Raw genomic sequence first — 121,925 nt, forward strand, 5'->3', positions numbered from 1 at the left:
TCCCCCAGATGTGAATGTGAGTTGTAAACAAGCTACTAAGTATGAGCTACACATTTTTAACCAAACTCAAACAACAGGGCAGGGGCAATGATTAAATATTATAAAAATTCTGGATGAGATCTCATGTTCTATGTTCTGATTAAACAGTTGAGCTAATTTCATGGTTCCTTTTCTACTCTTCGACAACCTATCCCCTCCACACTCCTTCCATAGTCATGATGGTGTTTGTGACTAGTATTTACTGACCCCTAGAGGTAAATTTCCACACCCATGAAAAACTATGTTACCTGAAGGGCAGATATTTCTTTTTTTCAATAAAAGAACACAGATTTCTGGCCACCTAAATGCAGTAAGAACAGTGATGTTGCTACTTGATGAGGAGTCATCATATTTAATGAATTTTTTTGTTTGAGTTGCCTGTTTGCACAAACCTATGGACTGGAGTAGTGCACCACTGTAATCCTGTATAGGATTGGCTATAACATTTTAGAACTATTATATATTATAAAAATTGCTACATTAATCGTGTTAGATTGAGTAGAGACCTACTGTACATACCTCTAGTTTAAGTATACCATTTTATGAACAACCAAATCATATAGCCATGCTGGATTGTTAGTACAACATAAAGCATAACAACTATACATTTTCTATTAAAAGATGACATCTACCAGGTATCAGGGATGGTTTTAGCACCAGGCACCCAGGCAACTGCACGGGGTGCCTGAATCAAGATGGTGTTAGGCATTCTTCTTAGGGAAATCTAAAGTAGTGGCAGCCCCCAAGGCTTTTTAAGAGCTCAAAATGTTTGGTGGGTATGAGTGAATCACAGCCCCAAACGTCACAATAATGTTAAGATAAAGAGTGAGGTAACATACTTTAAACCGACAATAATTGTGCAAAAACCTTATAACCTTGCTATCTAAAATAGAAAATAGAAATGGTGTCCAAAAAGAGTATCCCTGCCTAAGATACCAATTGGGTTGGGATCAACTCTACGAAGCACAACCTAGAAATAACAGTAATGATTTTGGTGGAAATGTAACAGGATCTTGAAGCAATGCATGCTATAAATTTAACTACACGAGCGTTATAATAAGTTCAGAAGTAGATGGTTTTTCAATTGATGCAATTTTCATCCTCAATTGCATTGCTAATGTCTTAAAAGTACAAATTCGTTCCCAAGGGTTCCGTTTGTAGGGCAACTGAATTTTAACACAATTATATAATACACGCGTATTTCAAACAGAATTATACAGTAGATAAGTATTTTCATTTACAGATTCCTTGAGCAACGCCGCTTCTTCCGAACCGTGGAATTAAACATTGACATAACTTTGAAATACTTAATTGATGTATAATGTTACAGAAAAAAAACTGCAAATTTGGAGAATACCGGTGTTCAAATGTATTTTGCTGATCTAATCTCTCAAAAGATTGGTTTAATTGTTGCATACAGTGGGCATTCCTGTTTTCATAATATCAGTAAGTGTTATTAGTTGCTTCAAAAATATTAATTGGCTTTTTGTATATCAGTCAGACATTACTCATTAAATGTTGTATGAATAATTATACGGAAAATAGGATTTATTTCGCAGAGTATAATTGAGGAAAAACAATAGTTTGGCTGTATTTGTAGACCTCTAAAGTATTCATTAAAAAGTTATTTCTATGATAGATGGAAATAGAAATACTTAAAATCGAGCTATGAATAATTTAATGGAACTGCTAATATGTTCAAATAAATTTAAGTTCAACTTAGGTTATAGTGAAGGAATTATTTTTAAAAATGTTTATTTCCTGTGTAACGCTTAACAAATGTGGTTATTTTTTAAATACTAGGAATATTGTTGGATATGTTTTTCATGTTATACATTAAACCTTTTTCTTCTTCTTATACCTGTGCTGTATTTAGTATGCACAACTGCAAAGTTTGTGTGTATTTACAGATCTTTTAAGACATTTTAAGCAGTTTCAACACCTTAATTTAGGTAAGGCATTAAATGGTTCCATCATGATCCTTTTCTCTTGTTAGTCCTTCAACTAATAGGTAACGAGAAACGCAAAATTCCCCCTCTCATTTTTTGTATTCTGTAAACCATGCACTCAGGGGCATAACTAGAAACTACAGGACCCCGGTGCGATTAAGCACCCTTTCCGAACAATTTCGAAGCAGTATGGAGAGAGACAGGAGCAAGTGGTTTCCTCTAGAGATGAAGGCCCCATTGCTGTTGTGACTGGTGCGACCCCTGTGGTTACGCCACTGCATGCACTACTTTAATAGGACTTCTCTGGACTCTCTCCAGAATATCAGTGTCCTTCTGAAGATGGTGTCTCCAGTATTGTGCGCAATATTTTTTGTGATTCCAAAACAGTGATCAGGAAAGTAATCCCCTTTTCTGTCACTAGAGTCTCTCACCATATACCTTACCCCCCACACACACACACAAGCATTCCCTTTGCTTTTTAACATGTTCTGCCTACCTGTATATCTTTAGAAATAATTACCCCCAGGTAGGTTTGCTCTCGTTACCAACAAAACACCATAAATACTTTATTTGGTGTTTGGAGTTTTACTTCCCATGTGCATTATTTTACATGTATCATTATTAAACCAAAATATTCCTATTCATTTTAATTAGGAGTTTGAATAAAATATATGTATCAAAATAGATATGCATCAAAAGATATGTGAAATGTGCTAGAAATGTGTGTGCGTAAAAATACTGTCCATACATCATTTATATGTGCTACACGGATGTTCTGATCACACACTATCTAATTCACTTGAAATTGTGGATATCTTAAACACTTAAAACATATTAATCAGTTTACCAGCAAATAAAGAATTAGAAATAAAGTACAACAATATAATTGCTTTTGGATAAACAGTGTCAAAGTAACGAAACATTCAAAGTTGGAGGTGACGTAGATAAAGCCATTAAGCGCATGTTTATTTGCTCATCCTTGGTTTTGGCTGTTTGATGCTACATGCGTGTTTTTCCATTCATTCAAGAGGTCATTTGATCAAACTATACAAACAGATGCAAATAATAATGTTTTGCCTACACTGTTCTTAACAAGATGATTCATTTAAAAAGCATAAATGATTTCATGCTGTCCCCATCCCAGCACATGTTACCAGAAAGCTCACATTTGGGATTATCCCCTATGAATAAAAGCAAATTGATTTTTTTTATGTTCCAGCAACTTGACTTTAGTTAGTGCTGCAAGTTTAGTCACTGAAGATCATCTAATTCACTATTAGTTATTTTAACGATTTAGTCAGACAAATGTTATACATGGTGATGAATCAATAACTCGCAATGCTTTACTCCAGTCCCAGCGGAATAAAATGTAGATAAAAAGGGAGAGAAACAATGAGAGAGAAAGAACAAAAAGAAGAGAAATAGATCTTCAGAAAGAACAAGAGATAGATCTGGAAAAAGAACGAGCGATAGAGCTGGAGAAAGAACAAGAGATAGAGCTAGAGAAAGAACAAGAGATAGAGCTGGAGAAAGAACAAGAGATAGAGATGGAGAAAGAGAAACAGAGAGACATAGAGAGAGACACACATAGAGAGAGAGGCAGACAGACGAGGGAGAGACCGTCAGATACAGAGATCCAACCCTCCACCAACTCTGCCCCCGAATGACTTGAGGCCAGGGTGCCATCCACTGCCAGCCATCCTCAAACAAAGCAAAAAAACAATGATCCAATAAGTATCCTCAATTAACATCAAACTTTATATTAAGAGAGACATGCCCATGTCTATTTCTCATGCAAATTTTGAGACACAATCAGAATGTGTTGGCAGCAATTGCATGTACCACAACATCTGGACACCCCATAAATCCTGCCAAGAGCGGCCGGTCAAGTTTAGGTGCTCTGGTGCTCTTGAAATTTGGTACTTTCTTGTTGTGAATTCCTTGGACCGTTGCTCCTAGTCTAGCTTCTCCTGTTACCTCTGGCTGATCTCTTCTGATCACTTTTAACATTACCTGCTACTAAGGAAGGTATATCCTCTGTTGACCTCTCTAAGGTGTATAGTTATCTTGCATCAGGGCTCCAGTCTCCATCAGGACCTCCATTGCTCAAAGAGGCATTTTTATAACAAACCTTCCCCTGTTGATGGTGTCCGATCATCATTATTTACATATGTAGTTATCCGGGCACATTAAAAATGTGTAATATCACATTCAAGACTGTTATACAACCTTTGCCTTTTCATTATAGCCAATGAAAGCCTCCATGATGTTCGGTTCATGTATATAATATTTACTTCACAGTAAAGACATAGAAACATACTTGATGGCAGATAAGAACCAATCGGCCCATCTAGTATGTCTATTTTGCTAATGTAGAGACTCAGATCTTAATCAGCTCTTGGATAGATTCAGGATAGCTTTATTCCTGTTCCGTGCATGTTTAAGTTCCCTCATTGCATTAGCTTCTATCACTTCTAATGGGAGTCTGCATCATTTATCTGCCACACTCTCGGTTCAGACCTTTCCATGCAATTTCCTCCATATTTACAAAATATTTACTTGTGAATTACAAACAAAAAAATTGCACAAAACATAAGACATGATAAAGTTATTAAATGATGTATGGGAGAACAAATATGGTGTACTTAATACCATGTTTTACTCTTATTTTGGGTTATACATTACAGACCGTATTATATAAATACGTTACAGTTAGCTGTAGTAAATCTATAGTTTCGTTGATAATTATCCAGTGTAATCAGATTTCCATGTTGTAGTTCTGCTATTATTGATGTAGTAAATTTTTTTTCTACAGAAATTAGCAAGCAGATTTTTAGCGATGGAGGATCGTGTCATTGATTCCTGGTTTCCATAAATGTAATGCATATGGTAATGTAAGTGATTTGGCATGCAGCAGAGTGAAGAGCTATTTCGTTGGCAGAAGCTATTTGTTAATGAGTTTCTGAGATGCTTGCTCAAGGACTCAGTCCCTCCGGATCTTGTAAAATGTGATTCAATGACAGAAGCGAGCAGTGCCAATTATTGAGACACAATATACAATTTTGATTTTATTCAATGCGATGATTTGCATGCAACAGTTTAGAAGAAAAAAAAATATGATTCACAGATAAATCAGCACGATTCCTAAATGCTTTCCATAATATTTTGGCTACAAGTAATATTGGTTGTGACACATAGTATTATCTATCTATATATATATATATATATATATATACACACTATTTTTAATATGCACATGCACTGTGTTACAGATGAATTTCCAGTCTCTCTAAATAAGCTCCAATATCTACTTAATAGAACTACTTAGCTACTTAATACACTTTCATGATGTTTAGGTAAGGTATTGGGGTATTGGGGGTAGAAATATTCTACCCCCAATACCTTAAGAAAAATTGTCTGTTGCTTTCTAGGATAATGCCTGGAAAATTTCTCGGCAAGCATGAACAGGTTGACTCTTGTAATCCATAGTTCAGTTAGGTCACTTTTTCAAAAAAGATATCTTTATCCATTCACAGGCATTGAAAAGAATATAACAGTTGATATAAGGTTCCATAAGCAGAATAATTCTTGGAAGGTAGAATAGTCATTGTTCATACAGCGCAAAAAGATTCTCCCAACCACCCGAGCTTTGCCGCAATGTGAACAATCAAGCTGTGAACACCAACCCCATTTTCTACATTTTCCATAATCCAAAATAAACAAACAATAACTAAATAAACACAATTTAGTGAATTATGTCTATGTCCCGGGTGTCGACTCTTGCTTACAAAATTAACTACCATGCACGCCGTCACCAAGGCCTCCCCCTAGGATCAAATAAAAAAAACTCTGCTCCTCTCCAGCAACCATACTAAAGGTCTGGGGGTAAGGAGCTGCAGGAGGCACACAATTTAAAGGCAGTGGCTCCTTACAGCCTATTTAAGCCGCTGTGCATTATAATCTTAGGGGATAAATAGAAGTTTGGTGGAGCAGGTTTAGTGGTAGAACAATGAGCAGGACCATCTTCCTACTTTATCTGTCCATTTACCTTGCAGTGCAATGTAATGAAGCAGCAGGGGTTTGATGGCATGTTGTGGTAGTCAGGTTCAATATATCACATGCAAAAAAGTCACAGGCCTCGATTCATTTTACAGCTTAATGAGTGGTCAGTGGAGATCCCTTAATCCCTACTGTCTGCACAATAGGTACAGCAACCCAGGGCAGTGCCCCATCTGCCCCCTTCTGGCCACCATCCTCAGTGAGGATGTCCAGAATACCACACTGGTGCACAATGCCCTTAAAGCACTCTATGGAAGCTGTGCCAACTTAGCACAACTTTGTTGGGGAGTTGAGGAGATCGGAGATCTCCCTTGAAAACAGACCCATTAGGCAGAAGCACACTGGGGTGTTTTGCAATGGGGGAGTGCCACCACCCTGGACCTACCATCTTCAGCCAGAATACGTTGCTGAGTGGGGCAGTTTGGTAGGGCAGTGCGTACTTGGGAGGGATGCCTTATTCTGTTACAAATTATATTATTTTTGTGATTTGTTCTGCAACAGAATAAAAGTACTTGGAAGGCGTAAATAACAAAAAGACATTATTTAGTTACTGAGTAGCATACTTGACTGTGTAACCAGATGCATTGGAAATGTACCAAAAAACTTGGATCCCCTCTTTAAAAAAATAAGCATTCAAGTTCTCTGGAATATTTTGATCCAATACTAGGAGAATAACAAAAGCAAATATTGTGCATAATGCTTTTAAAGTTCACGTTAGGCTAAAATGACCCGCATGTTCTTTAAAGTGCCTGATTGTTACTCAAAACAGTCCTACACACATTTCAGCAAAAGTACAGATTTAAAGATATTTTGTTTTAAAGAGAATGTGATTTAATTTTATTATAGTGCTTTCACAAGCTTACATTCTGGATGGAATCGCGTCCAATAGGCCTGAACAAGACAGTGCAGGGTCAAACTAGACTCAAACACAAATTAAAGCTCCCCCTGGCAACACACAGCTGGGTCATGGGGATACATTTACAACTTGTAAAAATATTAACAGAAAGACCATACGTACAGAGTAAAGGAACATAAAAAACATTATTACCTGGTGGTTGTATGTTGAATTACAAGTAAACATCCAATACGGCTTGGGACATTGACCTAAAATCAGAGCAGCCCAAGGCTTCTTCATATGCCTGGAAGTGCAGTATAACCTGCGTTCTCAGAGAGTTGGCTCAACACTGGCTTCACAACTAGGTTGACATTTTCTACTGATCCATTAGCTGGGCAAAAGTCAAAGGATTGGTTATGGAGTGTGGTTGGGGTTTGACATTGGTGTGGTTATATATATTAAAGAAAATGTTTTTATATGTTGTTAATCAGAGAGAAATTATATAGAAAAGAAACAAATGAAAGATACATGGCAGGAGAGAGCGATACAACAAAAGAAGAGGTAAAAGGAAAAAAGAGTGAATTAAGAGAAAGGAGGACTGAAAGAAGATGGAAGAGAGACAAGAAAGAAAAGAGGAAGCGGGAGAAGGGAGAAGAAAAATGAGAGCGAGTGGGATGAGTGTGAAGAAGAGGAGAATGAAGAAAAAGGGAGAAAGACAGATTAGTGAACATCCAGAGGAGAAACAGGTGAGATACCCCAGGACACTCACTCTAAAGCACACACAGACACTCACACTAAGACACACACACATTCTTAGGCATTAACACACACCCTGACACTTACGCTAACATAGACACACTAACAAGCACACGCTCACCCAAACACAGACACTGAGAAACACATGCAGAAACACTGATACTCTCATACATAGAGACACACACCCACACATTGACATTCACACCAACACACAAACATACCCTGACATACACACTAATATACACACACACAGACACTGATACACAAATATATCCAAACACTAACACAAACCCTAACAACCTAAGAAGCACACACTAACACATACATCTAGACACTCACACTAACACATACACATCTAGACACTAATACACACTCAGAAACTCACACTAACACACATAGACACTGACAAGTACACAGCCAGACAATGATACTCTCACATACACAGACACACACCCAGACATTGACACTCACACTAACACACAAACATAATCAGACACTCACATACACAGACAGTAATGCACACCACGACTTATACCAACACAGGCACACACAAACACACTAACAAGCACATACTAACACACACACCTAGACTCTCCTATTAACACACATACCCACACACTAAAACACACCCTGACACTCACACTAACACACACTGAGACAAACACACACCTTGACACTCACACACAGACAGCCACACACACAGCCATACATTGACATTCAAACACACACAACACACAAACTCTGGCAAGCACGATAACACTAACACACACACACTAACACACACATATAGTCACACTAACACTAACAGACACTAACAGGCACACACAGACACTGACAGACTCACTCACTAGCCACTGATACACACACTCAGAGACACTGATACCCACCCACACACAGCCATTCACACAGACACTCACACACACCCTGACACTCAAACCCATCCACTAACACTATGACTCACCTCACCAACCCTGCAAGAAGCCTCAGCCTGTCTTCAACACAGCACGCACAGTCATCTGCTACTAAAATGGGGTCATTTTACAAGTTGGGTCAGTTTTGGTTTGGCCTTGAGTTTGCTCAAGTACATTTTCACTGATATTAATGAGAAGTAAATAAAATGCATACCTAGTGACCTATTTCTGCTCCTAAAGTCCCTGTTTTGAATTTCGACAAGTACCACGAAAACAATGGTAGGACTGGCTGCAATATTAATATATCGTAAATATCATGCCGATTATTTTACATCTTGTTATCCCAACTATACCCACTTCTTGATGAAATTCTTTATCATACAATTTTGACGGAAGCTTTTCCCAGTCTGCTGAGACAATTAATAATTTAGATGCTCAAAGCAAAAAATCTGCAGTGGCCTCTGCCCACACTCTCTCCCCCAGCCAAAGCCATCTGTCAGAAAGGAACATTTTTGAAGTAATATGGAAATCCAAATGAAAGTGTCTGTGGGCACAGCCTGTAAAGTCACTCTAATGAAACAGTTCACAAATAACCAACAGATCAAATAAAACATCAATACTGCTAGGGATTCCCCTAACACAATAGCCACCTTTGTCTGTGGTTCCCCTAAACTAAGATTCCTGGGCATTATACTGCCTGGAGCTTTCCAATAACAGGCTGAATTGTGCTGTTACTGCCTATGGATAAATAGAAATCGTACAAAAGAAACGTAGTAATCCTACTGAGCAGCCAGGAGCTTTCTAATCTGTGTGTATATATATATTTATTTTGATGGATGGCCTTGTAACAGGGACCCACCTGACCTCGATCTGCCCCTGGGTAAGGGTAACTACACTAGTATCATGCAACAGGTTGTAAGCTACAACTTACTAATGTATCTTCCATTACTGTTAACAGAGTATGTAATGTATTCTCAAATCAATTAGTGGCAGTGGTACATGGGATAATATATACCCATGCAATTAGTGTCCATTTTACAATCTGCTGCAAATCAGGCAATTATTGCTTTATTTTGCACCGTTTTCCTTTTTTAAAGCACTATGGGTACCATACCCCATAAAGTTATCTTATATCAGAACCCCTCATCCTTCTGGGCACACATGGAGGATGATTTCATATTTAACTGCAATCCCACAGAATGGGAAACATAGGTCGTTTCTATGCAATTTAGGGCAAATTATTAGCCAACCCACTAATTCACCTGTGGATTTAGGCAGACTTAGTTCCCTGTTTCTCTTCATGTAATCCCTGACAGACTCAATGATGCTGAGTTCAGGTCTCTGTGTGGCCATATCATCACTTCCAGGACTCCTTGTTCTTCTTTACACTAAATATAGTTCTTACTGATTTGGCTGTATGTTTTGTTGCCATGCTGCAAAATACATTTAGGGCCAATCAGATGCTTATGTCATGGTATTGTATGATGGATCTGCCTGTAATAAGCTCTCAGCATTGAGAAGACTATTCATTCTGACCAAATCCCCAACTCTATTTGCAGAAATGCAGAACCTCCACCATGCTTTACTGTTTCCTTCAAACCCTCATTCTTGTTCACTCTCCAATCATTCGATGAACGAACTGCCTTCTGCTACATGTGCATGTGTGTGTGTGAAAGCATGGAAGTGTGTGTTTGAGCATGAATGTATGGGTTAAATGTGTCGGACAGGATGTGCATGTCTACGTGTGTATGAGCAAGGATATGTAAGTGTTTGTGTGTGAGCATGAATGTGTATATGTAAATGTGTGGGCATGAACGTGTGTGAGAGAGGGAATTACAGGGGGAACAAAGGGTTGCCAAAATATAAGGTCTGTGAGGCCATATTCACAAAGAAGACTTGGGGAGAAGGCAGAAGAACAAGAAGAGGCAAGAGAAGAACTGGAGCTTCATCCTTGGTGCTAGGCAGCAGAATGTCTTGGGCCAGATCTGGGGTGAGTTCAGTGGAGGAGTAAGTCAATAGATAATAAGGGGGTACATAAAATTAAAATGAAACCTGCAGGTATGAAGTGTTTGTCAGCTGATGAACAAAAAATGGGAAGTATTCTTAAATGTCTTCTAGCAAATGCAAGATACTTGACAAACAAAATGGGGGAGCTGGAGATATTGGTGAGTGAGGAACAGTATATGTCGATTGGAATCACAGAAACGTGGTGGGATGATACACATGACTGGTCAGTGTACTTACAAGGTTACTCACTTTTTAGAAGGGACAGTGTAAATAGACAATGGGGAGGAATTTGTTTATATGTGAAAGCTAAATTAAAGCCCTGTAGTAAGGGAGGTGTGTGTGTGATGATACTGGTACTAATGTGGAGACACTATGGGTGGAGATTAGCATATACATTAAAAGGGTTGCACATTGCAGCAGGCGTATGCTACAAGAAGCCGAACATTAGCATTACAATTGAGAGGGTAAGGTCAGAAGAATTATTTTTGTTAAATGGAAGTGACAGAGACTCTACATGGTCTAGGGGTGCACAGGCCCCCTTGAAGCCTCTGATGAACCCCCACACTGCAGTTGTACACAGTTACAAAAAGGCACGGCATGTGAACACATCAGAAAATGACTGACACTGATGTGACTGACACTGATGTCTGGCATTGTCACGTAGGCCATGTAACAATGTTGATGACGTGTCTGAAACCCAGACTATTCTCCAAGACAGAAAGACTGAAAGAAACACCCCCTAGATGTATGCTTTGCCTCCTCGCGATTTTGGTGGATTATTTAAACTTGTCAGTACATTTAACCAGTGCTCAGTTGTTATGCACCTTATTTGTGTCCTAGTATTTGATTAAGCACTTCCTGACCTCTGCTTGTATCCTGCTCCGACCTGTTTGCTACCTTCCCTGACCTCTCAGCCAGCCTGCCTTTCATCTTGGATTTGAAGTTTATGGGACATTTGACTTTGGTCTGTCTAACTGATTCCAGATAATCCCATGTTTTACCTGGACTTTGCCAACCTGCCAGTGAGTTCTTAGGGACTTTATATATAGTGCATAACACCTACCCAAATCAAAATTCCTAGGATTGTCTCTGCCTGTTAAAGCATACTGGAATCCTTGAAGATGCGTTCTTTTGTTTCTGTCTGGTATGAATTAGTCACACATTGAAAAAAGCAAGACTTAAATGGGCCATGGAATAATAGTTCATCTAAAAGGAGGAAATAATTATTGCAACACACTGTTGGACTTACCTTGCTACATAACAATTACACTGCTAAGAATGACACACTTTTTTTTTTGACTTGGGAGCCGAACAAGTCTTTGTGTTCGTTTTCGTAAAGGAGGGGAAAAATAAGAAAGACAAAATGGAGTAAAAAAGGAAAAGTTTAATAAAAAAAATAGGAAACAGTTAATTGGGAAGGATAAAAACAACAAGGGAGAAGTTAAGGAGAGGGTTAATAAAAAAAGATATTAATCAACATCAAGGAGGGGGTTAATAAATATACATATAGGGAAAAGGGTAACAGATGAGGAACAAAATTTGAAGATAATTGCAAAAGGGATAATGCCTGTCGTAGTCCTGCTTTGATCCTGACACTCTACATAAATATCGTGATGAAATAATTACCTGGTTTATTCATGGCAATATGGGCATTCGATCTTGTATGATTGGAATGTCAACAACCTACTAATTTTCAGTCAAATGTGGTTAGTGATTAAAATTCTGTGCTAATTGAGTGTGGCATTGTATTAAAACCTTTGATATTTCCAAAGCAATATGTCGAAAAATATAGGGTAAATTGCCAATGGCCAACAGTGAGGATTAAGATCCGGGTCATACAGGTTATACAGGTTAATGGCCCAGTTTCTTAACCCCTTAAGGACAATGGGTGGTCCCTAAACCCATTGAAAACAATGCATTTTGAGCCCGTGCATGTACGGGCTTTGTCATTAAGGGGTTAAAGGACATGTTACATGGGTAAAAAGTAAAAGGATTCTCTCCTTGAGCAATGAGCCTGACCACAGCCTGTGTGAGACACACGGCATTGCAAAATACGCTAAGTCTGAGAAGAGCCGACCACACAATGCTCCATCAGAACCCAGATTAAAGTTACCTTTGAAATCAACCACCAATTGACAGATACTCTGGCTGTTTTTCCTTCAGAATAATATAAGGAAAGTTCATCATCCAATAACTCAGCTGAATTGCGGTATGTAGATGAGTCAATCAGCAGTGTTACTCAGAATGTGTAGTAATGTTTTGTCAAACTATGGGAGATCATTCGACAACCTCATCCCAGTTACGAACACTGTTGCAACAAAATGTGTCTGTGGTATAACAATGTAATGTTACTCTTCATTAAAGGCCAATGTACAGGAGTTGCCCGATTTCAATTTTCTGTGCTTTTTGATTTTAAAACAATGCATTGACTTTTCCAACGTTGTTACGATTTGCTCTAAAGTTTGCTCTAAAGCAAAGATTTAAAGGTAAAAGCTAAAGTAATTGAAATTATTAGAAATCACATCAGCATGAAAGTAATGTCTTCATAGTGATTGAGTTAATCTTTTTTTTTTGTTATTTTTATTTTTACTGAAAGATTAGAAAAGCAAATGGAACAAACCAAATTATACGCGGATGAATGAAAAGGTCGCTTTTGGCATTAAGATTTACCTTCATTTACCTTTATAATCTGTGGTTTTATTTTTTGGATAGTGTAATTCCTTTGAAAATGTTGACATCTCTTTGAAGGTCATATTTATTTGGCAGCTGTCAAGATATATCAGTTTTCATCAAAGGCACAACGTATATTTACTGTGATGTATATCATTCAGATCAGTTATGATGGTGTCATCGGTAACCATTTTGGGATGACGTAAGATTCACTTTAAAAAAACAAAAACTAGAAGGCAAAGGAGGGAGTGGGTGTTTGCGTAATTCTCTATCTATTCCCACATTCTTTTTCCCAAATGTCATCATTCTAATACATTCTGAACATCTACAAGAGATTAGTCTTCTTATTGGCCTTCATCTGCTACACCTCTACGGTAGTCCATGCAATAGCTTCTCATACCCCCCCCCCCCAGAATAAATGTGCTTCTTGCAGGCTTATAAAAAGGCCACTTTATTTGTGTGAAACCACAGACACGTGTGATAGAAACATTTAAGTACTTAAAGGGAATCAACAAGGTAAAGGAAGAGAGTTTATTTAAAAGGAGAAATACTACCACAACAAGAGGACACAGCCATAAACTAGAGGGGCAAAGGTTTAATGGTAACATCAGAAAATATTACTTTACAGAAAGGGTAGTGGACGCATGGAATAGCCTTCTGAATGTTAATACAGTAAAGTAATTTAAGCAAGCATGGGATAGGCATAAGGCCAAGCTAGATATAGGATAAGGACAGGTACTAAGGAAAGTACTCAGAGCTTGGGCAGACTGGATGGGCCTACTGGTTCTTATCTGCCGTCACTTTCTATGTTTCTATGTTTCTAAGAAGCCTTCTTCAGCCCAAGCCACTGGAGCTGCCTCATTTTTTAGCTGGCATAGAGTGGTATGAAGGAGGCTGGCAGGTCATATAACACAATACTACATTACCAGCATGTGATGTCTATCTGTGGTGTGTAACTAAGTGTGGTGTGTGACTGAGTATGTATATGTGTGTGTGTGTGGCTGAGATATAATATACAGTATTTTTGTTTGAGTGTGTGCCAGCTGATTGAGTATACTGGGTGGGTTCATTTAGCTAAGAGTGGTATGTGTGTTTGAGCCAGTTTAGCTGAGGGTAGTCAGTAAGCTTCAGTTGCATTGGTTTAAATTCTAGTGGGTACTGGTGTTATTTATTTTAATCTACACCATGACATAAACTTATTTATAAAACTACATAATGTAGGATTTGTGAAAAGACACATTTCAACACTGTCCAAAACCCTGTATATGCGGAACACCACCACCATCCACTGGGTTGATGGAAGTCATAGTATACAATTAGACACATATATTTTTAGGATCTTATTTTTTGGCAGTGCTTTAGCAAATTACGTGTCGGAAATATAAATCAGAATTTTAAAATATTTGTATTAAATATTAATACACAAAACACGAGATGTACTGGTATATTAGTACTAGATTCAATCATAGTTTAAGCTCAGATGTTACATATTCTCTTTAACTGGATTGTGTACAACATTTTAAAGAACAAAAAAAACCTGTCATTTTTGAGGGATAACCCTGGTTGTCAAGATATGGGTCCCAAATCATGACTTTGATTAAATCTACTGATTTATTGGAAGACATTTTTTTTTATTTACACAAATGCTATATTTGAGATGGACATTTTCTAGATTGATTAGGTGTTTTACATATTTAATTTATTCACATTTAATTTACAAATTGCCTTGTTCGGTTAATTAATGTGCTCATTGTTAATCTGGGTCTCATTTTGATTGCTTAAATGGCTGATTAAGATGATTAGTGTGGAAATATAACATATCAACTGCCTGAATGACATTCATAATCTGCAACTCACTAATTTATTATACAAAGAGTTGCAGATCTCTTGCTTTAACTATGTGTGATATCTGAACCACTTCTTAATAGTAAATGAGAGAATTTGTATTGGAAACTGTTTTTATATATATGTTTTATACTATTCACTAATTGATGGGGGTTGTCTCATAAATTTGCATACTTTAATATGCATTATTGGTTAATACACAGGTATTGAAACAGGTGTGAACTAGTTGTTTGGGAGGTTCTTCTGCATCCTAGGCAGCCCGAAATGTATTTTACAGTCACACCCTTCTTGCTCACTATTTAGACCGAAACAGCTTTATAGAAGGTAAGTATCCAGTCACCATGTAATTTCTTGTTACTCTAAACACCTCGGTAGCCATATGTGGAACTGCAAGCAAAACATCTGAAAAAGCTTCAGATAAGACTCCAGCTGGTAGCCAGTAGACTTGTACAAGCTCACACTCTCCCATGCTCTGTCACTCTCTCTCATGCACTAAATGTCTCCCTACCTTCTCCGCCGATCCCTTCCATGTCCCTGTCTCCTTTTACGCAGCTCTGCTTCTTCTCTTGCCTGTTCTTGTTCCACTGTCTTCTTTCTTCCATCTTCTTTCTTCGTCTGCTTCTCTTTGGTTATCCAGGCCTCCTGGAGTGCTTCCACAAAAGGGCGCATTGTGTTAGCTAATCCAAGTTTAAAAGGCTAAATGATCACTAGAAAACCCTTTTACAATTATGTTAGCACAGCTAGAAAGTTCCTTGTTTCCCATGAAAACAGCTAAGTGACCCCCTTTGAAACTGTAGTGTGTGTTACATATACATACAAATATGTACATTATGTATGTATGTGTCATTGTGTTATATACACACAAACATACTTATACACCCAGTAATATACTTACACACACCACATATACTGTAGCATACTAACATATTTTCACGCACACTAACACACAGATAAATGAACATATTTACACACGGTAAGATACTGACATACTTACAGACGCACACAATATCCATATCATACTAATGCATATGTAGTATCATACTTACACACACTAACATACACACATAGACTAACATACACATGTACAGTAACATTTACACCGACTAACATCCTTAGTAATATACTTACACACACATTAACATACTTTTTTACACTTATATACACAACCTACCTTTGTTGGCTCAAGAGGAGGTAGGCTGGTGACAGATTTTCTGCTCTCTCAACGTCCTTACATGCTATGTCTGAGAAAAAGACATCCTCAGACTTAGCAAATTGGATAATTAGCAAATGTTTTTTCTGCCACATGCTGACTTAAGTCGAAGCTTCCATGAGGTTCTAAAACACTTAATACAATGACACTTATTGACAAAAAGCTGAAGCTATAGATGGCATGGACTAGATGAGGAGCATACTTGTTGAATGCTGGAACCCAGGAACATTCCTCTGGACCATAACCGCTCTTGTTGAATAAATATTGGAGGGAGGTCTTATAGAACCGGGACTTTAAAATGCTTTGAATTCATCATCTGCTATGGTCTTCATTGGTCACAATGATTAATGCATCTAGAAATGTGGTAAGGCTTAATAAATGCAGGAGAGGGGTTCATGATGGGGCCTTATTAATGAAGATATCAGGTAGACAACTGTACACTTGAGGCAAAAAGTGAAACCAGTAGTCTCTTTTGCTTTCTGGTAGCCTAACATAGGGTTGTTTGTATAGATGTCCACAGGGATTGTAGGTGATGTACATGTTTGTCTAATGTTTCCTGTTTACATGGTGTTAAATATCAACACAGTAAAATGGGGAGAGACAAACAGATTCCTGGGCCAAGTTGTTTGGGCAAATTCCATTAGAGGACATAGTTCCCACCAATTATCTTGTAATTAACAATAGATATTGCTCCAGGTTGTGGTTTGCTCATTCCGCTGCTCCATTTGTCTGAGGCTGGTACGCAGTAGAGAAGGCTAGGAAAATGCTCATCTTAGCATGAGATAAATTGAGCGGCATGATCTGAGACTAATTCCATGGGTAGGCCATGTAAACGTACCACCTCACTGTTGAAGATGGTATTCAGTTTTACTTTTATTTTACTTTTTTGTGGGACCCATCTCAAAGCCAGTGGTTCACAGTGAGTCTAGTGATCTGGATCAAAATATCACCTAAATACACAATGACAAATTGTTGTAAGTAGTCTCTAAAGCACTCATTCCCATATTCATGAAAGACGGCAGGTGTGTCGCAAGATTCAAAATTCATCACCGTACACTTGCAGTGTTAAATGCATTTATCCCCTTGATATATGTATAGGACTATGTAACAACCCCAAGTGGTTGATGGATGTCATCCTCCATTGCCTTCAAGGGTTCCCAATATAGACATTCCATAAAGACATTTTATAGGTAAGATCAGGTTATCTTTACATAGTTGCCTATAGTGTTTTACCCCAGTTCCGTGTAATTACATGTTTGCAGTAGTATTGGTATCTCAATTTCGAAATCCTTTTTTCTTAGATATTCTGATCCCAGTACAAAGCAACAGATCATGTTTTTAAACACAATTGTAAAAGAATTCCCCAAACCAATAATATTTACTCAGAACTTTAAAAACAAACACAAATAAAAAAAGTGCAACACCAAGAACCAATATACTTGAAAATAAATATATAACATGCTATTTGTTTGCAAAGTCATACTTGACAACGGTCCTGATCTGGTCACAGCTGCCCCAGATAGTGAAAAGTGAGTTATAAATGAGTAAAATTACTTAAAACTGTGAAGTGTGGGCAAAGAGCCACATGATGTCACTTGTTATGACAATGTTGAAAATGTTCTCAACAATTAATGGAAAAAATATGCAGAGAGCAAACATTTCAAACTCAATATATAGCCTTGGTTCTTACAAGGACATTTTTAATTCTTGGTTTCATGAGTTTTTTTCTTTCTAAAATTGAAGTTTGCATTAAATGGACCGTGTGACATAAAAACACAGATGTGTTGCAATAATTAGCACTATGATTTTTCTGGCCTCCACATATCATCTCAGCAATTAAATGGACTGTCGAAAAGAAAACATCACTATGCAACAAAGTAATTACAGTTTCATAAAACTGCTCACTGAAGTCAGTTTTTACAGAGCAAATAGTAAGTCTTTTCACTTTGGGCATTTACGCCAGCATCAGTCTCTGCCTTTTTTTCCAGAAGTGACAGGATGTGATTAGATCACCAAAATTATGACCCCGGTTATTATGTTGACAATTAAAATGAAAAGAAAAAAAAATCATCTATTGTTTATTTGATAGCTATTTGATGGGCTCATTTTACAGAAAATAGCACATGATACGTCAGGTCTTTTTAAACCATTAGAGTGCCAACTATATATACTGTATATGTAATAAAAAGTTGGTAAAGTGGGCTCAGATGGACAATTGCGTATCATATACATAATGGCACCACACAGCCGCACCGATTTTTAGGGGAAAACATGCGTCTGGACTCCTGGCACTTAAGGGGTAATGACTTAACAGGGATCACAATGTTTATGGTGTCTCAAAAACACTGAGGGGGGGGGTAACATGTAGTAACCATCCAGTAACCATCCAGTTATCCTTTGGTAATTTTGAGCACATGGATGGATAAACTCCTTTCGATTTACTCGTTGATTGTCTTCTTAGGGATAAACCAAGGAATTAAGAAATATAGATTATGACAGCAGACAGAATCCATCCGAACAAATTAAATATGCCCGTCCTTCTATTAACCCAAAACATACTGTACATGTTTTTAGTCCTGGAGAGATGGCCAGTTGGCTAGCTCATGGGTGTTTTTGTTTGTTTTTTTACAAAACTTTTTATCCATCACAAATGATCACAGTCCCTTTGTCTCACTGTCCTTTGTGAACCCTCTTACTTTTTGAACACAAAGAATGATCAATTGCTATTAATTTATTTCCCTCCCCCCCCCTTTGCTTGGCACTAAAGGTTCAAGCACCACAATTGCCTCAGCCTGAGATTATCTATTTTCCATAGTAGAAGTACAGTAGAACCCTAACATAAAACAAACCCAAATCATTATTTTCTGTCTACGCATTGCACATCAAGCTATTTTACAAACATAATATCAGTCACCATGGGGTCTATTTCCTAAAAGCCAAGCCACCAATCAAGTTAAAGGAACAAAAATCCCAAAAATCCAACTGAATACACCTTAGAGTTTTGACCCAGACATTTAGATAAAGATCATGTATTTATGCTCCATATTCCATGCTCAGAATCTAAAATATAAATGTAGGTGAAATTGGTGATGTGGTAAATCAGATTTATTTTAAAGACCCATCTTGTTTTTTATTGAGTTATTACCTATCTGTAATACAGCAATATCCTAAATCACAGTCAATGAACCTTTCAATATTGCAAGATGAAAAAAAAGTCACACATGCACTGAACCGAACTCTTCAGAAGAAAAACATATTTTATCTCTCAGAATTGTACATATTGGCTACATTCCTGTTTACATTCCTGGAAGGAGGTCTCAGCTCTTTTCTATTATTTAAATCGGGATTTATGTTCTGTGGAGAAAGAAATAGAAATCATCAAAGTGATAAACCCTGGTGTTTAACGACAAGAATAATAGTAGTAATAGAGTAAGACTGTGTGAAGTGGAGGGTAAAATACACTCTGTATCACAGTTCTAGACATTTTCGGTGAGCTCATGTCTTCATTTTTATCTTCACAGTATATGTGATTTTTGTGTTTGGCAGCTGCCTTGTAAAATTATATGAATAGTGTTTCCATGGTTAATAAAATACACTATATGACCACCAGTATGTGGACACTTAACCATCATACTTTGAGCTTGCTGGACATTCCATTTCAAAACCATGGGCATTAATATGGAGTTGGCCTCCTTTGCAGCTAAAACAGCCTTTCCACAAGATTTTGGAGTGTCTGTGGACAAAAGAACATTGAGGTCATGGCTGTATGCAGCCACTTGAGTTCTTCCACACCAAACTAATCCAGCCGTGTCTTTATAGACATTGTTTATGCACTAGGGCACAGGCATACTGGAATAGAAAAAGGCCTTTGCCAAAAGGTTCCATTGTAGCATTATCATTCACTGGCAGTACCCAAACACTGAAAAACGACCCCAGATCATAACACCTCCTCCACCACATTTATTGGCACTATGCATTCCAGTAGGTAGCGCTCTCCTGGCATCTGCTAAACCCAGATTTGTAAATCAGACTTCCAGTGAAGCATGATTCATCACTCCAGAGCTGCCCAGTCATGGAAACCCATTTTATGAAGCTCCAAATGCACAAAGCTTGTGTTGATGTTGCTTCCAAAGGCAGTTTGGGACTCTGTAGTGAGTGATGTTGTTAGTCCTTGATGCTTCCACATCACAATCATAAAAATTCCAGTGGACTGGGGCCGATCTAGCAGGGAACTAATTTCACAAACTGACCTGTGGTAAAGATGGCACCCTATGACAGGCCACTGAGCACTTCAGTTTGACCCCTTCTACTCCAAATGTGTGTCTACGTGCTTCATTTTATACACATGTTAGTAATGGGTGAGGTTGAAACACCTAAACTCAATAATTTGGAAGGGTGCCCATATACTTTTGGTTAAATAGTGTATATGCATATACGCATACATGCCGACACACACTTATATATAGACATCTGAGCTCACATACACTTATACATAGACATTCATGCTCACATACACATTCATGCTTACATACATACCAACTTATATAACCCCCCCATCCCGCCCACAATAACTTACCTCTCACTGCAGGGTGACGAGACGTAACGCTGGATTCCTGTCTTCCCATGCCAGTTCAAAATTGTTTAGAAGGGGCCCTTCCGACCAGGACGAGGCCTTTCTGAACAATTTTGAAGCGGCATGAGGAGAGAAGAAGTGGCCACAGTCTGGGGATAAGTGTTGCACAAAAAGCATCATAGCCAAAATCTTGGGGCAGTTCCAAAATAGTGCAGGCAAAGCTCAGTTAATATAAAATTAAAAAGAAAACGCAATATGTCGGTCTTTCATGGGCTTCCTGAAACAATAATGCCATTTTACTCTGTAAAAAGCGAAACATTTCTATGTGATATTATCACTGATTATTTGCTACAAGGAATTATGCTGCCTTTACTATATGTCTGGAATAGCTGGATATAAGTAATGTTTTATTTGACATGTTCCGAAATATGTCCTTGGCTACTGCTGTACAAATTGTCTGTTTCTTTGTGCTGCACATAACAATGAGAGTTTGTATTGAAAAAAACAGGGTTTAAGGCAATGAAAGTGCTGTCGCAAATTATGACATCAGAGACATTTCTCAGCTGACCCAAATTTAAAATCATCAATACAAGTCTTTCTTTTTTCGAGTGTTCGCTTGATCTCTTCAGTGTGGTGTCATGCAACGAGCATTCCTATCAAAAAACATTAATTCCACCGTTCCATGAAAAAGAATTAAATGAAAAGGTTTCCGGAGTTAGAAATCATATGCTTTGCATGATTAAATGATTATAATAATATAAAATAAAATAAGGGAAGTATGTATTTAATTAAGTAGCATACACTCCTATTAAAAGGGTCAATTAAGTTCACCAATAATGAATGCATATTAAAGTTCTTTCACATAAAACAATAATTAAAAAACCTTGGTAAAGTCCTGGAGATCCAGAACTGCAACGTACCACACCTTATGTTGACTGAATCCCTCATCAAAGTCACAACTATATGTAGGCATATAGTTAGGTGTATGATTAAGCAAATATACTAAACAGGAGATGATCTTTAATTAAATATGTAGGTTGAAACACAATCATTAACAGAAACATGAACAGGAATAATACCGGGTGAGAAACAGCCAAGCTCACTATTAAGGTGAGGTTGCTGAAGACAGTTTAATGTCAAAAGTCATACACGAGACAAGCAACAAGACAGGAGGTAGTCATGCTGCCTCAGCTAGGTGTAATGACTGTAGAGGATCCCATAAAGCTGGGTAGGCCAGGCCTCAGTCAACAATACAACATGTACTGAAGGCAGGAGAACCACAGGAGGCATGGTCAAATAAGCCGGGTCAGAACCAGAGGACCGTATCAGAGCCGGGTCAGAATCCAGAAGCCAAGTCAAACAAGCCGGGTCAATAGGAACAGGAGCGGAGCCAAATCAGGAACCAATAAGCGAAGTTAAAGGCAAGCCGTGTGACAAGGGGTTAAACACATCAAAATCAAAGAGGCTGGCACTTACACCAAGAATGAGGCAATTGAGGCCACCTGAGGTCATATATGCGTGTCACAGCAGAGAAACGTTCACGTGACTGAGCGTTCAGCCAGGGAGGTGCGCAGTCTGCCTCGCGGTCTGCAAGGCTATGAGGTAGCAGGTAGGGAGGTGGTGCCCGCTACTTTAAAAGAGTGGTGGTTTGAGGAGGTCATCGGAGCAGGTCCTGCTGTAGTAGACCTTGGAGGGCAGTGGGACGGCCATGCGGGTAAGTCTTGACACTAGGTCTCTTCCAGGCAGAAATTTCAAGGCAGACAGGGTTTCCAGCAGGACCCTGGTACACCCATCTTCTGTCCTGAGATGTCTGGTCAGAAGTGGTCTTCGTGGAATACCTCCAATGTTGACACAAGGCAAAGCAACTCAACTATTCACAAAAACACATGAACTAGGATGCAGAAAATGGCAGAATGTGCTCTTGACTGATGAACCAAAATTTGAAATATTTGACTGTAGCAGAAGGCTGGATAGCAGTAGAAGAATTAGTGCTTGAAGGTAACAGTGAAGCATGGATGAAGTTCCTTGGAAGTTTTGGGCAACGTTTTTGCAAATAGATTAAGTAATTTGGTCACAATGAATGCAGATACTTCTCCATGCAATACTAACAGGGATGCATCTGATTGGCCCTATTTTTTCTACAGCATTAAAAATGACCAGAAACAAGAACGAATCTGGAAGTAATGGTTGGAACCCCACAAAGGCATAATCTTAATGTGATCTAGTCTGTCTGGGATTACATGAAGAGAAACAAGCATCTGAGGCTGCCTAAATCCAGAACTGTGATTAGTTCTCCAACCTACCCGCTGAATTCCTTAAAAAAACTTTGTGCAAGTATACATGGGAGAATTAAAGCTGTTTTAAATGCTACCGTTGGTCACACCAATTGATTTGATTGGTTTGATTGTTCACTCACTTTGCATTTTGTTAAATGATAAAAAATAAAATATTAGCCTGTCTATTTTTAAAGCATTACTTTACAGCATTTTTTCACACCAGTACTATGTATTAAAAGTTACACTGAGCTATCATATTCATTAACCTCTTCAGTCCCCTATAGACGTACCGGTACGTCCATAAAACGCATCTGTAGAAACACATATGGACGCACCGGTACGTCCTGCCTTTCTTGCAGTGGCAGGGACACATCCCTGCCGCTACACGGGAGATCAGGCTGGACATACATACATATATACTGTACATACATATATTTTTGTTAAATCTGTATTAATACATAAAACACAATTTAATGCATTTTACAAAGTCTTACACGCAATTTGTACACAGCTAATGCAAACAACAAGAGAAAATCAAATATATTCATTTACTTATCTTGAGTTTGAAAACTTCCCATATACCAAGGAATTTCTGCCTGTTCTTGCATTTACAGACAAATATTAGAATCACGCATTGCAAGCTATATTTGTCGATATTTGTTTTTTGCTGCGGCTGTGGCATTAATAGAGTACCGCTCCTGAAAACCTGACAACTTGGGCTAATTATCAAAGGTCATTTTTCCACCAAACCTTTCTAAAATACCTGAGAAAAATTAAAATGCAAATTTCCTTATGATTCCTTGCACAGGATGGGATCAACTGCTGAAAAAAAAGAGGAAAAGCATGCCCTTACCTTCCTAGATTTGTGTGATAATATTATTTTCTCTTGTCTTCATACTACGGCAATATTTCGTACTGTAATCAAAGGGACTTTGATCTGCATTCACAATGCATCGCCTATTTCATCTTAGTGGCTGTGATCTTTAGTTTGTTCCCGATTCGTATAACAAGGCTTTTATTTTTTATGCTAATACACATTCTTGTTTATCGTATTTCTGCTTTAAAGATCCCTAATCATCCATAGGGTGTATAGCGGGGAAATGATTGTTCAAAATGAGTTTCCTTTGATGTCGTAATATAGATATTCCTCGTTGCATTTGTTATAGCATGTTTTGCACAAGAACTTTACACATATAACCAGTTAGCTTTCTTTTCTAATGGTTATTTTAAAACATAAAATGGTGTTTTAGTAATAGTAATATAACATCTATATTTGCGTTTTTCAGGAATCGTTCAGATTCTGGATTTTTAGTCCCATTGCATTGTTACAAATATCCATAACACATTTGTATATCATTGTACAAGGACCAAGCAACTTACCGGTAACTGGTAACATTGCACATTGTTACATGAAGGACAAAGCCATTATCCACGGAAACTCTATGCATCTAGAGGGGGCTTAAATCGCTTGGTAGCAACATGTTCGTTAAATTAGTCGACTTGAGGAAAATAGCTCTAGGGTTACTAGGAATATGGTGACCCAAGATGTTTTCTTCCAAAAGTATAGGCAAGTGTTTCCTCAGAACATTGTGGATTTTAAATGAGTGAGTGTTTTATTGTTATATAAAGGCCGAATTTGTGCCCTCGTTTTTTTGCTTAGTTTTTTGGGGCTCTTTGGACATTTTCTATTTCTATGGAAACCGGGTCCATACTTCCCAGGGCATATTGTTTCTCTATATTACTCTATATGACTCTACTGTATTACAATAGCATCGCAACCTTTTAAACTGCCCCTTTTTTTTATCCCTTGGAGGATCACAACTATTTTTCTTTATATAACCATTGGTGTCAATGGGTTTGAAACATGGTTCCAGTCTTAATTCTGTTCTGATCATCCAACAAATTGGGAACATTTTTATTTTATTCCAGAGTGAACTTCAAATTATAATTATTAGTGTTGATATATGTGTGACAAAACTCGAAAGGGACTACTCTAAGATAACCAAAATGACCAGGTTCACCTTCCAGCGGTGCTCCCCCGAATATAATTGGATTCCCAATCTTCTATAAAAATATGATATAGCTGGGGGCTAAGTAGAAGATGGTTTCTGTTTTTACGTGTTTGTTTCCATTTTATATAATATTATATGTAATGCCACTACACCAGGAACAAGAGCATAGGAACACAGGAGCCAAGAGAGGTCAGGGACAGATGCTGCCATCTTAGCTTCTCCAGGCAATCACAGTTATGGTCATTTGAGTAAACAAAGTATATTATTTTGTTGTGGGTAGGATGTCTTGTACATTTTTAAACAGTAAAAATAGTTATCTTAATGATGTTCAATGGTCCACCAGTTTATACATCATATTAAATGGAACTTTTACCATCTTGTCTAGTAACTAGAGCAGAGGACTGGGTTCTGGCTGAAGGCAGTAGACTGAGATGGGGTCAGGCTGGGATGTGGTAATGAATAAATCTATATAACTAATAATGTATATATATTTTATATATGCACATCATTTACCTTAGGCGTAGCATGATGGATTCATTTGTATTATGTAGCTTTTATGTGGCATTGAAAGTGATAAATTCTCCCTACTTTTTTGCCTCTCTGCTTATGCATCTTTAACTTTCTACTGCAGATAGATGTTTTATAAATTTGTCTCAGGGATTCTAGAAAATGGTCAGTTTTTTAGGTCAGTGATGTACATGTTAAAATATAGCTATTTAAGATTTCATGCCAGCTTAGCAGTGGTTGTTTTGTGTTGCTTTGAAAGTTTAAAATGACTAGATAGCCCTTATGTCCTTTGTAAAATTTCAACTGAGGTAGTGGACAAGGAGACCAAGATTGAATTATTCAGAATGATATATGTCAAAGCTGCACCGGGGAATAGTTCAGTAATGTCTTCAGGGATTTTCCAGCTCACACCAGCCCTGAGGGCATGATCGAATAAACTGCCAGAACAGTTTCTCAGCCTCTGATTTTCGGGATCGCCAATGACCCAAATATATATTGAAGTGCCTCAAATAAAGAAATGTTGACTGCTACAAGGCCCAAAGCATATTTATGAAGGGCAGAAAAGCATTCAAAGGCCATAGAAATAGGTCAGACAAAAATGTCAAATGTAAATAGAAAGAACATATTTAGCAATTCCTTTTAATATGGCCAGAATGGACATTTATCATGCAGATGTCAGTTTGTAAAACAGTAGTGAATGATTTATAAAGCAGATTTAATGAATGAGGTTAACAAAACTAAACAACGCTTATGCTGTTTATATGTATGTGTCATGAACCGGGGGAGCAGGTCTAGTAGGAGCCCAGGTGCAGGGGATACGAGGGGCTCTGTCTGTACCCCACGATGCATTATGGTCTGGGGTTGTTACAGACAGGCACAGGAATAAACCACAGACAACAGATCAGGATTAAGAGTTGTATTGAATACGATGGTACAACAATATATATGCAATGGAAGTTACTTGGCAGGAAGCCCACTTGCGGGGCACACGGAAGATAAGCCCTCTTGCGGGGCACACGGCAGATAAGCCCTCTTGCGGGGCACACGGCAGATAAGCCCTCTTGCGGGGCACACGGCAGATAAGCCCTCTTGCGGGGCACACGGCAGATAAGCCCTCTTGCGGGGCACACGGCAGATAAGCCCTCTTGCGGGGCACACGGCAGATAAGCCCTCTTGCGGGGCACACGGCAGATAAGCCCTCTTGCGGGGCACACGGCAGATAAGCCCACTTGCGGGGCACACGGCAGATAAGCCCACTTGCGGGGCACACGGCAGATAAGCCCACTTGCGGGGCACACGGCAGATAAGCCCACTTGCGGGGCACACGGCAGATAAGCCCACTTGCGGGGCACACGGCAGATAAGCCCACTTGCGGGGCACACGGAAGATAAGCCCTCTTGCGGGGCACACGGCAGATAAGCCCACTTGCGGGGCACACGGAAGATAAGCCCTCTTGCGGGGCACACGGAAGATAAGCCCTCTTGCGGGGCACACGGCAGATAAGCCCACTTGCGGGGCACACGGCAGATAAGCCCACTTGCGGGGCACACGGCAGATAAGCCCACTTGCGGGGCACACGGCAGATAAGCCCACTTGCGGGGCACACGGCAGATAAGCCCACTTGCGGGGCACACGGCAGATAAGCCCACTTGCGGGGCACACGGCAGATAAGCCCACTTGCGGGGCACACGGCAGATAAGCCCACTTGCGGGGCACACGGCAGATAAGCCCACTTGCGGGGCACACGGCAGATAAGCCCACTTGCGGGGCACACGGGAGATAAGCCCACTTGCGGGGCACACGGCAGATAAGCCCACTTGCGGGGCGCAAGGCAGGAACTGGAGCAAGGCAGGTACTGGAGCAAGGCAGGTACTGGAGCAAGGCAGACACCAAACAGGTAGTCCTCTGACCTCAATGTCAAGGCCCAGACTGCAGGGCTGGGCAGGCTTATAAAGGCTGTGATAATCAGGTAGCAAGGTGCACCTGGACATGATAATGAGCCAGAGTGGTCTGAGTGGCAAGGGCGGCCACTAGTGGTCGGCAAATGAAAATGAACAACAAAGTTTGAACAAGTCCAGCTAGCGCATGGTGAAACGTGACAGTATGTATTAATTCTTATAGTTTGTGAATATATTTGTCACCAGTATGGTGTTATTTCCAGCACTCCACCTTCCCTTTGGCATTGTGTATGACTGCCGGGGCACTTTCCATACCTTTCTATTCTGTATAATCATCTAAACCAATCATTCTGGATAGTAATTCATAACACGGCCAAAAAACACTTTTTTACACATAAGAGTAAAGGAAAGGCTGAATAAGTGTGAGAACCTATAATATATGGAGCTGTTGGGAGGCACAGGACTTGAACCAGAAGCCTTGCCTTCACAAGAACAATGCACCAACCTATATCTCTACCAGGAGGCTATGTGCTCCTGTTCTCAGTGATCTATGTTCAACCAGCATAATTTTAGTCCTGGTTCTTAAATTATCCCTTTGCATTGCTTTCGTGGACTTTATTGATATCTGGCTCTGATCTGGTTCTTGGCACTATTGCACCCCTGGACTATCCTCTCTCTGGTGTTTTGAATTGGACTGACTACTGGTTGACCTGTTTTATGACTTAGCTTTTTCCTCCAGTTTGTCCCCAGGTCTAGTGAATTGGATTGGATGGTTATCTGGTTTTGACCCAGCTTGTTCCTGACCTTTCAATTGTGCCTGCTTTGACCTCCCTGCATCTGGCCGCCTCAAGTTCAGTTTAAGAAATCCCTGTTGTACTTTTTTTTTTAAATTGGTTCTAATAATAATAATGACGCTTGGTAGGGGCCTAAGCAATAGTTTGGGTTGGTTTGTGATTACATTAACTATGATCTCTTCCCTGACTGTTGTATTTTGCAAAAAGACATCACTCCTGTGCATGCTTGCAAAGGTGGCCACATCAATAATTTCTTCCAGGACATTTATTTCACATATATAACTGAGTAAATAATTTCATTGTTTGAGCCTGAAGATTTAACATACTGCAGGGCAATATTTTACATGTGCTGGTTAGCAAAATGTGAAATAGATGTGTACCCTGAAAACAATGGCCAATGAGGTCATCCGAACTCATGAAATTACTGGCAAGGTCCCATGTAACAGTGATTAGACATGGAGCCCTTCAAAATTCAGTGCAGTTTCCCAACTGCCAACATGTTTCTAAAAAGAACTCTGTTGCTGACATGACCCTGTTAAAATCCACAGCTAGCGAGGCCCTAAAATGATTACCAATATTTTATATTTTGTGACAAATTTTGTTGTCATAATTTAAAAGACAAGAAAACAGCACATACATAACATCATAGAAATTGTGTCATATCAAGTCCCATTGTATAATACATCAAAAGTTTCAGTCAACAGGTCCATGTGCACTAAAGCAATTCATTAAGAAATCATATGTAATTTAATTCAATCTTTGTTATTTTGTCAGCATAGCTATAGCTGGAGCACACAAAGATTTTTGTTTGACTAAAGTAACCTTTTTTCCATTTACCAGAGTTTATAGTAAGTGTTTATTTATCATGTGTTCTTGGTTCCTAGATGGATAACAGTAATAAACAGCTTGTTGGGAAACTAAACAGATGGCATCTTCCTGATCTTTGCTTTGGGAATACTTTCCATATTTTAAGAGGCACTTTCTCTTTTTTTTTGGGAACTATCCCTCTGTTCCTCTGGTGTCCCTCTTCTCTTTCTGCCACTTTCACTCTAGACACTTTTTCTAAAGGTGACTCTGAGCTGGCTTACTTCTTACCTCAATTTTCCTTGTTGACCCATGTCATCACAAATATCAGGACAAAGCAAAGTGTCTCAGACTTGTTGAGGCATGTGTGGTATCTAGAACCTACTTGAGATGACAGTAATTCCTCCCTTTCCTCCAGATCTTCTAGAACGTCCAGATATTTTGTGCAAGGGACCATCTGCCATTCCCATTCAGCTCAGCTAAGCATGGTGCCTTGGAGGTTAGGTGGTCTCTCCTGCTGCACTGAGGTCCTAGAATGGTTGGCATTAGGGTGTTCTTATAGGGAATTACACAAGAGCTAACACATTTTTTTCTAACAGCCCCACAAGATATATACCTGTATAGTACACACCACACTATATAGAATAAGGTGGAAATATCATTTATTTGCAATTTCATTTGTTTTCTAAACATTTTTGCATAATAAATCATACTGATCAAATGTAACATAGGTTCTCACATCTTTCACTCACTAGATTTTTAATCACAGTTAACCTCTCATATTGTTTGTCAGATACACTCCATGCAAAGAGTTAATGGACATAAAACATAAAACATTCAGTCACAATAAGAATCAAAATTATTCATATAAAACTTTCCCCACAAAGCATGTGGAAGAAATTATATGTTCTTTTAAATGATTTGTATGAACTATGAAAACTCTTAGATCATTGTTTACTTTATTTGTTCCATTTTTTCATAACAGAAGTCAAATTAAGTTGAAGTACCTTTTTTGTCATATTCATATTTATGAAATTTTATGCGTTCATCCTAAAAAATACGTATTTGTTAAAACTGATTAGGTAAAAAATTGGGAAAATGTTTATTCACTAATCTATATTCTTCAATTTTATCACCCAGAATAAAACATCTTGGCCCCAGCAGAATATATTTTTGTAACATGGGCAAACATTAAATTATGTAGAAGGTAACAATTGTTAATAACCTTATGTTGCCTGTTTACAGCTGGTGGCAGTAACTGAGCTCCATTCTTATAATGCTCTCTTATTTACACTCTCTAGACTTTATTTCCCTACAAATCAGCACAGTCTCATCAGAACTTAATCAGCTCCTGAGCTACTTATTACCAGGGCCGCTATCAGAAATTTTGGTCCCCTTACAGAACTAATGACTAACTACTCATCTTTTTTGCTGGCAAGGATGGCACAGACAAGCTGTTTGGGGCCACCAACAAGCGCTTTAGGGTAAATATGGTACAGGCAAGCTGTTTGGGGTCTAAGATGGCACAGAAAAACTGTTTGGAGGCTAAGATGGCACAGGCAAACTGGAGGCACAGATGACACTGGCAATCAGTTTGGGAGAAAAGATGCCACAGGCAAGCTGTTTGGGGCAAACATGGCAAAGACAACACAAACTGTCTGGGGATAAAAATGGGTCTGACAAGTTATGTGGGGGCTAAGATGGCACACATTCTAATAAATAGTTTTTAGAATGCATTCTACCTTATCTGTAAGTAAGGGCTCCTCCAGCCTCCTCTAATTGGTGGCCCTGTTGTATCGGCATCATGAGCTCAGCCGAGCACTCACTGAGCTTCTTTTTTAAATAATGAGAGGGAGACTTTGTCAGCACCAGTACCTGTAATGGTTGTACCCCCCTTGATGGCAACCTTGCTTATTACAAGTGAACCCTTTTTCCTATATCCTAAACATTTTTTGGATGGGCTAAAGTGCTTGAAACATTCTGCTCCTGTGATCAGTTTGGTGCCGATTGGCCAAGCATAGACCAATGCTTTATCTAGTACCCCACCTCAAACTGCCCATGAGCTCATGTTTTTTTATGCTGTCCTGGCAAATTCTAATACCATTTTATTTCAAATATTTTTATTTGTTCAATATTTGGGATATGGGATATGTTTTTTAGAGAACTGCTGGCCATGTTTAGCCTAGGATGAGAAAACAATACATTTGTTGACTCCATGTGTATTGTGATGTGTGTCACCATATTCAGTTTCACTATTCCATATTTTAGCAATACACATAATTTGGCATCAAAATAAGAAACTATATCAATTTCAAACATAATGTATGACCTATTATGGCATCATCACTGATACCAGGAGACACTGAAGCAGTTACTGAACACCTCTCTTCTCCAACCCAAGGTAGAAAAGGGTATTATTATAGCTCTGGTACCAAGCAGATTTCAACAAAAGAATAAATAAAGGTTAAACGAGGTCAAACAAATCCCTATATCTTTGTGCATAAGGTTTTCTTTTATCAGCTTCTCTTGGAAAATGACAATTTCCCCTTTCTCTATAATTACCAGTAACAGTCACATTAAAACAAAGGCCTATAATCGGTCTTCCTAACTGCCTTGAGTGATGTCTTATAAAAAAGAAATACTATGAAAGCTGCAGGTGCAGCTCTGTTTTAAAATATAATCAGACAAAAACTACAAAGGAATTATCGATCTCGTTCAGTAGCAGACTCTTCATAAAATAATAACAGGTTACAGGAAAAATAGACAACCAAAAATTGCAGCCTTACACAGCATGGATATAAAACGCCTCGGTGCTCGGAGATTCCTGGAAAAAAACGAAAATGTGCTTCACGATGAGCAGTTACAGTCTGTAGCACCAATTTTCTCCCACATGCATTTCCTTGACAAGTTGACAAGTGACAGGTGGTAAATAATGGATTAACTGATGAAATCTGTAATAAAACCTTAGTTTATGTAAAGTATCTTCTATTAACTGCACAAGATGGACAATACTTATATGCTTACCATATATCTATGGTTTATTTACACCTAAAGAATCACCCAAGCAACAATGCTGAAGCATGGCCCATAGATGTTTAGGAGGACAGAAGAAAGAGGGGAGATGCAAAAGAGGCATTTAAATACTTAAAGGGATTTAACAAAGTACAGAAAGCAAGCTTCTTTGAAAGCAAGAGCAATGTTAGAACAAGAGGTCATAAGCATTGGCTTAGATGTCATGTAAGAAAGTTCTACTTTACTGAGAGAGTAGTAGATAAACGGTCCCAAAGCACAAGTGATGGAGGTTAATACAGTGAGGGAATTTAAACAGGCATGGGATAGACATAAGGCTATCCTCGCTATGGGACCAGACCAAGACTAATACGGGTTACATCAGGAAAAATGGATAGACTAGTTGGGCCGACTGGTTCTTATCTGCTGTCGAATTCTGTTTCTATATGACAAGAGAAGGTTTTTTCCCCTCTGCTCTTCAGAGGATAATAGTTGGATAACAATTTTTTTTCCACTGGAGTTGGAATTCCCAGCTACATAAGCAGTTATGTTAATGTCAGGGCTGGAATTTCCCAAACATGATTGCTCCCAGCAATGTAAGAGTGTGTGGAAGTTGCATTGAAAGTTTCACTCATTACATTACTGGACTTGTGTCTTTTTTTCAGCCTAAAAACCAATGTTACAATGGCATTGTGTTACTAGTTAGAGATAGATTAGTTCTATTTTCCCCTAGGGGGTTCTTTCTCACCAGGCCTTTTTCTTTTCCTTTTTTTCTATGAAGCACAGGGCCCTCCAGCTGCTGCAGGACTACACCCCCCAGCTCACTTTCAGCTAAGGGGCTGGCTGAGGAGGATGGGAGATGTAGTCCTGCAGCAGCTGGAGGGCCGCAGGTTGGATGCCCCTGCACTAAGGGTATCTAAGGGTAGCAACCCAAAGGGAGATCTCTCATGGAGCAGCAGTGTACCAGGAAGACGATCTATCCCCAGTTTGGTAGCAGAAGGCTGCTGTTTCCACCCCCAATCCTAGCTTGGCCATTGTATGACACGACTTGGTGGCTTGGTGGCTTAAAATGTGTAGGTTCCTACTAAGTTAAAGAAAACCTTGCAATTGTCTGTGTAAATGTTAAATACTCTGCAGTCCTAATCCCCAACAGAGGAAGTATTTTTTTTTATCTATTAGCACCCAGTTGCTAGGCAATAACCTTATTTTTGTAGATGTAGATTGCTCATAGACATACACGAGGAGCCCTTAATAAGCTGACCTTGAGAATCTTTGCATTAGGGCTGCAACTAACAATTATTTACATAATCAATTAGTTGGTCGATTATTTAATCGGATAAAAAAACAATATGCAAATTTTTCATTTGTTTAAAATAATTTAATGAACAGACTGGGTCTTAAAAGAATAACAGCAGAATAAAAAAATAAAAATTTACATTAACGTGTGTCATTTTACTCAAACGCAATATTTCTCAAACCAGGTTTTAATACCTAAAAAGGTTTTACTAGTAAATATTCACATGTATACTATTTTTTCATATTTAATAAAAACTATGATTGAGAAAAATGCATTTCTTGTTTTAATTTCCCAATCTGTCCCCCAGTTATGCACATCTGACCCCAGGCTTGCTACTCTGCCCCTCAGATATGCCTTATACCGGCTATATACCACTGTGCCCCCTGATATGCCTTATACCCCTGTATGCCACTGTGCCCCCTGATATGCCTTATACCCCCTATATGCCACTCTGCCCCCAGATATGCCACTGTGCCCCCCATGTGCCCCTGTTTTGCTTTATACCCACCTATATGCCATTGTGCCCCCTGGTATGCCTTTTACCCCCCTATATGCTACTCTCCCCTCTGATATGCCTTGTACCCCCCTGATAAGCCATGCATTATCGATTATTACCGATTTTATTGATCAGTTGTTGCAGCCCTACTTTGCATATTAACCATTTAATAGCTAATCACAAAGATTCCATTTTAGTGACCCCTTAATAATGGAAACCAAATGGTTGTAAATTTTAAATGAATCACTAGTCAGGACATAAAGATATCCTGAATTACCAGATTACCAGTTTAGACATTCTATCAGCAAAACATGAAGGTGCCATCTTTAAATCATGTGACCCTGATTTGCCCATTCATACTGAGACTGATGAAAACCCTGCGAGTTCCCAGGTATGATGTCTGGCCAATGTTTCTCTGACAGCTAAGGCAATGAAAATTGTGGGGTAAGATAGATTAATTCACTATGGTGGAATGCAGTGTACAACTTGCATATTCACTACTACTGACTTAAGTGCACACTCTAAAACTACCTAATGAGTTGATGTGAGTTTAAAAGTAACAGCTACTCTGGGATTCATCAACCACTGATATTCTAGCATGGCGCAATTGATTTGGAAACAAATAACTTGACTCTTGCCCCTTACCTAAAAATTTATTTAAATGCCCCTTCATTTAAATAAATGAATAGAAACACTGTTTGATAGAGCTGCAATCAGGGGAGAAGTCCAGCCATTGTGAGTTCGGGGCTGTTGGCGACTATGGAAATGTTAAAGTAATCGTTGCCTGCAGGTTTTTCATTTGCAATTGGCCTTTGTGGTGTTTTTCAAAATAATATAGTATATGCAATCAAATCTGTATTTATTATACCATAAGTATGGACAGTAATGGGCTCAGATGCATAATGCTTGTTTGTAACCATAGTAACACAATTCAAGCGAATAAAATAAAGCTAATCCCTAAATAAAGAATTCAGTTAAAAATAAATAAATAAATGACAATTGTACTGTATGAAGTGTTCAGATTAAAACGTTTTTTTTACCGACTGCATATTCACGTGTCCGTACACTGGTTTATTCTCTGCTAATTTATCAGAATTCACCAGAGTAACAGTGTGCTTACGCTCATAGATCTGTCAAATCAACCCGCTACACCCTGCAGGGCTGATAAGTTATGGCTCATGCAAAATTTTAACCCCTGCACCTTAAGTTTATCTGTTGGCATGTTTCTTCTAATGTCTCATATTGGAATAAATTGGACCACAAAATGAATTAAGTTTTTTGGGGGTATGTGCTAAGAAAGGCCCCCCCGGAAAATAAGAAAAGGGGGAATATTAATGCTGGCCCAGGTCAGGTCCTGGGTCCTTTGCTTTCTCTCTCATTAACCTTCTCCTCTCCTCCATTTAACCTTTCCCTGTGCTCCTCTTTCTCTTTCTCTCTCTTCATCTCTCATCTCTTCCCCCCTTCCCATAAAGCTCTCCATTCCATCTTTTTCTTCACATGTGGAGTTTCTAATACAGTGAGTGTGAGCTATTGCTACTACTGTCACATATTAATAATACTTATTACATGACCCCCCTGAATGCTTCTTTTACTGGAGCACCTGGGTACCCTCCCCTTCTCTCCTCTCTTTCGCTCTTACTTATTTTCTCCACCTCTCTGTCTCATCTTCTTGGCCAAATAAAAGGTATCAACTTCAACTAAAGACATCACAAAATTAGAAGATTATCAGGACGGAACATGATTGTGATGAAGTTGATGGGCAGAGCTGCACATCACAGTTTTGTCCTGCTTCACACTTATTTCATTCCTCTGCCTCCATTGTGCTCAACCAAGGTCTGCCAAGTAAACAAACAACCAATGGTTGGATTGAGTAACAGTGGGACGTGAGTCCCGCAATTTAGACTATACCAAATCAAGAGAGTTAATAATAGTAGCTTAACTTGTCCAACATTCTAGGTAATGCATTTGCAGGATGGCAGAAATGAGCATTGGAAAAAAAAATGACAAAACTGATATTGGGCAAACACATCTAACAACAACAAAAAAGATTAAAAGATTTCCAGTTCTCTAGTGCAAGCTAGTGCAAAGATATCCACTTTCAACAGGGCACCTCTGGCAAGTCCTCTGGGAACTGGGACCCACTTCTTTTTTTGTATATTTCCATTTTGTACTTCTGGAGTAATAAAGTGGGAGGCAGTGCCTTTGATTATGATGCTAGCCTCCACGAATGGCATTAAACAGTTTTTTCACCAATGACCGTCGGTATAATTTAAGTTATTTTACGGGGTTCTCCATGTCCTCACTACTCTGTTATCTGATTTTAAGTAAATATAGATTTATGTTAATGTCCAAGTCTCATAAAATTTAAATCTTGAGGAATATAAATACAGAGAAACCTTTTATTTATTTTCGAACTGGTTTTACTCAATCAGAGCATAAATATTGTGTATTTGACACAGAAAGCTTAAGGACTCCTACTCACATTGCTTTGTTAAAAATGCAGGTTTGCGTAGCCCTTCTTTCATTTGAATACTAAAATGTGTTTCAATAGCTCCAAGAGTGCATTAAAAATTACTACATACAAGTATAGGAATTTTTTTCTCCTTTAGATTATACGAGTAAAGATGATGATTTTGTAGAAAGACTTAATGATCAAGAACTTCCTCAGGCGTGATCCCATGATATTTGCTATAATCTGATTTTCGACAGACACATTGTTTTTGGTTTTTTTAAAATATGGCTGAGAAGAGTGCCGCTATGGCAATGCCAGTAGCTAGCGCTGCTTCGATTGCCAGACACCACAAGCATATCAAAAATATTCCCGGATTGAGCAATGAAGAGCGCTACCCTTCTTACTCTACATTAGCCTTTAGAAATGGGGAGAAAGCTTATCAGTCACGGGAAAGCTGACATGACTCCTCTGCCTAAGGATTATCATTTATTTATGCATAATATATTCCTCAGCACTATACAATAGGTAAACAGGGCATACTAAATAGTACATAACAATTTTCACTTACAAAAAACAAAAGGTAAGGAGTGCCCTGTTCAAATGAATTCAAAGTGTAGAAGACGATGATGATGGGATGAAGGGGATGATGGAGATGGCACAAACACATGGACCAACCAGGGAGTGATTACATTGCAATTCTGTCATTCAAACTATAGTGTTTGGTTCTAACAATGAATAAAGCTGGTAACATATACAAAATAGATCAACGCAACCACCTTCCAACTCTACTACAAATCAAAATTTCTAACCTATTGAAAATCATCATTCACAGAAAAAAAAGAGGACCATATTTATTTAGGGCAGTTCTGGGGGAAAAAAAGTAAAAAAAAATAGTGCAATCTAGACATGACCAAAAACGGTTTGGACAATTTTTTCGGTTCACATTTGGTCCATTTGTTTTTGGGCAACAAATTTGTTTGTTCACTTCAGGAATAAAAATCGTTGCCCCGTGCCCAAATTAATTCTGACTCATTCTCTCACACTCTCATTCACTCTCATTCTGTTTGCCTACCTCCTCTGCCGACCACTTCTGCATCTTCTTCTTCTTCATCTTTTAAATTTTAGTTTCTCTCTTTTCTTATATTTTCAATCTATAATCTTCTATCTTTGTCTGCATCTCAGCGGACATAACTCCCACAAATATGGCGGCGCTTCTGGGGGCATCCTCCCCCGATCCTCCAATTGCTAAATTCAAGTTAGGGGATCAGGGACAGGACATCACTGGAAGTACTGCCACATTTCCCTGGGCGCTTCCGGTGACATCCTCTCCTCAAACCTCCAAACAGGGTAAATGATGCCATTTGAAGCACTGCCATATTGCCCCAAGTTTAAGCTAGGGCAAAATGGCTGCGTTTTTGTTGATGTCCTCTTCCTCGATTGAAGGATTGCGGAGAGAATGTCACCGGAAGCACAGCCATATTGGCAGAAGGTTCCGCCGGCTTATGTTCACAGAGATGATTGAAGAGAGAAGAAAAGATAGAAGATGAAGAAGTTACTGAAACGGAAGTGGCCGGCAGAGAAGGTAGGTAAACATTTAGAGAGCGTGAGAAAGAGAGAGTGAACTAGAATAAGAGTGTGAGTGAATGTGGGCCCATGTAAGTTTTTTGCTTCATTTTTATAGCTTCGTACGAATTGCTGAATTTACCAAAATTCTGTAAATTGCCCAATTTGTATTAATCCGAATGTATAAGTCTGGTGCAATCATCATGGAAACTATTGGAGAAGTTTCTACCTGATGCTTCAGATTTAAAATAGCTCAGGGCTTGCACATGTGAGTGTTCTTCATTGGGTTTTTTTTATTGATTTGTGTCAAAAGACTTCTCTAAAAGTCATGGAGTGTCATTGGAATTCATTAATACAGTAAAAGCATTACATAAAATATTATATACATCCTATCAGAACTTGAAGGAAAAGTGTCAAATTTATTCTGAAACAATCTTTTTATAGACACATTCTGTTACAGCAGATTGATTGAATAAGTAATTTTTTGCAGCAGGAACTGATGTCCATTTTTGATATTCTATGTGGAATTGCCAGCAAAAGGTACAATATATATATAGTCAATTTCATTATTTTTAACTTCCTTGTTACTACTAAAACTGGTGCTATTTTACTGTGTCGTTAAATTTAGCGGGTCATCAAGAGAACAAAACACTAGGCCCAAAGAAGTCTATTGCCATTTATTGGCAAATGAGGCTCTGGTTGGACTATCCCATCAAACCACCAGATAGTCTGACCTGCCTGGCCTTTGTGTCCTTTCCAAAGAATTCACTTATTTATCAGCAATGCCATAATATAATTATCTCTCTCCCTGGCAAATCCAATGTTGTTTTACTTGTGAGTGTTGGTATAACATGCAGTATGTACATATTTGAACATATATATATATGCAGTTTGTACATTATATATATATATATATATAAAATCTGCTATTCATGGAGATGCTCCTTGCACTTTTGAAATGCAATATATTTAATGATGGTACTATATATGCTAAAAATGTACTCAATTGACAAGTTAACGGTCATGTTTCAGATATATTCATTCATTATAAAACTACAAATCACACATTATTTGTTACAGATAGCATGCATGTACACATTTTTCCTCTCTACATAGAAAATAGAAAAACTTAATCTTAAATTACGAAGATGCATAATCTGTGAAAATATTAGGCTGAATGTTGCTTTTTCTAAATGTTTCTTTGTATTATGCCCCTGGTGCTTAAAAATACCCAGTAGAGAATAGATCAGCATCCTGTCACTGTAATTAGTATGTCTTAACAGCAGCTGTTTAGAAAGTGTCACTGACAATGGAGAGTAAATTAGAATGGAGGAAGAGAACAGCTGCTCGAGTGTACATTAAATTCTCATTTTAAGATGAATTCCGTGTAATTCTTGTTACATCTTAACACAATAAGAGCATTTCTGCCCTGCAGAATCACTTCCAAATAAAATGTTTTTTCCGTATATTATATTTTGGCATGACTATAATACTTACTATCAATGCCAGGAATGCTTATTTGTAACCTATGTCTGTTGTTCATAAGTAATGATATAAATACTTCACTGTCACAAAATTAAGCAGACTTCAGTAATATGAATAAATTAACTAAAGGTAGTTTCAGGTTGTAAGGCCACTAAGTGAAATTACCGGTAATTATACACAAACTATAGAGCCGTAGCTAGCTCCTTTTGCGCCCAAGGCAAGAATGGAAAATTGTGCCTCCAGCTTTTTTTTTCTAAAGGTTATTTTATTGACACTGCCCTTACACACTGTCCACACACATAAACACTGCCTTTACACATACCTGCCCATTAACACGCATATATGCATACACTGCCCTTACACACACCTGCCCATAAACACATATATAGACACATATACTGCCCTTACACAACCCTGCCTTTACACACATATACACACACACAAGCTTACAAACGTACAAATACCTACACTGCTCTTACACACACAGTGCCCATACACACACCAGCTTACAAACACACACATATATACAGCCCTAACACCCCTTTCTACCCATCTCTTACTTTTCTCATCTTCCATCATCTTCTATCTTCCAGCCTGTGGTGGGAGTGCGAGGTCTGTCACTCCAGGCCTCTGTTTTAGTGCTCCCTCATCACTTTGTGCCGGCTATTGATGGAGAGCCCCGGGATTTACGCCATATCCCGGCGCACGACATCAACTGCCGGCGCGTAGTAATGAAGGAGCACAGAAGCCCTTTTGGGCTTCAGTATGGCAGGGTTGGAAAAAAAAAAAAAAACATCTACGAAACACTAATTTCTCTTTTACATGTAACTGTTATGATAACCCGATAGTTCACATTGACAAATCGTAATATTGATTGTATTAAAAATCCCCCTTTATCAAACAATAATTAAGCGTTAGTTTCCACCATGCATCTTAGAAGCTTTACTTCCCTGTACAACCATCCTTGTTTAGCATCTGTAATGAAAGCTAGATTATCAGGATTATACCCCAATGTCAAGATCTAAGGACCAATGGGAAAAGCTCAGTGTCTCAATCTGGAGCCAACCCCTTTCATATTCTACTCATATCCTACACATTCTGATTTACTTATGTGCAAGCATCCCAACTGCTGCTCTTCTCACTGGTACATCAATGTTTTAATCCCCGTAGAAGACAAGTGACTTAATTCAAAATACCTTTATAAATCATGGTTTCTAAGGACTGCTAATTAGAGTCATCTCGTTTTTACCATTATCGACTAAATAGAATATAATTTTTGTGATGGAATTACAAAATTAATATTTGAAGAGTCTAGGGTTTAGATCATGTAGAAGGTTTCCAGGTAAGCATTTCTACAATAATATCACAAAATAAAAGGACGATTGTTGATCTAGAAGGCATGGAACTGACTACAAGGAAATAATGTGGATATAGTACAGAAACATTTAATAATATACCAGTCATGACACAGCTGCAGCAATCTATACAGATCAACGTACAACAGTAAACGTACAAAAGTAAAATGCTAGTTGTAGATTTGCACTGGATTGATTCCAAATGCCATTTAACCTTTCCCTCCCACAAGGAATTTGTAAACATCCTGTTTAATCATATTTCTGAAACTAATGCCATAGCCTGCAATGTATAATAATAACAATAATAATGTTATTCAGGAAATAGTATCTTAAAAAGTTTACAAATCTTGCTTTTCATTCACGTTCTCCAAATTGTTTCATTATATCAGTGACCTATTACCCTGACAAAGTAATGTGTTGATCCATCCTCTCGCTATTCACATGATTAATGAAGGCATATTATCGGGGGCGGTAAGATCATTGAATTTTGATATGTGCCTAATTTATAATCCATGAACAGCCAATTCTGCTCCTTGTGTTGTTTTTATACTTTCCAACTTTTCTTGTTTTCTTGTCTAGTCTCCCTACTTTAATATATATAATAAAACTGTTTAGAAGGGAGTAAGGGACCCAAATATAGGTCTTCGAATTTTGAACTACACACGTTTAACAAAATAACAAAAAGATAAAATGAATTATCTCGCTGGATACACTCTGCAACTCAAGGATGTTAGTAGCAGTAGTGCTTTGCCAATTCAACAGTTGTCTCCTGGCTCAACTCTCAACTCTTCAATTAATTCACTTCCATTTAAATGGAGCCCATTCAAGTCGAAGGTAACCTGGGATCCTGACAAATTTCACCTCCATGAATCATTTAATCGACCTTTTCTACTCATTAATAGGAGCAGCTTCAGGCTAATTTAAATTAATTTAGGGACCTATCACTTTCTAGTTATGATTAGCAATTAAATGCAAACTAAGGAACAATGTATATATGTACATTTTTTGTTCAAAGATACATTATAGTAATTGAATATCTTGATAAATATGTTGAACTTGCACAGGTCTCTCCCCTCGATCTCTTATGGGACCCCAAAGGTTAGTGGGGGCCCTAAGCAGTTTCTTTCTTATATGGTAGCACCAACCTTGCCGTTTTAATGTGTTTTAGTAACTAGACTGTTATATATTTTTCCACTCTTTTTTTTCATGAGTGCTTTTTCCTAAAATAATAAAAAGCTCAAACTGTACATATTTAATGTAGTATTACTATCAAACTAGCTTTAAAGTACTTAAAAAAACATATATATATATATATATTCAGTAGAACAATTTAGGAGAAGGAAAAACATAAAGTTAATTTATTGCAATAACTGCGAAACATTTTGTGTCTATAATCAATTCGCTTTTGTAAATTGAGTCAATTATTCATGTTGGAAAGCAATTAGCATATGTGAGTCCCTGTTCATTTAGAACAAAGTGCAAATAAATAGCAAATATAAAGCGATACTAGTAATCTTTGATCTTGTACAGCAGGCATGTCCAAAGTCCGGCCCGCGGGCCAATTGCGGCCCGCGTTCCGGACTGATACGGCCCCCCAAGTGAGCACCGGGACTTGGCGTCATCAGCCGGCGCAGGGAGAAGGAAAGCGCGAGATTTGGGCATCCACCGGGTACTTACCAAGCCGGAGGTTCCCACGAAGCCACCAATCTCTAGGGGAGGGGCGAGTGGAGAAGCCGCCTCCCCTGGGCCGGTCTTCAGGGCCGCGCCGAGGTAGGTGCAAGATCGTGATCTCCCCCAACTGGCCCTGATCAGCAGGGCTGGTTGGGGAGATCACGACCTCCCTCTAAGTAGCCCGACATTAGGGAACTCGAGGTCTGGCACTTCAGGCCTCGGCTTCCCTGCTCTCTAATCACTACGTGCCGGCTATTGATGCCGAGCGCAGGGATGACGTCATGTCCCGGCGCTCGGCATCAATTGTCGGCGCGTAGTGATGAGGGAGCAGGGAAGCTGAGGTCTGAAGTGCCAGACCTCGCGCTCCCACAACTGGATGGAAGAAAGAAGACAGAAGATAAGGTAAGAGATGGGGAGAAAGGGGTGTGAGTGCAGTGTATGTATGTTGGTGTGATATGGTGTATTTGTAAGCTGGTGTGTGTATGTATATATATGTATATATATATATATATATATATATATATGTATATATATATATACGTGTGTGTGTATATATATATATATGTATATACATATACATGTGTGTAAAGGCAGGGGTGTGTGGTGAGGGCAGTGTATAAATGTGTATGTATGGACAGGCATATGTGTAGATATATACATATATATACACACACACATATATATATATACACACACATATATATAATATATATATACATATATATATATATATATATATTATATATTATATATATATGTGTGTGTGTGTAAGGGCAGTGCATGTATGTATATGTCAGCAAATCACCGGTAAGGTACATTGCTTGCCGTGATTGGCTGGTTGTTGTATGCTGGGTAGAGGGGTAGTCTTATACGGCAAGTATAGTCCAAACTCTATATTTGAACTGTAAAAGTTGGGGATCGTCTTATACGCCCAATCGTCTTATACGCCGGAATATACGGTAACTTTAAACAGGGTTCATGTTTGACTGTAGACGAGGGTTGAAATCTAACCCTCCCCTACACAATTTCTTCATCAGATGCCCTTGTGGCTGTGTGTGCCGGCGCAGGGAGAAGGAAAGCCCAAATCTTGCGATCTCGGACGTCGCTAGATTTGGGCTTTCCTTCTCCCTGCGCCGGCACACACAGCCACAAGGGCATCTGATGAAGAAATTGTAGGCAGTGGCGGAACTACCGGGGTCGCGACTGCGACCGGGCCCTGGAGTTCTGCCAGTCAGGGGGGCCCAAGGGGTGCTGAGCGGTTGCTGAAAACGACCGCTCGGCACCTCTTGGGCCCACCTGACTGACAGAAATCCAGGACTCCTCTGCTCGCCGCCGCTGCTTCCGCCGCCGCCTGCCTCTGTGCTGCCCAGAGTGCAGTGTTGGAAGCGTGAGGCGTTTGTCTCGGGTGCCGGCGCTTCACGCTGAGCGCCGGCATATGACGTCATATGCCGGCACTCAGCAGTGAAGCGCCGGCACCCGAGACAAACGCCTCACGCTCCCAACACAGGAGTTGACGGTAAGTGACCTACAAAGGGGAGTAGGGAGGGAGTGGGTAGATCATGAGAAGGGGGGGGTGTAGATCGTTAGAAGGGGGGTAGGGAGGGAGAGGGTAGATCGTTAGAAGGGGGGTAGGGAGGGAGAGGGTAGATCGTGAGAAGGGTAGGGAGGGAGAGGGGAGGAAGAGGGGAGATTGTGAGAAGGAGGGGTAGGGAGGGAGAGGGGAGATTGTGAGAAGGGGGTAGGGAGGGAGAGGGGAGATTGTGAGAAGGGGGGGTAGGGAGGGAGAGGGGAGATTGTGAGAAGGGGGGTAGGGAGGGAGAGGGGAGATTGTGAGAAGGGGGGTAGGGAGGGAGAGGGGAGATTGTGAGAAGGGGGGTAGGGAGGGAGAGGGGAGATTGTGAGAAGGGGGGTAGGGAGGGGAGATAGTGAGGAAGGGATAGATGTGGTATGTCGTTTTCATTAATCTTTGCATAAAATAGTTAATTTGCATTTAATTTTAATGGTTCAGAAAATGTCAGGCAAAATGGTCGGCCCTCGCACATGTTCACTTCATCAAATCTGGCACTCTTCGAAAAAAGTTTGGACATGCCTGTTGTAAAGAGAATGTGCATACAAAGTAGAAATATTAAAAATGGGACCTGTAATACATGGAAATTTACTAAATCAGATGATTATATTTCTGTAGATTAATCAGTTCTTCCTTATATAGCTCTTTTTTTTTATAGCGCATTGGACCCAGAGATCAGTCAACATGAGCTGAGAAGCACTCATACACCATGTAATCTCCCCTTAACGCCAATATCTTCAATAGAGACAAAGGGAACTGCAGGAGAGTCCCATCTAACCCTCTGGATAAACGGACAGATTCACACTAAATCTGACACCTTCGAATTATACTCTGATTTACAGATGCTTTTCAAATGATGAATCATTCCTGGTACTGTTGAATGCTGAATACTTCCCAGAAATATATTTTTTAATAGCGTGAAATTTTACTTCATTTATAGTTTACAGTGGATTTTTAATTTTCATGTCACACAAAAGCACATTGGCTTATGCCAAATGATGTGAAAATGTTCCTTAGAAATTCTACTATTATAATTTATTTATGATAAATGACACACTAGAAATATCAGTTGATATTTTGGCAAAGTGGGTCATAACCTTTTATGATAGCTCACCACCCCACATAGTACTTTTCTTGTTAATATATCATGGTATAAATCCATAGTCTAGTAATGGTTTTCATAAGGAACCATATGGTTACCACCATTAGAAAGTCACTAAAATAGAATTGTCATTCTTGTACTATTAAAGAGGTGGTTTGCTATGTAATATTACATATCTGAAGAGTCCTGGGGGTCGGCTTACTTATACATTTGAGGTAAAACAATCTGTGATCTACTCAAGACTTGGTGGAGTGATTCTATTGTGTGCACTATATAGGATTTCTGCCTAGGGGCATCTTGAATTTATATCTAGCCTGGATGTAGTTTTATATTTATGTCAGGTGCTCCCCTAGGCCAGTCACAGGGTTGTACCTCCGGTACCTACCTCAATAGCTGCCTTCTATTCTACTACACATCAGGAAATTACATCATATCTTAAAACCCAATAGGGCAATTTGCCCCTGGCCTCAAGAAGAGGGGCTACCCCTCAAAACCATGGGCATTAATATGGAAGGTGATAAGGCAGCGGCTGTAGAAGTAGACACAGGTAGATACACATATCAAGCCCCACCGTGCTCTACCGGATGAATGGTCAGCAATTCTCACAAAAACACTGTAAAATCTTGTGGAAAGCCTTCCCAGAAGAGTAGAAGCTGTTATAAGCTCCAAAGGGATGACCAACTACATATTAATGTCTATGTATTGAGAATGTGATGTCATCAAAGTCCCTGTGGGTGTAATGGTCAGGTGTCCCAATACTTTTGTCCATGTAGTGTATATATGGTACATATATATTTTGGGTATAAAATGTATTATTCTTTCTATAATTGTCAAATAAATAAAAAAGCCTCAAAGCCACATAACACGTCTTGGCAAGGCCCTGCAATAAAATTGACCATTTCATAAAGCCTGATAGATAAGTATATCTGAAGGGAAATTAAAAACAAATGTGTGCAGTCACCTGTTGATTGTGCTGGGACACCAGATGGCCATATGGGACAGCGGGACTCTTCTGCTGCTCCCAGGACAGTTGGGCTATATGGAATTAACCAGCGTAAGGATTTTCCGCTGTTGTGTTATTATATGACGCGTGCTCTGCTACACACTGTCTAAACACTACTGGAGTTATGGTTCCATCCCTGATGGAAAAATATCTATAGGCTGCGCCAGTTAAACAGTAATGATTACCACATTGTGGACTATTATTGTTAAAAAAAAAAGTTTCATATACTGTCTTTGTTTTACCTTTAAACAGTGGTTTTATTTTTAGCTGTTTTAAGCCAAGCAAGTCACATTTCATAACAACGTCCTGCGGATTACTCAGTTTATATACCAAAAGGTTTTGTATTTGTTAGGCTTATCCATGTCGTGTACTTACATAAAAGGAGATTTCCTGTTTTAATTTCTGGACAGTTCAGCAAATCACAACATAAATAGTATGCAGGCAAGAGACTTGGAATAATCAGGGATGATGCAACTTTACAGTCTTGATACTTCTCTTCCTGGAACTTAAGAGTTTGACGTAGGTTGTCATACACCAAAATAAATAGAAATTTCAGTTTTCCTTCAGCCAATGTCCCAAGTTACCTTTTAAAAATTCAGAGAATTTTCAATGCTTACAAACAACACTATGCTAAAAATACTCATGTCAGGAACGGCAGTAATGGATTTGTGAGCTGTTAACGTGATTATTAGTAGTGCCAAATATCATAAAACTGATAAAACTGAGCGCAGGAGAGTATTTCTGATTAGTTACAGTTCAAAAGAAAGCTCTAAGGAAAATCCACCCCTTTAGGGCCAAGCCTAGCGTCAACTGATGCCGGGAATTAGGAGTTCTAGTCTGGGTATCACAACCTCCCTTTAACAGGCCCAACATTAAGGGAGCTCGAGGTCTGTCACTTAATGTCAAGCACCAAGATATGACATCTCATCCCGGCGCTCTCCATCAATTGCCGGCAAATCGGGAGCACAAAAGCTACAGGATGGAAGATACAAGATGGAAGACGGAGGAGGAGAAAGACAAGCTGCTGTTAGGGCAAGTGTGACTCACTCTGTTTGTGTGTATGAGCAAGAGTCCATATGTGTATAAGGTATATATAAATTAGACTTGTGCATTCGTATTCCGGAGAACATTCGGGAGAATGTTGCATTTTTGCTGTTCAAACCGAATAAACTTTTATGGCAGCCGGTAAACGTACATGAAGACGAAGAAGCACAACACAAAGAATCTTCGTATTCATAAATATCTCCTAGCTAATCTCCCTGGTGCCTTCCCCCGTACATGTCACTGTCTCTAGCCTACCTTGTCTACGTAGCATCTCAGGGGTTAACAGGAACGGGAATCCGTAGGATTGCGCTAGAATTTAGAGGTCAGGAGTTAAAACATAACATACAGCAAGCTGATTCCTGCCTCTTCAGCATTGTGGGGAACCTAAAGGTAAAGAAGAATAGACAGGCGGTGGTGTGGTGGTAGAAGGTTCAGTTATATGGAAGTTAAATGGAGTAAACTGCTTCCAATTATCTGTCTCCGAGGCTCTTATATTTGGAATTTTGTGCATCCGTTAGACGGCATACCTGGGAGCTCCCTTGCTCCGGCTACCCGGAGTCCCAACTTCCAGGCTGCTGGTAGGTGGTTCCACTGATGTTGGTAGGACTTAACAGCAACACCTTCCAAATGCAAATTCACTATTTGAAATCAACTTCAGATCTTTTAACTGCTAAATTGTTAATGAAAGTGATAAACTTTCACAAAACCATCTCAATAAAGGTATGTAATTGCAGTTTACATTTACCAACTGCTGTGAGAGGAGAAATATGTATTCTTAGAGTTATTGAATGACTTCAAATATTCCAACATTCCAAAAAGTAAACAGAGGTCCTTTGTGGGAAAAAAATCATTTTGTGTAGCTCTTGAGCATCCTCTAGTGTTTAGTGAGCCGATTAAGTAAACAATATGCAATATAAATTGTCCAAAAAACCATGTCCTGAATCCTAATCTTGAAAAGATTCCACCTTACTGGCAATTTAGGAACTTTTTTCCAAAATATATTTTAATTAAAGTAGCTTTAATGGGCATTAAACAAAAATTCCTAGCTCTCCACCTAGGACATGTTCAGACATTCATATCAATTAACGAAATTGGCAAATTTCATTAAAAATACAACTCCGAATGCACAGTGGTACCAGTTATTCAAACTGTTAATGTTAATGTCAAACATTAGTTACATCTATTTCAATATTATCACGTGTGCTCTTACCAGCCTGCAGCTAGTACCCTTAAAAATGAAATGTGGTTTATAACCTTATGTTTATGTCTTGTCTTACTTGAAAATGAAATGTTTGTGAAGTGAACCCAGTGAAGACAGGGCTGTGTGCGAGGTAAGCACATTTGTGTGCAAAGTTTGATTGTAGTTGTTGCCATCAAGGGTGGGACAGCCATTTATTAGGCTTAAGGGGGCAATTACTTTTTCACATGAGTGATATAGGTTTTTATTAACGCTTTACTGCAACGATATGATCATTTAAAAGCTGCATTTTGTGCTTATTATCTGTCTCCGAGGCTCTTATATTGTCTTTGTCTTATATTAAAATTAGTTGGATGTTCTAAAATATTTTAACATGACAAAGAAGCAAAAAAATAGAAGAAATCGGTTAGTGGTAAATACTTTTATACTTTATCCACTTCAGAATCCATTATGTTGCTCCTGTCAGCAGTCATATCATCAATAAATACTAGCGATCCAGTGATAGCCATACATACCCATGCCATAACACTGCTTCCACCATGTTTCACAGATGATGTGGTATGCTGCAGACTATGAGCCCTTCCTTCCCTTCTCCATACTCTTCTCCTACCATTATTCTGGTATAGGTTGATCTGTCCAAAGAATATTATTCCAAAACCAATTAGGCATTAGGCATTTTTAGATGTTTTCTGGCAAAGTCTAATCTGCCCTTCCTATTCCTGGGGCAATGGTTTGTATTTACTTTGATGAAGTCTTCTTGTGACTGCAGACTTTGACAATGATATGCCTACCTCCTGGAAAGTGTTCTTGACATTGCTCGGTGTTGCAAAGTAAACCAAGGAAATAATTCTGCAATCATTCACTACAGTTTTCTTACGGGGCCTTCCATTGTGCACTCCAAATGACATTGTTCCAGAACTCTCGTGGTTTGTTCAAATGCAACTTTGCAAACATAAGCCATGATTCCATGTTCTTTTTTTTTTTTAGAGAGAAGAGGCTTTCTCCTGGCACCCCTTCCAAACAAACCATACTTGTTTAGTCTTTTTCTGAGCATTTCACAGTCTGACCTTGGGGTGAATTTGCTGGGGTGTTTACTCCTGTCTTGAATGATTTGGAATTATATTTAAATAGTTGGGAAATGGCCTTATAACCCTTCCCAGATTGATGGGCAGCAACAATTGCTTTTCAAAGATCTTTACTGATGTCTTTCTTCCTTGGCATTGTGTTAACACACACTTGAATGCTCCAGACCAGAAAACTGATTTCTGATGATCAATTAATCAAGGGCATTTGATTAGCAGCACATGTGTGCTACTTAGCATCTTAATGCCTATGCAATCAATACTAAGTTTTTCACACATGGCTTCTCCATTTTGGCTTTATTTTTGTTGAATAACTCATTACATGGTGTAATATGTCATGTGTTGTTGTTCATATGAAGTTGTATTTACCTAATTTTTAGACCTGCTCAGAACAGATGATTGTTATTATGTCCTGATATGTAAAACCATAGAGTTCAAAGTGGGTGTACTTTCTTTTTCACATGCCTGTAAGTGTTGACTTTTCTGAACAAATTATCTGTCCAATGAAGCTGGCTTCTTGAGTTGTGACTGCTTGTATCATGTCCAGTGTCATAACACAAAATGCTGAAAACAATTGTAGCATTATAGTTATCGCCATAACTGGCTGTGTTTTGAAAGTATAAAATAAGTGCCCATTTACAGGTATTTGCTATTATTATATTATTGTTTACCTTTTTTAATCGATGAACACAAAGCACCAGGAACCTTACATTTAAATAAAAATAAGATGGAAATTTTACAAAACCACAAAAAATGATAAATAAATATTAATAATGCCTGCTTCAAGGGGCCAATTTATGCATCAAGAAGCCTTGATGTGCCCCTCCACTGCAGGAGCCAATGTTTGGCCTTGGATTAGAAGGAATCTTTGAAAGACAGAAAAAAATTACTATCTTCCCCACAATTGTCTGAGAACCTTATGATTATGTAGAGCCATATAGAAAGACCAACCCCTGCATGCTGGGCAACACCAAGGCACTGGTGGGTATAGGCAGAGCTTTTACGCAACCCATCTTTTTATTCTTCCGAACACTTATTAAAAAAACAGTAATTTTACTCACCGTAAATTCTCTTTTCCCAAGTATAGTGGCAGTACCGTTGGGTTTGCTCTCTTCCCCGGGACAAACACTAAAAAAGATAGAAGGGGTTAAGCTCCACCCCCCCCTTACCCTATAACTGCACATACCGGCGACCAGCAGTCAGTTAATAACAAGAGGACCAAAGGATGGAAAAACATTATCTTATAACGAAATTAGGGAGGGAAACCTGTACTGCCACTATACTTGGGAAAAGAGAATTTACGGTGAGTAAAATTACTGTTTTTCCCGGCGTATAGTGGCAGTACCGTTGGGATATAGCAAGATCCCCCCCAAAAAGGGAGGGAGTTAGATCTGAACAGCGTGCAGGACTTGACGTCCAAACTCAGCTGCCGAAGCAGAGGAAATGTCCAGTCTGCAATGTTTAATGAAAGTGTTCCATGAGGATCACGCTGCTGCTGCTTCACAAATCTTCTCCGGAGAGACTGAAGACCTGGAGGCCCAAGAGACAGAAGGATCGTGTGGAGTGAGCCTTAATCGGAGGAGGAATAGTCGCACCACAGGAGTCATATGCCAGCCGGATGGCATGGAAGCCATCTGGCCAGGGTAGATTTAGATACAGCTTGACCTGAAGATCTTACATGGAACTAAAGGAACAGATGGGCAGATGAGCGAAATGGAAGCGGTACGCCCCAAGTATATGGTAAGAGCTCTCTTAACATCTAGACAGTGCCAGTCACTTTCTTCTGGTGTCATCGGGTTTGGAGAAAACGTTGGCAGGACTACAGGTTGGCTAATAGTAGCTTGAGATAAGACTTTAGGCAGGAATGACGGCCTAGGATACATAAGTACGTCGTCCTGATGAAAGATGAGAAAAAACCTTTTGAGGCTGAGAGAGCCTGGAGTTCCTCAATCCGTCGTACCGATGTGACAGCTACTAAAAATGCTGTCTTCAGGGAGAGGAATATAAGTGAAACCTTTTGGAGAAGCTCAAACGGAGTCGAGCATAGAGCCTTGAGTAGAACGGTAAGATCTCACGGTGGAAAAAGCGATGTAACAGGAGGTCTCTAATCGTGATGGCCTTAAAAACAAAAAATCTCCGAATGAAATGATCCAACGCCAGATTGAGTAGCAGAAAATGACGAACAGCAGACATCTGCCCTTTTAAATGATGCAACCTTGAGGCCCGCTTTAAATCCCACATGTAAAACACGCAGAATGACCGGAATGGGTGGAGGAGAAGACTGCAGGCCTTGAGACTGACACCATTCAAGAAATTTCCTCCAGGTTCTTAGATAAAATCTTGATGTAGAGAGATTTACTGACCCCAAGAGGAGAGTAGTCATAACTGGGTCTATACCTTGATATTTCATGATCAGCCTTGCAGCAACCAAGCCGTCAATCTGAACATTTGAAGGATGTGGAGTGGAATTCCCTTTGTCTCCAAAACGTCTGCGGACAACGGAAGGTCCCCATATGTTACCGAAAGCTGGCAAAGGTGGGAAAACCAGCTCCGGTTTGGCCAGAACGGGATAACTGCCAGTACTCTTTTCTTGTCCATCTTGACTTTGAGCAAGACTCGAGGAATCATAGACACCGGAGGAAAGATGTATGCCAGGTTGAATCGCCACTTGATCTCCAGACCATCCCAAAAAAAGGAGGGAAAACCATTCTGTATAGAGAGGCAAAAAGAGGGACTTTCCGATTCAGTCTTGTCGCCATGAGATCCACTTCCGGCAGGTCTACTATTGCCACCAACCCTTGAAAAATAGGCGGATGAAGGGACCAATCTGCTTGAGAACATCTGTTTCTGCCAGTACATTGTTCTGACTTCTGATGTGGACCGCCGAGATAGCTACTAGATTTTCATGTGCCCATAGCATGATTTTTGTGCATAAACTTTGGAGACTGGTTACTCTCATACCTCCTTGTCTGTTAATATAGGCTAGCGTTGTGGCGTTGTCGGATTGAATCTTCACTGGGATGCTCAATATCCACGGTTTGAAGAGTACTTAAGCCTTGAAGACGGCATTTAGTTCCCTGAAGTTTGTCGATTGACTCGCTTCCTGCACTGACCACTTCCCTTGTGCTGTGTGAAATTGGAAATGAGCTCCCCAACCAGTCTGGGATGCGTCCATGGTAACTATCAGCCACTGCTTAGGCTGGAAGGACAGTCCGCTTGTCAAATTTCTTTTGACCTTCCACCACTCTAGTCGTTGAAGTACAACCTGAGATATCAGAATGTACTTGTCTAGATCCTCGTCGGTCCCGGACCAGTGTGACAGAACGTGCCATAGCAGAGGCCTCATTCTTGCCTGTGCCCAGGCTATCGCCGGCATGGTGGAAGTCATAACTCCCAAGCTGCTCATTACCCTTCTGATAGAGCAGAGAGGATACGCTTGTAGCTCGGCGACACTTAGCCGAATGCGTATGGCCTTGACTATTGGAAGATAGAGGCGTAGAGATCTTGAGTTTACCTGAAACCCCAGAAACTTGATCTCTGTGGTCGGGTTAAGCGTGAATTGGCTACATTCAGAAGCCAGCCGTGTTCATTGAGAAGAGTGATCATCACTTGAAGAGCTGTTAAAAGTTGTGCAGCGGATGAAGCTTTTATCAGCCAGTCGTCCAGATATGGAACCACAGCTATTCCCCTCAATCTCAGTTCTGCGGCCAACGGAGTGAGAATCTTGGTGAAGACTCTTGGAGCAATTGATAGGCCGAAGGGTAGCGCCTTGAACCGAAAATGATGGAAACCTTTGCTTGTCTTCACTGCAAATCTCAGAAATCTCCTTGACTCTACTGCTATTGGAACCTGCAGGTAAGCGTCCTGTAGGTCTATGGAAGCCCCATAATCTTCTCTCTGAATCATTTGAGTAACCGAAGAGATGGTTTCCACACGGAAGTGTTGATATGGAATATATTTGTTGATGGACTTCAGATCCGGTACAGGATGAAGAGTGCCCCGGCTATGGGACCAGGAACCTGTATCTTTGAAACGTTTTCTATAACTCCCTGCTCGAGGAGTGTAGATGCTGCTATAATAAACGCTGCATACTTGTTCAACGCTGGGTAAGAGGATACTAGGAAACAATTGCATGGAGACCTGCAAAATTTTATGGTGTAGCCTTCTGATATAATCTGACGGATCCATGGCTGGTAGTCTGAAGGCGACCTCCCACTTTGACAGAACCGTCTTGCCCTATCTTGTCTAGCTGTTAAGGGAAAAATCTGGAATCTTTATGTTTCTGAAAGAAAGATCTATCCTACGGTGAGGATCACGCTGCCGTGGAATATCTCTGCCTATAATAGGGATACCTGCGGTTCCATGTAGGCTAGACATCAAGAATTCATTACAAAGCTTCAAATTCTCCAAAAGTTGTGAAAAAGATCCTTATCTGCATCCTCCAGAATTTCTGGAGCCATAAGCCTTGAGCTCTCGCTACTGCTGCTCCAGCTGATGTTGCTTTGCTTTGATGACCTTGGAAGATTCTGCTATTAGCGGTCTCTGCTCCTATGTCCATGGTATCTTTTAGGCCGGAAACCTCTCCGATCGGCAACGTAGTTTTCTTAGACAACTGAGCAATCTGGACATCACCCTTAGGAAGCTCTCCCCACATGATGTCATCTTAAAGCTTGAAAATATGTTTAAAAGTGTCTAGAAACAAGCACACATCACTTGGATGTTTCCCCTCACGCTGTGCAAATTCCATTAGGTGAGGCAAAATTGGAAAACCCTTTTTCTTAGCTTCTGGATTCAACCATATCTGGTTTACTCCTGTGACAAATTTCCCCAGTTTTTGCGAAGGAAAACCGGATTCCGACTCTGAACCTTCAGAACTGGACACATCCATAGATGAACGCGAACATTCCCCAGACGACAACTCTGATGTGGATGAACTTCGATTGTCGTGCACCCTTGGCATATCCTTCTGTTTCTCTTTTGCCCGGATATCTGCTAAACACTGCCGGCACATCTCCTCCTGTAGCCGTTTGGGACAGTAGGTACATTCAAGGCAAGCCAACTGTTTAGACATGCACGAAGCCTTTCAGGGAGGAGCCGAAGGCACTTTATCCTTCTCTGGAGATGAAGGTTAACATATTTTTTGGCGTATCAAAAAGATCACCAAAAACCGTGTGGGGGGTTCAGACAACACGGAAACCTGTCCTGACACACACTCTTGTGGTCAGACAGGTTTGCACAGCATAAAATAGGCAGCCAATTTTGAATTTGGCGCCAAAATCGGATGATCCGAGCCGCGCATGCGCTGTAGCACGGCCGGATCATCAGTGGAACGCATAGCCACCCGGGCGTGCGTTCCACCGTACTGCGCATGCTCCTCCCCTGCTTGAAACAAATCACCGCTACAGATTCACTCTGTAACGCGGTGCTGCAAAGATCAGCCGAGCTCCCACCCGGGGAGCGAACGGACTTGCAGGAACCCCCTTTCACCGGACACAACCCGTGTGCCGGCCGATCTGGATCCAAGCTGCTGAGGCAGAAGAATGGAGCAGAATCCCCAGTGCTCGTCCCTGCGGGACAAAAAAGAACTGACTGCTGGTCGCCGGTATGTGCAGTTATAGGGTAAGGGGGGGGTGGAGCTTAACCCCTTCTATCTTTTTTAGTGTTTGTCCCGGGGAAGAGAGCAAACCCAACGGTACTGCCACTATACGCCGGGAAAAAAGTGGAAAACAAATCAGCCATAGAGAACAGTGCCATAAGACAAATTTCTGGCATTCTCCTTTACTTCGTGGAGGGAGCTATGTTTGATGATGACATATTAGCAAATGTCCACATTACCCATATCCATAGTATCCTGCCTATGTGTATTAATATATGCAGATGCAAATATGTTACAAATAAGAAGCTAATTATGATGACACTGCGTTTTCTGAATAAATGAAACAATTAATGAAGCCAGATGTCGGATCGCTGGCGCCAAAAATTTATCACCGCAAATCTTGTGTATAATAGTACCACTGCACCCTCTGCTGGCTAAAAAAAAGTTAAAAGGGTGTCTTCTACTATATATTTATTTGAGTGGTCAAATGATATGCAGCATAGAGTATTACAGTTGTTTGCATTCGATGATGCAATAATTGTGTATGGTTTTAATAAACTATACACAATAAGAAATAAGGAATTCCTTACCTGTGAATTAAGTTCCCTTGCTTATCCTCTAGTAGTTAACCTTCCCCATGCCCTTCAGTGCTATAACAAAGGTTGGGAGAAAAACATACCTGGTACTGGAGGATAAGCAGGGGAAAGAATCAGATAAGTAGTTCTACTTTTCCCTATCTATCTCTAGTAGCGCATCAGGGAGGGTAGGAGACTACAACATTTAAGAGGACAAAGACAAACAGTAGTTTTTTTTTCTTTTCAAAAGTGGAAATTTTTCCAAAATGCAGCCATGCAAATGGCACTAAGAGATAGATAATGGAATGAATCTGACACATATGCTTGCTTAATGGCAGAGACTATTCAATGATTGATGGTAGTTCTAGACAGCTCTAAGAAGGAAAGAGGATTGATGATGTTTCCTAAGAACTGAACCTTTCCAATTAAATTGAGAGACATTTCTTATGACATCCAAGAAATGCTACTCCCTGTTCTCTCATTAGACAAAAAGGACAAAAAGTAGGAAAAAAATGGCTGTTTGAATGAGATGTAAACAAAAACAAAACCTTGGGTTAGAAGTCTGCTAACAGAGACAAGGACTCGTTGTGTCCCTCAAACCATTCCTGAATCATTTCTGCTTTGTGGCAGGGCGCTTTGTCCTGCTGAAAGAGGCCAGTGTCATCAGGGAACACCATGCCCATGAAAGGGTATACATGGTCTGCTACAATATTTAAGTAGGTGGTACGTGTCAAAGTAACATCAAGATGAATGGCAGGACCCAAGGTTTCCCAGTAGAACATTACCCAAAGCATCACACGGCTTCCATCGGCTTGCCTTCTTCCAATAGTACATCTTGGCGCCATGTGTTCTCCAGGTAAGCGACGCACACGCACCTGGCCATCCATATTATGTAAAAGAAAACATGATTCAGACCAGGTCACCTTCTTTCATTGCTTTGTGGTCCAGTTCTTATGCACACATGCCCATTGTAGGCGATTTCGGCAGTGGACAGGAGTCAGCATGGGCACCCTGACTGGCCTGCAGCTACACAGCCCCATACGCAACTAACTGCGATGCACTGTGTGTTCTGACACCTTTCTATCAGAACCAGCATTAACTTTTTCAGCAATGTATGTATTGACCATCAGCAAGTGTGACCGCATCTATAAAAGCCAAAGTTGTATAACAGGGGTGTCCAACCTTTGGCCCTCCAGCTGCTGTGGGACTACATTTCCCATACTCCTCAGCCTGCCCCTTAGCTGAAAGAGCATTATGGGAGATGTAGTCCTGCAGCAGCCAGAGGACCGCAGGTTGGACAGCCCTGTTTTAGAAGTTTGCTAGTGTGGAACACTCAGGTGTGTGTTAACACAATGTGAAGAAGAAAGAACATCAGCAATGATCTTAGAGAATCAATTGTTGCTGCCCATCGGTCTGGAAAGGGTTATAAGGCCATTTCCAAACAATTTTGGAAGTCCATCATTCTACAGTGAGAAAGATTATTCAAATGTTGTAAACATTAAAGTCGCCAATCTTCCCAGGAGTGGACATCCCAGCAAAATCACCCCAAGGTCAGACCATGCAATCCTGAACAAAAGTATGGTTTGTTTGGAAGGGTTGACAGGAGAAAGAATCTTCTCTTTAAAAAGAACATGCTTCTAGAAGCCATCAATGTCACTGTAATGGCAAGATAAGTACCTGTGTGTCTCACACATGGAGAGACCAGCGCTTCCTTCTTAAGTGCTGAACTTGCATCAATAGGGCCTTTCTTTAATCAGGAGGTTTTGAACTCACATAACAAATAATCATTGCTTGCATCATTCAGCTGAGTAGAGGTCAGCACATCACATGCAATAGATGCATTCAGCCAACAGAATTTCCTTGCAGGGCAATTAGCTAGGGGTGGAGAAAGGGGCAAATGCATTTGGGGGAATTCCCTGAATTTGCTAAATGGACCGCACGAATATAAAAAGGAACCACTCATCTATCATATGCATTTAAGTGCACATGATGCCTGGAGTCCCTCTTTAAGAACATCTTTGATTTTACTGTTACAATGCTGGAAGAAGACTGAAAAATAATGGCCTACAAGTATATCAAGAGGGGGATACCTGCGCTTACCAAGAATTAAGAACATGTGTTACCAGGGTAGTAAGATAGAAAAGTACTAAAATCTACTTTAGTTTTTTGTTCAAGTAGAACACTAGTTAAAGACTAAAGTAACATTTTCTCTTATGTTTCATCTGAGAAAAATCAGACATCGGATGACATTGTGTTTTACCATTTCTATCCCGGTGTCGTAACAATTGATATGTAGACAGGCTTACTGAGGCAACCAGGCCTCTTGGACGGAGTGTTTCTTCAAACATGCTCCCCAGGTGTGATGACAAATCTGTAAGATTACCGTCCACCGATACGCCCACCAAGATATACCCTTTCAGGAGAGGGATGCAGTGCAGCGTCCGGTGTTCTGAGTAGAAAAGCCTGTAGAGGATAAAGCCTGGTTAGAGCACAAAGCCTGGTTAGAGCACAAACAACAGACATTTTAGATGTTGATAGCCCCAGCAACTTCATAAACTGTCTTGAGGGAACATGGGAGATGTCTCAGTATATCCTTGATTTAATCTTAAAGACTTTGAACCTTTTTTAATAGAATAAAGGCTTTTGCAGAGTGGTATCCTCCACTGTTACCAAGAAAAGAGCTCTGGCGCGATCTAAACTGTAGCACAGCTACCAGCAACTGACTTGGACGATGTCAGTTCTCTTTGAAGTAACTGTGGGAACCAGTCTGCAGTTCTCGCATTTGACTGGTTTAGCAAAGGTACATTCAAGCCATCACATGCACTTTAATGCCTACTGTAGTTGCATAGGCCTTTTCAATTTTCTACACCACTCCCTATATGCATTTGCCCCTTCCCCATTCAGTGCTTTAACACAAGCACACTGCAGAGTATATTCACGAAGACAGAAGCATGAAGGTCCACTGCAGTGAGTAAAAGCTTTTCAATTCACCGACTTAAGTTTGCATTATGAAGAGCTAACCTCAGAGTCTCTGACGCAAGAACACATGGATGGCCATACACAAATCTTTAATGTGATCTCAGTAATCAAACTGTACACTATGCCTGGTTCCCCAGTTTAATCCCTCTGGTCAGAGAAGTCTGCCTGGATTGTCCCATAGCTATATCGGAGAGATGAAAAGGTTGGGGCGATTAGATACACCAAAAACGCAACTTTTAATATAACTATGCTAAAAAAAAAATACTATGCTAATATGATACACTCGAGTCACATGGGTAAGTAGTATATATAAATCTCTTCAGATCGTCCTAATTCAGACTTAAAAGATGGCAGCCCCCTCTCTCAGGGGCAGCATTCTGGTCCTGTGAGGGGGGACAACTCCCTAAACCTTTCTTTGCTAAATAGTTTAGTTTAGTGAATAAACTGCAGTACCTCTCACGTATATTACACCAAACGTATATGTTTGTTCACGTTTTACAGAGCTTATTCTAAGGTAGGACAAAGTCAGCCAGCATCTGATTCATAAAACAAATGCTCAAACCCAACATAAATTAATTCAACGTTAATATCAAAATATGTTTATTCTGAACAGATTTTAGCCAGTGTCCACTTCCAATTGTTGGCTTAAACATCAACCCGAGTAAACCCTTGATTGTAAGAAATAGGAAGGAATTTTTTTAATCCAAATAATTGCAAAAAAGTAGTTAAGTTTCAAAGTCTCGTGAAAAACAAAACACAGAGAATACTTTGCCTGCTAAACATGCTACATCATCTGTTTGAGAGTCCAAAGAATTCAAAGTGAGAAACAGAATAACAAAGCGAAAAATAGTAAAGTGCCTTTCTTTTGTTTCTAAGACATACTGAAACAGAAACCTTGGCAAAAAACATTACACGATTGGCTTTTGTTATAGTAGACGTGACCCCCTCACAATTATCACATTAACACACTGCTATTTAGAGAGAGTCAGTGTAAGGACAGATTCAAGGCTGATTCAATATAGTCCAACATGTCCTTAGCGAGACAGCGAGATCCCAGTACAGCACTGCTTTGTGTGGCGTCTCCAACTCTGAGACAACTTATTATAGCAATCCTTCACAACTGGTCTCCCAAACATGGTTAAACCCTTCCAATATTCAAGCATCGTCGTCAGAGGTGTCACTGCTGCTCGTCTCAGATTCCTCATTCTCATCGGTGGCCATGAAAGTGCGGTTTTTCCAAGGACTAAACTTCAAATTTAAAGATAGGCAATTTTTCAGTAATCCATTCTTCCGGAGGCCATTTTTTTGTAGCTGCATCAAGAGAAGAAGAATATATGTAACAAAACGCTCGCAGCAGAACGTCTGTTTCTATTAAGTCTGGCTGTTTCAAAATGAATGGCTCATGAAGTGGTATGGTACAAGCAGGGTGTGACAAGAGTTGGAATCATGTCCAGTTTAGTAAAGAAAAGGACATATGAGGTGATACCATCTAGATAAGAGCACCTATTTTACGTGCTAGCTTCATAAATATATTATAATCCAAAAAATGTCATGGGGATAAATAGTATCAATCAGCAACAAAAGTTCTACAAATCACAGAAGGTCATTTGCATATAGAACATTTCAGTGGGCAAAGCGCTACATGTGGAATGAGGATATTCCACTACGTGGTGATGGCTCCACGTATAGTAATCTGCATGAGATTTTTTTTATACATATGCTGAATTAATATGTTGATCACATGAGAATGAAATGTACTGGAGTCACCTGTTCGCTAATAGACTGGAACTCCCTCATTTCGGCCTCAGTTAAAGGTGCATAGATCTCATCATTTTCACTGTCTTCCTGCCAGCCCATTTCCTTCAATAACCTGTTAAAAAAATTATTATTAATATTATTATTATACGCTCACGACAACATTAGCTAAGGGAGTGAGTTACTCATAGCGTTTTGTATCAGGCGCTCGAGGAAGATGATGAAGAAAGGTCCACGTTGGTCTTTCATATTCTGATGTAGATACCATAAGGTTTACTTTAACTGATGGAGTGAATTCTTAATTCAATTTCTGAACTTTTTTCAGTAACATACTATACTAGCCCATCAGGCCCATTTGTTATTCCTACGAATCCCTGCATCCCTTAAGTCTGTAATGAAACTCTGAAAACATTACCTGTGCTCTGCTTCAAGTGAACTTGAGAGAACATCCGTGTGAGAGAAGGTGGAGGCGCGTGTGATCTGCTGGGACGTCAGAACGTTACCATTGCTTTGAGGAACTTCATTTGTATCGAAGTTTCGATTTATATCCCTTTCGTGGCAAGTGCCGATACTGCTGTGAAAACTGGAAGTGTTCACCCCCTACAAGTATACAAATAATGAGTTAGCAACAAACACATCGGGGAAGCCGCTTCTGCTTTATTATTACCCTGTTCATATTCCACAGCGCTGTACAAACTGGGTAAACAGGACATAAATAGTATATAACATAACAATTCTACTAATAGAAGCCAATAACATTCTTAAATTGCTCTCGCATATGCCCACTGCAGGTCTGCATAGAAATGGCAACAAGAAAGGCAAAGCAGGGCATCTGACCTTTAACACTCATGCATGAACCTAAGACAGCTGCTTAAGTGCGCCAGCTGTACTTCTGAAAGCAATAATAATAAATAATATACCTCTTTCAAGGGACTTTGTGATATATCGCGACATAGCAAATCATCATATATGGATTTATTTGGACCAAAGCTTTCACGAACAGGGTCCAGACAAATATCGCTTTCAAGTTTATTTTCATCCAGTTGAGAATACAGCTCCTGTACGATTAGGAAATAAAATGGTTTAAAAAAAAAAAAGAACAGTCTCCAAAAATATACATATATAAATATGCATATGTGTTTATTATAGGCAACTTGAATTCCCTAGCAAGATAAGAGGCAATGTTTTTTTATGTCATTCTGCTTGAGGGCATTACGCATGACATCAAGCGCATGACAAAAACATAGAAAGTGACTGCAGATTAGAATCATTTGTCTCATCTAGTCTCTCACTACAGAGAATCCAAACAGTCACCAGATGGACCACAACCCCCTGATGTTCTTCCAGTTTGCAACAGAATGCTTTTCCGCCACACAGGATTCTTACTGTGACATTTATGTTAAGTTATTACAACACAATAATAAGGTTTCTGGTGAGGTTACTTTTCAATTACGAAATTGTTAGCTCAATACATGTGAAACCTCAGACAGTAACATCATGCAATTTATAAGTAACGGATTAACTATGCTGTTTTATTGTAAAATTGCACTAGAACCGCACTTTATATTTTACCAACAACGTATGTAAACTATGCCAAAGATCCATAATTTAAACAAATCATCATATAGTGAACACAAACAGCCTATAAGTACCAACAACGTACACAGATTCAAATCTACATTTTAAACATTTAAAGAATCATTAAGTTACCGATAATCATCTGCGTGGGCAAGCTGAGGAGGTACAGATATAAATCGGAGGCATCTATGTAGAAACATTCCTAAGACAAAACTTACCCTAGGAGGAGTAACACTTTTTGGAACTATACTCTTAGGAGCTTCTGTCTCGTTTGTCGCTGGTGGAATACGAGTACTTGTTGCAATTGGATATCCAGACAAGGACAAGTCATCTTTCATACCCTTCCTAATGACCAGCATTCGAGATGTTCTAGACTTTGTATTTAGAGGGAAGTCTATAGAAGGGAAAAAAATGTATAGCTATTACAAAATCTTTGAAACTAAAACGTATGCAACAACTGGATTCTGGTTCTCAGGATTTCACTTTTCAAGCAAATATTTTTAAGTCAAACCCAGTTAAAGGTTTAATTTACAAAGTAACATCTCAATATTTCTTTGAAGAAAATGGTCAACTCCGGTAATGACGAAACTAAAAACAATCACTTTGTTGGCTAAAAAGCAGAAATCATGTTTAATGTGGTATGAAAGAAAGATGACAAGCTGAGTTACCTTTAAAAAGGCATCATTATCATTAATACCTTTCGACCTATGAAAACACTTTCTCAACCCCCTTACGTACATACATAATGATGTTCAATGCCATTCATGACTTTTCATGTAACATAAAATCCATCATGAAGGCAGTGAAGGTCATGCTTCCAAGTAGTCCATTACCAGTCTGTTCCCTGTATAAGGATCTGCCTTGGAAACCAATACTGTATGCGGGCGCATGATAGCTATGATCCAATCACATAGGTCAATCATATTTCCCACTCACCCCATACACCTGCAGAAATTGTCCGGTTTTGGTTCACTTCTTTCTCATGCTCTGGGTTTAAAGAAGGCTGTAGATTATAGAAAAAAATTATAGATTAAGAAAAAGTTTATTTATATATAAGTTATGTGTGTATATATACACACACACACACACACACATATATATATATACACACACATATACACACACATATACATATATATACACATATATACACACACAAATACATACATACATACATACATACATACATACATACATATGTATACACAAATACATACAAAACACAAAAAAACATATGAGCAGGTGGCAAAACAAAGAGCCCGTTCAGGAAAATGGTCTACAATGGTTAAAGCGTCAATAAAACAATATACCGTATTTCCCCATGTATAAGACGCTCCCATGTATAAGACCTTAATTTTGGGGCCCGAAATTTGAAAAAAATCATAAAATTCATACTCATCCTGATCACTCCCATCCATTAACTGCGCCTAAATTAAACCTAAAGACCCCATTAACCATAACTGCTCCTAAATAAAACCCACTTCCCCTAACTTTCAGCAGCTCAAATATTAATTTTATGCTCACTGTTAGATGAGTTGCTGAGCAGTGTGGACGCTATAAGGAAAGGGGCGGGACCAATAGTCAGCAAGTCAGACAGAGGCTGGGCCAATCGTCAGTGTGACTGCAAGGAGGTACTGGGAAGTAGTAACTGCAATCTACAATCTACCACCACTGTATAAGACGCACCCAGTTTTTAGACCCCACATTTTTCAAAAAAAGGTGCGTCTTATCCATGGGGAAATACGGAACATAGAGGTACGTGATCAACTCCATTATTTTTTAGATTGATACAAAGGTATCTTTTCAATAGTGGACACATTTTTCTTAGCAGCTTTGGTACAGTGGTCTTATTGCTGCTTAAAGTGGTAAACTAAAGGAAAAAAATATTTTCCTCCATGGTAATGTAGATTAGCATTGGCAAAGACCTGGTTCTATCCGACTTTGCTCCACCTTTCTTTAGTGAATAGACCCCATTGTTTCCCTCTGTTCGCATTACCACTACCAGTACTAGACAGACTGGCCTCCATTGGACACCCAACAAGATAGAGAATTGGAGGCAGGTGCTTAGGGTGCTGCGTGTAAGGACAGTTGTCTTGCCGAGTCTGCTGGCCTCAGGTGCCCCAGACTGCATGCATTCTAAAACACAGCTACTGCTCTACGATAGGACTCTCACATAAAGCATCGCGGACAATTCCCCACAGAGAGAAATGTATTGTTTATTTGTATAGCAATATCGTGTGCAGTTGGAGCCGGATGCCTGGCTCAGTGTGTTGGGAGTATGCAAGAGCCAGACCCGTTCCTCTGTCAAACTGCCCACGTGGCATCCGTTTGCCAAGAGGGACTTGGCTACATATACTGGGGGAGACAGAGCTTCTATAACTACACACCTATACTACAAACTTACAAAATCTTCAGCTTCAAATTGCTTGCGTCTTTCCCTATCGTCTTTTCGCGCAGTGTCACACTCAGAAGAGTTGTGCTCGCGATGGCTTTTCCCGCAGTGAAAAGTGCTACTTCTGGAGCGGGAACCGGTACCATTGTATGCCCCCCAGTGGTTTATGTTCTCTGCTCCATTCCTGCTTTGCGAGCGCCAACCATTTTTTTCTTTTCTTCCAAAGTTACCTTTGTCCATGAAACAAGAAAAGACACTTTCACTATGCTTGCAAGCTTTTATGTCAAAAATTATAGTTTTCATTTTTTTCTTAGATTTCTTTGTTTGTTGTCACTTTTGCTATTCATTTAATCAGTAAAATGATTGCTATTTTTTCATAAGAAAACGAAATGCATAAACATACACAGTGAAATCCAACATTTTTAGGGTGGTTTGAATGCCTCCTTTTTAGACATTTGTTTTAAGGGAACAATTGCTTTGAGATGTCATGGAGACTTTTTGGCATGACCCAGGTAAAAACACAATACGTACCACCATTGGACCGACCAAGAGAGGCATCCAGAGCATCTGAAGAATTGTGACGTCGTCGTATCACACTGTAACGGTTGTCTTGGCGCACGGCAGTTTCAGAAGGCTTCTCAGTGTTTACTGAAGACTACAGAAAGGCAAGTAAAAATTATGCAATCATATCCCTTCCGTTATTACTTCTCCATTATGAAAGTTTAGGATAGGAAACGTATTAATCATACTATATATACTATGAATATCACATTTACAGAATTTTGCTAAATTTGGCGATTTGTATGAAGCCTTGAAAACGAGGCTAGACCCCACAAAATAAGACGAAAAACTAATCAAAAAGCTCAGAATGTTTGTCCGAAAGTCATTGGCCCACGCTCACTCTCTCTCCTTCCCATTCATCTGCAATCATCTATCTCCATCAGCATCTCCGAGGACATAACCTGGCGAGAACTTCCATTTGCGTTGTCGTCCTCTCCCCAATCCTCCAATCGGGGGAGACGTCAACCAAAGCACCGTTATTTTGCCCTCACTTGAACCGGAGACAATATTGGGGCCCATGCAGAGACCTCCTCTGCCCCTGACTGAAGGATCGCAAAGAGGACTACCATTTTGATGGAAGCTCCCACTGGGTTATGTCCGTGGCGATGCAGATGAAGAAAGAGGTCAAGATAGAAGAAGATGCGGAAGTTGTCCACAGAGAAGGTAGGGAAACATTTAAAGGGCGTGAGGATGAATGGAGCCACCGGGCAATTTTTTCACAGAATTAAAAATGGCCCCTGAAATTTTGGCCAAACTCAATGGGCAGGACATTTGTTGCTCGAAAATGAATGGGCCAAGCCTTTACCTTGGGAAGCCTGTATCTATTTTTTTTAGGCACATTATAGATAAAGTCTCATGGAAAAAAAATAATTTTGCTTTGATCATAACACACAGGGCTGTATACAGTAAAGTAGTTTAGCACTGACTCATTTGGTTATCTACAGATCTGGAGACAGCTATTGCTAGCCACAAGTTGCAGTCATTCTGCAGCAGCCCTTTACCTCCATAACCCAACTGTTATTGCCATTGATTGGCTGGAAAAGTGATCCCATTAAAATCAATTTCCACACATGCGTATCGGAGTCTGGATGGATCCTTACACGCCGCGCTCAACCAAGCCAGTGCTGAAGTTTACCGGAGATTACTATATCGCATGCAAAAAGGAGATGTGTTCAGCCAAGCACATCTCTTGCCGGGGAATTAAGCTGGGGATGGTGAAAGTGGAAAATATGGAGAGATTCCACAGAATCCCCAACAGACCACTTGAAAATTTAAAGAGACTGTTCCATGCATATGATGGCTGGAGTGTCCCTTTAAGACTGAGCCATTCTATTGCTTACCACAATGTGTTTATATATGTGTCAAAAACGAGGGGCACATGGCATGTTACATCACAACGTCTGATCTTTGAATGTTACCAGGGATCATACATTTCATCCAACAAGCTGGCAAAATAATCCAACAATTGATTGCGTAATTTAGACAAGTGACTCCAGTAAGCTTGGTAAGAGGCACAATTCGAACATGTATCATGTATGTTTGTCCGTTATCCAGAGCATCTGCTATCGACCAAAAAGGCCATAAGGAACACACAGACTAATATTTACCCAAGAGACATTTACCTTTGTTGATGAGGACGGTGGTGTAGGAAAGCTGAGCCAGGCTGGAGCAAAGTCATGTTGCGCCATTTAGGTCACTTCACTTCAATAAAGCGGAGCAAGGCGTTAACACCTCATTGCAAGTCCCTGTGAGAACAAAGTAAGACCTGAACCTCATGTATTGCTAGATAAGACAAGAGTAGACCCGTCACACGCCAGGTTATTCTTGATCCCAATTCTGACCTCTCCAAAAACCATGTTAAGCTTTCCCTTTTCACTTCAGTATTAATGTAACACCTTATAGCATCTTGTGCTGCATATGAAAGTTAACATCTTGGCGTTATACTACTGGTTCCTCGTTGTAGCTTATCGGTGTCACAGCGATCAGTGTGCTTAAAACGCACACATTGATCAACAAGTAATTTGCTTGGCAGGACTACAATTTCCACTAACATTTAAAAGAAGTGCATCCCCTTAATATTGTCATTTTAATCCAGGATGTGAAGGGTGAAAAAAGCGAGTAACTCAAGGAATATTAAAAAAAAAAAAGTGATTTAAATACATTTATTGCATGATACGATCCCCTGACAACTAAAAACAGAGGGGGAGAGAAGGTCAATTTTATTTCTTTTTAGAACAGAGATCTTCTAATTGTCAGCATTAACATTAGAGTAACACGGTTTTAGCGGAGACCCAGATAACAAATCCAAAGTTATTTAAAAATTAATGAAAACCAAAACTCAAAACAACGAGGGCTACTTTATACACATTCAGTTTGGTCCCAGATTTTTCTCATGGTCGGTCAGCAACGCAAACAGTTTATTTCACCAACGCCATTCTTTCATGTCATAGAAAAAAACAACTCATTCACTTTCCTGCTCTCCTTCTTAGGACTCATACGGCAATGAGGCATGTTGACCCGGCAAACAGGCTAACGCACCATCAAGCCAACAGGCGCGCTCAACCTGTCTGCAGCATGTTTAACACAGTTTTAAAACATCGGCATATTGTATGTAAGATGGGAACGCAGAAAGATAGCTTTTTTTTAGCCAGACACCAAAAGATTAACTCTCTCTCTTTGTAAATTTTATTTGTAGGGAAGAATGCGGGGTGCTTGTGTATCCTAAAAATCTGAAATAAAGATTTTATCTTTGTGAATAGTTACTGACCACGACTGCAGGTGACGTGGATTAAACAGGCATCGTAACCACCGATAAAATAAATTGTAAGTACAGATATACACAAATCTCAGAAACACATTACGAAAATGTTTATCATGACAAAAACGAGATGATATACAATATTGTACCAGTTTCCATCACAACCTCCCACTATCCCACTCTGGATTATAAATTAGTTTTTGAGGCTCTGAAGTCAGCTAGAAAGGTGTAGGAAGTAGTTTTGGGTTACTTACTGAAGTCATCACGCATGCGTTATGGGACTGTGGGCGAGAAGGCATGGCACAAATCAATGGTGACCAGGCTTACACCATTCAATACACCCCACAACACCGGGTTCTTTACGTTAGAGAGGGAATTGGCAGTCTGCAGGATACTAGGGGTCTAAGCGCACGTAACTCGTTATGGATGATGAAGGGCCGAGTAGCGTATGGCGCATATTTACATCAGTGAGTCCCATAAAGGAATTTTCAACATTACCTTTACGTACAAGGCCAGCTCAACCCTTCTTGCAGGAGATGGTCAGTAGCATTAACCCTTGATAATGGAACATAGGAACATGTTCTACATTATTGGACATATACATTATAACATCCGACACGGAAAGGCTCAGTATTTATGTAATAAAACGCATCACATCATCTAAGCAACAAGGAATAGCTCGCTACAGATAAATGCAACACAGAGCCGACATTCGTTATGTTATATATATTTTGCTAACATTAAGACTTGTTTTGTAATGTTTTTATAGGAAGTACCCATACTTTTTGGGAAGTATAAGAAATGCCAAGATGCGTACCGCACAAGATACAAGCTTGAAGTTCTCATACATCATCATCACCAGGTTAAACTTTAACCCCTTAATGACAAAGCCCGTACATGTGCAGACTCAAAATACATTGTTTTCAATTGGTTTAGGGACCGCCCATTGTCCGACGAAGGTGGGATCTGATATTTTACACGAAGGAAAAATGTACTTGAGCCTTCTTCCTGATCAACGGCCTGATACTGATGTCTTGTAAAGATGGCCATACCACAACCGTTCATCACTCGCACTAATAAAGGGCATGCTGTACACCGGACGCTATTAAGTTCTATCAAACTTTTCAAAAGCGTAATGATATGTATTTCAGCTAAAAATGGCAAAATTGTCAAAATGACAATAAGGCACCCTCTTCAAAATAAAATGAGGATTTACACCAACTACCCATAAATATTTATAGTCTTAAAGCCACAAACTAACTTTCTAAAGCACTTTGCTTTCTGCACGGTGTAAGTCCATATGGTGTATTCACCAGTCATTGGTGTATGTATATCACTGATAATATCAACGTATGTAAATGCCAGCGGCGCCTAGCCAAGGTGGGCAAAGCCAACTACCCCTAACCTCGAAAGATTAATAGAGATGACATAAAGAGTTGAAATAAAGTGTGCTTTACTCACACATTGTTCCAGCTGGGTGGCTTTGGGACTGGGCATAGACGAACTGATCACAAGATCATTGTAGCCCTACAACCGGGTACTAACTGCCCGAGTCCCACCACTGTGGCAGTGAAACTCCCCGCCGGTGGGGCAAGGAGCGTAGCGCTTTACACGACTAGTAAAAATACAAGACCCAGCCATAAACCAAGCAGGCATCTCACAGGGAGCTAAACTTTAGGGTCCTTCGATGACAGAGGCTGCTGGAATCCAAACCTATCGTCACCAAAGGACCCACAATTTAGGTGACCACGCAACGCCTAACTAATTCTGAACATTGTAGGGAACGCAGAGTGGCCCAAAGAGTTGACACATGACAGCGAAGCACCCACCCCGTCCCGGACAGGTAGTAAGCTGCTAGCAGTTCCCCCTGGCGACCACCCGATCACGAGCTGCGAAGAAAGCAGCGCTTCTTGGAGCCATCGGGCGGCGCCATCGGCGAGCGAAGATGTTAAAATGCGTGTGGAGGCAATCGATAGGAGCTTCCGGGATTTCCCACGGGATGACGTCATTCGACGTGCGTAACGTCAGCGTCATGGTGTTAATGGCCTATTTCGTTTTTCATTCATTGTAAAGGGAATTAAACTATGATCTGAGCTAATTAGTATTTGCCATTTGCTTGTCAGGCTTTGAATGCCATTTTAGATTATTCGGCCAACTTCGTATTCAAAGCAGAAAGTATTTTGTATTATAAATCAAAAGCAATAATATATATATACAAAACAGATGCTACAAAACATCCACGATGCATAGACTCTCCAAACATGTCTAAATCATTGCTACGCCAAAATAAAAAGGTGGTGCAGTTAATATTGGGTTTGAATAAGTGAGGATTTGGGGTTAAACTCCATTGGGCCACCAACATCACAGCATAAATACAAAGGGTCCCCTCTCCTACATGAAACCTATATGCCTGGCTCCATAAAAAGGGTGCCCAATGGCTATCCATACTGTGATGTGGGTGGGCCAAGGGATTTAACCCCTCAAAATCCTGTTACTTATTAAATATACTGAATTCTATGGGGTTGACATATATTCTGTAGCGCTTTACAATAGGCAAATAGGACATAATAAGTAGTATATAATATACCAATTTGACTTAAAAAACAAGCCATAAGGAGTGCCCTGTTCAAATGAGCTTGCAATCTAGAGAGAGTTAGGGTGGTATTACACATGAGGTAAAAGTTCCACTTAGGGTTAAGCCAGCCACACAAGTATAAGTATTGTCCGAAGCCAGGAGAGAGACTAGGAAAGGTGAGCCAAGGAATATTGGAGGAAGGGGGTTAACGGGAAAGTTTTTAAGCATCCTTAAAGAAGTGGGTCTTGAGGGATTTTTTGGAAGGACCAAAGGCAGGGGGAAATGTGGATAGGCCGGAGGAGGGTATTGCAGAGCATAGGGGCAGCCCCTGAGAAACCTTTGCAAGCGTGCATGAGAACTAGATATCAGAGGAGAGACAGACAGAGATAATCAGATAAGCGTGCAAGCATGCAAGTGGTATTGAAAGCCAAAAGTTGAGATTAGTTTGCCAAGTGAGGCACTATAAAGTAAGAGAAGAAGGGGTCCTAGAATTAAGCCTTGGGGTACACCAACTGAGAGGGAATGTGTTAATGGAGAGGGAGACGCTGAAGGTCCAATCATAAAGGTAGGACGTGAACCATGAGAGAGCAGTGTCACAGAGACCAAGATCATGAAGAGTTTGAAGGAAAAGAGGGTGGTCCATAGTGCAAAAGCAGTAGTGGCTCTTGGATTTAGCAGTAAGTAGATAAAAGTGAGAGGGTCAAGTAAAGAGTCAAGAAACTTAGTTTGCGGTATACAATGGTAGTATGTAGACGTGCAAATAGGCCAAAAACATTTCTGATAAATTTTTCGGTTCATTTTTGCCCCATTCGCTTTCAGACATGAGTTACCCAGTGCCCACGTTCACTGCCACTTCCCTTTATTTTCTGTGTATTTGGATTGCGATGTCATCAAAGCTCCTGTTGATGGTGATCAGGTGTCTGTAGCGGTGTCTGATCCACAAGATGAAATTCCTGTTTTTTTTATGAGTTTATTTTTAGTTAAACATTTTGGTAAAATGCAAGTGAGATATTGTTTTAATAACCACGTATTAGGTTACAAAGATATTTGCTATATCTTTAGAAACATAGCATGAATTTACCTGTAGGCGACATCAGGGTTTCCTCAAAGATTGCTGTGTATGCTCACCACAAGATGGTGCTCAGTTTCCATGAAACTAAGAAAAGATACCGTATATACTGCAACATGCTTTTGGTATGATTCCTTTTCCGTAGCATTGCATAAGCGGGAAACATTGGTGACAGCAGTTTTAAACAAAAATTAACCTGCAGCACATTCTAGAATGCTTCATGCTCTTCTGAATTTGAAAAAAGGTACATTTACGGTGAAGGCCTCTAAGTATCAATAGTGGGCATAAAATGCTGGAATTAGCATGCTTTGAAATCTCAATTTTGATGGGACTGTCACATTCATTAAGAGTCCTTGGATGATCTGATAAGCCTCTCTATACAGATTAATCGATGCCTGTGTGGACGTCAACAGCAGTAATTACTTCTGCATTTTCCTTTCTGTTTCCTGATGCCCATGCCAACCAACATTCCCTGCCAAACTATCCTGCCCCTAGGTTGTGACCACTTGTGCCTATGCAGATAGGCCTAATTCAGTCATCTCTGTCCCTTGAGAAATAAAACTCAAAGTCCATGAAGTATATTTTTACTGTGGTGGGTATGGGCTTTATGTGAACTTTGTAGCTGTAATAGCCTCCGCTCTTCTAGGAAGGCTTTCCACGAGATTTTGGAGTGTACCTGTAGGACATTGTGCCCATTCAGCATGTGTTGGTCATGTTGGCCATGGAGGAATGGCTCCCAATCGGCAATCTATTTCATCCCAAAGATGTTCAGTGGAGTTAAGGTCAGGGCTCTGCGCAGGCCACTAAAGTTCCTTTACACCAAACCCGTCAAAATATGTCCTTATGGACCTAGTTTTGTGTACAGGGGCAGTCATGTTGGAAAACGAAAGGGCCATAAAGTTAAAAGCATACAAATGTCTAAAATGTGGAAGTATTAGCTGTCTGAGTTCTCCTGGCATCCGCCAAACCTAAATTCGTCCATTAGACTTCCAGATAGTGAAGTGTGACTCATCAAACAAGTTTCCATTGATCCAGAGCTTTACGTCCCTCTAACTGACACTTGGCATTGCTCATAGTGAGCTTGTCTATAGCTGCTCCGCCATGGAAACCCATTTTATGAAGCTTCCAATACTTAGTAGGTGTGCTGATTTTGCGCCCAGAGGCAGTTTGGAACTCTGTAGTTAATGATGCTACAAATGACTGGAATTTTTACACACTACGAGGGTGTCCTGCTCAGTGAGTCTTCTACCACTTCGTAGCTGAGTCCTTGTTACTCCTAGATACTTCATCTTCCCAATAATAGCACTTACAGTGCACTGGGTGACCTGTGGCAAAAGTGGCATCCCATTTTTGTCTATGAGATGGCTGTCTATGGGCCTGGTTATACACCTGTTAGCAATGGGTATGGCTGAAACATCTAAACTCAGTAAGAGGGGTGTATATCATGAGCAGAGAGAGATGTGTTCAGTTGAAACACATATTTTGCATAGCAAATAGCTGCAGAATCCTCCCATGCATTTGCAATGGGTACACCACAAAAAAGGACCACGTAGCTATCATATGCATTAAGTGTAGATAGTATTTTTTCTTTATCCTAAAGGTCAACTTGGATGGCGCCTCTGATTTCTCTGATCTTTTATATGTCTGCAAGTGTTTATTTATTCTCAGAGTTGTTGTATACAAATTAGCAATGTTCTTCATTGTTTATGAATAACATTTATTTAGCACATTTACCTTGTGTTTCTAAACAGATGGCAACAAAACAACAATTGAGACATATGCTACGCGGCACTACCACTAAATATGTGGCGCACCATAGTGTTAAAAATCCAAAACAAGTGCAAATATATACTCAGTATATTAAGTTACTTGTAAATGTAACTGTGTGTAAATGCAATATATAAAACATTTACTTTGTACCGGTGGTTGTTTACAATGCATATTAACATAAGCCAGGGCAGAATAATTGCTGTAGAATGCTGTTCTGCAGGCATCAGAAATATGTAACAACAGTTTTCTAATCTGAAAGTACAGTGGAAAAAATGTTTGATAATTGCAGAAATGTAATTATAAAGCAAAATTAATAACTCTGAAGGTATTTTTTTTTACCACAGTGGATATACCTTAAGCAGGCCCATGTCAATCAAAAAACTGTATACACTGGTGGACACCGTATACCGAAACGCATTCCAGATGGAAAGCACAACATACCAGCCCAGCCATTAAGGGATTTTCTCCAAACGATGCTAATTAAGATGCCACCTTATACATTTGAAGTGTCCAGAGAGGGCCTCCTTTGTTGGGGGTTGTGGCCGGGGCGGTATGAGGCGGGCTGATGGTGGAGGCAGAGCTGCATCTTTCCTTATTGGGGAAAAAACACCATGTGGCGCTCAGCTATGGAGCATCACGGGGTGGCTCTGATACATAGGGATATATATGAAAAACAACTTTGTCATAAATAAGATGCATATGAAAACACATAGTTCCTAATATCACTGTGGCCCAAGACATCACGTAATGGACTGGGACCAACTGAAAGAGCACTGGTATAATAAATTAAACATTTTCATTTATTTAAATAAATTACTGAAAATTACTGTTATTTAAAACAGAGAAATTAAATTCACAGTGGGTAATAAAAATTGCAAATAAACTTGCAGCTCTTCTAAAAAAAGAGCTAAAAATTTATGAGGGTGGGGGATGTGTGTGAGCTGCATGGATTATCAGAGATAGTGTATGTGTGTATGTATACAATGTATGTATAAGTGTATGGTGTTGGAGGTGCTGTGTATGTATGAGTGTGTCTTTGATATTAGAGTGGTGTGTGTATTTATGTCTAATTGTATGTGTGGGTGTGTAAAGTGTGGGTGTGCATATATGTTTATGGTGTTAGAGTGGCTGTATGCATGTATGTATGTGTTAGTGTAGAGCTGCCCCAGACCATCATCATACCCCCAACATCCTAATAAATTCCAGTACCCAACTGCAATCATTATCCCCAACTATCATATTCATACCCTATCATCATATTCCTCCACACCATCATTTCTATCCCCTACCATTATGACCCCATATTGCACCACAATCACCCCCCTCCATCTTCATGCCCCCTTAACATAACTTTATACCCACCCTTTATTTTGTCATCATCTTAATACCCTTCCTTAACATTCCCCCTTCCTATTCATACAATATTAAACAATAATTTTCATGAATTCATCCATTTTAACATTTTTTCCTCTACTCCACTCCTTTGGTCTGAGTGCCAGTCTGTTCTTGCTTTGTGCATCTGGCAGTCAGCACCACGCAGGATAAAATGTCATATTCGGTGCTGTGGTGACTGGCATACGCACAGTAGGAGTAATTGTACATGTGGCCGCGAATGCAGCTGCAGGGGCAAAATCTACACTCATTGGCCACTTTATTAAGTACACCTTGCTAGTACCGGGTTGTACCCCCTTTTGCCTTCAGAACTGTCTTCATTCTTTGTGGCATACTTTCTACAAGGTGCTGGAAACCTTTCTTAGAGGTTTTGGTCCATATGGACATGATGGATGGGAATCTCCCGTTCAACCACATCACAAATGTGCTCCATTGGATTGAGATCTGGTGACTGTGGAGGCCATTGGCATAAAGTGAACTCATTGTCATGTTCAATATCTTGCTGGATTTAGCCATCAGAAGATGGGTACACTGTGGTCATAAAGGGATAGACTTGGTCAGCAACAATACTCAGGTAGGCTGTCGTGTTTCAAAGATGCTCAATTGGTATTAAGAGGCCCGAAGTGTGCCAATAAAATGTCCCCCATATCATTACACCACCAACAACAACCTGAACCGTTGATACAAGGCAGGATGGATCTATGCTTTCATGTTGTTTACGCCAAAGTCTGACCCTGCCATCTGAATGTCGCAGCTGGAATCGAGACTCATCAGGCCAGGCAACGTTCTTCCCCTCTTCCATTGTCCAATTTTGGTGAGTCTGCGCCAATTGTAGCCTCAGTTTCCTGACAGGAGTAGCACCCGGTCTTCTGCTGCTGTAGTCCAGCTGCTTTAAGGTTCGACGTGTTGTGCGTTCAGAGATGGTATTCTGCATACCTTGGGTGGTTATTTGAGTTACTGTTGCCTTTCTGTCATCTCGAACCATGCTCCTCTGACATGAACAAGGCATTGTCGTCTAGACAACTGCCGCTCACTGGATATTTTCTCTTTTTCGAACCATTGTCTGTAAACCCTAGAGATGGTTGTGCGTGAAAATCCCGGTAGATCAGCAGTTTCTGAAATACTCAGACCAGCCTGTCTGGTACCAACAACCATGCCACGTTCAAAGTCACTTAAATCCCCTTTCTTCCCCATTCTGATGCTCAGTTTGTACTTCAGCACATTGTCTTGATCATGTCTACATGCCTTTATGTATTAAGTTGCTGTCATGTGATTGGCTGATTAGCTATTTGTGTTAACAAGCAATTGAACAAGTGTACCTAATAAAGTGGCCAGTGAGTGTAAAATTAGGTGTCAGGCAGGGACTCAAGGGGAGACGGCCTACAGGACAATCGGTATCCCAAGCCAGTGGTCACTCACCGTCTCTCTCTTACTCTCACTGACTCTCTATAACGCTGCTTCTTCTCTTACCTCTCATTGTTCTTCTGCCTTCTTTCGCTTCTCCCCAGTATCAGCTTTGTTATATCAGGTATTTTTACAAAAGAGAGGAGCCTCCATGGTGCGCTCTGTGGCTCCACTTTTTTGTGGAAGTACTCCAAGAGGCTAGAATATTTCAGATAGATTCACAGAGAAAGAGAAGTGTTTCCGTCGTTTTACAAAAGTACCTGGATAACGGAGCTGACACCGGCGAGAAGCGGAAGAAGAATAAAGACAGAAAAGAAAAGGAGAAAGGGACACGGAAGTGGTTGGTGGTACGGAGATATTGACAGAGAGTGTGAGAAAGTGTGAAAGAAAGGGAATGTCACACAGTTTTATTTCAGGGAATGGCTCAAAAGGTAGGGCAATTAGAAGGACAGGTAGCAGCATTGTATTGACATGAGTAATTTACACAGTAAAATCAGAGAATTCAATCTCCATGGCAGTGGCGGAACTACCGGGGTCGCGACTGCGACCGGGCCCTGGAGTTCTGCCAGGGGCGCCGAGCGGTCGTTATCCACAACCGCTCGGCACCCTTCTGTCTCCTCTGCTCCCTGCAGCCTCCTGCCTCAGTGCTGCCCCGACTGCACTGGTGGGAGCGTGAGGCGTCTGTCATATGCCGGCGCTCAGCATTGAAGCCGCGCACACCGCGGCAGAGCAGCAAGACAGAGACCTCGCGCCCCCACCACAGGACTGCACGGTAAGTGACATACAAAGGGGGTTAGGGAGAGGGTAGATAGTGAGAATGGGGGGGTAGGGATAGGGTAGATTGTGAGAAGGGAGGGAGAAGGGGTAGATAGCCTGAGAAGGGGGGTAGATAGTGTGAGAGGTGGGTAGATGGTGTGAGAGGGGGTAGATTGGGTTGGGGGTGGGGGGGCCTTAACAGTTTCTCGCACCGGGGCCCTGATGCTTCTAGTTACGCCCCTGCTCCATGGATAACCCTATCAGTGCTGCAATGTAAGCTGCAAGTCAGCTCAGCTCGGAAACTGTTAAACAGGCTGCTTGAAGCATCCAATAGCACTAACAATTTACAAATTGATTTAACATACTCTGAGAAGTCACAGCTACAGACAGCTAAAGAGATATAAAGGCAGCTCATATATTCCTGGATGGCAAAATAATTAGATGGTCAAATGTAGTGGAGCAGCTTGCCTCGTGCTGGTTGCCCTTAGAGTGCATGGTGTTATATTCATTCGTGAGATTTACTGATGTTAGTTACTCTGCATTTATTTCCTTCCAGAACAGGGATGTGAGGACAGATCCCTTGATTTAGGGACTAACCTAGACTGGGCACAGGGTCACTCTAGCTCCTAAATCCCATAAAATGAAATCAAGAGATGATGTGGCTACTATGAAGCATAGCAATAAATATTGATCTTTGGGTATTAATGATATATATATATATATATATATCCACATCATAAATGTTGATACTATTAGGAATATAGCCACTTCAATAAATGATAATAGCACCTCTGAGTGAATAACAGTGAACGAGGGCTATTTGATGATAAACATCAGAGTTTGTGTTTCTAGTTATATGGATTGTTTATGTAGTGAATGAATGTGTGTTTTAAGTCTATTATTATTTGATTGCCTTTATTCCTTCACTTTTATATGTTTTAATTGATGACTCGCTGCCTTGTGCCATTTGGATCTTCTGGATCCTGCAGATATTGAATTAGCTTTGGACTGTGACAGTTTTGTGTACTATTCACAGAGTTTCTCAAGTATGATTTCATTTATCACTATATAACAGTATATTATCTATAGATACACTACAGTTCACAAGTTTGGGGTCACTTAGAAATGTGAAAATTCACTCTGAGAAAAAGAAAATTTTGTCCATTAAAATAACATGAAATGGATCAGAAATACAGCACAGACGGTATTAATGTTGTAAAAAACGGCTGGTTTTTAATGGGAAATCTTCACAGGGGTATAGAGGCCTTTATCACTCCCATCACTCCTGTGTTCCAATGGCATGTTGTGTTTCACTAATCCAAGTTTTAAAAGCTAATTAATCATTAGAAAACCCTTCTGCGATTATGTTAGCACAGCTAGAAATGTCTTTGTTTTCCATGAAAACAGGTAAGTGACCCCCAAACATTTTAGCGGTCGTGTATATGTGAAGGAATTTATGAAATTGTTTTAATTATTATCTTTTACTTTAATTATTATTTATTTTGAAAATGTTGGGCTTAAGTCTTGAATCCCTTTTTTAAAAGTTGAGATTTTTGGATGCACAGCCATGCCAGCACTACTGAAAGAATGTGTTGCTTTATCTTATTTGTGCGTGGATTTAGAAATCTGAAGATGGTGGACACACATAATTATGGAGCATAGGACATTTTGAACCAATGAATTGATTTGTTGTGCTGAATTATTTATAATTATGCGTGGCATTGATTAAAACTGTTTAATTTTGTTGGAATTTATGATTTTCCCTATTTATTCATAATACACGTTAGTATTTAAGTTTATTATACAAAACTGATTATGATAAAACAGACATCAACCTGTTTTAGCAGGAATACATAGATCAGCAATATTGGTACAGGTAGACGATAAGCAGTACTGCGACGCAGCGCAGGGCAATACACGTTACAGTACGACTTCAGTTTACGGAAGGCTCAGTAGAAGCAGTGTACAATTACATTCCCAGACGTGGCACATATGGTTAGCACTATAGTGGAACATAACCTGGGGGAAAGGGGGCCGAGGAGAATGGGGCTAGTCTTCAGCCTCTAGACTGTCCTTGAGAGAGCAGTCTCTCAGCAGGCTGTGGATAAGCCTGCGGCAGTCACGGACTGTGACCTGCTCCCTCCTCAGCACCAGGCGGTTCCTGGCAAACCATAGAGCGTCCTTTACGCAGCACATGAGGCGCCAAGCATCCTCAATGGCGCTCTCCGTGTGTGTTCCTGGGAAAAGTCCGTAAAGTCCGTAAAGTACCGAATGGTAGGTACTTTCTCTCGATAGAGTCCTTGAGATCCAGCTCCAGAGCTCTGAACAAGGCCTGTGCAAACGGGCACTGCCAGAATAAGTGGAGGGAAGTCTCCTCCTCCACAATGCACTGTGGGCAGTGTCTATATCTGCACAGCCCCCTGGCATGCATAAATGTCCTTAGGGGGAGGCCTCCCTGAATGGCCATCCATGCAATGTCTTTATGCCTGTTGGTTAGCCTGCTCGACGACACGTTAGCCCAGACAGTCTTGGCTGTGGCGCCGGGGAGCCCTGGGATGTTCTCGATAGTGTCTTTGGCTTTGATGAGCTTGTGGATCACACGGGGTAACCACAAGTCTGGTTTAACTCCCTCCAGTTGGTGCTCCCTTACAAATTTGCCCACGTCCGAGTAGAACCACGTTAGTGTTTCATACACATGGTATATTCTTATTAATTTATCGGTAATCATTATAATCTGTTAACGCAATGGCATTAGCTAAATGTTCCTTACTTGGGGAGGGATTTTGCACGATAAAGACATAATGAAGTGTTGATAACTCTGTGAAGTGCATGTTAAATTGTGGCTATTTTGGTGGTTCTCTCCAGAAGCTGGTAGAAACTGACCCAAAGACCTGGTTGGAAAAAGGACTTAACCAGGAGACTCGAGGTTAAACCCAGAGACTTCCAGGTATGCACATACTATATAATGTCATAAAGACTGCATCTGCAATGGATCTACTTTCTGTCTCAGGCTCACTAGACTTGTCAATATTAGCTCCACATGTTGTTTTTCCTGCTTAGTTTGATTAACGTGATGGTTTTATAAATGTATAAAAAGGGGGCTTCACATGGAGTGTCAGCATGTCCTCTGCTTGTAGAATATTGGGCAGAATTCACTAACGTGTGAGTTTAGTGAAAACATGCTATATAGTGAAATCAGGGATGGGTGAATGAATGAGAGGTGGCACAGGCAGGCTGTTTTAGGGGCAGAGGAGGCACAGGCAGGCTGCTTTAGGGGTAGGGTGGCACAGGCAAGTTGTTTCAGGGACAGAAGTAGCACTGATAGGCTGTTTAGAGGCAGAAGTGGCACAGGCAGGCTGTGACATACAATTTGCCAACATTAATTTTTTGTGGGTGTCTTTACATTTTAAAGTGGGGGGTGCCACATACAGGATCCACCCGAGGGTGCCAAATACTCTAGTTACGCCCCTGGGATGCACAATACAATTTTGTAGAGGACTTTAATCACAGGTGTCCCCATACATTACTTTTGTACTTATAACCTTTTGCACCAAGCAGGTACAGGTACGGCAGTGGCAGTGAAGATTGAACCTGGAACTATAAGTCCAGCAGCCATTAAATCACAAGTGCACATCTGTCTGTGGATACACACAAACCTACGGCTGTGTGTTTCCAGTAGGCGCCAAACACTAAAGCCCACAGGAGTATGTACAAAGGGATTGATGACCAGTCCAGGCCTGGGTACGGCTTACTTTTATAACTAGAGAGGTTCTCCTAATAATGCTATGATATTGGCCCCCAATAAAGTACCTCAAAACGTTTGCAAAGTATATGTTCATCCTTTAATAGTAAATGGATGGTGACAGCAGTGCACCAAGGACACAGTTACTTCTGATGTGCCCTATATCTCTTCGGCAGTGTGTAAGAGAAAAGACTTAATAGGTATCTCTTTGGGAGAGTGTTTGTATGGCACACGTCTACTTCTTCCACATATGGTTTAAGGTGGTTTAGTATATGAATGTCTTTGATGTTCTATAATATAAATGCACATATATATATATATATATATATATATATTACCTTTAGCCACCTAGGCCCTGGCAGAACCCTGTAATCCCCAATCTCTCACACATACAGAGGTTAAAGTTTCCTGGAATAGGTGAATCATTTAGACCCCAAAAAGAAGTAAACTAGTTACATTAACAGTTTCTCATGTTTTCTAATAATAGCTGAATGTGTATATGGGTAGTTTTGGCAATTTGCACCAATGACAACAGACCTGCCAATATACTCAGGTTTTTTAATGATAAACTAATAATGTATGCATATGAAATGTTACTGGCTTTGGTACAAAATGTAGCATATATATATATATATACACACACATATATATATATATACTGTATTACTGTATATATACAGTAATACAGCAGTAATGCGGATGCGTATACGTTATTTATAACCATAGCCTTCTACCTGTGAGTATTCATCTTAAAGGAATGCATTTGGTACATGAAGTGGATGCTGTATATGTGTTTATGTATAACTATAGGCGTCATAGGCGTCGAGCTATGAGTACTCATCGCAGAGGAATGTCTCCCGTACGCTAAATAGATGTGCGCTACCACAGCCTATGTGTCCCAACACCTCCTCCCCCCTCTCTGGTCCATTCCCAAAGCCCCGCCTAATCTTCGTCCTGTTCTTCGGACACCTCTGGCTAGGCGCTCTGTGATTGGCTGGGCCTCTCCATCCGGGTACTTTGCGCAGTTGCAACTCGTTCGCCTAGAGGTACCAATATGGCGGAGGTAAGGAGGAAAACCGGGCCGGAGCGGGGGGAGGGAGGTTTTACACGGAAATCTCGGGCTCGGGAACCTCTTCACTCGGCTCATTCACACCGGAATCGGACCTCCTGCGGTTTAGCTATCGATATGGTGGCGTAGGGGACTTGAGGTTAGCGCAGAGCCGAGGAAATAGTCCGTAGGCCGCTGATGGGAGCGGACTGTCCGAGTCGGGGGTGGGACCGAGACCTTAGAGGCGGTGGCTGCCGACTCGGAGGCTTCCGGTGCTTGGGTCTGATGCCAGTGTTGGTTGTTATCGGCTGTGTACTTCTAGTTACCGTATTTTGTTCTGGCTTTATATGTCACGCTGTTCATCTCCCGGTGCGTAATTTCCACCTAAAGTCTCTGTAACCTGCGCCCGGGGCACGAAGCCCCGATAGCCGCTTACTCCGGTGCAACTCTGCTTACGTGCTGCGGGCTGCGAACTGTTTGCGAGTTGAGGAGGATGATGTATCCGCTTAAAGTTCGCTGTCTCCACTTTGTGCGCGCGTACAGCTGGGTATCTGGGTGCATCTGCTGAAGCGCTTCAGGGTATTTGTGTTGGTTCTGTGTTTATGATGCACTTTTATAAAGACAGAGTGCCGCAGCACGTACACGTATACACCGGGCACACACACCTCGCACCGGGGGCACACACCTGCACATCATCCTTTGGATCACTCATCTGGCTGCAGTATGTTGTAAGACTTTATACATTGATGTAATTTGGCGTTTATGGAATGGATTTATTATTATCTGTATGTTTTTTTTCTGTATAGCAGCGAATTAATACGTTTCCCTTGCTTTAGTTTGTGCCCATAATGAAAAATGTCAACTATTATTTGAAAAGTATTCTCGTTTAGAAGATGACTTGTTTTGTTTTGGAATGTGATTAGTCACAAATACTTTTTGTATGTTTCATACTTATTGCCTTGTCTTTTTTTTCTGTACAGGCTTCGTTTGACAGTTCGAGTCCAGGTTTGTACTTTTTTATTTTTATTTTTTGTACGTTTATACCTTTTTGTGCTGAGATTTTAGACACCACAAGTGAAGACCACCAGTTAGATGCATCCTACTTAATGTTTGGGGGCAGGTATTTTTTTTTATATATTTTATTTTTTAACATTTTTTTTATATATATATGCTGTATATTAAATGGCACTGATCTTTCTTAAAACGCTAACTCTTGTAATGTCTTTAATTTTAGTTGGGGGAGGAAATTCAAAACACATTCAAGCAAAAATAGGTAGTCATTTATTTTAATTTTATTTTTTTGTCAATATTTAGTTTAATTGCTACTCAAGATACGATTTACACGGCAGTAGCAGCACTGCTGCTGTATCAGGAATAATCCTTTGCAAACGCTTTAAGCACTAATTCTACAAATACAGAAGGAACACAAATGTTGTAAAAATTGAACTCCTTGATAAAGCCTTGTTTAAAATGTTATAAAACACAACCATTTTGTAATTGTTTGAATAATATATTAAGCTGCTTTTCTAGTTTACTATAAATAGTATTAAATATATATTTATGTAGTTGCACACACCCTGTGTACTAAAATATATAGGCAGCTTATTACTAAATAATTAAAAAAAAAAAAATATTGAACTCCATATAACTTTTTAGAAAGCTTTCGTAGCTGCGTACTTCCATTTTTTATTTTATGCAATCTAACCGAAGCAGTAAAGGGTTATTATTGTGTTCTTTTTAATATTCTGTATTGATTAGTGTCAGTGGAAGTTGGTGAGATTTGGCTGCTGTAATCAGAACACATTTTTATTTTACTTTTAACATTTATTTACTTTTTTACTTCACCTTTCAGTAAAATATTTACTCCTCTGATTATGGATTATGTTTGCATACTGGACCGTGGTTCCCGTTTTCTGTGTTTCTTCAGTAGCTCGGCGTGCTGATATCTTCTATAGATATATGCATCATAGCGATGCCTACAGTGACGCTTAGTATTTCCGAGTTATTGCAATGTAATAACTGACAGATGAGTCTTGAGTCATATGCTACATACCCTGTAATACGCCGAGTACCACGTTTTTACAGTGACATGCAAACTTTGTATGAATATAAAAATGTACAGATGACCTTTCAGTTCTAAGTTAGTTTCAGGTTATCGATAATTCTAGCTTGCGGTTCTATAAAGTATGCATGAAAGGGGCTTTTTAAAGGCTACTAAGGACGGCCTTAGGCTAGAGTCTCGGCTCTTAACTTCATTTAAGTCTCGAAAATACTGTTTTTATTTCAATTTTTCTCTGAACTAGATAACTACTGAAGCATTTCACAATGAAATATTCAATCAGAATGACAAAGAGAAAGTAAAGGTAATATGAGAAACATAATTTTTTTTTTTTAATTTTATTTTCAGTATAAGTGAGGCTGCTGGTGTTTTCAAGGGATTGGCAGGAGGCAGAACTGCTGTACTGTATCTCCAGTATAACCGCTTTTCAAAGGCAGATTGGGATAATGCATTTTGCTTGACTAGGGAAACCTGATTTGTTTTGTGCATTCGCACCTTCTTGCTGGGAGAGTCGGCCCTGAATTTGACCGCATGTTGGTATTGTGGATATGTTATCGCTGTACGATGCTCTTCTTGAGAAAGTCATAGACATGGGAGAACAGCGTAAGATGGGGTCATAAGACCCAAGTCCAATCAAACACGTTTTTCAGATCATTCTTACTCCAAATTTACCAATATTTCACAATGTGATAGTTTAATGGAGCAAATGTTTTTTTTTTTCCCCCATTCAACCTCACTCAATGTTTTCTGGAAGTTGCCAAAGCTCTTTATTGAAGGGCAGTGAGGATATAGAATTTAAATACATTGGACACTTATATATTCCTTTTCATTTGTAGGTTAGCATAGTATGTTGAGGGGGGTTCTGCACTTCCAACTGATCCTAATTTTGCTTGTGGGGGAGATGTTTTGGAATTGTGCTCTTATCGTTCTGGAATATTTTTTTTATTTATTTTTTGGACCCCTAAGTTTATCAGATTGAACTGTTTTATTCTTGTGTTTGAAGCGACCACTCAAAAGATCTGACAATATGGCTTTATACTCTGATGTAGAATAGTATGGCATGCATATCGTAGAATGGACCTGTCATCTAAAAACAAATCCACAGAAATGTTGGCATACAATCTTTCTGAATGTTGGGTAGCCATGGCTTCTATCTTTTGGTTTTTTTTTGTTTTTTTTCTTTCTCACCCCCCCCCATGGACACTTTACTGATTCCTTACATTGAAGGATTGTTACTTGTCCTGCTCAACTTTGTTGTGTTTATTTAGCTTTTTTCTCTAATACAGAACTTTGTTTTTAGATGACCGTTATATAGGTCCGCAGGTTTGCATGTAAGTGTGAAGCCGTTACATGTACCCGATGTAGTCTTACTTTCCCTTGTGTTTTTTTTTTTTTTTCTCCTCCCTCCCTAAGCATGTACTGTGAGCATTTTACCAGATCTATTTGAGGTGAAGCCATGTAAATTATAAGGTGCCCAGCATACCTGTATCTTTGTGTTTTGCAGTTTTTTTTTTTCTTAAACTGATATTTTAGTGCTCCTCCTTGGAAATAATTATGCGCTAACTCAAGGGAATTTGAATATTTATTTTTTATGAATACACAAGGATTCTTTAGTATTTCTATATTGTGTGATTTAATGTTATCATTATTGGCTTATTAATATATATTTATATAAATACTGCTATAGTTGATCTGTGTTATATTGTGATTTCCTCTCCTGATCAATATTGTTTTTTGTAAAGCGAATTTGTTTTTTTTCCTCTGTTGCAGTTGGCTCTCTGTCTTCTGAAGACCATGATTTTGACCCTACGGCTGAAATGTTGGTACATGATTATGATGATGAGAGAACTCTTGAAGAGGAAGAAATGAAGGAGGATGGAAAAAACTTTGCCTCTGAAATTGAAGATTTAGAAAAGGTACCCATTCTTTAGTAGTGGAGGACCATTGAAATCATGCCCCAGACTACCTCAAGTAGCTTGTGTTGGGAAAGCTCGCTATAGGCCATGTTATGCCTGTTTTTCTGTAGTGTAACTCCCAATTACTTTGAAAAGTCCATAGTATGCCACTAATGCACTGCGTTTTGATGACTTAGCTCATGTATTATCAGGGTTTAATTCCATGTAACCTTTGTCGTGCGGTTAATACATCTACAGGGCAATGTCGCTGTCCTGCCTAGGAAATTCAGGCCACTTTAAGAAAGCCTGCATGGATCTGTCACTTTGGGCAAAAACATTTTTGGTCGCAAGCTGGCACGTTAAATCTAACCAGACTTCACTTTCTTGATGGTTTGTCAGCTGCATAATTGTTCCCAAACTTTTTTTTTTTCTACAGGAAGGAAACATGCCTTTGGAAGATTTATTGGCAATTTACGTCTATGAGCCTGCGGACCCAGGATTGGCGGGTTCCAGTGCAGGTAGTTCCCCAAGTGAACTTGCTGATGAGCTGCCTGATATGACTCTGGATAAAGTAAGTGCTAAGCAAGTATACATTTTTTTTTTTTTTTTTTTTTTTTTTAAATCATTGATCGGAGATGGCAGAATGCAATGAACAGCATATTAGAATCTTTCAAAGCCAAGGTGACAGATCTGTGTACCCAGTTATAATTTTTTTTTAAAGGTTCTGAAAAAGACAATTTGAAAGTCTGGTCTTTGATGTTAAAGGTGTCTTTAAGTCAGAAGGTTCTGTCTGTATATAGTTTCCTGGGGATTTGTTTATGTTTGAAATTTTAGAGCTTATGGGCACCTTGATAACTCAGTTTATGTTACAGTTGGAAGAGGGAGTTTTGATAAATGAGCAAGCAAAAGGGGGGGGGGTGAATTTCAGGGCACCGGTTTACAATAATTATATATACCATGCAAAAATTATGTCTCGTGCAGTGTCTGTGATGCTCAGCCAGAATCAGAAGAGAAGTGTGTCTGTGGTTCAAAGATGTCCTACAACTGGACAGCATCCTTTTTCATTTTACTCTGATCTAGGGAATATAATTTTAATTGAAACATGCAGAGCCAACCAAATCAAAATATATCCCATGATATCTTTTGCAGCCCTCCTTGTTTTTTCATGTGGTTTACGGTTTGTATAAAGAAAATACACATCTTCTGCTACCATTGTATATGTATAGAAACTGACACTTAATTTATCTGATCTTTTGTCTGCAGGAGGAAATTGCAAAGGACCTTTTGTCAGGTGATGACGAAGAAACACAATCATCTGCTGATGACTTAACTCCATCTGTTACATCACATGAAGCTACAGACTTCTTTCCACGCCCTTTAAGATGTAAGATATTTTGAATTATTTGGGAAAAGTAATTATGTAGTTGCCATCTTTTTTGCTTTTTATTTAGAATATGTTATATGAAGATATGCAAAAGCTTTTTTTGCAATGTAACCTTAATTATAGTCTTCTAAAACTCCGAGCTACGATCACAGGTAGGGAGATGGCAGCCTGAACACGGCAACTTCCCTGATCAACTGCTTGGTGGCTAAACACTGCTAAACTAACAAAAGATCTTACGGGGAAACCACACTAGTGTTTTAGCCTTAATGTTCCTACATGATTGTATCTCCAGTTGATTAGGGAATTTCATGTGTCCAGAAGACTTTAATAAAGGTTACATTTTTATCTACCTAGGGCAGGGGCGTCCAACCTGCGACCCAATAGCTGCTGCAGGACTACATCTCCCATAATGCTCTTTCAGCTAAGGGGCTGGCTGAGGATGTTGGAAAATGTAGTCCTGCAGCAGCTGGAGGGCCGCAGGTTGGATGCCCCTGACCTAGGGAAATACAGGAACTTTTTCTTATTGTTCTCCACCAATTGCTACTATATAGGGTTACCACAAATCCTGATATTCATTAAATCTACTCTTAGGACATATTTGTATTAAATACTCCACTATACCCAGTGTTGGATGTACTCGTTGCAGTTAGTGTTTTGCCGTGAAGTTGGTTTCATCGCTACATTATATACAGGGCCAAAAAGTCTTGTTGAAGAAGCTTACTTGAGTTAGTTTTTCATTGAGTAGGGAAATTGGGGCCAAAACTTGTATTTTACTTGAAAGCTCCCACATTCCTGCATAAAGCTATGGTTTTAAACTGTAAAAGGATGTTATAATTCTCCCAATTTAGGCTTTATTTTGTGATGTTTTGGGTAATTACAAACATTCTAATCAGGAACAAGCATCACTGATATGTTATGTGAATTTTTAGAAGCAGAGTTTGCAATTTATTGGAAGTGTAAGTAGCATTGATAACTTTTATGTTGCCATTTAGCAAACACTACTTGTGATGGTGATAAAGAGTCGGAGAGTGAGGATTTGGAAACTGACCTTGGAACTTCTCCTGAAGATTTAAGAAAGGTAACATTGCGTGTGAGCTCCTGACTTATTTTCATAAATGCTCATAAATTAAATCAGTCAGATTTGTGGCCAATCCATATGGGGGGGTTTAACCCTTTCATGTCATCTCAGAACTTTGTTCTAAGTTTCCTTCGCATGTAAAACGAGCCGCTTTTTTTTCCCCTTAGGAAATAATGCTTGGTCCACAGCATCAAGCAGAAGTTCCACCTTTTCAGGGAAACTACATGCAAGATTCAACAGGTACGTTGTTTATTTTTTTTTCTTTTAATGCAAAATGTTTTCTTCAATGTGTTCAATGAACGCGTCACTTTGTTTGATTCCTTGATCTGCCGCTGTTTCCTTTTTTTTTTTTTTTTTTTTTTTAATCAGTTCTTAATATATTTTCATGTTATGTTCGTAGTAGGACTCATTGTTTGTTTGATGTACTAAAGCATGAACAAAACTGTTTGCAGAGTATGAACATGAGGATCAATTGCTTTGGAGCCCTGATGTACTTCCAGAAAACAAAGTAAAGGAGTTTCTTTACGAGATATCACGCGCTGCTAATGAGCGAGTCACAGACAGGATTCTAGATGGAATGCTTATGAGGGACAATGAACAGGTATGGGCCTTTTTCATAAGGTATAACAAGAACCTTTTTGTTCTCTGCACTCGGTTACTATACAATAAATCTTCCAAACAAAACTTCTTGAATTTTTTTTTCTTTTTTCTCTTTTTAGGCACTACATGAGCTCTTCAAGTGTGATTACAATGTTAAGGAAGCTTTGGAACGTTATTGTTGCAATAGAAAGAGTTCACATGGTAAACCATTCAAGAACATATTCATTGCTTTGCCTGCTGGCGTACTGGAAATGTAATACATCTGTAAACTAGCAAAACTTTATTTTATCCTTTGTATCAAAATCTGCTTTCTGATAACGAGGCTTTAAATATATTTCAGATTTAATCACTCCTTGGACAGAGGAGGAATGTAGAAATTTTGAGCATGCACTTCTAATCCATGGGAAGGATTTTCATCTGATACAGAAAAATAAGGTAACTTGCTTGGAAGTATAATCACTGCCGTATAGTTTTTCTTCCAAGCCATAAAGTACTACACATTGCTGTGTCACTGTCTGAAAAGTGGCAGGTTTTGTACGCATTTTGTTACATGGGAATTTTTTTTTTTATCTGTAGGTGAGATCGCGATCGGTTGCTGAATGTGTTGCCTTCTATTATATGTGGAAAAAATCTGAGCGGTATGATTATTTTGCCCAACAAACGAGGTTTGGAAAGAAAAGATACAATCACCATCCAGGAGTAACGTAAGTTGAAACACTGTTACTGAATTTATAAATTTTTATTTTTTGTGTGGAAAAAGCTTCTTCCTTGGAGATTGTGGCCTCTTGCAGAACAATCGTACAGCAAATATATAAAAAAAGTTTGTACAAATTTCATATAAAAGCCACCCTTTCATTCGGTCTTGAAAAAGCATCATTATTTAAACTCGCTGTCTGATATTGTAGCTTAGTACAACGACTTGTTACCTGATCAACAAATAACATCACCAAATATGCCATGCCCTTCCTCTCGTGTAAAACAGTATGAGATTTTGATGAAGTGATGGGGGTGTGTGCTGAAGACTAGTAAAGACGGCCAAAATACTACAGGTACTACAGTTCTGCACAGTATGATAGCAATATATAAATGAAAGTACTTTAATATGCATTATTAAAAAAAAACAAAGCCGCTAAACTGGCACAGAAGCGCTGATATTTCTTGCCGCTGATTAGATGCTAGAAGCAACCATTCAGCGGCAGGAAAGCACTTCGATTGAAATCAGTGGAAGCTCTTTCAGTGCATATACATCATGGTCTGAACTAGAGATTAGAAGGCCTGGGGGAAAAAATGGAAAAACAGTGGAGGATTTTTTCCATAGCAATTTTTATCCCCAGAAAAAAGAAAATGTGTTCTTTTACAATGATAAACGTGTTTTATGATATGGTCTTCAAACTATACAACGTTGAATACCTTCATGAAAGACTTAAGAGACTTTATGTAAAGTCACAAATCATTGCAAGTTCTCTCACCTGAATACAAGCAAATCCTGGAGTAGAATGCATATACCGAGAACGCTATTCTCAAATAGCAATATGCATTCCTGCCTCTAGGGGGTGCTGCAGGGAAAAGTTTGGTTGTAGCCGAGCTCCATCTTGTTGGTATACAATGGTAGTTTGTCCTCTCAGTTAGGCCTTAATTGGCAGGTAAGAGGTTAAATTCATCTGAAAAATTAGGCTATCCTTATAACCTTTTTAAATGATTCCTATTAACTTTCTCCCCAATCACCGTGTAATGCTTACCTATAGAGTCTGGCCAGTACATTTTTTTTTTTTCCCTCTCAGTAAAACATTGAGACCGACAATCATGTTCTCATGTATAGTTGAAACGTTCTTGATACAAACAGACCTTTTTCCGTTTGTAACAAAAAAAAAAACATTTTAAAAAGCAAATTCAGTTTTATTATTTACTGAATAAGCTGTGCTTTTCTTTCAAGCACAACATACACTGCATTTCATGTTCCCAGTTTATCAAAATGATTTTCAGTTTGTAAAGCGACTCCACTAGTTTTTGTTTGTTTGGTTTGTTTTTTTTTTTTGTTTTGGTTTTTTTTGCCCTTTTCAATTTTTCTGTAAATTTCCATTTTTCCCATTGCTTCAAAATTTCTAGAAATCCACATCCGCCCACAGTGTTTGCCAATCCAGCTGACTGGTGACAATGATCACGTGCCTAGTGATATGTTCCACAGAACACATAACCTGCTTGGGAAATGGACAAATGCATATGGGAATTCTCCAAATCCTCCCATACATTTGCAGGGGGGACACCCGAAAAATTTAAAGGGGACCACACAGCTTATCATGTGCATTATGGGGGCTGGATTGTCTCTTTTGTATTAAAGGCACTATGGGCCTACCCACTGAATGTGTGTCTAATTTTACAGGCAAATTGGCATTATAGCCAATATGCCACCAGTTATTCATTTTCATATCTTTCATCTTTGACACTTTTTTTATTTTAGGGATTACATGGATCGTATGGTAGATGAAGCAGAGGTACTCGGAAGCACAGTCGATTCGTCAGCCTTAACCTGTCAGCATAGGGTAGATCCCATACCTGACTCACAACTTAACATATTGAATTCTATTACTGCTAATGACCTGACAGGTGAGTGTAAAGCATGGATTGTCAGTCCCTTTTTAAGACACCCCTCCCCACATACACCCCCCTAAACTTACATTTGTGCTATCTCTGTATCTTATTTTCAGCTTTGACAAACAGTGTGGCTACAGTATGTAACTCTACAGATGTAAACTGCTTGAACGATGGTTTCCCAGTGCTGGACACCCTGCCAAGAGGACCGGTAAATCATGTGCCTGTTGGGACGGAAGACTTGCTCAATTTACCCAGCAACGGTGAAAGTGATTGTTTTAACTTATTTGAGACTGGATTTTATCCTTCCGAGCTCAACTCTGTGAGCTTATGCAACGAGGAATCAGAGCGGCCGGCAAAAAGGCTAAAAATGGGAATCTCAGTTCCAGAACCCTTCATGAGTGATGTTTCTGTAAATAACCTTGGTGTGGACTTTGAGAACCATACACGCCACATTAGCAGTGCCAAAATGGCTGTCTCTGTTGCAGACTATAGCAGTTTATCCGCAAATGAGACAAACAGTTTTATAATTTCGAACACGCTACATCATACAGCCCTGCAATCGGAATAATTTCACCATCTGAAAAACATTGCATACGCGGGTGCAGTAAATATAAACTTCGGGTCTGCTTAGTCTTTCACTGGAAGTTTGGACTTTTTTTTTTTTCTTCTCTATGACATCAGTGATGTCTTTGTATGTAAAGAACTATATCTTGATTTTGTCAAGAACTTCAATATGGTCCATTAATGTGGAATAACAGACTATGTTCAGCAGAGTTGGGAACTTGGATTAATATGTGAGAATGCAACTTTACACTTCTGTTTTTGTTAGTCTGTAGATTATTGGTCTCCATCTTGATACCAGCACAGGTTCTGAATCCTAAAAAAAAAATGGTTTCTCTTGGTCTATGCTACCTTTTTGCAGAAATGGGTGCAGTGGAAAAATCTATGTTTACAGGTACCGCTCTGATCCCTGCTTTAATGTAGCATTTTATTTTTGTTTTTTAATTTATTATAAATCTATATATATATATTTTTTTGTTTTAAAAATGGCAGGGCTTGGATATTGTAATTCAGACAGCGCAAAAATCTTTTTTTTTTTTCTTTTCCTCTAAACCATTTTGAAAGAGATACAAAAAAGAGCACTTCATTTCACACCAAGATGGCGGCTCAAGAAGCTGGCACGTGGGTACAGTGCGCTCTTATCAGCGAGCCTTGCTGTTCAGCTTGTAGCAGTTACCAGAAGCAGCAGCTTGAAGCAAATCTTGTAATACTGCCAGAATGGATCTGTGTACTTTTTAGCAAAATGGGCAAAACTTCTGTTTTTGTTGTGTGTGTGTGTGATTATTGTATTGTATATTTGGTTAATGGGGAGGGAGGGGGGGAGAGGGTGTACCCACACCTTTTATTTTTTAAGATTGTAAAATAAATTACACATTGAGCTGTGTATTGTAAAATGACCTGAGGCAGCTGACATTGTCCACAAGCACAGTCGGCAAACTCTCTACCACTAAGTTTACACAATGAGAAACATTCTAGTTTTGTTTTTCTCTATTTGAGGTTGGTATTTTTTTGTTAATGGATGTACCACTCCATTTGTGTTCGTTTTTTGTGTTCGTTTTTTCCCCACACAGAGCCGAGAAGATTCTGGTTTCAACAAAGATTTCTCTACGTATTGCATATGTTTAATAGTTTGAAAAGCATTTCTCCTAGATATGGTTTATTGTCAGATGCAACTTTGGGTTCCAATACATTAATGACCTCCTAACAGCAAAGAAGTTAACGCGTGCTTTTTTTTTTTATTTTTTTTTTAAAATGTTTAGAAAAAGGCACATATTTCCTTGTGCTTCCTCTGCCAAAGCGTCCTTCGTGTTGCTCTTCACAGCCCATTTTGTTGTTTGCCCACCGGTTAATGATTTTGATGCTTTTTCTCCCAGAAATAAGGGAAGCTGCCACATAGGTAGGAATTAAACAATATGCTTGTGTTTCCACCTGTGGGAAAGGTTATTTCATTGTATGTTTGCCTTTCAGTTTCTGCTAACGTTCCTGCGTTTTGGGGTTTGAAATGAGCGATTACACCTTAGTTAGAAGGGAGAGGGTATTTATTGCATGTACTGTGAACAGCCTTCATGTTTTCAAGTGACTTTTTATTTTCTCCCCATTTAAGAAAATTTTTACAAAATGTGCCGTTTTTGTGGAGGGGTGTTTTATTTGGAAAGAGTCTGCTCCCTCCCCTCCCCTTGTTAATAACCAATTTTTAAATTTTTTTTTTTTCTCCTATCAAGATGACTTCCCATTAAGAGCATTCCCTGCGATCGCTCTATTTCTTCGTGTTTTTTTTGTTTGTTTACAGTGACTATATAATTTCATGAGGATGAGTGAATGCTTATACCAGTTGCACTTAAATGAACATGACCATTCTCTATAGTAAATGCAGTAATATTCAGTATAACTATGCATTGCTGGACTCAGTGTAAATGATTGCCTCAAATTTGTCGGTAGTTTTTTGTCAGTAATATGTACAGACCCTTTAGTAATTCAATGATGAAGTGGTAACTTTTATTATGCCCTTGCTTCTCTTTAAGGAGCTTTTTACAAATGGAATAACCTTTCTTTTGCCTGAGTTGCCAACAGTCCAAAGTGTGTTGGCTGCTGCTCAGGTACCAGATGGTTGGAAACTGTGAGTAAGCTAGCATAGAATATTTACCTCTAATTATTATTATTATGAGGCAATAACTTGCAAGAATCTTTTGTAAATATGTGTAAATGTTCCTTATAGATATATATTTCGGTAATATTGTTTTCAGACTTTTCTGCATTGTATAGTAAACATATTTTGTGCATGCATAACGTGTCACAATATATACCACTAATAACTTTACCCATGTAAAATATCTATTTATTCTTTGGTTTCAAAAAGTTATGCCATTTTTAGTTTTATTATAACCCTCTTGCTTCCTCAGGGACCTGCAATTTCAAATACAGAAGGTCAAATGTATAGGTAGCGATATAATGATGTGCAGCGGCGCAGGCCCCTCTTAGAAGCCAAGTGGTCGAGGCATTTTTGTAGATGGCACGAAGGGTCCTGCAAACGTGAATAATCCAGCTTGCCTTTTTAAGTCCGTAAATATGAAAGCACAATTCCTTTTTAGGAAACCTCTTTCCGCTTTTTCTTTTCATACCGACAAACCAAAAAGGAGGGGAACAAACCCATCCATGAGCTGTTTTGTTCATTCTAGAGGATCTGGTTCATTTGGGAGTGTAACTGGTGCTGTACTTAGAGCAATACTGTAGGCCAATAGCGCACCGGTCACACGCTGCTTGGCACCTCTTCACGCAGCCAGTAAGCTGGGCTATGTCCTCATTCTGAGCAGATGTTTCCGATGTGTTAAAGTGTACCGACGATTTGACCGTTTTCATAGCCATTCAATGTGAGTCGCACAGAAACCTATGACTAGTGAGACTAATGAGTGAAGCTTTTGCAGTGTTTGGACCAAAATGATCCCATAATAAAGGGTTTAAGGTTGTGAAACTTGCAACCCTGTCATTGCTGAGTAACTTTGATCTGATTGTCCATTTTGTTCCTTCGTGTATGTTGGCTTTAAAGCTGTCAAGAAGCTAACGTTCCATGCTGACATTAAAATGTTTAGTGTCCATTCAAAAAAAGTCTTAATTACTGTATCATTATGTTGAGAATGACTGTGTTTTGAACATGATTACGTCTTTAGAGCTTACATTTTTTGATTGAAACTCCTTAGTTTTGTGTGTTTCATTTTCTTCCTCCTCTGCCCTGCTTTCTCAGTATCTACCTATTTCTCGGTTTGAAGGATGTGAAAAAAACTGAAAATATAGCAAATTATACAATTCAACAACTCTGCCATTCCCTTTAGATGGAAGATGGGAATCTTCCTTCACGCTACATCTGGTATTTTGGTGAATATCATTCAGGTGTGTGTATGTATATAATATTATACACACCAGCCTGTGCAGTATTTCTTTACCATTTCATGTTATGTGAGCAGTTTCATTTCTAAAGGGCGATGAAAGTCCAATGTAAAGCCTTTCCCAGATCAATCCAAAAGCTAGTAACCTATAGATAACATTATCACATACCTTGTGTAATTCACACCACTCTGGATGTATGTAGCTTGAAAACTTAATTTTCTAACAAATCCATATGTTTCAAAAGTTGGAGATATTTTTGTTGAGATTCTTGATAAGGTCCCTTATCTTTATAAAAAAAAAAAAAAAGCATTTTGACCTCTTTTTCAAATGTCCTGCGGAACATCGACCAAGGGTATGTTATTCCTCTTACAAGCAATTAGAGTATTCTATTTTTTATAAGAGCTAGAAATGATACATATAGACTGATTATAACTTACTGAAAAGTACCTTTTTTTTTTTTTAAGTGAAGAATGCCATGTATATTTGTTAAAAATATATGTATGAATATTCCTATTCTATTGCCAGTGTGTTCAATTTTTCAAAAGAAGTATAATCCTAAAGAAAATTGGTGACAATCAGAAATAGTACTGAAGGTTTGAAAAGGTCACTGTTCATTGGTTTTAATATCTGTACATAGACACTGGTGGGTTTTTTTTTGTTTTGTTTTTTTTTTAACATTATTTTGTATTTTTGTTGTACTTTAATATATGGTGTACAGTTCCAGAAATAAAGTCTGGAAACCTTACCATCTCATGCGTGTTAAAGAGATTTTTCTAATGACTTTTGTGTCTGATTGTGTTTTGTAAATATTAAGCATATTCTTATGGCGGGATATAAAAAGTTAATAAATATCTTTTGTATCTTGAAAGCCGAAGGACAGAGCGGTGTTTTAAAATGCATATAAGCTTGATTAAATAACTAGGCATCGATACTAAACATCGACCAACAAACCCCCCCCCCCCCCCGAGTTACATAGATGAAAGAACCGGGGGATTGTGAGCGTCTTGAAGAGCTATAACAATTTTGGTAATTTATTCATTTCAAAAGTTTTAATGGGCCCCAGCCACAAAATTTTGAATTTGGTTAATTTGTTGAGGTTATTTTGTAGGTGGTTACAGAAAGGTAGAAAGTTACATTTAAAAAGATTATGGAGATTTTGGTACCAGGTATGTAATGTAGTCTGACCACAATATAGTTCAGATTGCTGTTTCTTCTATGTCTTGCAAAATCTCCGCTAGAATTTGGTGTGAAAATCATATAGAAAACTCTAATTCCCTTGGTAATTTTAAAAGGATCTCGGGTATGTGGCAGAGGGAGTTGCGGTTAAGTCGATGGAGGGGAGTCATGATCATCTTAAAATCCCTGCTGACTATTGTGTTCCCTTTCCTGATTTTGTAAAAATGTTGATAAATTGCAACGGACCAATTTATAGATTTAGAAAGAATGCTACGCTGTGGGGTGGTATTTGCATTTAGGTGGTTGAGGTTTCTCAATGATCGTATAGGCAGTATTTCTCTTTTGTTGCTGGAAGTCTTAGAAAAGAGCATATAGGTGATGGTATACTATGGCTGCAGAGACGTGTGTGTGTGTGTGTGTGGGGGGGGGGGGTTTGATAGAACACCGCACCAGATCAGTGTCCAGCGTGGTGGGGAATGGTTTAAACTGAGGTGTAGAATAGGCCAACCAGGAGGGGTGAGTAGCACAAAAAACCTGGATGAAATGGGACCGAGAGTGAGGTTTAACTCTATTACATTTTCGAAGCGTGTATACATACTCTTGTACCGTTGCATCATAACTTTCTTGGTATTTTTTCTAAATCATTAGAGCAGTGTGACATACCAGGTACTCCAATATGTATTCTATATCAAAGTTAATATGTTTAGAGTGGGACAATATCAACTGTTAACATAGCTGTTTTATGATACAAGTGAAAGTTTGGAACTCTCAGTCCCTGTAAATTGCTTGTTTTTTGAAGTACATTCCGTTAGAGCCTGGATTTCTTGTAGTTAGAGAGAAGCTAGAAAGTCATTGTTGATGTATCTAATCGAGGCTTTGGAGTCTGAGGCAACAGACTCAAAAGTAGATCCCCTGGAACAGGACCAGAGATAGAGAAACCCAGTGATGGTGAAAAACCTCCCAGCTGCAATAATACCGACTGGACACCCTGGATGTGCATCATCCTCCATATAGATGCTCCTGAAGTAAAAGAAATCAATGGGCATACACATCTGATGGAACACAGACCAAATAAAAGCAACTGCCACAGGAAACTTCCTACGAGCACGCCTGGCTGGTTTCGTTCACTATTTGACCTTTCCCAAACACAATATTATTAGTAACATATAACTCCATACCATAGAGTTTCTGGACTTCCAGCATTGATTTAGTAGATCCACCAGCCCTAAACCAATAGCCACCAATAGTTACTTGCAGGCCCCCTAGTAACAGCTGGATTAGAAACTTCCCCCTAAGGGAAGTTCTTTTGGTTCAAAAGAAACTGCAGTAAAAAGGTGGACTTTAAACATGTGGCCGAACAGCTTAGAGAACCATTTTTATCTAAAGGCTACAAAACGAATATTGCAGATAGGACCTTATTAGAATTAGAACTAGGAGTGGGGGTAGAACTGATATGTTGAGCAATAAGCCCCAAAGAACTGATGGGTTTATGAATTAATGCTTGTTTATCCCCCTTTATCCAACTCTTTTGGTAAGATTAGGAACAGAAGCAAGACAAGAGGGTCTTTCCAGACTTGAGGTTGAATAGAGGTACTGCATTTAACCATGCAAGTCAATGGAGCCCATTTTACTAATCCCATGCCCATGCCTGGGTGGTATCACTGCTGCTGCGTACATAGTGGGTTTTGTTTGGCAGTGACATAAACCAGAAGCTGTAAAATCATGTCTGAATTGCAATGTGTGTAAAAAATAATAAAAACAACCCAAAAGTTTAACAAATGCCAGTGATAAAATTAGTGAATGGAAAGGGTTAAAATACCAGCATTTGAAATACCCTGGGGTGTCTAGTTTTCAAATACATATGGTTTGAACTGATGGGTTTCAAAGATAGGATAACGAAAACACCACCATTTTGCGCTATGGTGAGCTTCCACCCAACCGGAGGCACTTTCTCCTCTCCCTCATTGGATAATCGAGGATGAGGACAGCATAGGAAGAGCCACCATTTTGGCCAAAGATTGTCCGGAAACAAATGGGCCCAAACAGAACTGCAAATTTTGTCTGAATTGTTTTTGGCCCATTTGCTCATGTCTAGTGGCAGCATTTTTCTAGTGTGTTTATCAATCTTATTAGGAAGCATATCCAAACAGGGCAATTTTGGGGTGGGTGAGTATTGGAATTGGAAGAATAATATTAAATAATTGAAAAACAAAAGACCAAAAAGGATGAATGTTAATACAATCCCACCAAATGTGAAACATGAGCCAGGTTTTGAACAACTTCTGCAAATAAATGTATTCTGGTGGGGACTAGATATCATATAGCATCTATATAACCCTTTCCTATCTATCTCATAATGTGTGGAACATCTATCACCCCTCTTACGTTTATTGTTGCTCTCATCTATTCCTCCTTTTCTAAATGACCCCCAATTATTTTTCTGTTTGCAAAGAACCTGCTGGTGAAGAAACATCATAACAGTTGGAGATAATACAATTCTCCTTAAGAAATCCTTGGTTAAAATGAACTAAGGGATTGGAGAGTATCATCTTCAAGACTCACTCGTAACAATTTGCTAAAATATGTTTAACTCAAGTAAACAAATAAATCAGAAGGGGCAAATTAAACTGATCCTTAAGCACCAAAAGAAGTCTTAGTGTAACTCCATCATATATGTTACTTATATGAGTTAATGACTTTCATTTCCAGGAAAGTAGGTTAAGATAACTTTGTATCCCAAACCTGCAATGTAGTTTTAGTAGTGCCTAAAACTCCATAATACCATCCAACAAAATGTTTGGACAGATTTGACCATTAAAATGAAATAACCTTAAAAATATAATACTCTTATAATTAGGTATAATTGTTGGATTTTACTAAAATATGACGTAAAGTCATGATTTTATGAAAGACACGGAGGCGAATATTGTGCTTAACCCTTTCTTTACTCCCACACAGCAGCAAAGAAAAACAACAGTATATAAGAACAAACAAAGTAGGAGTGTACATAACAATAACCCCTCCCACGTGACATGCATTCCATAAAAGGGGACACATATCCCAAAATCCTCCTCTTTCCATGCTGCGACGAAGACCGAACTCTCCAAACCGGAACAGGCAACTTGAATCAACAGGAACTGTCTCCGCCACCACAAACACCAACGGAACACCGAAGGGAAGGAGGATGTCTACAGCCGACCTCAACCACCGCCATGGAGACCGGGACTAGAAGGAGGAACCTGAGAAGGTGAGAAAAAAAGGACGTAGGCACGAGTTAGTTAGCCAGCCTTCAACACGGCCGAGTAAGCAAATACGAATAAACCATACAGGAAACAAGGCACTGAAAATGACACAGCATGATGCATATAAAAAACACACAGTACGAGGAAAAAACACCCCAAATGCAAGGCAGGAAGGAAAAAAGAAACCTACCAGACTCCAGGAAACACAAACCTGCCAGGCAGAGGCACAGCCAAACAAAAAAAGGGGGGGGAAGAACGAATGGGCCGGGAACAATATTCGCCTCCGTGTCTTTCATAAAATCATGACTTTACGTCATATTTTAGTAAAATCCAACAATTTTAAATCAAGACACGGAGGCTCATATTGTGCAAGTTTAAAGCTAGGAGACCAATGAAGAAAAAACATGATCCAATAGGCTTGAAATAGAAGTCGCGAAAGGTGGATTCCCTGGACCAATCCGCCGCACGCAGAAGATCTTCCAGACGACCTCCAAGCGCCAGTGTTTTGGATGCCGCAGCACTCCTAGTGGAATGCGCTCCAAACCTAGACACATTAATACCTGCAAGGGCCATAACCCACTTGACCCAGCGAGACAAGGTAGCCGACGACACAGGAGAATGAGGAGCACGGAAAGAAAGAAACAACTGCGGAGAGAGATCCGAGCGGAAACCCAAAGTGCGAGCTTCATATTCTTGGAGGCAAGCCACTGGGCACAGAGCAACGTTGGCCGGAAAAACCGGGTAAGTGACCGACCTGATAGCGGTTTTAGTACGGCGTGTTATATCGAAACGCACCCCTTCCGGAATAAAGGATCGAGCGTCCCAATCAAGGGCCCTAACGTCCGAGACGCGTTTACAGGAAATGAGGCAGAATAACATCACCAATTTAGCCGACAAATGACGCAAGGACAACTCAGAATTAGAGGGCCAGGAAAGAAACAAACGTAAGACCAAGGACACATCCCAAGTAGAGGAATACTTGGGCCTAGGCGGACGAGCAAGTCGAATACCTTTGAGAAGGCGGCAAATTAACGGGTGCTTACCCAGAGGGACCCCGTCAAAGCCAAAATGAGCCGCCGAGATAGCGGAACGATACAAGTTGACCGTCCTGTACGCACGGCCCCGGTCAAACAAAGAGGTGAGGAAAAGAATAGCGGAGGTTAGAGGGGCTGAAAAGGGATCCAAATCCCGTTCCAAGCACCAAGAAGACCAAGCCTGCCAGGCTGCACCATAAGACTTGTGGGTACCTGGCGCCCATGCTCCGGCCAGGAGTCGCTGAGCTGAGACCGAAAGGCTGCTGGACTGCCCGGACTCCCGGAGATCAAACAAGCCAGGAGAGAAAGGCTGCCGTCCTGAATCAACGGGTGAGGAGCCCCTGCAGGATCGAGAAGGAGATGAGTGTGAGAACCGAGCAAACGAGGAACCGCCACCAGAAGGTCCAGAAGACTGGGGAACCAAGACTGGGAAGGCCAGAACGGGACCACGAGCACTACCAAGGCCTGCTGACGGCGGACGTGAAGGAGCGTCCTGGGGATCATAGCAAAAGGGGGGAAGGCGTAATGACGGCCTTCGGACCAATCTTGCAGGAAGGCGTCCACCGCCAGCGCGTCCGGGTCCGGCCGCCAGCTGTAAAAGAGAGGGAGACGGGAATTCAGCCGGGAAGCAAAGAGATCGATGCGGAGCGGACCCCAGAGTTCCATAATAGATGAGAACACACCCCACTCCAGGGTCCAGTCGCTGGCGTCCGTGAGATAGCGCGAATTCCAATCCGCCACCACGTTGGAGAGACCAGGAAGATATTCCTCCTGCACCGTGATGTTGCGCTCCAAGCAGAAGGACCATAGATCCTTGGCCAAGTCTGCCAGAGCGGCCGACTGGGTGCCTCCCAGGCAATTGATATAGCGCACAGCCGAGACATTGTCCATGCGCAGGCGGATGCAAGAGTTGATGCGATCCTTGGAGAAACTCCGTATGGCAAACGAGCCCGCAAGGAGCTCCAGACAATTGATATGGAGACCCGTCTCCATCCGAGACCAGGGGCCTCCCGTGGAGATCTCTCCGCATCTCGCGCCCCAGCCATGCAGGCTGGCGTCGGAGTCTATGGACAGGTCCGGGGAAGTGCCAAAAATCGCCTTGCCATTCCATGCGGACATGTTGGCAAGCCACCAACGCAGTTCCGCCAAGGTGTGAGCATCCAGGGTGACGAGGTCCGCATAGGACGCCCCCAAGCGAAGGTGGTGAATCTTGAGGCGCTGAAGAGCCCGATAATGGAGAGGAGCCGGGAAAATCGCCTGAATAGAGGCGGCCAGGAGGCCGATGATGCGGGCCAGGTGGCGTAGAGAGATCACACGCAATCGCAGCACCTTCCGGATTTCCTTTTTGATGGAATGAACCTTGGAGGTCGGAAGACGAAGGACACTCTCCACGGAGTCCACGACGAAACCCAGGAACTCCAAGCGCCTGGACGGAACAAGGTGGGACTTGTCCTCGTTGATGAGGAACCCCAACCGCTGGAGCAACCCTAGCGTCCACCGGGTGTGCAGGTGCAAAACCTCCTTGTCCTGCGCCATGAGGAGCATATCGTCGAGATAAATGATCAGACGTACGCCCCGGGACCGCAGAAGCGCCACCACAGGCCTGAGCAGCTTGGTGAAGCACCAAGGAGCCGACGAAAGACCAAAAGGCAGGCAAGTGAAACGCCAGGAGACGTTGCGCCAGAAGAAATGGAGAAGGTTCCTGGATTCCTCCGCCACCGGAACCGTGAGGTACGCGTCCTTGAGATCGATTTTGACCATCCAATCGTTTGACAAAAGGAGATCCCGAAGAAGATGGATGCCCTCCATCTTGAAGTGGCGGTAGCGGACGAAACCGTTGAGGTGACGGAGATTGATGACCGGTCGGAGGCCACCACCTTTCTTGTGGACCAGGAAGATATTGCTGTGGAAACCTGGGGTGTCTGGAGGAACCCGTTCGATGGCGTTCTTCTCGGCCAAGGAAAGAATCTCGGCATCCACCAACTCTGCCTCCTGTTGGGAGAAGCGGAATGGACTTGGAGGGTAAGACATCTGAGGACAACCCACCAGTTCGATGACATAACCGCTCACCGTCTGCAGCACCCATGCGTCCGAGGTGATGGACTGCCAGACCTGTAAAAAATGGGTGAGTCTGCCCCCGACAGGATAATGGGAAAAAGGGTGAGACGGAAAAGGACTTACCGGAGGGACATCGAGTGAACTGGGATCCGCGATGACCTCTGGACCGCCACGAGCGTCCGCGCTGGGGAAAAAACGGCTGACGGCTGGTATAAACGTCCTGGAACTGAGGTCTGTAAGACTGGAGCGACGAGTAGGAGCCTCGGCTCGAGCGAGCTGAGCCTGGGAAGGTCCGGCCGGACAGACGGCTCCTGCCTCTGCCAGCCCTGGGAGAAACCCGAGGGTTAAATACCTTCCTCATGGAGGATTGAGCTTTGTCCAGGGCCGTGAAGGCTCCCACGTATCGCCCGAGGTCCTTGATAAAGGAATCCCCGAACAACAGGCCCTGGGCTTCGCTACCCATTTCAGTGAGGGCCAGGTTAGATAACTTGGGCTCAATTTTAAACAAAATGGCTTTACGCCGCTCAATAGAGAGGGAGGTGTTTGTGTTGCCAGCGATGCAGATAGCGCGCTGCATCCAACCCCGTAGAACCATCGGGTCCGGAGGGGAGCCAGAAGCCACCCACTCCTCGATGATCTGAAACATCTTGGTCAAGGGACCAAAGATATCCAGGAGCTTGTCCTGAGTGGCCTTAAGGGCTGATTCTAGGCCCTTGCGGGGGTTCCAACCAGATTTAGCCAGAAATTGGACCATTTTCGGGTCCACAACGGGAGTTTCACACACTTTGCCCGGGATAATTGGCCGTGGGCATTCAGCGCGAAGTTTACTACGCGAACTCTTACTGAGGGGCTTGCGCACCCTGGCCTGAAGGTAACGGGACACATGGTCAGACGGAACCCACTCCGCTGAGCGAGGATGGTGAAGCTCCTCAGGGTCAAAAAATGGTTCTCCAAACTGGTCCAGGACTGCCGAGTCCGGGGATTTAACAAGCTGACCAGTCTGGGAAGAGCTAGCCTGCGCAGCCACTTCGGAGGGGTGAACCGAATCCCCAGTCAACTGATCCTCCATATCGGAATCAGAAGAATCCCAAGCCTCCTCAATAGATTCTGGATCAGAATCAGAAGAACTAGAGGATTGTGCCCTAGCACTCCTCCATTTCCTCGCCTGTTCTGCCCGGCGGGAGAGGGCTCGTTTGCGTTTTGGTGGAACGCTATCTAGGATGGGATTATCCACATCATTCAAAAGAGTTCTGGAGGCAGGCACACCAGTATGGTGTGATTTAAATGCAACCTTTTTCCCAGATGTCTTGTGGGAAGAGTCAGAGGGTGGGTCTGCATTATGGGCAGGAGCAGGCAGAGATTTTTTAATGGCCTGGGTCAGTGAGGCAGACAGAGCTGTAGTCATGGATGACATAGCAGAGGCAATAGCCATAGACACAGAATTATTTAACTCCTTTAACGGGTCAATAACAGGCACCTCAGCAGTGATATCCTCTCTGGGAGAGGAATCAACATCAGATAACTCCCTAGATGGAGATTGGCGCCCAGCCATAATACTTGGGAGAGCACAATAAAATCAAGAGGAAAAAACCAATAAATAGGTAATAGGGATATGCCCCTTTAAGAAACAAACGGAAGGAAAATGAAATAAAAAACGGGAATAAACCAAAAGAAATGCAGCAAAGGGCAGGGAGCGAGAAGAATGAATAATAGAACTACCGACGCTCGTCCCGAGGCTCCTACACACCACTCCGTCCGAAGACTAGTGAGAAGAAAGCCCGCGAACGAGCGTGGGAGGAGCCAGGGGCAGACGGACCGACGCAGGACCAGAGGCGATCACGCCGCCACAACGGAGGGAACAAAGGCCCCGGACGGCGGTACCAATGAGCTGCGACCGCCGAGAGGGGAGAGAAGGAACCCTCTGAACCGGGCCAACCAAAACGGGAGCGAACGGAGCGACGCAACACGCCGGAACACTCCCGCACCGCGCACACGGCGGGCGGGAGGAGGGAGGCAAAGACAGAAAGGAGGGGGAGATGAAAAGACCCCGGACGGCAACGCCGCCGACAGGGACACTCGAGGAACCGGCAAAGGTAAGGGGAAAACAGAAACAACACCAGGAAAAAATCAAATAATAAATAAATAATAAGAACATATAAATAACAAATTATACACGAAAGTAAGACCCCAGGCCTGATCAGAGAAAAGGCAAAAGGACAAAAAATAACCATATACAAGAGCATACAATATAATGACATAGGGAATACTTATCTGCTGTCTGGGAGCAGCAAAGAAAGAGGAGGATTTTGGGATATGTGTCCCCTTTTATGGAATGCATGTCACGTGGGAGGGGTTATTGTTATGTACACTCCTACTTTGTTTGTTCTTATATACTGTTGTTTTTCTTTGCTGCTGTGTGGGAGTAAAGAAAGGGTTAAGCACAATATGAGCCTCCGTGTCTTGATTTAAAATTACAAACACCTATCAATATACAGTCACTGGCCACTTTATTAGGAACACCTTGCTAGTACCAGGTTGGACCTGGCTTCAGACCTGGCTTCATTCGTCATGGCATACTTTCTATTAAGGTAACGGAAACATTTCTCTGAGATCTTTGTCCATATGGTCATGATGGCATCATGCAGTTGCTGCAGATTTGTCGGCTGCACATCCATGATGCAAATCTCCACCACATCCCAAAAGTGCTCTATTGGATTGAGATTGGTTTGAGATTGGATTGAGATTGGTTTGAACTTCAGCAAGTTGTCTTGACAACGTCTACATGCCTAAATGAGTTGCTGCAATGTGATTGGCTGATTAAATATTTGTGTTAACAAGCAATTTAACATGTGTACCTAATAAAGTGGCCAGTGAGTGTATGTCAGGAGAATAGTTATTATAATGGAAACAATCTCTAATTTCTATTGTTAGATTTGACATCAGTCATTTAGCAGCACCAGATTTACTAACTGTTACAGTCTCTGAAAGAGTAATTAAAATTGACACATTACATGCAAAATGAGCCATACATCATAAACCATCATATTGGGGCAACAATTCTTGAAATTGTATCCTCATCATTTTGATACTTACAGATACAGTTAACACCGTCTCCCAACAAAGAAACAAGTGTGGGAGTAATTACTGGGTGTTTATTTAACACCCTTGAACAAATTAACAAGTGATCATAAAACTTTTCATGATTTCCACCTCCGAAGGTTTATTCACCTAGCAGCAGCTGGTGCATTGCATAGCAGCTGAATGTGTATTGCTGCTTGTTCTGTTACACAGCATCTGTTCAGACTGACTTTAGGCAACCTGACTAATTGTGTAGGGCAGGGGTGGGGAACCTTTTTTCTGCCAAGGGCCATTTGGATATTGATAACATCATTTGCAGGCCATAGAAAATTATTAAGTTAAAAATTAGCCCCACATTGTATATTTATGCCACCAGACAGCCCTCCATTTCGTAATGATTTATGTGATGACCGCAGCCAGCACCCCATTGTGAATTGATGGCCCCACACCCTTGCGTGATGCCCCCAACCAGTCCCACATTGTATATTTATGCCACCCAGCCAGCCCCCCTTTAGTATCATGTCAGTCCTGGCTTGCATCTACAGGACCTGCCTAGCACCCAGACATATTACCTCATTCAGATATTCATTTACTCAAGCACACATACTCATTCATGCACCCTCCTCCACCCCCTTACCTGAACTGCAGATCTCTTTGTGCTGCTAGCAGACCTTCTTCCCTCTGTGTTGCTTGCATGTGTGAGCCACGCACTGTAAACAGCAGGCCCCTGTAGAAGTGATCGCGGGGGACGCCCAGGCCCCCTAGTGCGGTGGGCCGGTCAGTGTTGCGACCCCCAGCAGATCTGCCTGCTGCAGCAAAAAGGTTGGACCTACATATATGTACTAAGGGTCATCTAGAACCTGTTTTTGATGAGGGTTTTGCATCAAAAGGCATAAAGAGTTAGAGATCATAACATTCTTAAGCCAATACATCATTTTAAATTTAGGAATACCCTGTGAAGATGACAACTTTCTTGAAATTTGTGTTATACAGTGTCTGCTTTTGTTTTCGTAAGAGAATCTTACAGTTAAAGAGTCAGTGAGATGAAATGGCAGCTCTCATCAAACTCGCCTGCAACCATTTACTTATCCACAAATTAAGTCCTTTTTCAGTTGGGTTTATTCACTATAAGGAGAGTTTCGAGGAGAGTTGTGGTTTCAACTCCTTTACTTCACAATGCATTATGAAGGGCCAACAATTACATTACATTTATTTATAAAGCGCCGGCAGATTCCGCAGCGCTGAATCAGCCAAGTTTCTCAAGCAAGATGGTGTTGAGTTGGCCCTGCATAATGCATAATGAAGTGAAAAAGTCAAAATGTTCCAGAAGCTGACTTTCACTGGGGTTGGCGCTTTAGAATGTATAGTGACAGCGAGGAGTTCACATGACAAATCTCCAGTCATTTCTTCCAGCCTCGATGAATTTCTGCCTTTTCTTTCCTCTGTCTCCGCAGTGCTGTCTATGTGTATTTGAACAGTGATGCACTTTTTATACATAATATCTATTTGCAGGGGACCAAAGTCATTGGTTCTCACATTTTCTTATTTTATTTATTGTGGGTTATCTGGCCGGTTATCCCCCAACCATTGGCATCTCTATTCATGTTTGGATAGTTATTCCTCTTGGTGTACTCTTCAGATAATATACTTTCCTTTGTTTCTGCGCATCTTTCCCCATCAGTCTTGTCTTCAGCAAGCAGAAAGCAATACAGCAATGCCCTGCTCCAAGGTGCAGTGCCTTCCAGCAACTTTCCAGGCACACTGATCACTGCCTAGATAAAAAGTCAGCCATGTTTCACAAATGGTGTGACTAGGATCATGTGCAATTCTTTTTCTCTATACAGATTCTGTGTCTCACTTTTCCATAATACTTTGTTCCAGAACTATGCAGATCTTCATGTACTTTTAGCAAACTTTAGCCTGGTCTTTCTGTTGTTGAACCTTACCATTTGTGGTAAACCCACTAAGATCATGTTGGGCTAGTCTTCTTTTTTATACTCTGACATTTCAATGCCTTCGTCTGGGAATGTGTTCTCCATATGTTCAACAGTTAAAATTAGGCTATTATTCACAACTGCAAACATGATTCAATCATCCACTACAGTGGCCTGCCATGGTCTAGCAGGTCATTTGCTATTGTTGAGCACACCTGTGTGTTCTTGCTGTTTAATTTACCACACGGTTGACTACCACACTACTTACCTAGTCGTTTGGATAAGCCTCTGATTTATTGCCACTCTACAGCCTCTTCATGGCCCGCTGGCATTGACATTTCTTCGCTCCATCTTAAAACAGCAGCAGACTCCAAATGCAAATCATACATCTACATCATTATATCTTTTAGTGTTGCAATATGTCATACAAGTCACATGATGCCGATATGAGTTTATAAAGCAATCAGAATGAATTTTATGACCTTTGCTTGTGAATTCTTATTATTAAAGTGGAGATTTTGTATGGAGCCTAACGGTTCTCTTGTAGCGAATAGCTTGAATTATTTGCACTAAGTGAATAAAGTATTGATTGGAGGGGGGGGGTCAAGGCAACTTGCTGAAGTTCAAACAGAGCATCAGAATGGGGAGGAAAGGGGATTTAGGCGACTTTGAACGTGGCATGGTTGTTGGTATCAGATGGGCTGGTCTGAGTATTTCAGAAACTGCTGATCTACTGGGATTTTCACGCACAACCATCTCTAGGGTTTACAGAGAATGGTCCGAAAATGAGAAAATATCCAATGAGCGGTAGTTGTATGGACAGAAATGCCTTGTTGATGTCAGAGAAGAATGGGCAGACTGGTTTGAGGTGACAGGCAACAGTAACTCAAATAACCGTTCGTTACAACCAAGGTCTCCAGAATACCATCTCTGAACGCACAAAACGTCGACCCTTGAAGCAGATGGACTACAGCAGCAGAAGACCGGGTGCCGCTCCTCTCAGCTAAGAACAGGAAACTGAGGCTACAATTCGCAGAGGCTCACCAAAATTGTACAATGGAAGACTGGAAGAATGTTGCCTGGTCTGATGAGTCTCGATTCCAGCTGCGACATTCAGACAGCAGGGTCAGACTTTGGCGTAAAAAACATGAAAGCATGGATCCATCCCGCCTAGTATCAACGGTTCAGGCTGGTGGTGGCGGTGTAATGGTGTGGGGGGACATTTTATTGGCACGCTTTGGACCCCTTAGTACCAATTGAGCATTGTTTAAACACGACAGCCTACCTGAGTATTGTTGATGTCCATCCCTTTATGAGCACAGTGTACCCATCTTCTGATGGCTAAATCCAGCAGGATAATGCACCATGTCACAAAGCTCACATCATCTCAAACTGGTTTCTTGAACATGACAATGAGGTCACTGAACTCCAATGGCCTCCACAGTCACCAGATCTCAATCCAGTAGAACACCTTTGGGATGTGGTGGAACGGGAGATTCGCATCATGGATGTGCAGCCGACAAATCTGCAGCAACTGCATGATGCCATCATGTCCATATGGACCAAAATCTTGGAGAAATGTTTCCAGCACCTTGTAGAAAGTATGCCTCGAAGAATGAAGGCAGTTCTGAAGCCGGGTCCAACCTGGTACTAGCACAGTGTACCTAATAAAGTGGCCAGTGACTGTATATTGCTAGGTGTTTGTAATTATACGAGTATCATATTTTTAAGGTTATTTCATTTTCATTTTTTGATGTTTTACACAATCTTTGATAGTTCTTGTGGTAAATGTTGGAAATTAGAGATCTATTTAATCACATGAGTAACATCCAAATTCGAACCTTATCCTAATAACCCCCATTATTGGAGAGTTTTAACCCATGGGAGTGAATTGTAGCGATATATAAAGACAACGATTGTCATTCACTGATTTTTCTGATTATCAGTTTTATTATTTTCACTCAACTCTTTAGTATTCTTTATATTTGCATGTTTCTCCTGACTAAATTAAAATTTTACGGCAATTTCCTAACTTTAAAGAAAGTTAATTCCACTTACTTTCTCCATTAAAATTGGATTGATAATTCCTCATCAAATAGACACTGGGTGGTAAATATAATTTTATTTTTAAACAGAGGTGATTTTTGTTGTCTTCAACATTTAGACTACAATTTTACAAGACATTTTGAGAATTTGTTGTTATTGACAACAGACTAGTGTAGAGAGAGAGGTTGTTTTGTTGTGGCTGAGTGGATTGGAAAAGTTAAATGGTTTGGTGCCAGTGTTGGAAACACTGGATACTACACATTGGTGTAAAATGCAAGTAATTGATACCAAGTATTGTTGTAGGCAGCAGTCTATTATATAGATAAATTGTGTGTCAATTTGCAATGCGATTACTGTGAACATTTGATTTACAGCTAATAGTTTAGACGTGTTTATTTTGATCATAATTATACAGGTGACCTCAGTGTCTCGTGTTCACCAGTTCTTTATGGGGTTTTGGTTAGGAACAGCGATACCAAATCTTCTTTGTATCAAAAATGGTGTAAGTATTGTTCATAAATACAAGCTTATTCAATAGACTACTAAAAAAAGGTGCATTTTTTTGTTCTTCTTACACACTCCATTCTTTTAGTCCTTGCATACTAATTTAAATGGATTGTTTTCATATGGTTTGCTGAACTTTAAATATCCGACAAGGTTGGTAAAGCAAACTAGTTAATTCTGACAATGAAAGTATCCAAAATCATAATTCTTATCAACAATAAAAAAATCAAATGGTCAACAACTATCGAACAAGTGTGAAATAGTTTGAAAAAAGTTCCTCTCCACAATCAATGTCCCTGATTGCTACTAGCACGACACATCTTAACAATCTGAAACAAAACACAAAGTAAACAAGTTATTACAATAATAATAATAACAATCATAACGTTAATAGTCATATCACCTATGTAAAATTTGCTAAAGGGGTATAAGGCAGCGGGGTAGATGAGTGCAATGAGGAGTTGGGCACTCTAAATAACCAAATATTCTGTGTATTCTGCTTGTTAAATTGTTGACAGATGTGATGTACCCTCAAGATGAGAACAATCCTCCATTGATAAAAAAAAACACAATACAGAAACGTGTTACGTGTATCGGGGCCGAACGTATAGAGAGAAATTCAAGGACAGAGCAGAGCAATCAACAGACATGTTCCACTGTTTGCTAGAGCGACTTTCCCCATAACTAATCTGCCGTTTGAACGCAGAACTTTCAATGTTTGTATATTGCATTGGCTGAGGCTCTGCCCATTTAATGCAAGACACTCCAAGAGCATGCAGCTATTATTGTAGTCATGCCTGGCACTTGCCATACGTTACAATATAAATATGCAAACACCACCAATGGAAACACCAACAGCTACAACATGAAGCACAGACCAACATACTGAACAAGTTGATAAATACAAACCCTTCTGAATTGTGAGAGTAATTGATGTTTGGAATATACTGTCGTAGTTCAACTGGGAAACATTGAGGTACATCAAATTCCTGATAGCACACATTAGCAGCACATTCTAAGGGAGAAGAAAGGGTTTATTTTTATTTCAATACAGCCTCTTAAATATCTGATTAAATAATAATAAGTGTCATGGAAGCAAAGACAAATGAGTAGTAAACATCCTGCTGAAACATATCTACTAGCGGCATTAGCAATGGAGATGCCAAGCCATATTTATGTGAAAATTTGAGTTCTTTTCCCAGTCTTGGGGTGGAATGCATACTAATATATATATATATATATATCAATGGCAATAGCCTTTTCTCATGTTCCGATATCTCTTTCTGGAATCTCCGGCATGAAAGGTTCAATGAACTCGCTCTGTGTGTATACCCTCACTGGGAAAGCATGCACCATCTCTGATGGTTGGGCTCAGGAATTCAACCCAATGGTCAGGCTATGGGTCAGAGCTAGTATTTATCTAGTAGGTGTTTCACAATACAATATTTTCCAGTTATTATGACCAAAAAGTGTTTTCCGCCTCTGTAAGCCTATAATTCATGTTCTTTCTGGAGTCTAAGACCCCGGTTTTACTGTGTACACAAGTCACTTACTGAGCAGGCAGCAGGCCACGTGAAGCCTTCAGGTGCAGCTACTAATTCCCATACATTTCGGTAAGCCTATGAAGGCCAGTGTAAAGGTAAATGTGTAGTGAGGTGGCTAGTGTCTCTTCTATCACACTAACATGGCTGGCAGTAACAAGTTACCATATTCAACCCTAGTCACATAGCATTAAACTTCTCTCCAACATTACCACCACGTACCATTTGAACAGTTGTTAATATATTGTCCAACAGCCAAAGGATTATAGAGACTGGCTGTAAGCCAGGAGGTATCGCACAATTTCAGAGGACCAAGCTGATCTCTTCTACTGCAAGACCTGAAAGAAAACAAAACACTTTGATCAGCTGTTACAATGTAGGGTATTACCATTTAATATTTTAAAAAGGAGGCTCAAGAACAGACATCCAGTATCACCAACGGACACAAGGACACAGTGTCTGTCACTGGGCCACAGGATCTACACACAACTCTTTTATACTACATTTCCATTTCTCGCGGTGGCAACCACGACTGACCTACTGTATTCACTGCTTGTGCAAATGTGCGAGACATCTTCTAAGACTCTGAAGGCGTAATATGTACCCAGTCCCAAACGGTTTGTTATTTACGGAAAAGAACTGGACGGCAGATTAGAATAATTCAGTCTATTTTTAGTTTAGTCTCCCAGTATTTTGGAGACTGACTTTAATTAGTACTTGGTCAGTCTTTAAATCAGGCTAGCTCTATGCCTATCCCATGCATACGTTTCCTCACTTTATGAGCCTCCACCACTTCTGATGGGAGGCGGTTCCATTTATGCTCTTTATCTACCTTTTCCGTAAGGTAAAATATCCTTACATTACATTTAAACCTCCGACCCTCTAGTTTCAGATTCTGTTTCTCCAGGATTGTGCACAATACTCTAGGTGAGGCCCGACCAGAGAACTGTAAAGTGTCAGAACCTCCTCTCTGCTACTAACGCCTCTCACTATACAACCCGGGACCCTGCTTACTTTTCCCAACGGTTTATCGCATTGTCTGCTTACCTTTAGGTCGTTAGAAATAATGACTCCCAAGTCCTTCCCTTTTGTTTTTACTGACAGAACAGCATCCCCTATGCTTTATTCTGCCTTGGGATTTTTACGCTACTAACAAGACATTCCTCTGAATATACACCATTAACTACAACCGTCTGTCTCCTATCAGTCAACTCTACCTAATGCTCTTCCCTGGTCTACTATTCTAGTTACACGAGGATTGTTGGTGATGTCAGAAACAGCCCCATACACACAATTTACATTTATAGGACGGCTTACATTCACCAAGTGCAGTGGAAAACAGTATTTTCACCTGTTATAACTGACCATGTAGAATACAAGAGCTGATGTCCATGCACCTCACAGTAGTATGAGGTTTTTAAAAATAATGCGAGCATCGTCCAAGAAATAAAATCCAATCTTTATTGTAAACTATAAAATTATCGCAGCATGAGGAGGAGATAGCCTCACGCCTTTCCCTTTAGCAGGCCTTGGTGAATGTAAAGTGAGACTAGTGTCTCTAGTGATCCAGCACCACCCGCATTGTGTATGTATTTGGAGTATTTATGCACAGTGAAGAGCATCATCGCTGGCGGTGTTTCATTTGTAACAAGTATATTTGTGGACACATCCCATCCTTGTTTTATTTTGGTATAACTGTGCAACTCTAACTCTCAAGGGGAAAAAAAAAAAGTTTACATCTTTCGCTTTCAGCATGATTCATTTTTCTGGAATGCACACGTCACTCCAAAAAGTAGAAAGGTAAGGGGGGGAAAAAAACAAAATCCATAAAGCACAATTACATCATTTAAAGTGGTATCTCATATGTCAGGTTTTTTTGTGAAGAAAAAAAAAACGAATGCCATACAATAAAGTGCAGTACTGAACCCACAACACACATGCATGAAACACCGGTAAGTACATTAATGAATTTCATTATACTGAGAACACGACTGAGCAACTTGTGATGCTTTTATAGATCATTCCCAGCGTTCCTTTGTCTTTCCTGCCCAGATCATTTATAATTAAGGACTGGTCACACACTGCCCTCTTCTGGCTGAATCAGAGAATACACGTGACTACCCAATCTCAATTACTACTCTTCACATTTTACTGGGCATTTCTTTTCAAATTAAAGTTATAAAGAACCCTACAATTTCCTTCCCATTAGCTTATCCATGTTAGATACCAAGAAAAAATATAATCACTGTTTATTTATTACCCCCCCCCCCGGTTCAGAGGCTCTCAAATACACAGGGAGGAATAAAACCTGCGTTTGAATAGAAACGGTATCAATGTATAAGCTCTCCTGTGATACCCAAAAGTTACTAAAGAAAGTCCAACAAACAAAAACTCTGTTGCTTACCTGTACACAGACTTAGAGATCCCTTTGTCATTTCCATCAATCAGAATGCCATCAAGGCACCTAAAAATAAACGGGTTCCCAATTGACTGAAAGAAGATAGGTTCATACTTCTGATACACAGTACCTAATGGAAGAAGAGCAATTTATGGTCATAACATACATCGTTTGCAGTGAACAGGTTTCTAAGGATGTCACGCTTTCCCTAGAGGAATTATATTCCTTTCCGCAGAAAAGCATGGGAGATAACTGATAACGCAGCAGTGAGATACCTCTGTGTGGAGAACCAGCTCTTCCTTCCACCAACAGCAGTATAACCCTCCTACCCCCGTTCACAACCCCCAAACCCGTTAAGCCAGATGCAGAAAAATTCTACAAAAAATGTACACCTTATAGTATGTTCCCTATGAGTGCTGGGAAAGTATGGAAAATCTATATAAATTAGGTATTTCTGAAATCAGGACCTGAATTGATAAACTTGGAGGGGATTTTCCATCACTTTACCTAATTTTGTGAGGATTCAGAGGGAAAGTTTTCTAATTTTCGCTAGTTTTTAGTAAATTTCTCATTCTAAGTTTTCAGCTAATCATTCAACTATGGTATCAAAAGAAAGCTCTATCTCTCCTTGAAAAAACAATATATAATTTACATGGGTACACTATTCGCAGGAAAAGAGAATAATCGCTGAACCAACATAGTGCAAAATCATTCAACTATGGTATCAAAAGAAAGCTCTATCTCTCCTTGAAAAAACAATATATAATTTACATGGGTACACTATTCGCAGGAAAAGAGAATAATCGCTGAACCAACATAGTGCAAAAATGGCAAAATTGCTCCGGGACTTGAGGTACCAAAAACCCCTGGGATTGAAGAGTTTAAGATGAGAACGCTTTCTCAAAATAAACACTGAGGTGACTGTTTATGGCAGAGATAATGATGCCCCTTTCCTAATAGACCGTCATTAATTAGGAGACAAAGAGCACAAGGACCGTGTGTTTATATAGTAGAGTTACGGCAAATGTGACGCCTTCGCTTTCAAGCGGAACGTGTAACAAAAAACTACAATACTACTACTATACACATACAATGAATCGCAGAATCTTTCTGAAACGGATTTCTCACACACGTACCGCGTATGAAACAAGATATCCAAGTTCTAAGCTTTCTATTCCAAAAGCAGAGCCTGCCCACCACGCCACATTGTTAGCCGTCGCTCATGAACTTAAGTGACTGCGTTTACAATTCTACTCCAAGTTTTAGACAAAACTGTCATTTTGCCATAAAACAACAAACCGTCCTTACATCGGCCTTAAAGATATATTACGACGTAAATCCAGGCATCACACAATGTATTTGATAAAGTTGCTCTGAGTACCGGGGTACATCGACACCACTGCTCCTTCTCTCACAAGCCCTCTGGAAACAAACACTCCCGTCCCAGCAGCATTTAGAGAACTTGGCCGGCGTACAACACAGAATCCCAGGTTATCATAAAGTATTTCATCTGACTTCAGGAGGGTCTCGCTATCCTCGGCGCGTGCGAAAGGCTTGAGATTTTCCATCACAGGAGGCTGATAAATTGATTTCGTTGCTTCGGGGAGCACATTAAGGAGGTCAGTTTGTTGACGGATATTGTATATGAATAGAGCCCGAAATAGCTTGAGCAGTGCTGAATAAACGTCCGTATCGGGAATCACTTTGTCAGCGCATCCTTCAGACACATAACGCAAGGTCCTGTGAATACAAACACACGTACTTACAGGTCATTTCAGAAAGCACTGTCCCCCACGCTTAGACCCCCCGCCCCAGATCCCACTTTCTCTACCTAGTCAAATATCACCATTAATTTGTCTGTGGGTTCTTTTTGTCTGTCTGTGTGTAATTAGATGATAAAAGGGATACTTTTGTACTAGTGTAAAAAATAAAATAAAAAAGAAGACCTCCAATTCCTGTGCTGTGGATAAAACACTCCTGTCCCCCACTGTCACATCAGCACCACAGACTAGCACGCTTACCGGGATATGGTGCTGCTACGGCAATCCAGCCAGAAGGGAGAATTAGAGGGGAGGGTGTATCTTTGGCTCTAAGTCTTCGCTCGCACCAGAGTTTTTCCATACAGCCCTTTCAGTAAGTGGCCGTTCCACACACGGGGCCGGCGGATATTACCCCGTCTGTATTAATTGCCCGCGTGTCAATACCCGTCATTGTTTAAAGCGTGAGTGTTTGCCCTATTCCTTTTTCTCCGGAAGTGCAAACGGGCAAAAATAATTAGGACTTTTTCGGTTCGTTTTTGGACAACATATCACATTCCCTGCCCATTCGGTTCAGCGGAATTTACCTAAATTCTGTAAATTTGCAATTCATAGGAATTTAAATGCATGAGTCTAATCGCCGATGCTCTTCTGTGACCTAGGGCCCTGCAGGGGCCACATTGGCTCGTTCGGGCATCCTGGTTAGTCAGGTTTCCCACAGATATCTGCCGGTGCAGGTCACAAGCAGGCATGCAATGACAGCGATGTGTCCTAATGCCACGCAGGGGAACCACAGAGTGCATGTGGCACAACTTGGTCATATAGGGGCAGATGTGGTACAAGCAAGCAGGCAGGGGCAGCACATAGAGCACATAGCACGCAGAGGCAGTACAGAGAGTGTGTGGCCATTCTGGGCACCCTGGGGGCAGTACAGAGAGTGTGTGGCTCTACTGGGCACCCAAGGGCAGTACACAGAGTGTGTGGCTCTACTGGGCACCCAGGGGCAGTACACAAAGTGGGGCACCACTAGGTATGCAGGTGCAAGGGGTGCAAGTGCTGGGCATGCAGAGGCAGCACAAAGAGCGCCCCCAGCGCGACTCAGAAACCCGGCAAAGTTAAGTGAGTGAAGCCGGCACTCCGCGTTCTTTCTCACCTGCGGTTTCGGGCCATGTTTAGCGCGACCCACGGCACAAAACGATATTTGTAGGATTTCCACCTGCGGAGTACGGAACGGAGTAAGAAGCCCGGCGACCGCATGTCCGGACACCGGAGAGGGCAAAGGGAACACGGAAAGCATGAGGGTCACTCACTATGCGGAGGGAGGAACCATAACAGAGTGGGAGGGAAGGGAATGACATCACAGCAGGGCGCAGGGGGAAGCAGTCCGGGGGCCGCTGAGGCCCTCTAGCGGAGATATCATGTATGTGCACACTTCCGTTAACGACCCATAATACCAGACCTAGCTTTCCGTTTTCAGCACCCCCCCCTTAAGCCGCTCTAATACGTAACATTTCTTCCAGCGGATAGATGCCGCTCCTAAAGAAATAGTTTGTATTCTGCAACAGCAGTGACCGTGATTTCTCACACGCAAAGGGTTTTATTTAGTTCCCGTTCCCGAATGCTTCCTCAAACTAATGCTGAGTGTGAGCAACAGTTTTTATTATTATTATTTACAATTTAACGCTTCTTCAGGAAGGGGTAGGAGTAACTGTTTTCCAGCACCTTTTTTTTTTTTTTTTTTTGAGCTGTCCTCATCAGAGAGCCGCGCAGCATGGCTTGAGATCATTTTGGTGTCTTTGTAAACCGCAGGTATTCCAAAACATGTCAGGGACATCAGGTTTTAAATTTATGAATTCGTACAAATGTCCGAAAACGAGGAGCGGCTCCAAAGAAAGAAACAAACAAAAATGAATCAGAGAGCATTTTATTGTGTGTGTTTTTTTAAAAAAAACTTTCTCTACCGTCTCCACGTCTCCGCATCTTATGCCTTCTCAGGTGGCTCTGCCCTGCTGCAGAACTTCTACGCCAGGCCAGAATAATGAAGACGGATCCATGGAGAAAGAAGGATTTCTATACTGCCTCACGCAGTAAGCCAGTATCACATCCCCATGCTGATGAGTCCCATAAAGGACAAAACAGCTGTCATTAGGGGTAATCTGGCTACCTCATTCACGGGCTTTTGGTTAAATGACAGACATTTGCTCTAAAGGGATCCATGTATAAAGTGCATTTAGAGGCCAAAGTTTATTATTGTTAACTCTGTTTCCATACACCTACCCAGAATCGCTTCCAGTTGTGGCAGCACTATGAGATTTATGAGGCTTGTTTGGTTGGTGTAGACTAGTGGTTATTAATGCCTCTGCTCCCCCGTTAATTTCATCCAAACAGGAAGGTGCAGGAAACACAATTCATTCTCCCAAAACAAATGGACCAAAAATTAAACTAAATAAAACAAAAAAATTGGTCCAAATCATTTTAGGTCCATTTGCAATGCTCTGCCTCCTTCACCATTCTATTGCATAGAAAGCCCGTAACAGAAACCGATATTATAAATACCCTGTTAAATACAACCTAGTATCCCTATGTGTAGTTAACCCCTTCTGCAAAGGCTGATTTTACTTTTTGTACCCTTCGTGACAATGGCCGTTTTAACATTTCTGCGCTGCTCGTGTTTAGCTGTAATTTTCTTCTTTCCTGTTTACTGAACCCACACACATTAGATATTGTTTTTTTCAGGACAAGAAGGGCTTTCTTTAGATCACATTGTTTTGATTGTATCATATTATTTACTATTAAAAAAAGTATAAAATATGGTGAACAATTTAGAAAAAAATGACTGTTTCTAACTTTTATTTGAAAAATCTTTTACTCATCTATAAAAGGTAATGAAAAAACCTGCTAAATAGATTCTACTATTTGTCCTGTGTTTAGAAATACCCAATGTTTTTATGTTTTTTTGCTTTTTTCTACACATTATGGGGCAATAAGTACAGGTAGCGTTTTGCTATTTCAAAGCCATTTTTTCCAAATCTGGTAATTCTTCCCCTCCATGTGCCATTTCGGGTATATTTGAAGCCGGCCCACGCAATTTACCCCATCAAGTCATATATTTTTGAAAACTAGACAGCCCAGGGTATTCCAAATGCTAGTATTTTAACCCTTTCCAAGCACTAATTCTACCATCAGCCTTTATCAAACTTTATTTTTTTTGCATTTGTTTTTTCACACACATTTTACTTCAGGTATGAATAAACAGGTTCTGGTATATGTCACAATCATAAAACACCTCAATATGTGTTTAGCAACATCTCCTGAGTACAGCGATACCTCACATGAATGATTTTGCCTGGCTGTTTGGGGGCAAAAGGGCCACATTTGGGGCATGCGCATTTTTAATGTTGAACTTTGGCATTTGGCGATCAACTGCACATGTCCTATTTGGTACATCTTTGAGCCGGCCATTTCAATATGCCCAATAAAGCCATATATTTTTGAAAACTAGACACCCCAGGGTATTTCAAATGCTAGTATTTTAACTCTTTCCATGCACCATATCTACCACCAGTCTTTGTCAAACTTTGTGGTAGTCATTTTTTTGCATTTGTTTTGTCACACACATTTTACTTCAGGTATGAATTAAAAGGTTCTCGTATATGTCACTATCACAAAACACCCCAATATGTGTTCAGCAACATCTCCTGAGTACAGCGATACCTCACATGAATGATTTTGTCTGGCTTTTTGGGGCAAAAGGGCCACATTTGGGGCATGCACATTTTTCAATGTTGAACTTTGGCATTTGGGGATCCACTGCCCATGCCCTATTTGGTACATCTTTGAGCCGGGCCATTTCAGTGTGCCGCACAAAACCATATATTTTTTTGTGTGTATTTTCCCCCCACACACCTACTTTATGTATGAATTTACAGCTCCTGGTTTATGCCGCTGTCACACGACACCCCAATATGTGTTCAGCAACATCTCCTGAGTACAGTGATACCCCACATGCATGGGTTTGTCATTTCTTGGTGGAACTTAAAGGCCACATTTGGTACGTGTGCATTTTTCTAATTGGAAATTAGATGTGTGGCCATCCTTCCCCCCGTGTTATTTGGGACATTGTTGAACCCGGCCGATTCAATTTACCCCATCAAATCATACATTTTTTTTTAAAAGTAGACACCCCATGGGCATTTAATATGCCAGTATTTTAACTCTTTCCATGCGAGAATTCTTTTAAGCTAATATGCTAATTTTAGGACTTGCTCACAAAAATATATAATTTTATATATATATATTTAAATTTTTTGCCTTATTTTTTTTTAAAAAAAAATTTAACTTTTTTTCAACCTGATAGTGACATCAGAGGGAAATTATTTTTACATTTTACTGTTTTTTTTACTATTTTTTTCTAATTATTATTAATTTTATTTTTTTAATTTATTTTTACTAATCACACTGTGATTAGAAAGCTGGGCTCCATTGACTTGCATGGTTGAATGCAGTACCTGTATTCAACCGGCAAGTGGAGCCAGAGTTCTCTAGCGGGTCTGGAGACCATCTAGCGAACTTTTTCGTCTTTGTTTTTTTTTTTCCGGAGCGGTCACAGTCCATCCAGAGGTAAGTGTTTGGTGTCGCTGGATGCCTCCTGATCGAGGCATTCCAGTGACACCATTTAAGTTTAGGAGGTGATCGTTGATCGCCTCCTAAACGCTTTTAAAACGGGCGTCCGCCGCCATACAATGTATGGCGGATGTTGCCCCCCCGGGGAGGGGCCAGAGATGGCCCCTAGTGCCGATCGTGCCGTTGCTGAATGCCTCGAGGTCGAGGCATTACAGCAACGCCGTTTGGGTGCAGAAAGCGAAAGTAGATCGCTTTCTGCACCCGTTTAAAGACGTGCCGGTCCTGGCACGTCATTTGTCGTTAACGACTTGATTTTCCGTGACGTGCCCGGACCGGCAATTGTCATCAAGGGGTTTTAAATAAAAAAGCAGACTAGTAATGGAGAGCCTACAAAACAGCAGAGCAGGCAGGGGATCCGTTCATGACACCGTTACTGCTTTCTGTGACACTGCTCTGCTGCAACTGAGCATTTTACAGAGTGAGATTCTTCCGTGTGAGACTTTGCGAGCCTCGGCCTGCCACTTCTTACAGCGTCTAAGACTCTCTAAAGTTTTTATTTAAGTTTCCCTATTCAACTTTTTTCTACACGTTTATTTCTTGTTTCCATGGCAACCTGAACGAATGGAATTTCCAAAAACGAAAATGTTGTACGAATTTTGTCGAATACAAAGAAAATCCCCCCCCTCCGAAAAAGTAACATGAAATTGAACGCAAACTTTCCGCCTGTGCCCAAGTCTAATAAAAACAAACAGCCCAAGTGTCCCTCTTTTGCTGGAGGGACTGCTTTATTTCAGGACACCAAACCCTCTGTCGGCAGCTCAGAGTTTCATGCCAACGACTGACCTTGGCATGTCCAGGCCTCTGGCAAGCAAAGGGTTAAGCCAGTATGAATTTATATTCTTTGATCTAGGAACATACAGGATATTCCTTGAACAACAGTCCTTAAAGTGTTAACATCACCAGCACTGGATTTAAGGTATTGTAAAATGAGATGGCTTACCTAGGGGTCAATCATTATATATTATAAAATATATTTTTAAAACACTCAGGTTTTATCCTTTTGGTGAATACACAAAATGCCCGGGGAGGCGTGTTCTTATGAGATACAAGAAGGGATCGTTTGCAAGCAGTTAACACCCATCCTATTCGGTGCCCGGTGTTCACTAAAGTATGAGGAATGTAATAGGACAAAATGATGGAGGTGTGCTGTAAATTGCATGACAGGACTGATTGAGTCTGTTATTGTCAGGCCAAACCTCTGAGCTTCCCAATTTTGGGTTCAACTCCCTTGATTCACAATGTTCCCTGTCAAACTTCTCTAGAGGAAGGGCTCAGATGCGTTGCTTAACACATAATTCAATCAGGTGACTTTCAAGAAATCTCAGCGATTTAAATATGCTTTATACAGGGCCATTTAAGCTATCATTGGAGCAGAAGCTCACTGGGGTTGTCATAATGTAAACTGAAGTGAGAAGTGAATTAGCACATCATGTTAAAAATGGCCATTACTGCCCCAATAAGAGGGTTGCAGCCAAGCAAAAGCCCTAGATAGATTAGGATTTCCC

The 121,925-nt window shown here is 40.5% G+C and overlaps 3 protein-coding genes across 4 annotated transcripts; 1 reads left to right on the top strand and 2 right to left on the bottom strand.

Annotated features, from left to right (window-relative positions):
• Positions 1-59,202: 59,202 nt before the first annotated feature.
• On the bottom strand, positions 59,203-69,662 carry GPBP1 (GC-rich promoter binding protein 1). 2 transcript variants are annotated; one of them, XM_053448040.1, is made up of 10 exons: positions 69,493-69,662; positions 66,528-66,650; positions 64,876-64,999; positions 64,357-64,574; positions 62,889-62,955; positions 62,171-62,346; positions 61,295-61,432; positions 60,790-60,974; positions 60,387-60,489; positions 59,203-59,930 (listed from the first exon to the last, which is right to left on the bottom strand). In XM_053448040.1, exons 2-10 carry the CDS (start codon positions 66,591-66,593, stop codon positions 59,775-59,777), a joined length of 1,233 nt encoding a protein of 410 aa, XP_053304015.1. In that variant the 5' UTR covers positions 66,594-66,650; positions 69,493-69,662; the 3' UTR covers positions 59,203-59,774. The 2 variants fall into 2 exon arrangements, with proteins under 2 accessions (XP_053304015.1, XP_053304014.1); XM_053448039.1 differs by lacking the exon at positions 69,493-69,662 and adding an exon at positions 69,125-69,329.
• Positions 69,663-81,094: 11,432 nt separating this feature from the next.
• MIER3 (MIER family member 3) lies at positions 81,095-92,221 on the top strand. Its single transcript, XM_053448038.1, has 14 exons — positions 81,095-81,434; positions 82,400-82,424; positions 82,654-82,692; positions 85,249-85,394; positions 85,810-85,944; positions 86,637-86,757; positions 87,750-87,835; positions 88,003-88,075; positions 88,288-88,436; positions 88,555-88,636; positions 88,776-88,870; positions 89,012-89,139; positions 90,894-91,039; positions 91,141-92,221. Exons 1-14 carry the CDS (start codon positions 81,426-81,428, stop codon positions 91,593-91,595), a joined length of 1,689 nt encoding a protein of 562 aa, XP_053304013.1. The 5' UTR covers positions 81,095-81,425; the 3' UTR covers positions 91,596-92,221.
• A 17,932-nt stretch (positions 92,222-110,153) lies between these two features.
• Positions 110,154-117,055, bottom strand: SETD9 (SET domain containing 9). The gene is made up of 6 exons (XM_053448041.1): positions 116,891-117,055; positions 115,362-115,720; positions 113,987-114,110; positions 111,805-111,920; positions 110,951-111,056; positions 110,154-110,370 (listed from the first exon to the last, which is right to left on the bottom strand). The coding sequence occupies exons 1-6, from the start codon at positions 116,992-116,994 to the stop codon at positions 110,283-110,285; spliced, it is 897 nt and encodes a 298-aa protein (XP_053304016.1). The 5' UTR covers positions 116,995-117,055; the 3' UTR covers positions 110,154-110,282.
• Between the last annotated feature and the right edge of the window lie 4,870 nt (positions 117,056-121,925).

This window comes from Spea bombifrons, chromosome 1, assembly GCF_027358695.1.
Source record: "Spea bombifrons isolate aSpeBom1 chromosome 1, aSpeBom1.2.pri, whole genome shotgun sequence".
NCBI classification, from domain to species: domain Eukaryota; kingdom Metazoa; phylum Chordata; class Amphibia; order Anura; family Pelobatidae; genus Spea; species Spea bombifrons.

Bases quoted from the DNA above. Each gene is read 5' to 3' on its own strand.
- MIER3 (XM_053448038.1), top strand. The intron at 85,945-86,636 runs GTAAGTGCTAAG...TTTTGTCTGCAG, and splicing joins CTGATATGACTCTGGATAAA to GAGGAAATTGCAAAGGACCT. The intron at 91,040-91,140 runs GTGAGTGTAAAG...TCTTATTTTCAG, and splicing joins TACTGCTAATGACCTGACAG to CTTTGACAAACAGTGTGGCT.
- GPBP1 (XM_053448040.1), bottom strand. From the start codon at position 66,593: ATGGCGCAACATGACTTTGCTCCAGCCTGGCTCAGCTTTCCTACACCA. The intron at 64,575-64,875 runs GTACGTATTGTG...TCATGGACAAAG, and splicing joins TCTTGGTCGGTCCAATGGTG to GTAACTTTGGAAGAAAAGAA. The intron at 59,931-60,386 runs GTGACTCCAGTA...CTCTTGATGCAG, and splicing joins TCCAGTCTATTAGCGAACAG to CTACAAAAAAATGGCCTCCG.
- SETD9 (XM_053448041.1), bottom strand. From the start codon at position 116,994: ATGCGGTCGCCGGGCTTCTTACTCCGTTCCGTACTCCGCAGGTGGAAA. The intron at 114,111-115,361 runs GTACTCAGAGCA...TTCTTCCATTAG, and splicing joins AGTGGTGTCGATGTACCCCG to GTACTGTGTATCAGAAGTAT. The intron at 111,921-113,986 runs GTAAGCAACAGA...GTTTTCTTTCAG, and splicing joins ATCTCTAAGTCTGTGTACAG to GTCTTGCAGTAGAAGAGATC.